The following is a 144,179-nucleotide window of genomic DNA, read 5'->3' as shown; positions in this document are numbered from 1 at the left end:
TTTTTTATTGCAACCCTTTTTTTGTCAAAACTCAACCTATATCTGTAACTTTTAAATCAATCGTTTTAACACATTGTTTTTTATTGTTATCGAAAAGTGAGGTAATTTGTAGTTCGGCATAGAAATAAGTGAAAACATCGGTAGAAAAACCGCGGAGATATAGAGTAAATTGGGCAAAAATTCGACCTTAGTGGAATAATCGATATTGGGAGAAAAAAAAACTATTATATTTGATACGAAATAAATACCGCACGCGAACCTTCAACAAATTGGCTATTATTTTGCTGAACAAACTGAATCTAGTGAGGGTAAAAAATAGCTGACTGAAACACAAAATATAAATACATTTATGATACCAGCCATTAACTTATGTTTGCAGAAAAATGCACACTCAATTGACATAAAAAATACCCAAAACAAGGTCAATTGGAATAAAGCGTAGTTATGTTATACTTCGTTGATTGGATACTAGCAATATTAATGTTTTTTTTTCTCTTGAAAATCTCATCTAGAATGCCTTCAGGAAAAAGGTTAGGGAATAAGCCTTCATCCAAGCTTAAACAAGAATACCAAAACCATGAATATTGCTATTTCCGGTCACGCCCATCTTTACCGTAACTTGGGATTGGGGAAGGAAATGTTGATGTAGTACTTACTTAACCTTCCCAACGTGTTCAAAAAAAGTTACGTTTAAGGTGTTCGGGTCATATTGATTCGGATTTGACATTCGAGTTTCACTGCCGTTCATATTTTCACCAAATATAAATGTGTTAGTAAATTATCGTCAAGGCTTATACTTTGTGAATCTGGCTATAAATCTTGGTTTGGTTGAACTTCGCCGCTCAGAACCGGTGCCAAAGGGACTAAGGTTTGGCCATTTTTGCAAGAGCATTTGTAAGAGCAAAAGGCATTTGTTGTAAATTGTGAAACATAGTATTTTGTCTAAAATGCATTGAAAATGTTATCTAATCAACTGGATAGTTGTTCACCAGTAGTACGGTTACTAAGGTTTGGTTCCGTAACCGGTTCCGGGATTCCCGGAGAAGTGGTCAATTGAATCATTTGATGCAACCATATCATACGACACATCAAACTTTTCAGAATTTCATACATAATTCATTTATTTTCTAAGTCAATATTGGTCAACACATACACAGTGGTTCCGTAACAATTCAAGTATTTGATAGAAATGACCGTGTGACACATCAAAATTTTCAGAATGTCATAGAGTATTCATCAAAGATATTTTCAGTTATCTAAAGTAACATTGGATATCTAGTGGTTCCATGACAAGTTCCGGGATTCTAGAGAAGTGACCAATTCAAACATTTGATAGAACTGAGCCATGTTACACATCAAAGTTTGCAGGATTCCTTAAAAAACATCAGAGATAATTTCAGTTACCTAACGCAACATTAGCTTTGAGCTGACGACAAGGTCACTGCCGCTTTTTTGTATCTTTGTAGGTGCGTGCTGAACCCGAAGCCAACGCAAAAGTTTTATGAAATTCAAATTTGACAAATAACAAACAACTCGGAAAATTCAATAGGTTGTATGAACAAACTGAGCAAAAGCTTTTACTTTACTCAAATCCACCTGTCAGATCATATTCTTGAGCATTTACTCGAGTTGGTATTCCAAAAAATCCTCGACTGTTTTTCTTTAAATATATTTCTGTAATACCACAAAGAATTATGTTATAAACTATTTCAGAAATTCTTACCAAGTCTCCTTCTTGAAATAATTCAACGCTTTTTCTACTCAATATATTAATCTTAGACTCCCACTTATTACATAATCTACGAAGGTTTATCCAAAAATTGTGAAAAAAAATCAGCCATTCCGTCTTGACTTCGTCCAAGAGTGATACTGGTAATTCATGGGAATACAGCAGGAATACTTCCTTAGTCGAGTGATTAGAGTCCGCGGCTACAAAGCCATGCTGAAGGTGTCTGGGTTCGATTCCCATTCGGTCCAGGATCTTTTCGTAATGGAAATTTCCTTGACTTCCCTGTGCATAGAATATCATTGTACCTGCCACACAATATACGAATGCGAAAATGGCAACTTTGGCAAAGAAAGTTCTCAGTTAAAAACTGTGAAAGTGCTCATATGAACACTGTGCTGAGAAGCAGGCTTCTGTCCCAATGAGGACGTAAATGCCAACAAGAACAAGAAGATCCTTGTTTGGTGATCGTTAAGACTTTTTTGTGAAACTCCTAAAATTTTGTGTACTATTTTTTGGAGAAATTCCAGTAATTCCCGAAAATCTGTTTATTAATGAACAACTGGAGGATACCTAACACTTACAATGGATCATTTAAATAACCAAAACGGCCGCTGATAACGCCACCGTAGTCTTATGTGTTTGGCAGAACAGTAATGCTGTCACAATGTTTAATCGCATATACGGTGGCGCCGCTGTTTTGATGCGGTGAAAAGAATTTCTAAGGTATTCTCTGGCGGAATTCTTCAAGAGATTTTAAAGCAACTCGATAGAGATTCTTCGAGAAATTTTCTGGTGAGATCAGAAAGTTCGAGAATAATTTTCCTTGGGAATCCCAGAATGAACTCAGCTGGTATAAAAGTTCTTGAAGAAAACACTGGAAAGTATGCAAATGATTCATAAAGAAATTCCCGTAGGAATTCTCAGAGGAATCTCTTCAAAGCACATGGTTGAATACCTAACAAAATCATGGAAGAATCACAAAAAAAACATTCCTCATGTTTTTTTTTGCTAAAATTCTTGAAAGATGTTTGACTGGATTACAAAACAATGAATTTTATCGTAGCGAAAAAAAAATTTCAAATATCACTGATTTGCTGCGAAATGAGACAAAATCACAAATAAATAAAATCAATACAAATCACATAAATAATAAATAAAATCAATATTAGTCACATTTTTTTACAACCAATATTAAACGATAGGTTTTAGCCATTTTTTAACTTTAAATAACGGACCAATGCACGAATACAACATTTGGTTTATTTTCTTGCATGGGGCGTAACATGCATCTGGTATTGGAAGAACTTTCCTAATAGGAGCCGCGGCCAAGAAGTGTAAATTTGGCCCAAACCAAGAATGTGGCTACTTGAACGTCATAAAATTATGTCAGAAACGCAATGCAAAACATCAACTCTTAATATTGTCAATTTCAACATATGGCAATGGCTGGTTTATTGGGCTACTTCCGGTGAACCAGGAGACAAACATAGATTAGATAGAATTGGAAAAATTAGGCATGCCATCGCACATACTTTATGAAATAATCTCAGCCTTGCTGTGAGAACGTGCTTTTGTATTAGACTGATCCACCTTGGGCACCACCTTGATATGAGCCTTAGCGTAAGAAAAAAGCTCTCTCAAAATTTCAACTCAATTGGTTGTTCCACCAACTGAATGCCAGTTTGAAGTTTGTATGGGATATTCGTTCCAAATATATTGAAAATTGACCCTTTGTCACTGTCTTGTTCCGTATGCTAGTTGATCACATTCAATAGAGCTCAGAATGACAAATTCATTTGTTGATACGCTAATGAACATAGTTGCAAAAGGTTGTATCTAGATTTAAGCTCATTTTAATTAACCTTTCAGTTGTTGAAAGGTATGCTTAGATCAGCACTACCGTACAATCATATATATGCATGCATCTTATGCCGCAGCGCGCCCAGCGTCATAGGTGGCTATGATGCGCTTAGTGGCTACCACCAAGCTATGCTGAAGAAATTTTAAGCAGTAGGGTAAGTGTTCCCTTAGTTGTGGGTGTTCCTATAGTTGCGGTAGTGCCGTTTTCACTGATTTTATTGCATTATCCATAGAACCGACACTGCCAATCCACGTATTGGCTTGTTGATACACGGAATAGTTGAAAAGAGCGTTCAAATTGCTTTAAAACTGATGAAATATCACTAAAATTGCTAAAACTTTTCTTGCTAAACCAATAGTTGCGGTAAAGTGTTCCTATAGTGGAGGATCCCATAAGAAAACCACGGATACCGCAACTATAGGAACACAAATTAAAAATATACCGCAACTAAAGGAACAGTGTACCAATAGTGGAGGTATTATTTTTTACTGACACGTCGTGGATTACTGCGATGAAATCATTTTCCTCATTAAGTCAACCGTCGTTGCTTCCCGTTACAACATCAACATGTGCATTAATTGCGCTTCTTGAATTAAGGCGGTTAAATGAAGTTCAATCGTGCTTAGTACCTCCACTATTGGTACATCTACCCTATTGCAAATCTACTTCAAATAGTTAAAACACCAACTTTCTCAATTTTAATCATGATGCAACCTTCTACAATATTGTTTGCTATGGTGTCAAGTAGTGTTTTTGACATTCTGGGTTCAATTAAACGTTATCAACAGTTTTCCAGTACGAAACAGGGGATCATGTGCTGTTTCCCATGTGTTTGAGCTGAAAATCTCATACTAACTTCAATTCAATTGCGCCAGCTCATGGAACGACCAAATAAGCTGAAACTTTCAGGACGTCTCCCTTTAACCTTAAGGAATAATCCTAGGGGGTGCCCCGTGGAATTATACAATTTTATTTATATACTACGGCCAGATGAACAGGCAATGACCGGATTCTGAGGTCACTTCCGGTGAGCCAGGGGACAAACACAAATACATTGGACATCTCTTCTTCTTCTTCTTCTTCTTGGAATTACATCCTTAAAATTCCTTGATATAGTAGCCACATTATACCAGATTCAGGAAATTACCTGTGACTTGAAATTTGCCTACCTCCAGCGACACAAACGCACAGTTTCCTTTTACCCCGCCTGACCCAGTGACCCACCGAAATAACTCAGCCACATTAATATTCCCGTCAGTGCGCATCGTACCTTCGTGCTGTGCGTACACGAATTCTCTCTGCTCTTGGAAGTTTTCTTAAAAACTACCTAAAGCAAACGGTACTTTTCAGTGCTACTAAAACAGTACTTTTCAGTACTATTTTTTCTACTGTTGATCCCTCTACGATCCTTTTGGACCCGTGCCTTCGATTTTTCGTTGGACCCGTTGGCGAAAGCTAGCGGTGGTAATCCTTCTTGAACACCGTCATGGGAAAAAACCTCTTAGGAGGTCACGTCTTCTTTCGTTTATTCATTAAACATGGTATCAACAACAAACAAGAGGAAGGGTGAATCTCTGAATTCACTACTTCTTTCCAAAAAAGTGGGTTTTAAAACTGTCACTACACGTGGCAAGAATGGAAGAAAGGACGATTCCTCGGAATGCAAACTTTCTTCCAAGGGTGAAATGAATAATTGTATCGAAATGAGCAATCAGTTCGATGCTCTAGACAAATTTTCCGAACACCAAATCGAAGCAGCCTCTAGCCCTGGCTCTTTGATCCAAGTGAGGAAGCAAAGAGTGCCGCCTATCGTGGTCAGTTGTTCCGAATTTGCGGGATTTAGGCAGGAGATCTTGAACTCCATTAGGGGAATCAAGGTTTCCTTCCAAATCGCAAAGACAGGAGACTGTCGCGTTTTGCCGGAAACTCTTAAAGATCGCGAACTTCTTCTCAAACATCTTGAAGAGAAGAAGCATAATTTGTTTACTTATGACGACAAAACTGAACGTTTGTTCATAGTTGTCTTGAAAGGTCTCTCAAGTGACTATAAGTCACCTGAAGAGATCAAAAATGGAATAAATGATTTACTTGGATTTTCCCCAGTCCAAGTAATCATTACGAAAAAGAGAACCCAATCTGGAATTGTTCGGAAAGGGCTTTCTCAAGAATATTATTTAGTTCACTTTATCAAAAATGAACTAAATAATATACTAGCTTTAGAAAAAGCTAAACTTATGTTCGATGTCCGTGTGACATGGGAACATTTCCAGAAACCTGGAGGAAATTACTAGAACCCCACTCAGTGCCGTCGGTGCCAAAAGTTGGGTCATGGTACAAAAAATTGTCGCATGGATGCTAAATGCATGATTTGCGGAGGTGCTTCTCACGCCAAGGACGTTTTTCCAGTGAAGGAAGATACCAAGTATATATGCTCTAATTTCAGGGCTAATCACAAGTCAAATTTTTGAAATTGCCCTTCACGCAAGAGAGTCGTTGAGGCTCGTGTCAGGCAGATGAAAGATAATATCCGTTACGATAACGGTCGTTTCCGGAATTTTCCTGGTAAAGTATCGAACAATACTCATTTTTCAGTTAACGATCGCTTGATTAGAAATCATACCCATCAGGAAGATCATAATCATGCTCATTCACAAACTAATTTTAATCCGTCGGGTAGCCGTTCGAATCTTTCAATTTCGAACGTATCTACCCACAGTAAATCCTTTGCCGATATCGTGGCAGGTAATTTGAACTCCTCCCCTATTCGTTCTATGAGTACCCATTATACTTGTTTCAAATCAAATGTAAAAAACCCTACCGCCACAGGTAACTTCTACTCAGCTTCTTCGTCTACCGAAAATTCTAATGGGAAATCATCAAATGTACCCACTTCAAGTGATATGTCTGCCTCTGATTTTAATTTTCTAACTGAACAATTGAATCTAATGATTGATGCAATGTTCAAAGCCACCACTATGACTGAAGCAATCCAAGTTGGTGTAAAATTTACAAATCAAATTGTTATTGGGTTGCGTTTTTCTAATGGATCCAAATAATAATTTAAATATTTTAAATTAGAATGCTCGTTCTCTGAATGGTAAAGAGGACGAGCTGTTTAATTTTCTTACAGCTAAAAACGTGCATATAGCAGTTATTACCGAAACGTATTTAAAACCTGGATATAAACTCAAAAGAGATCCTAACTTTTTTGTTTATCGTAATGATCGACTTGATAGGGCATGTGGGGGAGTTGCAATCATCATTCATAGGCGTATAAAACTTCAACTGTTTTCGTCATTTGAAACTAAAGTTTTTGAAACTTTAGGTGTTTCTGTTCAAACACAGTCTGGTAAATATAGGGGGAGATCCCCCAGTGCCGGACAGCACCCAATACCGGACAAAGTCGAAAAATTGAGAAATCATGGTCCAATCAAGATGGTGTATTAGTAGAAAAGAAAGCTATTATGTAGATTAATGTTCGCGTAGAATAACACATCCTTGAAATATGCATGCCTTTTTAAAAACGTAGAAAAGTTTGAAAATCTTTAACAAACTGACGTATTTTCATAATTTTGAGCCTATTAAGTAATTATTTTGAATATGAAAAAATACTTTGGATCACGCAAGCATGATCGAACATAATCCTAATTTGATAGTATTTGATAGTATTTTGTACCATAATTGAACTAAATATGGACAAATTACAATTTTCGTTAAGCACCTCCTGTCCCTCAGTTTCGGACAGCTTGATTTGTTAAATGATATCTTTGTTATTATTGCGTCAGTGTCTCAAAATACTTTCATTTTTCATGGGTTCCGTCGATCATGGTATCAAACATGCAATAAAACTAAGAAGAATGAACATTCAGAACAACATCGTAAAATGTGCTATTTTTCATCATATATGGAAGAGGTTTTTGATATGCATAAGACAAACTAAGAAAAACTCAAATTAATCTTGTAAGTGTTGCAAATGCATTGAATTGGTAATTATAAACTATTCCTATAGTGTACACATTCAGTGATGTTCAAATTTGCAGATTCGAGGCATTTCCAGATCGTGTCCGGTTTTGGGTGCCATCTTTCAAGATCGATCAATTTGGTACTAAAATACATCATCAAAAGGCATTGTCAAAATTCATATTTGTATTTACAAATTTATTTTTGTACACTATAAAAATGATAATATTTATCATAAATGGGTAACACGAGCCCATGAAATCTATATTTTTCGAATTATGTATTTAGTGGCTTAAGTGTCCGGTACTGGGGGATCTCCCCCTACTTTCATAGCTGTCTATTTGCCTTTTCAATGTTCTGGACAGCAAGTTAATTAGCTCCAAACTGACTTGCGAAAATTAACTCGCAATAAGTCTAAATTTTTTGTCACTGGTGACTTTAATGCCAAACATCGGTCATGGAATAATTCTCAAAGTAATTCCAACGGCAGAATTTTATTTCATGAGTGCTCATCAGGATATTTATCAAGTCAATACCCTGATAGCCCTACATGTTTTTCCTCTTCTAGAAATCCAGCTACGATTGACTTGGGGGGTCGTCCATTAATTAGGTAAGGGTTTATGGGGGGAGGGGGGTTTGAGATTTCTTACGCGCCATACAAATTATATTTAATTTTCATACAAAAAATCTTACTATGGGGGAAGGGGGGTTCTAAAAACCGCCAAAATTGTCTTACGTAATTAATGGATCGCCCCTGGTCTTAACCGACTCTAGTCATCTTTGTAGCCAATTAGTTACTCATGCTGATTTTGATTCTGATCATGTCCCTGTTACATTTCAAATATCCCATGAAGCGATTCTCAATCCTATCAGCTCCACTTTCAATTATTTACGAGCCGACTGGAATATATATATCAAACATTTATTGACTCTAATCTTAATGTTAATATTCCTTTACAAACAAAGCTTGATATTGACAATGCTCTTGAAACTTTAACAAATTCCATTATTGAAGCCAGGAACATTGCAATTCCAAAATGTGAATCCGTGATTATAGACGATGATCTTAAACTCTTCATCCGTCTTAAAAACGTGAGGAGAAGGCAATTTCAACGCACTCTCGATCCTGCTATGAAAATTATGTGGCAGGATTTGCAGAAAGAAATCAAGAAACGTTTTACACAATTAAGAAACAAAAATTTTGAAAATAAGGTTTCTCAATTGGACCCTGGCTCTAAGCCCTTTTGTAAATTATCTAAAATTTTGAAAAAAAAACCTCAGAAGATTGAAAGAGGAAAACAAATTATTACTAACTAATTGCGAAAAAGCTCAAAAACTTGCTATGCAGTTTGAAAGCGCGCACAATTTTAATTTAGGATTTACTAGATCAATTGAAAATCAAGTTACTCAGGACTTTGAAAATTTTCTCAATCAAGAGAACGTTTTCGAAAATGCCTGTGAGACTGATTTGGAAGAAGTGAGAACTATTATTAAAAAAATAAAAAATATGAAAACTCCTGGCGATGATGGAATTTTCTACATCCTCATCAAGAAACTTCCAGAAAGTAGCATATCATTTTTAGTTGATATATTCAACAAATGGTTTCAATTAGTATATTTTCCTGACAAATGGAAAAATGCTAAGGTTGTTCCAATTTTAAAACCAGGCAAAAATCCTGCAGAAGCTTCTAGCTATCGTCCAATCAGTTTGCTTTCCTCCATCAGTAAACTTTTTGAAGAGGTTATTTTGAACAGAATGATGGCCCACATCAACGAAAATTCAATTTTTGCCAATGAACAGTTCGGCTTCCGCCATGGACATTCGACCACTCATCAACTTTTACGTGTAACAAATTTGATCCATTCCAACAAATCTGAAGGCTATTCTACTGGTCTTGCTCTTCTAGACATAGAAAAAGCATTCGACAGTGTATGGCATGAAGGTTTGATTGTAAAATTAAAAAACTTTAATTTTCCAACATACATTGTTAGAATAATTCAAAGTTAGCTGTCAAATCGTACACTTCAGGTTAATTATCAGAACACCAGATCTGAAAGACTTCCTCTAAGAGCTGGTGTTCCCCAAGGCAGCATTTTGGGACCAATATTATACAATATTTTCACATCTGACTTACCTGAGTTACCTCAGGGATGTCAAGAAGCCTTCGTGTTACAGATGACATTGCAAAAAAGTTTGGATATTTTTTCTTCATACTTGTAAAAATGGAAGATTTCTCCTAATGCTTCCAAAACTCAACTAATAATATTCCCACATAAACCAAAAGCTCTTTATTTGAAACCTTTAACTAGACATGTTGTCACGATGCGAGGGGTTCCAATAAATTGTTCAGATGAAGTTAAGTATCAGTCATGCTAGATAAGAATTTAACTTTCAAAAGTCACATTGAGGGCATTCAAGCCAAATGTAATAAATATGTAATATGTCTCTATCCCCTTATTAATAGAAAATCAAAACTTTGTCTTAAGAACAAGCTTTTGATATTCAAACAAATTTTCAGGCCAGCCATGTTGTATGCTGTACCAATATGGACTAGCTGTTGTAATACCAGGAAGAAAGCTGTGCAAAGAATTCAAAATAAAATTTTGAAAATGATTCTGAGGCTTCCTCCCTGGTATAGTACCAATGAGTTACATAGAATATCCAATGTTGAAACATTGGAACAAATGTCAAATAAAATAATTAATAATTTCAGGCAAAAATCGTTACAATCTTCTATTGCCATGGTTAATGAGTTATATGTTTAGGTTAAGTTAGGTTAAGTATATTCGAAACGTTTTTTTTTTCTCTTATAAGCAGGTGAAATCAACTCACCTGTAAAAAACCTGAACTGCTACGGCAAATGAAATGTTATATGTTGTTAACAAAATGTTAATAGAATCTTAGATTTGTTTTACCAAATTAGGATGATAGTGTTGTCTAATAACACAGAACACCTAGATATAATGAATGTAATGTTTGGAATAATACTAATAAAGAAATTAAAAAAAAATATTCCCGAGATCTTCTGGACACTTTTTGTAACTAGATATGTGTACAAGGTATACTCCCCTGCCTTGTTGCTGAAAGTAGTCAGAATGAGATTATTAAAAAGAAACATGAATGTTGCTAGTATCCAATCTACGAAGTATACCGTAACTACGCTAACGCTAACGCTAGATATGTGTACAAGGATGTTGACAAAAAATAATTGAAATCCGTTATGTGTTCACTGAGTGGCGAGAGTTTTAGTTGTTTTATTTTACTCTGGCCTATACGGGTTAAGTATCCCAAAGTTAATGTTGTTATTAATTAATAAATGTTATCGTTTTTCGTAGCGTAAATTGTATGCCAATAAATTTGAAAAAATAAATATGAATTTTGACATTGCATTTTGATGATGTATTCTAGTACCAAATTGATCAATATTAAAAGGTGGTACTCAATACCGGACACGATCAGGGAATTTGTACATCAATGAATGTTTTTACTCTAGGATTTATATTTTAATTCAATGCATTTGCAACATTCACAGAGTAATTTGAGTTTTACTTAGTGTGCAAGTGGTTCATCAAAAAACTTGTTTCATTTTACGTGTTGTTCGGAATTTCCATGTTTTTATTTTTATTGCATCTTTGATACTATGATTAATAAAATCCATGAAAAATGCATATATTTGAAGACATTGGTGCAAAAATTACAAAGATAATAGATAATATGGTACAAAATACTTTCTCACTTTTAAATTATAATGGTTTTTCATTATTCCAGCGAGATCATTTTTTCATATTCAAAATCATCTATATAAATAAAAATGGAATGGTGTTTGTATGTCACGAAATGGCTTACGAACGAGTCAACGGATTTGAATGATTCTTTCTCAGTTTTGTTCGTCAGGAGTTCCGACGTGTTCGTGTGTATAAAAATCCCAGGATTGAGTTGAAAAAACGAGCGCGAACGAAACTGTCATTTTATATGGGACGATCAAAAGCGTTTTTCAACAGCCTACTTGATGGCAAGACGAAGTTTGCCGGGACCACTAGTTATTAAATAAATATAAAATTAAATATCTAGGAGGGAAACGATTCCGAATCAGTGGAGTAGCAGACCTCCTAATTTCTAAAATAAACTTCTTGTTGCAAGGAATCTAAATGTCTCATGCGATGAAACCTGTTCAGTTTCAAAAAACGACAGTGAACCTTATAAGTAGAAGCAATAATTTGATACGCTAGAGTACCTACACACTTAGATTAAATTACTGGGGTCGGTAAAATTTTACTAGATTTTGGAACTACCGAAAAAGTCAGTAAAATGAAAACTGTCGCCACGCGTAATTGAAAAGCAAATTTCACCATGTTTTATTTTTTATCGATATATGATATAAAAAGAAAGCTCTCTGCAAAATTTCAATGAAAAATCTCTGTTTTTCGATTTCTGGCATTTTATTTTAGTTTACTGACTTTTTCGGTAGTTCAAAAACCCAGTTATTTTTACCGAACAGATTAAGTGTGTATGCATGGTCAAAATCAGTACCATTCAACCAGCATAATGGCCGAACCCGATTAAGGGGCACGCTTTTGAGAGTTTAATGTTGACAAACTGTTTTCTCCGAAAGGTATAAATAGCGGTATCTTTTTCTAAAGAGGCTCTATGCAAAATGGTAAAGAATGATATTTGTAAAAAAACGACTACTTCATTATTTCTCAATACTAATGGAGTACAACGACATGCACTAAACAGAGGACACGGGTATTTCACAAAAGATCAAAGAAAACTGGTCGCAGTGGTTCATCCCGAACAGAAACAGGAAAAAAAGAATGTATTATTCTAAGCAACTATTTTTCTTCTAATACACCATTTTGATTGGACCATGATTTCTCAATTTTTCGACGGTGTCCAGTATTGGGTGCTGTCCTGTACTGGGGGATTTCCCCTACTATTTAGCATGCTCGGTGGATTAATAAAAAAATAGTTGAAGTTTAATTTAAAAATCAATAAAACCAGTATTTTTTCCTTGAGACGACTTTAGCACAAAATTATTACGTGCTAAAACGTTTCTGATGGCGGCTATGGAATCAACCCCATATTTTCTGGAGATAAATAATTTGATGTTCGAGACACGCGAAAAGGTTAATTTCGTTCCGCTGTGTTATCAAAATGTGATATTACATTCAAAATGGATTGAAAGTAAAATCATGAATGAAAACTATTAATTATATGACGCAGCTATCTCAACACAATAAAATAATACATGCACTTGCAGCCATACAATGAATAAACAACTAAAGTTCAAAAGCTCATGTAACTATTAGGAGAATCACTTGAATCCTAATGAAATAAATTTAAACTGCTCATTTGTGTCATACTTCACAGCTAACCACACATTATGGCACGAGTTTTTCGCTGCCGGTTCCCGCCCACTGCCGAGGCCACTAAAGTGAAGCTAAGCCGCGGTCGATGGCGTCTCAGGACTTTGCATTGATAATATAGGCAGTTCCGTTTAGTGGATTAGATACATCATCGTATGAGTTCATTATATAGATCCGTGGAGTCTTGAATAGAGATATATACGAAAAGATTAGTGAAGATCAAACTATCCACAACAACTGAGCAGCCTTTCCAAGTGTTACAACAATAAACTTCTAGAGAAACTTTAAAGTAGATGGAGTACCGTGTACCTTTTAATTCCGCTCCTAAATGCTTATCTTTGACAGATACGCGTATTTCGACTACCACTTGCAGTCTTCTTCAGTGTCAGTTACTCGTATCCACTGTGGATCCAGAGTGGATACGAGTAACTGACACTGAAGAAGACTGCAAGTGGTAGTCGAAATACGCGTATCTGTCAAAGATAAGCATTTAGGAGCGGAATTAAAAGGTACACGGTACTCCATCTACTTTAAAGTTTCTCTATTTGAGATTCTGCTCAGAGGATTCGAACATTCATTAAAGAGGAATAAACTTCTAATTAAAAATTCCAAATTATAGTTGCTATTCCGTATATTGTATTGGCTGGTACCATGATACTTTATGACCAAAGAAGTCAACGAAATTTCCTTTGCGAAAATATTCTGAACCAACCGTGAATCGAACCCAGACTCCTTCAGCATGGTTTTGCTTTGTAGCCACTGACGTTAGCACTAGGCTAAAGAAGGCCCCTAGTTTTGGACCTCTTTAAGGTGAAGATGAATTGAAGCCACATCTCAAATTTTCAAATCTGGAGAACCAAACATCCGTTTGAGCTGAAACCAATTGATTAAGTTTTCAGCTCAAACAGGTGTTCGGTTCTCCAGATATGTGCTCTTGAAAAATTGAAGTTTGGCTTCTATTCAGCTTCACCTTAAGGAAGTGATTCTACCAGCCATAAACTGATGTTTGCAGAAAAATGCACACTTTTTAACAGAAATTTTCCAAAAACAGGGCTAATCATAATTTGCCCCAAAAATTACCGCTTCCAAAGACTAAAATGAAAAGTGAAATTTTGGTAACTTTTTTCGAACGACAATGCATATTTCGCTAAATTCAGATTTCAAGCAATTTGCAAGTTTTCCGCGAGATAATATATGGCTCCAACGCTACTTTCGGATGGCTTTCTCAGTCTGGTTTTCGAAAAACGATCTCTTTTACATTCCCAACGTTTCGGCCACAGGTTTTGACCTTTTTCAATGGGCGTAAGGTCTATCGTCTTCCGTTATAAAAAGGTCGTAGTATGTCTTTTTGAAAAAGACGTACCGTAATCCGGGGTAACATTGATCATTTTTTTTAGTTTTTCTTAAATTTGTCATTACACAATACAAATTTCATTTTTTTTAAACAAGTACTGGCACCCACCGCTCCTAACTATGTACTTTATTTTGTTTTTCGAAAGATTTAAACATGTTTAAAAAAATGTTTGAAGTGATTTTTTGATTCAGCTGATATGGGGTAACATTGATCACCCAAGTAAACAACGTTCGCTAATATTGGAAATGTCGTTACTTACTAAAGGGCCCCTGAAGCCGAATATGAAGAACCAAACCAAGTCATTTACTTTTTGAGTTATTTCAAAATTAAAAAACACCTTGAACCGCGGAATACGCCTAAAAGTAGGCAATTTCCTCAGGAAATTCTACATCCGTAATAGTAATTAGTTAATGTTGCCTAATTGAATAAACTTATGAAAGATTTGACAACGAAATCGTTTTCGGCGATGCCATTTTTAGTAAGAACCGCATTTTCCTTGATCACATCGTCTGCAGAACTCATGTGAGACATGAATTTTCGGTAGTGTCAGTGAAAATGATAGAAATCATTGTTTCAAAAAGTTGACAAATTTGCACATGAACTAAACGCAATTTTGGCAAAAACCTTAATTATCATTAGCTTATGAATATACGAAAGAGAGGCACCATTCATGGTTCGAAAATGTTTCATCAATAAATCTTTATTTGAACGTTTAACAAGATGAGTCATCCCGATCAATGTTACCCCGCTGATCAATGTTACCCCGGATTACGGTATCAGTATTGTGTAGTATATTGAAAATCCGTTGTTGAACCTTAAAACTAAAACGCATCATAAGCGCTCTCCGTCGTCAATCAGACGACAACGTTTTCATAACGGGAGACGCAATAAAAGTTCTACTGAAAATTATAATATTCACGTCTAAAATCAACAAATAGACATAATATTTATTAATCTCAATCTATATTTATAATATTTGGAATGGAAGTATGTATCTCACTTGAATCGCAATTGTACCAGCATGACATTATTAACATTTGTTTTGCATGGAGTGTGTGTGTTTATGCAAACATGGCTTTATGGCTGACGAAAGAATTTCCTTTCATAAATGCATCGATATTTTAGGGAGTGATTTTTTTCCTACAATAGTTAAACATTCTTGCCCCACCTGTGAGTCAAAATTTCGTTGAATATAATCAACTTTGAAACAGTTATAAATGAAAGAAATGAATATAAATTTTGACACAAGTTCCTTCGGCAATATTTTAACCAATCTGTTGAAGGTTCACTTTGCGATATTTATTTATTTTCAAGTGATATAGTTTTTCTGGAAATATTTATTATGGGACAAGGGCGCAGAAATCATTCGCTTTCTTTGACTTCTTGATGAAACTAGTTAGAAGCAACAAGGCCAGTTAGCCGGGCTGTTGGTTGCGCCACATCAAGACCCGTCCAACTCTACATGCCCCAATGTGTCCAGCGTTGAAGGTAGTATCACGCCACACCTAATGCCTGTCCAGAGGACTGACGCCACACTGATGACAGAGACAGCTAGGTACCGAAAAGCTAGGTGCGAACGAAAACAATAGGAGTATCATGTGCCATTGGTTTACCACTGAGTTTACTGCCTGTGAAAACTATTATAAGAATTTCTAAAAAAATCCACTGAATTCATCGCTTTAAGCAAATAATCATAGTTAGTTAAATTAGTGCTAATGCCACTGCAGGTATTGATAGTGGTTTAATATGATCATGCCTAATATTTACAGCAACGCTTGTGAAATCTATATGAGTTGAACCATTATTGACCCCAGTATATAGCACATCTTTATGAATGGTGAGGTTAAAAGCTGTTATGTAAAATCCTTCATGCATTAAGTCCGTTATCTATTGTTGCAGCTAAGTTATTATAATAATCATCCGTTATAACGTTAAACCTCTTGAATTTGAACCTTATAAAATTGTGACCTTGAACGATAAGATGAATGATAATCGTAGTTCATTCACTTAATTTATAAATTAACAGTTTGACCATTCAGTTTCACAGCCTACCAATTGTTAAACGTTCGCAATCGATCAAATAATCAGTCCTGTATCACTACTTATCAAAGGTGAGCAATCCATTGTGTAGCTCAATTAAGTTTTAGCAAAATCTATTCTAAATTTCCCGCAGATAGACTGTTGAGCAGAAACGGATACAACGAAAAATCATAGTTGTGTGGTAGCGAACACTACAGTAAGGCCTAAATTACAAAAATATGTTAGTGGATTCTAATAATGTATCATCCTCCAGGAATTTTGTATTTCCAACCAATAAATTTACAAAATCGACACCCTACCACTCAACACGGGCCTTGGGGGGGGGGGGGGGTGGGTCGGTTGGTCAGATAGCCGTAGCGGTAAACGCGCAGCTATTCAGCAAGACCAAGCTGAGGGTCGTGGGTTCGAATCCCACCGGTCGAGGATCTTTTTTTTTTCTCGACTTCCCAGGGCATTAGAGTATCTTCGTACCTGCCACACGATATACGCATGAAAAAATGGTCATTGGCACAGTAAGCTCTCAATTAATAACTGAGAAGCAGGCTCTGTCCCAGTGGGACGTAATGCCAGAAAGAAGAAGAAGGCCAGTAAATGTCAAATTCCATGCAAAATCAAAACCGTGCAGAGCCCTACTCCACTAAGCTACTCCACTTTTGCTTCACATTAAGCCTGATTCGGCAAGAAAATTCTTTAGCGATTCCTTCTCGGCAGCAAATCAGCCTTTACTCTTAGCATAGATATTTGGGCTCCTAGTTGAATTCAATTATATAATTTAATAAAACTACGTAATGTTAAGAACCCAGATAGCCGAAGCGGTTATCACGCAGCTATTCAGCTGAACCAAGCTAAGAGTCGTGAGCTGAAATTCCACTGGTCCACCTGGTTGGAAATATTATCGACTTCCCAGGGCAGAGTATCTTCGTACCTGCCTCATAATATACACATCCATACAAAAATGGTCGATTGACAAATAAACCTCTCAGTTAATAACTGTGGAAGTGCTCATACAAATACTGCTAAACTGAGAAGCAGGCTCTGTCCCAGTTGAGATATAAAGACATAAAAAAACGTTATGTTATGCTAATTGGCTTCAAAATTAAAATCCAAACCAAAATCCAAGCAACCAGTTCAAAGTAATTATTTAGTCTTCATTGAAGTCTGTTTCCGTTTAAATATAAAACTTGTGAAAACAAATCATTTTGGCAAATGTAAGTACTTTCTAATATATAACTATCACCCTGTTTACGGCGGATCAAACTTTCAATCGAATCCTATTCGTTCGAATTCACGACCCATTTGATTTTGCTGGCGTAAACGGGATTGTAAAACGGTTTTCGATCGAAAGAGATTTAGAACGTAAACAAGAATAGGGGTATATAAGGGGAAAGTATTCATCATCGGCAGATAGAGTTACATACAGTGCTGTTCTGAATAATAGCAGCGCTTGTCGATTTTCATACAAAATGCTCAACTTTGACATGCTGTAGTTTTGTTCCCTTTCAAGCAATCGAGTTGAAATTTTCTCCACAGAACTACAAATATGCCCAATTTTGTAAACACAAAATTTCAAAATTTTCTAAGCCCCTGCCGGAAAGTGAGATACTAGGTGAAATTGTTCGAAAAAATAGCAGTTTTAAAAATTTGAATTTTGGCTTGACATTATAGTTTTAAATTGTAAATCACTTATCATTGGAACAATCTCCTCCTACTTATCAAACCTACACCTATACCGAAAATGTCTAAAATATTTGTAGAAGAAAAATTTTAAAATGAAAAACTGCTATTTTTTCGAAAAATTTCACCTAGTGGCTCACTTTTCGGCAGGGACTCAGAAAAAACTGAAATTTTGTAGTTTCAAAATTGATCATATTTGTAGTTCTGTGGAGAAAATTTCAGCTCGATTGCTTGAAAGGAAACAAAACTACAGCATGTCAAAGTTGAGCATTTTGTATGAAAATCGACATGCGCTGCTATTATTCAGAACAGCACTGTATGTTAGCGATATTCTAAATAACGGGTAAAATTATGCCAAAAGAAAATCTTGTAGATGGTGGAATAACTTGGTAACAACGATATTGCTCCAAACGAAAACCTAACGGACAACAAATAGTAAAAAATGACTTATTAAATGTTATCCGTAATCGACTCATTTACGGAAAATATCACGGCCATCGGCAAACGTTGCGACTCGTCAGTTTCTCTCCATATCGCAAAGCGTTTAGGTATGACGGGCCAGACTAGTAGATGATGGGGCCAGAAGACTGAGCTTATTGTAATTAATTATGTTATTCAGTAGTGTGTCTGCCGAAGGGAGCAATGCTATGGCGGCTGACTCCATGAGTTCTATATTGAAAATCCATAACTTATCCGTGAATGAACCCGCTCACGGGTGGGCGGGCAAACGTTCACACAGCCCTGAAAATATTATTTGTGAAATGTTATGAGGAAATTGAACCAATGCCATCGAAATGTCTAGGCATATTCATATCATCATGCAAGTGTGTAATAAGGTGGCGAACAGTTTGATGTTGACATGCAGACAGTCAGGTGAATGGAACCATACGTTCAGTCAGGTTGTATGTTTTGTTGCGGATAATAGGTAATTCATCCTCAAAATATAGGGACGATTATCTCTCATTGAAAACAATAAAAACTCAATGTTGAACAATTTTCCATTTTTTTTAATTTTTTGTACTTAATTGCATCGGTAGCAAAGAGTTTTTAATACTTTCAATGTTTTTGACATGTATCAGACAGATAACAAGCTTTTATTTGAGGTTTTTTATGCACATCGGTCTATTCTTGCAAACGAATCAGCCATTTATGTCGAAAATTCAATGAGCCCCAAGGACATTACTTCTCCGTCATAAAGCTCGAAAAACAGCGTTCGCTAAGACCACTCAACAAGACCTGTGCGCCACTGCGCTGTCCTTCAAAAAACAGTTTCTACAAAAATTACTCAGATTTTATATTCTGATTTTTTTCAAGAAATTCTTTTCAAGAAATTCTCAGATATGTTAGTTTTTAGATTCCTCCAATGATATTTTCATAAATTCATGAATTTTCATGAGTCAAAAAAAATCAAGGTGTTTTTCAGAATTTGGAAGATTCCTCAATGAACTTTTGAGGTAATCATCGTGTGATTGCTTAAGATTTTTCCAGGCTTCATGCATTTTTCGATTTCCCTCCAGTAATTATTCTTTGTATTTCTTCATGAATTCCTCCAGTAATTCATTTTAAACATATACTAATAATTATTTCTGGAATTTATCCATGTATTTCTGATCCCAAAATGTTTCACGAATCCTCTTCAAACCAAAAATTAAAAAAATCCAGGGATTTTTACTGAAATTTCTCTAAGTTGTTTTGCGTGCAATCATCCTAGCACTCCTACATGTAGGGAATAGATATAATAGCTAAGCTAAGCTATTATATCTGTTCCCTACAATGTAGGGAATAGATATAATAGCTTAGCTTAGCTATTATATCTATTCCCTACACTACACACTTAAACGGTTTCGCCGAGAACCCAACAGCTGATATCTCGTTAATAATTTGACGATTCTCGGTAAAACTTTTACCGAGATCTCGGTAAACGTATACCGAATCTCGGTAACGTTCTCCGAGATCTCGGCAAAAAAATCGAATTGCCGAAATCTCGGTAGAATAAGTACCGAGATTCGGCGTTAAAAGTTACCGAATTCTCAGCTGTTGGATTCCTTCAGAGGCCACTTTAGTGATTCTGTAAATACCATTCCATGGATTGTTATTTCTTAAAAGTATTTTCCAAGGATTGTGTTCAGGATACTTGAATTTCTTCGAAATTTTCAGAAATTTCAGGACTCCAGAGATACCTCTATGAATCTTCAGTAAATTATCAGCAGATTCTTCCAGGAGTTTCTTCGTGGATTCTAAAGGCAGTTTACTCAGGGGTGCTCCCAAGAAATTAATTGAGTATACATTAGAGCAGGGTTGGAAAAAAATATGAAATTCACTCTACAGTAGCCAAACAAAGCCAATCACAGTCAGCGAAGTCAGTGAAACTCACGCCCATCGCTGCTGTAGGCAAAAAGTTTTGAAAATTTCAAAAAACCCGTTGCTAAGGGCAACCCAAAATTACTGTAGAAAAATGTTCCATTTCCCGGTGCATTTCCCGCATTTAGAACCTTCAATGACACTAACGATTTAGAAAATTCATTCGCCCAACATAGGCTACTTGATAAGATTTACGTTTTTGAACTACTGTACTGGGAAGATCCACGTTATTTTCGCAAAATTCAAGCATACTACTATTACCGTTCCCAGCACTGCATTAGAGTGATGCAAATTTTGAAGTTTTTGCTGCCCTATGATTAAACGATTTCTCTTATTGTAAATAGCATTCTCTCAAATTTTGAAATGATTTGGATAAAATTTGACTGTTCTTCTTCTTTCTGGCATTACGTCCCCACTGGGACAGAGCCTGCTTCTCAGCTTAGTGTTCTTGTGAGCACTTCCACAGTTATTAACTGAGAGCTTACTATGCCAATGACCATTTTTGCATGCGTATATCGTGTGGCAGGTACGATGATACTTTATGCCCTGGGAAGTCGAGAAAATTTCCAACCCGAAAAGATCCTCGACCGGTGGGATTCGAACCCACGACCCTCAGCTTGGTCTTGCTGAATAGCTGCGCGTTTACCGCTACGGCTATCTGGGCCCCTATAAAATTTGACTGTGCACACGCCATTTGAAGTTTATATGGAGATCAGGGTGTATTTCGTAGAACAACTTTATTACAAAAAAAATGGGTAAGTCTAAAACTTCGCCACAATAAAGTCTAGGTCTATCGCGTTCATTTTCTGCAAAAACCAAAAAAAATAAGTCAGGGGGTCTAGAGTATTTTTTTTATTTCGAGAGACTTGCACATATGTTTGTATTTGCATATCTATGTGTGTCTGTACATTGGGATGGTTCAAAATTTAAAAATGTTTGAGAATCTAATCTTCCATATGTTCCTTGCCATCCTTACTATAAAAATAGTGTTCTGTGAAATTTTCAGTTTTCTAGGCGGCGATTTCAAGGTGGCCCAAAGACAATGCTGGTTTAAATGGAAATTACTATGAAGATATTTTGAGGTATGTTGCAAACACGCTTGTACTGTAATGTAAGTACAAACTTATTATCCCATAGTAAAAACTCATTCTTCAAACCATAATAAAGGAATCTGCTGAAGAGAGAAATTCAATCCGACGAAAAGCAGAAGAGATATTCATGAGTTTCTTTGCTATTATTTAGCTTAATATGGGAGTATAGTTGCAGGGCTAAAAAAATCCTACACAAAATTAGCTCAAAGGGATTTGTTTCTTCAGCAACATCCTTTATTAAGGTTTGAAGAATGAGTTTTCAATATGGGATGATAAGTTTATACTTACATTACAATACTAGCGTGTTAGAACATTTCTCAAAATTTATCCATAGTAATTTCCATATAAACCTACATTGTCTTTGGGTATTTTTATGGTAAGGATGCCAAGGAACATATGGGAGATTGGATTTTTAAACAATTTTAAAATTTGGATCGCCCAATTGTTTGGATGAATATACGTATGTATATCTGTAAGTAAAAAACTGAATAACTGAAATTGTGTTGTTTGAAAGACGGATAAGTCACTTTTGTATCAACGAGTAAAAATAGAAATCTGGCATAATTTATGATCTCGTCTTAAAAGCCATAGATGTGTAGCTTGATATTATTGAGCAAACGAATGGATTTACACCTTATTTCACAATGCTACGATGAAAAGAAGATCCTCCTCTGTCTCCCAGCGGTGATAGTTTTTATTTTGGTCTGTTTATCTGCCTAATAACAACGATAGAGTTTTCGATCCCGGGAACATTTCCCGGAAAATGAGATTTCCCGGGATTCCCGTTTCCCGGGAAATAATTTCCTGTTTCCCGGGATTCCCGTATTTCCCGGGATTTCTGTATTTCCCGGATAGTTCTATTAAAAAAGGATTGACCATCCATTTTCAAACCAAAACTATCGTATAATTTACTTTCCATATCATTCTAACCAATGACCTTACTAGATCACTAGTTATACTTCGATATTGATTTGTTATTTTGTGTAATCAAATAGTTGTTGAAAAAATGGATAGCTCTTTAGGATATGCCATACAAAATACAGGATTTTTCGAGGGATCATCCATGAATTGAGTACGCTCATAAAGTTTTTATGAATTTAACCATCACATTTTCCATCGTTAGACTCTAGTTGGTTTTTATTCTTGTGCTTGAAAGATTTGATTTAATGTTGGTACAGGTCGGACTTGATTATCCGTTATTTCGATTTTTTCACTCCGGATAATCGAATCTTCCTAATAATCGAATCACTAAAAGAAAAATTAAAATCTGCATTAAAAGAACATAAATATTATCTTTTTTCGTTGTTTTATTTATATAACGCTGTGGCGTTGCCAGAAGTTATTTCTAGGAACATTAGGGGCCTTTGAAAGAAACTATTTTAACCGGCATACAAAAAACCTCTTATTCAATTATTACCTACATCCAAAGCTGCAAAACCATTCATATTGTATATTGGAACACCAAATTATCTCAAATTTATGCATAAAATCTCAAAAACAAGAATATCAAAGAACAAACTCCAGATAATCGAGTCTAAAAGTCCGGATAATCGAATCCCGGATAATCGAGTCCGTCCTGTACATATTATTCGAGCATCATACGATTTGTCAAGAATAATCTCCATATGGACTCAATATCATAATTTGTGTTCTGAAGCCTAGCGTACACAACGAAATCAATAGATTTTTTTGAGAAACATAAATAAATTGCATACGAAAAAGAGAATGTAGGTACCATACAAGTTTACTGGTATAAAAAAATATGACAAAAATACGAATAATTCAAAAAATCATCAAATTTGCTTTATTTTTACGTTTTTCAAAATTTCCCGGAATCCCGGGATTTCCCGGGAAATAGCAAATTTATCAAATCCCGGGAAATTTGAAAACTCTAAACAACGAACTACACACTTGGTTACCAATGGTTTTTAGGGTGAAGATACAAAGAAACCAAACCTCTAATTTTCAAAAGCACAAGTCTAGAGAAGCAGACAACCGGTAACTCACTGGTGGTGACCAATCAATGAAATGTTCAACGTAAAAGGTTGTCAGGTTCTCTAGATTTGTGTTCTTGAAAATTCGAGGTTTGACTTCGACGCATCTTAATCTTAGGACGAGATCATAAATTATGCGAGAAATATTTCGTAATAACTTCTTACATAATTATGACCAATTTAAGTACGATTTTCAAGGGCTTTCGTGGAAAAAAAATAAAAAGATGCTTGAGACAGTTTGCGATTATGCGTATATCATATGTCATATATGCTTATTACAGCTCTTTTGACCAAGCACAACTTTACCTTTCATGCCAAGGTATTCAAATGGTTTGACCTTGCAGTTGGTCCCGTATCTCCATACGTTCAACGCAATGTACGTCGGTACAAAAACACATATCCATAAATATTTCACACAAAATAAAAAAAAATGTTCTGTACCCCCTGTGGTACTGCTCAGCTTGACAGTTCTAATAGCAATGGATGATCTCTTAAATTTCATGGCCAACTCTGAGAGACTACCACATCTCCTTTTCTTTAACAACTGACATAACCTAATAAGATTGATACAGAAAATTTTTACTTATCCTTTAAATGCTAGAAACAAGTATAATTAAATGCCCAAAATCTATTTTGGGAAATCTACCATATTATCAGTCTTTTTTATTACCGTTTCATATCATGCTTTTGTCTTTTTCTATTTATCGCTACTCCTTTTGTCCTCTAATATTCTATAGTCTACACTGTTCTTTGGCATTATCCCTTGCATCTTCCTTTGTTAAACTCTTGCCATTGACGACTTTTTCTTCAGCTGATTTTAGTCTCTTCAGTGTGCTGATATATGTTTTTTTAGCTAATTCCGGTTCATTGTACAACTTGCACCTTGTATTATTTGATTTATTTTTGACATATCTATTTAATTCTTACCAGTGTATGCTACCTAGAAAGGTAACCAACGTAAAAAGAAAGGTACCTTTTCATATTTGAAAGGTTTTAAAATATTCCATCGGTGAAATTTTGATTTTTTCCACTTTTTAGCTATTTTTTATACTAAAACCCATGAAAACCACGTTTTTTGACGCATTTCAGCCTATATGGAAAAAAATTCCCCGATAGAACATTTTAATACCTTCCGATTATGAAAGTATAAACCAAGTACTGATCTCCATCGAGAAAAAATACGATGTGCATCCGATTTTCATAATCGTTTGGTTCAGACATAGCGTGTAACCATTACTATTTCTACCGGGCCCAAAGGTTCGAATCCGTTGCCAAAGTTGCTCCCTTCTAAGGCAAGCTTTTTTTACCCCCGACGGACTCAACAGATCGAATCTGTCGTTTTCGCAGTTCCCTTCTAAGGCGAGCTTTTTTTACCCCCGACGAACTCAACAAATCGAACTGTCGTTTCCGCAGCTCCCTTCTAAGGCGAGCTCTTTTTTTACTTCCGCCGGACCCGACAGATCGAATCTGTCGCTTCGGCAACCCGTCTTCGAACGAGTTTGATATAAACTTACAGTTTTACAAGTACTTTATTTTTCTCCTCCTCTAGTTAGTCGAGTTTTGCTTCTCCTGTTCCTTTTCCACTTACTTGGCGGTACTGTAGGTTTTGCTGTTTCCGCAGGATCGGCTACATCTGTTGTTGCAACCTCGTCCGGAATTGGTTCTGGTTTGTTGACTTCTTGGATGGTTTCTTCCTTTTCCGTGCTACTTCATTAAAATTCCAACAGTCCAGTGGAACTTGAATTTATTTCGGTGGCCATTAAACGTAGGTTCTCTCGTCGCCAATGCGATACTGCTCAGCTTGACAGTTCTAATAGCAATGGATGATCTTTTAAATTTCATGGCCAACTCCGAGAGACTACCCCAACCGATTTTTTTGATTCTGGTTGCAAATGAAAAAGCAAAATCTAATTGTTTTAAGTTTGAAATTTCAGACTTAAGGCCGGTTTGCTACTGACAAGAAAAGGAATCGCCTAGCTCGATGCGTGGAAAATTTCTCCCAAGAAATGGTCAAGAAAATCACATTTTTCTGATCGCAGTACGCAGTTGAGGAGAAATGTCACTTCAAAGGGGGCTCTCTGTAGGAATTTTCTTGACCCTTTCAATCGAGAAATTTCTTTACTTTTCTTGAGCGAAACAGCATACTTAGCTTTAAGGCTGGTTTGCTACTGACAAGAAAAGGAATCGCCTATTTCGATGCGTGGAAAATTTCTTCCAAGAAATGGTCAAGATAATTACATTTTTCTGATCGCAGTACGCAGTTGAGAAGAAATGTCACTTCAAAGGGGGCTCTCTGTAGGAAGTTTCTTGACCCATTCAGTCAAGGTATTTCTTTACTTTTCTTGAGCGAAACAGTATACTTAGCTTTACCTATTTTTTTTGTAATAAAGTTGCTCCAAAAAGACACCGTGAGATAACTACCAACATTTTCATGCCCTCTATCTCTTCATCATAATATTTAACGGAAGAGTGAACAAACTCTTCTCATACGAAATTCTTCTAGCTACAACTTTGCCGAAGACCACATTTTTTTATCTTTATGAGTATCATTTTAAACATTACATTCATTTCTTATATCTAGGTGTTCTGTGTTATTAGACAATACTATCATCCTAATTTGGTAAAACCAATCTAAGATTCTATTAACATTTTGTTAACAACATATTACATTTCATTTGCCGTAGCAGTTCAGATTTTTTACAGGTGAGTTAACTCAACTAGTTGATTTCACCTGCTTATAAGAGAAAAAAACACGTTTTCAATTTACTTAACATAACTTAACCTAAATATATAACGCATTAATCATGGCAATAGAAGATTGTAACTATATATAAACTACTTTCTGAAAGTTTCTTGATGATGATATGCTCCTGGCTTCAACAATGGAATTTGTTAAAGTTTCAAAAGCATTGTCAATATCAAGTTTTGTTTATAAAGAAATGTTAACATCAAGAGTAGAGTCAATAAATGATCCATATTTATTCCAGTCGGGTAGAAAATAATTGAAAGTGGAGCTGATAGGATTGTGAATCGCTTCATGGGATATTTGAAATGTAACAGGGATATGATCAGAATCAAAATCAGCATGAGTAACCAATTGGCTACAAAGATGACTAGAGTCGGTTAAGACCAAATGAATCGTAGATGGATTTCTAGAAGAGGGAAAACATGTAGGGCTATCAGGGTATTGAAGTCAGGTCAGTTTGGAGCAAATGAAATATCCTGAAAAGCACTCATCAAATAAAATTCTGCCGTTGGAATTACTTTGAGAATTATTCCATGACCGATGTTTGGCAATAACGTCACCAATGACAAAAAAAAATTGACTTATTGCGAGTCAATTTTCGCAAGTCAGTTTGGAGCTAATTAGCTTGCTGTCCAGAGCATTGAAAAACCAAATGGGCAGCTATGAAAGTATATTTACCAAGCTGTGTTTCAACAGAAACACCTGAAGTTTCAAAATAGCAAAAAATGTTGTATGCAACTCGTTGCAAAACTCGATTTTTTCAGCACTCGTTGTATTTATCCAACTCGGCGAGCCTCGTTGGATAAATGTACAACCCGTGCTGAAAAAATCATCATTTTGCAACTTGTTGCCTAAATAACTATTTCACATAGATAAAAACGATTTGTCTAGATTTTATCTTTAATTTATTATAAATTTTGGGAATGAGTTAATCCTATGATTATGCCTTTATTAGGGGAAGTGGTGGTAAAATGAACATGATCATTCTACAGATGTGGATCAGTTGGAGAGGAGGATTATTATTATGGATCAAACTAACAGGATCAGGGCACTATAACAGCAATTTATCTATGAGGTAAACATAAATGTTGTGTTATTGCAAGCATACGTTTTGGAGATTACATTGCAAGCAAACAAATCGATTGAGTAGTCTCCAAGAAATCTGTAATTTACAAATTGATGTTTATTGTACTTTCTAAGAGTCTCATACAGCCTGTGTGGAATATCTTCGGCGCTAGATGACCAATAATCAAAACAAACACCAAGAGAAATGGCACAGAAAAAATGTAATCTTAAAAGTTATCACAATTTAAACATTTTTGCGATAAAAAAAATGATGCTGCCGGTAGAGGGATTGAGAACTTTATGAGAGCGCAACCTGTTGAATGCAAAATAATTACAAGTCCTTATACATTTATACTAACGCTGCTCGCTAGCGTTATAAATTGATGAAAATGACATATCCAACAGACGGTTCAAGCCACCACTTTCTGACACAAGCACAGCAGCGCTCTACTCGTGACGAGCGAAGGAACTATTTTTAACGTTTAAAACTTCAAGTCGAACACCCATACCATTGCCACATCGGGCAAGCCCCAGCTTGATCATTGCCTTTTTTGGATTGATCGTGATACATTAAAAATTAAATATATCCAGTTTTTTGAGTTCTTGTTACAAGTTTTAGACGTAGAAATTGTTGAATTTTGTGATTATTATCCATGTAGGTATTGGCGCCAGGCGCAGGGGTGTCACTATATCGTACGGTAGTGTCCAGTTTCAGTAAGAAAACGGATAGATTATTTTTGCCGAAAATCGTCGAGACGAAGAAGACGGGGGCGTTTATGTGTGAAGGAATTTTTGTGCTGTTTCTGCTCCTTTCTCTCAGTGTTGTACGCGATTTTTACGGCTTGGATTTGAGTGTCTTGTCTATACATTGACGAGTATACGTTCATCAGAACGACGAAACTAGATAGAGGCGTTGCGGCGTTTCCATGTGAGGTGTTTTGAATAACTGGATGGGTTTGATGGAAGTGAGGAATCGTGTGCATGATTCATAAAAATATGAATATCATTTTTCAAAATAAACTGTGTCTGGAGAATTTTTGGTGTTAATGTATACATAAACACTTCATACAGTTGATTATATAGTACCGTAAATTTGGGTGAAATTGATCACAGTATCACAAGATTCCATTTCTTCCTAATGGAGCACAAGTATCAATTTTACATGCAGATCATAAACTTTGTTTGCCGTAACTATTGTCAAATGTGTGTTGTAAAGTTTTTTGTGTTAAGAATTTTTTTTTCTGTGACAATAATGTAAAATTTCAAAATCATGTACAGTGTAGTATTGACAAACATCTATAAACTTCTGGTTTTGAAAAAGGATTTGAACATGGTATAAACCTGAACGTTTGTGAGGATGCTTAAGATACTTTCCCAAACCAGAATTCATTACCAAAACTCGTACCAATTTGCTTATTCGGTTGCAATAATTGAATTTCTGTTAGATACCGTTTTGACTCATATTTCGAACACTTAAGTCCAACAGTGACTTCAAATGCATCTGATTGGCATGAATTCTCGATTACTTTTTCAAATCGACGTAAGTAACTTTCATATGGTTTTGAGAAAATTAATTCAGAAGAATCACAACCTGTCTTTTAAAACTGTTTTAAAATTAATCAACTTTTTAATTTTTTTTCGCCGTGTACATCGCTTAAATTTTGCATACATTAAGCTCGCGTTCAAAAACTAGGGAGTTCCTGTTATTTCCCACAAAAAAAAATATTACATAATGATAAGCCAATTTATTCAGTTACTTTCGACGTTTTTCTACCAGTGTAAAATCGGCTCAAGTAGTGTTTTGTTTTGATTCGTGGTTAAGTCACTTTCCCAAGTAACCGTACAGCTGTATATAGTTGCAACAATATCACTTTATATGCTTCTATAAAATATGGCATATAAAGTCATACTGCATTACATGTCTCATTAATGCAGTATTAAAGTGGAAAAGGGCGCTATTAAAGTGTAAATACGGCTACATTTCCTAGCTCTATGTTAGCAATTGCTAAAGTATAGTTACGGCCTGTACCGTATAAAAGCTTTAGCCAAAGTGTATTTAATGCATGAAGAAAAGGATCAAAAATAGAAACACAAAACAATTTTTTTGTTCGTTGGATGTCAGGTCAGTGTTGCTTTTTTTGGTATGATTCATATGTGTATTTTGTTTACTTCCTTTGGTGGGATTTGAACCTAAATTAAATGTGTGATGTTTTCGATGACTCGTCGCGCCTATCCTCCGGACCATGAATGCTGCATGTCTTGGGCGGGAAAATTGTGCAACTTCAAGTAGAACCCTTTCGTTGCCAGTGATAAATACTGTCGATTTCACTCCAAGTTGGACCGTCCCAAGTGTGTAAGCTCCTTCAAAGTGTGGAAGCAGCTCAGGGTTACGTCAAATCATGATAGTGTTTTTAGTGCACTTTTTCCTTGTGGTTCAAGGAACAAGTGTAACGAATACGTTTTAATGATCCGATGCACGTGTGCACCCTTATTTATCACACTTTTTTGCACTCTATAATTTTTGTGATAGTCCAATTTGGGGTGAAGTGTGCAATAAGTAAGTGGACACGACTGTTGCACTTCCAAGTTTACCATGGCTGTCGCTTTTTTGCTGTTGAGATTTTGTTTTGTTTTCATTGTGTGGGGCTAAATCTTCACGTTTTATGTATCGTTTTATCGCCTCGGCATATTGAATCGTTGATAGCCGTGTGGTGTACGCACGGGCCTATCAATCGTAAGGTTTTTGGTTCAATTCCAGGTTGTTGTTTATTTTTTTGTTTTCAAATTCTGGTTTCTCGTAATAAAAATCTACGAATTTCAACAAGATTTCTTGTGGCAAATTTTCATAAGGGATATTTAAGTATTTCTTTATCCTATTTGCCTGAGTGAGGGAAGGTTTGACGATAAATAGAGCAATGAAATCTTGCCATTTTTGTTGCGATGAAGCATTAAGTAAGATGATGCAATGAAGCATTGAATGGTGACCGTATATCACTCATTAATGCACATTTCATTGCTACAATAAAACAATGCTACATTGCATTCATAAAATGGAATTAAAGCATTACTGCACGCATATTGCAGAATAAAAGCAATGATGCATTGCACTCGTTGAATTAAAGTTAAAATACGGTAATACCTTAATGCTTGTGGTTACTTGGGTTGTCTCTCCATACAGCGGGGCGGCGAAAGTAGTGGTTAAGTTGCGAAAGTTGAGAATCTTACTTTCGTCGTTTTGTAAATCCGGAAATTAAACGTTTTAAAATTGAAAAATCGAGTTGGTTCAGAGCGCAACGTGTAGAATTTCGTCTGTGAAACACGTAGAATCGATAAAGTAAGTTTGTATACTTTTTTGACTTGAGTCTGTTAGAATAAGTTTTCGAGAATTAGCTGATATTTGGACAAATTTTAATTTCTCCGTCTAACTGTTAGCTGTTGAGTGTGCCAAAAAAAATGTTTATTTGAACTTGTTCAGTATTATTTTGACGTTAAAGTATGGAACAACAAATTCAAATGCTGAACACTGTGTTCATTCTATCTCAGTGTAGACGGAACCGTATGACGCTGAGTGTACCGAAATGTATAGTTGTGTCGTTCTATCGAATAACTCGACCGATTATGCACAATTATGCTGTAAATGACGTCGTTCTTAAGAGAACCGATAGTTTTTGCGATTTGGGAGTCTTGCTGGACCACAAGCTCACGTTTAATCTGCATCGATCCAATGTAATTGCGAAAGCTAACCGTCAGCTTGGATTTATAGCAAAAATCTCCCGAGGTTTCACTGATCCGCATTGTCTGAAAGTTCTTTATTGCTCACTCATACGACCTATTTTAGAGAGTGCTGCTGTAGTGTGAATCCCTTATCAACTATCGTGGAGCTTGAGATTAGAAAGCGTGCAACGGAAGTTTATCCGACTAGCACTGCGGAATCTTCCTTGGCGTGATCCGCTGAATCTGCCGCCATATCCTGATCGCTGTAGGCTGCTTGATTTGGATACGCTGGATCGTCGACGCAGAACCCAACAAGTTGCTTTTATAGCCAAACTCATGAACGGTGAAGTTGACTGCTCCCGATTGCTCTCGATGCTGAATTTCCGTGTCGCTCCAAGGGTTCTACGTGGCGGCGCCCTTCTGCAGCAAAGATTTCATCGTACTGCTTTTGGAAGTAACGAGCCTTTTACGTCGATGATCCGTTTATTTTCAATGTTTGAAGATCTCTATGACAGTTATTTGGCATTGTCAACATTATAGAAAACAGACAAAATAAACGTGAATAATGATCAATTTCACCCGAAATTACCCGAAATAATCGTAAAACGGTATATAATCCGGGGAGGCGACCAGCAGTATGCGGCGCCGCCATCTTTTCGAATCCAACATGTTCTAAGCAACCGTTGGATACTCAAATGCATTTCAATGCGGATACTCAAATGATCTTGGCTGCTGTCAAATCCATTAGGTGGGATTAGGGTTGCCATATACGTGGAGGCGACTAACTGGTACATGGCGAATACCGGTACACCTTCCCTATTTCGTAATAATGTACTGTCTAAGTTTAATAATTCGATACAGTAAAATTTCACACAAAAATCCTAAATCGAAGCACCGCAAAGATAGTGTGTATAGTGTGTGGATGTAGTGGCGTAACGTAAACGCAGCAAAAGTCGAGTCGAGTTGGAAGAGTGTATTAGGCCGCAGAGCAGCAGTATTTTTTTTTTTGCTGTGGCAGTATATTCGGCTAGATAGCAAAAAGGCCCGTCGCAGCAAAGGTCCTACTGTTGAGTAGTAAAATCTCGGCCGTTCGAAAATGACGTGTTTACTGTGAGCGAACGATTGTGATGTGAAGTACACTAAGAGTGAATTTTCGGCTGAGTTTTTGAGGTCCTTGCCATTAGTGACTGTGAAGTAGGAGTGGCGAACAACTAGTCGTGTGTACGCGTCAAGTGTTCAAGTGAGTGCTATAGCAATCTGTTGCGCTGCAGTGCGAACCGTGTGCCAAAAATCAGTGACTGGAGAACCGGGTTCCGTGTGGGTGCTGAACGAAGAACAGTGCGGTACGATATCAGTAATCATATACACCTCTGTATCAGTGCTACAGTCAACTCTTCATAACTTGATATTGGAGCGACCGAGGGAGGTGTCATGTTATAGAACACAACCAGTGCAAATTTTATCCATGGGACCATCTAAGTAGCCATGAAAAAAACTTTAACTATGGGAGATACGGAATTTCGAGTAAGGGAGAGTGGACTGTATTACGTTATGGGGTGTATGTAACTCTCTTGGAGGTTATGTTTTCGTTCGATGGTGTTAAGAAATATCGAAGCCCCAGGATTGGTACAAAGTAGGCGAGAAGATTAGATTTTGCCCAAGGTCTGGAGACGACTATGAGGTGATCTTAGTAACCATATCGAGAGCGGTTCGAAAATTTCACCAACTCTCCAACCGTTGACTCTGACCGTCGGTTGATCGTGTCGGTGTACGCGAACTAGGTCAAATGATGTGTTAGCATATAGAGTAGAGAGTTGGCGTGAGAAGAAAATAAAACCAGAGTAGCCGAAGCGCACCTCACTCTGTTTAATGCTGCGCGCGAGGGAAAGTTATCCTGCGAGACCCCAAAATTCGTCTAGAATCGTCGCCTCAGCAAGCTCTATCTCCAGGCAGGCAAGCAGCCAGGGCCTTCTTGGTTCAAATCCACTTCACGACAACGTCTTTATTTTTCTTTGACGTCGTCGCCTGCTATTCAGCCAGTCAGTTGACTGGTCTGTTTCGTATGGTGTGGTGTGTCATAGATATAGACGAAGAAACAGCGGCAAAAAATCAACCTTTCGCCGCTGAAACTCCGTGGGTGTGTTTATTTTTTGTGGCCGCGAACGTCAGAACTCAGTCAGCTTATTTTTTTTTCTGATTCGGTGCACCTTGAAAATATTCCTGAAAAAGAATCGGAGACCATATAGAAGTACTTTAGCATAGCATCATGTTCGTCACATTTTTTTTAAATATCTGCATGGCACTAAGAGGAAGCAGGCTTGAAATGAGAATGAGAATGTGGAGAATGCAATAAAAGGGAAAGCGGGTATAAATTATGATTGCTCTGATGATCAGCAAGCTCTGACTTTTCTGTTATCGAAACGCAAGCAGAAGCAAGTGGATGAAACAACCGAGAGCAGTCAAAGAATGAGAAGACTTTATGCTGCATCCATCATAGGCAGCCAGAATGCCAGAATGATATCATCATCACGCTTCCGGATGATTTTTTGGTCGGCAGGGCAACGTTCTACCACGAATAACGCAGGAATTTTGCTGTATAATGCATGTATGATGCCATGCAACACATGATATGATAGAGAATTACTCATAAATCTCATATCTTGCCCTTGAACGATTAGTCAGTATTTAATAATTGCTAATAACTATTTATCACAAAAAAATCAATTCAAGCTAGAGCTTATATTTGTTTATATATACAGTATTGGACAAAACATTTGCAACTTTTTTGATTTTCCATACAAAATGACCAACTTTGGTAAGCTAGATCTCAGTTATTTATGGACCGATTCGAATGAAATTTTCACAGAACATCAAATATACCGTTTTGTCTCAAATTCCGAACACTTAAGCACTTTTGCATATTAAGTGTTACTGTATTAACTAATTTCACAATTTTGTGTGGCTGTTATTCACTTCATTGATGACTTTTTGTGTATTTTTTACGTTACCATCGAAAAAAATATTTAAAAACAAACAATTAAGGCTTAAAATTGAAAACTATATCAGTCAGTTTTGATTCATATTCCGAACACCAATTATGCTACTGACTCAAATTCCGAACACTTTTGTCTCAAATTCCGAACATGGTGAATTGAATAAATTTGTTTCATTATTTTTGTTTTAATTGTGATCGAATGACGCATAATTTTGCTCATTTGAGCTACAAACTACAGAATATATTAAATAATATAATGATTTGCACTATTGATTTTATGCTGTACAATTTAAATCATTGATGCGATTAACATTTGAAAAATACCTTATTTAAACGAGTCGTTGAAAATCAATCGAATATTATAGGCTTGTTCTTGGAAAAATCCTTTTGCTTCTTTCAATATGGCTGTTTCTCACTCACATATTTTCAAATGGAAAAGGAAAAGTTTGTTTGAGTGTTCCAGGTTGTTGAACAGGAAATAAATAAGATTCAATTTTTAATTATGTTACAGACTGGATTGTATTATGCCGGGATTCCAACAACCAGACGCACCATTACTCAGCAAAATTGGCTCGACTATTTAGAGATCCAATAAGATGACACATGCTAAAATATGTAGCAAAGGACTGTGCTACAATCACCGACAATTTTTTTTTTGCTCAACTATCGAGGTGACCAGCAATACAATAAGTGAAATCGAACCCTTCACTTAAAAATGTTTTACATGGAGAGTGCATTGAAGAAAAATATGTTGATTTTGCGCTCAGTGTCTCATACATATATTTATTAAGTCGAATTATAACTACAATAGTAAATGAAATAATAATAAAACAGTTATCGTGGAGATGAAATTACAGTAAAGTTTAAATTGTCTATAGTTTTTGCATTGTCTTAATTTATCGTTTTTGCTTGTTTCTTCATTTTGTTCTTCATTTTCTCCAGGCGTTCTTTAGCTTTTTCAATTCTTACTGCATCTCTTTCTTTCTTCTTCTGTTCTTTCAGTTCATCTCTTTCATGCTGCTTCAGTACCCTCAACGCGGCTTTTATTTTCTTCTGTTCTTCCTTTTCCAATGATTTTTGTTTCCGTACTTCTTGTCGTTTTTGATTTGCAAGTTGAATTTGTTTTGTTTTATTTCTTGTTCGTCTTTATAAAACTCTTCCCAAGCCTCACTTGTCGCAACTGTTGGTGCGCATCGTTTCCTTTTCTTGATAGAAGATTGAGCTTCTGAGTTACGCTCTACAGCTTTGTCTTTTTCTGCGGAACAGCCCAGTAATAGAGAAATGTTCTCTACCGTATCAGAGCGATCACCTTTAATTAAAGTATTGTTTACATTAAAAACAAAAATATTCAATTTTAATTTCTTTCAATTACGCTCAAAATTCAACTCCTCAAACATATGTTCGTCATTCTCCAATTGTATAACTTCACAGGTTTGGCGTTCATGCTCAAAAAAGTTCGCATCTTCATCTTGATCTGAAAATATCAATTTGATTTCCTTACTACAAAAATGAACAGATAACCACTCCCGTCTTTCTTACAATCAACATCATTAGGAGCACATTCATTCAAAACAGCGCTTCCTTCTCCATCAAGGGTAATATCGAGGCCAACTAATGCTGGATCTATTTCAAAGTACTCCGGTGGCCCGTCTACTTCATCTTTGATGGTTCTCCATAAATTAAACAGATGTGATGCTTCAAGCTCCCCAGTCCACATGAGATTACGCCGCTAGTCTTCGAAAGTTTCCAAAACTTCAGGTGAAAGCCGACGATTTTATTATCTTAAATATCAAAAAATAAATAACTTTTTAGCTGAGAAAAACTGTTTTCCTTGGTTCGTAAAATTTTATGAAAAGTTTATATTCCCATCAAATATGTATTATGGTGGAATATAATATTTCGATGTGATTGTTGTTGCTGTTGTCAATTGAACGAGAATTAGTCACATTGAAATGTAAGCAACATCGTAGACTTTGTAATTTAAACGTTCGCGGTGCATGCCATTTTCAAAAAAGTAACGATAGACTTAAAAAATTTTAGTGGAAAAATTAATGTATCAACTTTTTTCACCTGGTGGGTCGCGAAGAATATGCCAGACAGCTAGGTGGGTCGCGCACTCGAAAAGTTTGGGAACCTATGGGTTAAATAACTACCAATGAGACGATTGGAAAGACCTCAAACACCACAGTATTCCATTTTTTTCAAAAAAATTTTATGGTTCAGAGTATCGAAGGCCTTTTTCAAGTCAATGAAAAGGCCTCCAACTATTTTCTTCGCCTCTATTTGTCTTATTACATAGTCGACTAACTCTACCACTGCAGAAGTGGTACTGTAACCTTGCCGAAATCCGTACTGGAATGGATATAGAACATTACGCAGCTTGAAGAATTGTATTATCCTGTTCACGATAAGCTTTTCGAAAATTTTGTTAAATACTGAAAGTGTGGAAATTGGACGATAGTTGCAGGCTAAGTTAGGATCACCGGACTTAAATATCGGAGTTACCTTGGCTATTTTTAGACAATCTGGATATTCTCCTGATGCAATAATTTCGATGAACATGTTGGATAAAATTGTTGAAAATTTGGCATAGTTCATCTTAAGTATTGATGGCGGAATATTGTCTGCTCCGGGACATTTGTTAGAATCTAGATCGTTGATAAGGGAAATCACTTCGTTGGGATTAGTGGGACGCAGGAAAATGGAACTATTTATAGGTGTTAGATGATTATATGGACTTGTTCCTGGGAGTCTGTGGATTTTCCTAGCCAACTCCTCTCCTACTGTCGTGAAGTAATTATTGAGAATTCCACAAGATTCCTCCTCAGAGCTTGATGCATTATTGATACAAATTTTCTGTTTTTCTTTTGTTCTTCCAAAAATTTGATTGATATTGCTCCACAATTTCGAATAGCATGTTGTGCTCAATAACTTTTCAAACCATTGTTTTTTACAGGCAATTTTGGTATACTGGAATACATCTTTTTACTTATATGATTCAACATTGCTTTAAGATTAGCGTCGTTCGGGTTGCGTTTCACCTTTTTTAGGTAACTATTTTTAATCCTTATCAACACCGAGAGATCAAAGGACATCCTGGGACAATGGTTTTTTATTTTAATTTTCCGCGACACAGTTTTTGTGCAACAATGTAAAATGTCGTTGTAAGCATTTTGTATTCTACTCAGTGTAGCCGATACATTATCAATAGCATCAATTGTATTTAAAAATGTTTCAAACTCTACTTGCCGATGGTTTACTATGGTTTTTGTAACTGTTGTTGATTTTCTGTCCACTGATGTTTTTATAGATGAAAAAATTTGCGTGTGATCACTTTTATTATTTATAAAATATCGTATCATTTCGAATGCGTCCTACGTCTTCCATGAGCATGAGCATGATTGACCGCCCGCAGATGCTACTCCGTTATTGCAAGAACAGCTGTACTTACACAGGGAACCAACAGACACTACTCGGGATCAGTAGCATCCTCAATGTGTAAGTACTGGTGGTCTCATTATTATAACAAACAATAACGGCGCCGGCTGCGTCCGAATGCAGGTCAATTTGGGGATGGGAGGGAAATGTTGACGTGTTACTTGCTTTATGGAAGCCGAGGAGTGTGTCAGGTACGAAGATACTCTATGCCCTGGGAATCGAGAAAATTTCCTTTACGAAAAGATCCTCGACCAGCGGGATTCGAACCCACGACCCTCAGCATGGTCATGCTGCATAGCTGCGCGTTTACCGCTACGGATATCTGGGCCCCATTTAGTAAGTAAGTTGATGATGGAGTAAGCTCATCGCGAATTGTAACGGTAGTAGTTTTGCTTTTACACATTAGCTTGGGATCAACCATAGTTGAAACCTGAGAGAGACTCGCGAAGAGGAAAAATATCAACGTCATATGCAGCCCAGATGCCACTGTCACGAAACGTCAAATGCAGCCCGCCGTTTTTATGGCTGCAAAAGTGAAAAGTATTGTATTCACAATAAACTGTTATTAAAAACCTCAGTCGACGGAGCAGTTTTTTCCAAAGTTGCTGATAAATCTAAACACAAGATTAGTTATTTCTAATGTCAGCTACGTTTGCTGGCATGAAATTTCACTCAAGGCTATTTATGATTAGATGTGATGCAAACGCAATCATTTTTTTTTGCTGAGAGGTTCATGTGAGAGTTTGAACGGCTTGCGCATGATTGGCATAAACAAAAAGTGGAATAAGAAAAAACTCAGCAATCACAGAAAAAGAAGACCGTCTTCGCGAGTCTCGTCTCAGGTTGAAACCAGTTGACCAAACTGTTTTTTCTCTTCGAGAACTACACAGCTAAAAATATGTTGTAAATTTCAGTTTATTTTCATGCACATACTTGGAGCATTAAAATAAACTGAAATGTCAACGACAAATATTTTCGAACAGATGCCGGGTAGCAGTGTTGACCAGACTCATTTCCCCGAAATTCGCATTGTGAAGCCATGAACTGTTATACCTGTGCGTTGTATTCCTGAGATGGAGGGGGAGGTGGTTGGGCTTGAGCGTTGCACATGGGATCCGACAGTTTCGATCTCAGTGGGCCGCAATTCAAGTTTCGGTGAAATGATTCGCACTCACTCACTCACTCATTTCATTTCACCGAAACTTGAACTGTGGCTCTCTGGGATCAAAATTGATCGATTTTGTGTGCAGTACTCAAGCTTAACCATCTGCTTTTCTACACGCTCAAAAAAGCGTTCTGGAAAACGTGAACTGTCAAAAATACACCGTGAACTACCATGATTGGTCTCGTATACATGATCTAGTTCACGGTGTATTTTTGTTGTTGACGAGTTCACGTCTGCTGTTCACGGATACGAGAACGGATTTTTTTCTGTGTATCTTAGGAGGATAGAGCATGGTTGTAGTAGTTCGTGGCTTCGTAGTTCGGAAAATGTTATTTTCGGGAAAATGAGTCTGAGCAACACTGCCGGGTAGGTCTTCAGTTTTTTTAAAAGGGACACCCAAATAACTGCATTATTCATTACGGATATTTTGTTTTGCTTATCTATTTCCACCTCCGTTTTGTAAACCAGAGCCGTCAAGGAGCTTTGTAACGATCTCATCTCTTTAATTTCCTGTCTTAATCGAATGTTTTCTTTCTTAAGAACATCGAAATCAGTCAATTTTGAAGAAAGGAATTCCTAAGATGATTCGATTGCACTAGTAACAGCTTTTACTTGCTCTACAACAGTCTGCATATTGGCACGCACAGCATTTTGCGATAGTTTTTGTTGGAATAGAGATGGTTAATTCTTGAATTGAATGTAACTCACCAGGAGATATGGAAATCCCGGGAAATACGGGAATCCTGGAATGGAAACTATAATCGTGTGGCAGTCTATGACCAGGGAAGTCATGGAAATTTTCATTACGAAAAAATCGATGGACCGACCGGAAATCGAACCTAAATTATTCCTAACTTTCCTATTCTTGCAGTGCTACTGGTAAAGCATCTGATTACAAATGAGGCTTTTATTTGTTATCAATTTTGTGATTATCGTGTCACAATAAACATCAAGGCAGTCAATCAGCTAGTTTGACAATCAGATACCGCTTTCCACAACAACCAAACATCACACCTTCACAAACCCACATTCAACAAAGTTATAATTCGCCAGTCACCACACCCGTCCTCTGCGTCCTCGTGTTGGTTTATAATCACCGGCGCAGCGTCAGGTTGAGCCTCGTCAATAATAAATTCTAAATCCACAACGCTGACATCATCCATGCGCTTCAAAATTCGATTTAACGGCCTGCGCAAATGCCAGCCAGCACTCGTCAATCGACAAAATCCTCCTAGCCGAAGATTGTCTGTTTCTTGCTCCTTCCTGCGTTCCACCACCTTGCAATGCTTTCGAGTTGGTGATAGCCGACTACCTGTTCGGTCACTTGCAGCGGCGCTCTAGTTCCAAAACGACTGACCAACTCCGCGCGCCAGTGATAAACTTTCACGCGACTGACGGTCATTATGAGATTGATATGAACCAGTCTGATAACTGGTAATACATACAGTTCAAAACGAAGTGTTGAACATACCGTGACACTGTTTAAAAAGCCACACTTAAACTGTTATATTTATGGAATAGGTCCCACAAGGGATTAGTTTCAAACATTATGTTCATTTCCTATATCTAGGCAATATTATCATCTTATTTTGAAAAAAAAACTAAATTAAGATCTTATTAAAATGTTGTTAACAACATATTACAACGCATTTGCCGTAGCAATTCACAATTATTATAGGGGAATTGAAGAATTATGTCACGACGTTTCAATCTTTGAGCACCAACGAACGCTATCAGTAACGACCTACCATTCATATCCGAGCTAGTTATCGATTAAATTAACTGACGTTATCTTTTTCTCCTAATCATTCCAGGTTGTAAATTTTAGTGACGAAACAAATTGTGCTTTTTTACCATTAGGAAACAAATTGTGCTAGTGTTTTTTATTACTCGAAATCCAATGTGAATGTGAAATTCCAAATTGTGTGTAACCCAAATTACCGGTGTCGAAAATTGCCAAGTAATCAGTAGAGCATATATCGGGGGAGTGCTGCGACAGATCAGAAGAAGTGCGTTCCAAGTCCTCAAAGTTAGTCAAAATTTGCAAAGCGAAAAACCCCCCAAGCAGAAGAGCTGAGGGAGCAAAATGTCGTTTCGTGTTGTGAGAAGTTCAAAATTTCGGCACGTTTACGGCCAGGCGCTTAAACGGGAACAGTGCTACGACAACATCAGGGTCTCCAAGAGCAGCTGGGACTCCACGTTCTGCGCGGTCAACCCGAAGTTCCTCGCCATCATCGTCGAGTCGGCAGGCGGAGGTGCCTTCATTGTACTGCCACATAATAAGGTATGTAAAGACCGGTTCTACTTCAATGCGCTGTAAATGTTTTCAACAGGATACGACAGTTATCAAAACTGACGAGTGTTGAATCATACATGAGTACGAATGTTATGACATAAATTATATTTATATAAGATTTATTATCAAATTAATGTTAAAAGATTAATGATTTTGCACGACTTAATATCTCAACTTATGATACTTTTTAAGTATACTTTAGTAATTCTCAGCCTTGCGTACGGAATTTACTAAGATAATCTTCCTTCTTCTTTTTTAAATATTTCTTTATAAGTATCATTCCAATCATTACATTCATTTCTTATATCTAGGTGTTTAGTGTTCTTATGAGCACTTCCACAGTTTTTAACTGAGAGCTTTCTATGCCAACATATTACATACTTGTTACCAACATATTACATTTCATTTGCCGTAGCAGTTCAGATTTTTACAGGTGAGTTTATTTCACCTGCTTATAAGAGAAAAAAAACACGTTTTCCATTTACTTAACCTAACTTCACCTAAATATATAACGCATTAACTGTGGCAATAGAAGATTGTAACGATTTCTGCCTGAAATTATTAATTATTTTATTTGACATTTGTTCCAATGTTTCAACATTGGATATTCTATGTAACTCATTGGTTCTATACCAGGGAGGAAGCTTCAGAATCATTTTCAAAATTTTGTTTTGAATTCTCTGCAGAGCTTTCTTCCTGGTATTACAACAGCTAGTCCATATTGGTACAGCATACAACATGGCTGGCCTGAAAATTTGTTTGAATATCAAAAGCTTGTTCTTAAGACAAAGTTTTGATTTTCTATTAATAAGGGGATAGAGACATTTTAGGCTCGTAGTAAGCTCTGCTTGCGACAAGTCGATTTTTTTTCCTGTCACGGATTTTCTCACTAGCGTAAATACAATAGTTTGGTGTTTCGGCTGATCAATTTTCATATTAGGTTTTATGAAAGCAACTTAGTTGAAGTGATCAAATGTGGATAGTGTTCAAAATGAATGAAAAATGTGTACAACAGTCAAGACCGCAGCTGAAGGGTTAACAGTGTGTTGGAAGTATCAAGCTTGGTGACTTCAAGAAAAAGCAGTAGGACAGCTACTAAGGTCTCGATGAATGGAGCAGTGTACCCCTAGCGGACATTCAATTCTTGTTCAGACACTTCGAAGTGTTCGGTGAGAGCTTTCCATTTACCATTCTTCAATTTAGTAGAAGACTAGTGATAATGGTTTTAAGTTGATGATCGATGGTCTTGGCTTACTAAAGTAAATTTCTATATAATGGGAGAGGGACAATTTGTTTTTTTCGTTTCAGAGAGCGAGTAACGGCGCTTTAGCCGAGGCTATAATGCCAGGACATAAGAAAGAAATATCTTTGTCCCTTCCCAGGAAACCGATCTCAACTATGGAGTGTGCATTAACTTTCTTAGCAACGCCACTTCCAACGATTCGATCTATCTCTCCCTGAATGAAACGGTTGGTACGGTTGTCCCCGTTTCTTCTTTCCTTAAATTGAAAAATTTTCGTCTATCACGTTATTCATTCGTGGATAATTTGATCGCCGTGAATTTCGCAATTACCTTCAAACCCAAGTCTGCACAGTGGGCCTGGCCATTTTAATACTTGTATCATATTTTCGATATGCTGCAAATATTAATGCTGACAAGAAAACACTAGAAGAAATTATGGTGTTTCCAGGATGCTTTTCATTATTGGCTGTGCAAGCACTTAGATTAGATTAGATTAGATTAGATAAGGGGACAGAGACATTTTACATATTTATTACATTTGGCTTGAATGCCCTCAATGTGATTTTTGAAAGTTAAATTCTTATTTAGCATGAGCCATAGATACTTAGCTTCATCTGACCAATTTATTGGAACCCCTCTCATCGTAACCACATGTCTAGTTGAAGGTTTTAAATAAAGAGCTTTTGATTTATGTGGGAATATTATCAGTTGAGTTTTTGAAGCATTAGGAGAAATCTTCCATTTTTGCAAGTATGAAGAAAAATATCCAAACTTTTTTGCAATCGACTACAGATGACACGTAGACTTCGTCCTTTGGCGGAGAGGCCTGTGTCATCCGCAAACAAGGATTTTTGACATCCCTGAGGTAGCTCAGGTAAGTCAGATGTGAAAATATTGTATAATATTGGTCCCAAAATGCTGCCTAGGGGAACACCTGCTCTTACAGGAAGTCTTTCAGACCTGGAGTTCTGATAATTAACCTGAGTGTACGATTTGACAGATAACTTTGAATTATTCTAACAATGTATGTTGGAAAATTAAAGTTCTTTAATTTTACAATCAAACCTTCATGCCAAACACTGTCGCTTGCTTTTTCTATGTCTAGAAGAGCAAGGCCAGTAGAATAGCCTTCAGATTTGTTGGAACGGATCAAATTTGTTACACGTAAAAGTTGATGAGTGGTCGAATGTCCATGGCGGAATCCGAACTGTTCATTGGCAAAAATTGAAATTTCGTTGATGTGGGCCATCATTCTGTTCAAAATGACCTTTTCAAAAAGATTACTGATGGAGGAAAGCAAACTGATTGGACGATACCTAGAAGCTTCTGCAAGATATTTGTGTGGTTTTAAAATTGGTACAACCTTAGCATTTTTCCATTTGTCAGGAAAATATGCTAATTGAAAACATTTGTTAAATATGTCAACTAAGAATGATAAACTACTTTCTGGAAGTTTCTTGATGAGGATGTAGAAAATTCCATCATCGCCAGGATGTTTCATATTTTTGATTTTTTTAATAATAGTTCTCGCTTCTTCCAAATCAGTCTCCCAGAAATTTTCGAAAACATTCTCTTGATTGAGAAAATTTTCAAAGTCCTGAGTAACTTGATTTTCAATTGATCTAGTAAATCCTAAATTAAAATTGTGCGCGCTTTCAAACTGCATAGCAAGTTTTTGATCTTTTTCGCAATTAGTTAGTAATAATTTGTTTACCTCTTTCAATCTTCTGAGGTTTTTTTCAAAATTTTAGATAATTTACAAAAGGGCTTAGAGCCAGGGTCCAATTGAGAAATTTTATTTTCAAATTTTTTGTTTCTTAATTGTGAAAAACGTTTTTTGATTTCTTTCTGCAAATCCTGCCATATAATTTTCATAGCAGGAACGCGAGTGCGTTGAAATTGCCTTCTCCTCACGTTTTTAAGACGAATCAAGAGTTTAAGATCATCGTCTATAATCACGAATTTAAATTCACATTTTGGGATTGCAATGCTCCTGGCTTCAACAATGGAATTTGTTAAAGTTTCAAGAGCATTGTCAATATCAAGTTTTGTTTGTAAAGAAATGTTAACATCATGATTAGAATCAATATATGTTTCATATGTATTCCAGTCGGCACGTAAATAATTGTCAGTGGAGCTGATAGGATTAAGAATCGCTTCATAGGATATTCTGAAATATCCTGAAGAGCATTAATCAAATGAAATTCTGCCGTTGGAATTACTTTGAGAATTATTCCATGACCGATGTTTGGCATTAAAGTCACCAATGACAAATTTTGTTGACTTATTGCGAGTCAATTTTCGCAAGTCAGTTTGGAGCAAATTACTGTGGCGGCAGGGTTTTTTCCATTTGATTTGAAACAAGTAGAATGGGTACTCATAGTACGAATAGGGGAGGAGTTCAAATTACCTGCTACGATATCGGCAAAGGATTTTCCTTGTGTAGATACGTTCGAAATTGAACGATTCGAACGGATACCCGACGGATTAAAATTAGTTTGTGAATGAGCATAATTATAATCTTCCTGATGGGTATGATTCCTAATAAATGATCGTTAACTAAAAAATGAGCATTGTTCGAAACTCTACCAGGCAAATTCTGGAAAAGACCGTTATCGTAACGGATATTATCTTTCATCTGCCTGTCACGGCCCAAAAATTTGACTTATGATTGCCCCTGCAATTCGAGCATATAAACTTGGTGGTATCTTCCTTCACTGGACAGACGTCCTTGACGTGAGAAGAACCTTCGCAAATCATGCATTTAGCATCCATGCGACAATTTTTTGTACCATGACCCCACTTTTGGCACCGACGGCACTGAGTGGGGTTCTGGTAATTTCCTCCAGGTTTCTGGAAATGTTCCCATGTCACACGGACATCGAACATAAGTTTTGCTTTTTCTAAAGCTTTAATATTATTTAGTTCTTTTTTGTTAAAGTGAACTAAATAATATTCTTGAGAAAGCCCTTTCCTTACAATGCCAGATTGGGTCCTCTTTTTGATAATAATTACCTGGACTGGGGAAAATCCAAGTAAATCATTTATTCCATTTTTGATCTCTACAGGTGACTTCTAGTCACTTGAGAGACCGTTCAAGACGACTTTGAACAAACGTTCAGTTTTATCGTCATAAGTAGAAAAAGTGTGCTTCTTCTCTTCAAGATGTTTGAGAAGATGTTCGTAACCTTTAAGAGTTTCCGGCAAAACGCAACAGTCTCCTTTCATTGCTATTTGGAAGGAGACTTTGATTCCCCTAATGTAGTTCAAGATCTCCTGCCTAAATCCCTCAAATTCGGAATAACTGACCACGATAGGCGGCACTCTTTGTTTCCTCACTTGAATCAAAGAGCCTGGGCTAGAGACTGCTTCGATTTGGGGTTCCAAAATTTGTCTAGAGCATCGAACTGATTGCTCATTTCGATGCAATTATCAACATTATCCATTTCACCCTTGGAAGAAAGTTCGCATTCCGAAGAAACGTCCTTTCTTCCATTCTTGCCACGTTTAGTGACAGTTTTAAATCCCACTTTTCTGGAAGGAAGTTGTGAATTCAGAGCTTCACTCTTCCTTTTGTTTGTAGTTGCAACCATGTTTAGTGAATAAACGAAAGACGGTGTCCAAGAAGGATTACCACCGCTAGCTTTCGCCAACGGGTCCAACGAAAAATCGAAGGCACGGGTCCAAACAAGAATCACGAAGGGATCAATATTAGATATAATAATACTGAAAAGTACTGTTTTAGTAGCACTGAAATGTACCGTTTTTAATTTTAGCACTGTTTTTGTAGCACTGAATGTTTTATAGCTTCAGGTAGTTTTTAATAAACTTCCAAGAGCAGAGAGAATTCGTATACGCACGAAGGTACGATGCGCACTGATTTTTTTCTTTCTTCTGTTTCATTTCAAGACAAAGCATAACATACGATACGAAACTTCTTTTTTGAAAGTTAGATTTCATACCATAATTTTATTCTGATTCTGATCAAATTCAAACTAAATAATAGAAATTATTGAGAAAGAAATCATTATTAGTCTCTCTTTCTGGAATTGTATTAGTTTTTTTTAAATGAAATTTCAAATTTTCTCAATCGGTTGGTTTATACAATACTTTATGAAACCATAAAAAATACCTTTTGAGCTTCGAAACTGTAATAAACTTTGTTGATAAATATTGTTATACACATGAAGTTTGAATTCTTTGGTAAATAAGTCAAATAAATTGACATACAAGTTGGTAAACTTGCATGCAAGTTGGCTGAAATGGTCAAAATTTTGCATTTTCAACAGTCAATATCTCACAAACTAGACTGAAGTTGTTGTAAGCACGCATTTCAAGTTTCAGAAATTATTTCATTTTGTATAAAAATCCGTCTTTATTCTTACACTTTCCATCCATTTTGGAGATGTGTTAAGCGCGGTTAAACAATTTAAGCTGAAGATGAATCGAAGCCAAATCTCAAAATTTCAAGAGCACAAATCTAGAGAACCAAACATCTGTTTAAGCTGAAAACTTAATCGATTAATCACTAGCGGGTGTGACCAAACGATTAAGTTTTCAGCTCAAACGGGTGTTCGGTTCTCCGGATTTGCGCTCTTGAAACTTTGAGATTTGGCTTCGATTCATCTTCACCTTAGATTTGCCCGGCATGCTTTGCTTGTTTTATGAACGACCTAAGCTGCACCAGTCCGTCACATGCTGACAAAAAACACTGTTTAAATGCACACGCGCACACATTTTTGAACAGATTGCTGCATATACCAAATGCAACTCCTGCATCAGCAAACATAAACAGTGCGAAAGTTTATTCTCGTGGCTATCTTTTCCTCTTCCTCATGTAAGACGAAGAACAATATGACTCATCGTCCAACATTGAACTACGCCGAAGGAACGAATTATTTCGCTTTTGTCGTATAAACACTCGATGGGTTGAATTGAATTTGACAAAACGGTCCATCAAACGTTTCGTTTCTCCTTTCACTTTCAATTCTAAATCACACTACACAAGTGCAATTACCTTTGAAAAGCATCAACACACATTGTAATTGAACCGGTATGCAATTCACCCACGGTGGCATATAATTCTTAATTGCATTAATGTCACCCCGAATTGAAATTCTTGTTCAACAGTTGGGGCAAACAATTCACATCGTGCGCTGAAATTCCGCCACTCGCACATTAGCTACTTCGTCCGAAGAAAGCCCCATACACGGATCTCAGAATTGAGCGACGAAACGATGAGTCAAATCTTTGTAGCCGAGGAGTGGTTTCCATTCCATCCTTCATGAAGCACTTGATGACATATCGTTGTAAAGTGTTCTGATTCACCACGCATTGTTCAACGATACACTGAAACCTCCATTCAAATAGAAATAAGTACTTAAATAAAATTTGTTTTTTGCACTTTCTCATCGTAATAGGCTGTTTTTCATCTCGCCAATCTGTCATGAAATGGCCTACTTTCCTGCACTGAAGTGTGCAGTGCGGGAATAATCATTACTGTAATGATTCATTACGCAACGCTTTTTCATTAAGCAACTGTTTTGAATTGCGTAATGAATGATAACACAACAATTTTCCAGAAATTGTAAAATAATGGTGAATGCATTTTGATATAAGGTACCGTGGGGTAAGTGGATACAGAAAAATCAATAGTTAACTTCATTGTTATGTACAGCTAACATGAATAGTTTAACTCAAACTTTTTTCTGTGGATAACAAATAAGGGACTATTATATTTCAAATCGTCATTTATTTCGATTTTTCTGATTGTTATGTATTGAGAATGAGAGACTTAAAAATTTGCGCCAAATGATCCACTTTCCGCACCATGGTGGGGTAAGTGGATCACCATTAAAAAAAACTGTTCTCGAAATAAATGTAGTATGATTATGTTTAATAAGAATGATATTACCCTCTCACTTGTTATTAGTGCTAGTAATGTTACATTTTATTACTTTAAAATTAAAAAGTATCTTTATTTAATCAAAATATAATAAAAAGTATGTATATATTAGTTCATACTAATTAGAACAAAAAAAAACATTGTAACTAGAAAAATTTGGAGAAAATTCATCCATTTATACGCATAAGTTACACTGAAGTATTGTAGGATCATTTCTAACGATATTTTCGAAAAACACTCTTGGTTTAAAATTAATAGTTACATTTACTTTTGAATAACAAACTGAAATCCTTCTGTTTTATTTATGAATATATGTGTATCATCTGTCTAGAACAATTTATATGGTCAAATAATGTACGAGACTATGCTTTCGATTGGAAAATAAGTATATTTTGCTCTTTTTCAACTCCGCTTAGATAAACCACGAAAAGTTCCGTGTGAATTTTGAAATTATTATTCTTTTTATATATTATTTATACAAGAAAGGTTAAAAAAAACTTTTAGGTGGATTAATGCAAATTTTCTATGGTCAATTTGACAAATTCAAGCTGGGAATGGAACAAAATAAAGGAAAACAACATTTGCGGATATTATAGCTTATTAAAATTCTCGTAAGCAGTCTGCCAATAAATGATAATTATTCTTGATCCACTTACCCCACCCTATTAATAAGTAGGGGTAAGTGTACCATGTCCAATATATTTGTATTTATTTATAAAAATGACATATTTTTCATTGTGATTCATTCAATTAGAACTGAAATGCTCACCATGTGTCGAAAAAATTAATAGAATTCGATTTTAGACAGAGATACAATGAATTTTTGATTGATGGAAAACAATGTTCAAATTAATTACTTTTTGCAGCTTAAAAGTTTGCTTGTGTTAGTGTACGCGTAGTACCAGTTTTGCAATAGTATCAGTGTGAGCGTAAGAATATAACCTAAAACGAAGCAATGGTGCGAAAACATTCAACATTTCCAAGTATTTAGGCTTTATATTGACAAATGATCCACTTACCCCACTGATACACTTCCCCCACTGTACCTTACCTAATTTCTGATACCCTCAAGCGGTCTTCTACGGAATTGCAAAACATGTTGTACGTAACTCGTTGCAGAACTCGATTTTTACAGCACTCGTCGTAATTATCCTACTTGGCAAGCCTCGTAGGATAAATTTACGACTCGTGCTGTAAAAATCATCATTCTGCAACTTGTTCCGTAAACTACTATTACGTTATAGTTATTAATGCAACAAGCTGCAAAATGAAGATTTTTCAGCCTGAGTCTTACATAAATGCGACGAATGCTAAAAATCGAGTTTTGCATCGAGTTGCATGTATCATTTATTTAGCAATTACGATAATTGTTGTTATATTTATTTTGATCCTATTTTTACTCAGAATTCATCATCTGCATATAACAAAAAAAAAGAACGGCCTACTTCTTCCACCAACAAAAGCAGCACTGAAAAGTGCTACTATTCAGCACTAGACTGGCTCTTAAACAAAAAAGGTGGAAAACTCAACGTGGCACCCCCTTATATATGTGCCTTAGAGTAAAAGAAAAGCTGTCTCAAAATTTCAACTCGATTGGTTGCTCCACCAGCTGGCGCAATCCATTCGAAGTTTGTATGGGATATTTGTTTCAAATATATTGAAAATTGACCCTACGTCACTGTTTCGGTAGTATACTAGTTGATCACGTTCAATTGAGCCCGGAATGACAAATACGCTAGTTGATACCCTAACGAACATATCTGGATATTAGCTCATGTTCATTAACATTTTAGTTGTTGAAAGTTAGGCTTAGATCATCACTTAGTGGCTATCACTAAGCTGTGTTGAAGAAACACAAATCAGTATTGTGTGAGTTTAACAAATCGACTTCAGATAATTAAAACACCAACTTTATCAATTTTAATCATGATACAACCTTCTACAATATTGTTCGCCATGGTGTCAAGTAGTGTTTTTGACATTCTGGGTTAAATTGAACGCGACCAACAATTTTCATGAACCAATAAGTAGATGATGTGCTGTTTGAGCTGGAAATCCTACATTAACTCCAATTCAAATGCGCCAGTTCATGGAAGGACCAAATGAGCTGAAATTTTCAGGAAGTCTTCCTCTAACCCTAAGAAATAATCCTGGGGGGTTCTTCGTGGAATTATACAACATTATTTTTCTCCCATAATGGGCTGGACCAGTATATTCAGCACTGTTTCATAAAGTAGTACTTTTTAGCTCTGTTTTGGGAGTTGGCAAATTAATATCTGAGTACCATAACACAACAATTTTGATTTTGAAGCTTTTTGACAGTTCGTCTATGCAAATGACAGTCCCGTGTTTGCACCGGTCCTCCACCGATGTGAACAAATGCATAGACGGACTTGTCACATGAAAAGGCCTATAGGAATAATGTTCCTAGAAATAATGCAACTTGAACTTCGATTTTTTGTAATTGCAAAAAATGTTGTGTGCAACTCGTTGCAAAACTCGATCTTTTCAGTACTCGTCGTATTTATCCAACTCCGCAGGCCTCGCTAGTTAAATGTACGTTTCAAACATTCGTAAACTATTCGTTTTGCAACTTGTTGCATAAATAACTTTTTGGTCATCGAAATTTAGTTTGTATGGAATTTGGTAGATTGGTATCAAATAGACTTAAAATGGGACTAGATTGATAAAAGAACGAGAACATGGTTCAAAATACGCACTGATGGGGTAAAATGGCTCACCTCATTAAATTCTTCCTACAACGTTTCAATTTGTATTCTTTGATAACGATGTTAAAATATGTTTACCTAAGAGTTGCCGCTTGGACAACGCTTGGACATAAACTCATAGATTTTTACTTAATTTCCCGGTGAAATTCAACATTTTTCACTTGTTTGCTAAATTCATTGAGAAACTTGGCTATTTACTTCTAGTTCTCCATACTAAATGGCACTCTACCCCATCCATTCGGTCATTTTAAACAACCCCCATTTTTCAATCAACTTTTCTACACGATTTATAACCGTAAAATTTGGGAAATTTTTTCATGGTGGTAGCTAGCAAATATTGTAAACTTACTGTGAGGACTTCGATTGGCGTCAAATGTAGATCTCATTAAGAGAAAACGACACAAATCCTTAAAGTGTAATTTTGGACCATTTTACCCTATGCTATGTAAGGCTAATTTGCTTTGGTTTTCTAGGTCAGTCACGAACTCCGTGGGAAGCAGACCTTCATATCTACAAACGTAACTAGTGATCTTTGGAAGATCATGAAAATAAACGTTGTCAGGCTTTAAGTTTAACGACCATGAAAAATTATACAATTCTAGAGTATAACCCTTGACATTCGCTAGTGTAACCGCTAGTTTTGAATTCTGAAATTACCATCAGAAAGCTGAGGAAAAGGCTACAAAAAATAAGTGAGCAATGTTATTTATCATATGAAATGAACGATTTTATATATCATGTTCTACGATTTTGACGTATACGGCGAGTGCAATCAATAGAAACATCATGTTTAGTACAACAAAGAAACAGGTTTTCAATCGGTATATTATTCGAGTCAGATGAAAAATAGAAGTATTAAGTGAAACATCTGGCGGCCATATTGGATTTTGACTATTTTAATCTTGATTTTGAGTGGTAGAATGAGTTTTCACCTTGTTAGCACTCACCAATTTGAGTAAACCGAAAGGACCAACCTTAATCTTTATCGAAAACTAGCGATCAGTGACATAAAATAGAAATTCTAACGATAAGTGCCGAAGGGTGAGCTTATTTTAGTATACACGTTCGAGAGAACTTTGGTTACGCCAGTAGGTTCGAAGGCCATGACTGATGTTCTTGGATAACCTAAAACAATCGAGACAAACTTTATTCATCAACGTCACAAAGGTCAGATATGTGTGTAGATATTCATTTATTTAGTTAACATCTAAATAGATAACACTGAATCAAAAATTTCACGCCACAATACTCGGTTCGTGGCCGCATCTCTCCATCCTCGGTTGTGCCCCACGATCGCCAAATCGATACGCACTTGATCCGCCCACCTAACTCGTTGCGCTCCAAGCCTTCTTTTACCAACCGGATCCGAAGCAAACACCATCTTTGCAGCACACTTAAAATAAATCGCAGTATCCTGTGAAATAAATCACCGAAATTGAAGTGCAAACAACAAAAACACAGATTTTCCTGTGAAATCTACAATTTTACCGACAAAATCCGTGAAATCAACTATTTTACCGGAGAAAATCCGTGACACAAATAATTTTACTGTAACCCTGTGAAATACTAACGAACAGTTCGGTAACAGCATTATTTTCACCGAACTTCAGTGAAATCGTGTAACAGTCGCTATGGCAAGCATGAGCTTCCTTTTGTTTCAGTTTTTGCACACCACTAACAAGCAGTGAAAGCTGTCTTAGTGATAGCAAGTCTGCTTCCTGATCGGTAGGTCGGGAGTTCAATCCCCGATCCGAGCCATTTTCTTGTTTTTCTTTATGATTTTGTTTAAAGATTTTGCAGTTTGTTCGGTGATTTTTCACCGAAGCTTCAGCTGTTGAGATTACGGTGAAATTTCACCGTAATCCGTAATTTTTTTTAAGTGTGAGGGTTGCTGTCCGGCATGTTTGCAACATGCCCTGCCCATCGTATCCTTCCAGCTTTGGCCACCTTCTGGATACTGGGTTCGCCGTTGAGTTGGGCGAGCTCGTGATTCATCCTTCGCCGCCACACACCGTTTCCCTGCACACCGCCAAAAATCTTCCTAAGCACCCGACGTTCGAAGACTCCAAGTGCTTGCAAGTCCTCCTCGAGCATCGTCCACGTTTTATGCCTTTAAAGGACTACCGGCCTTATGAGCGTTTAGTATATGGTACATTTGATGCGGGTGTGAATCTTTTTTGACCGCAGCTTCTTGTAGAGGGCATAATAGACCCGACTTCCACTGATGATGCGCCACCATATTTTACGGCTAACGTTATTGTCAGCCGTCAGCATGGATCCAAGGTAGACAAACTCGTCGACCACCTCGAAGGCCGGCGCCCGGCTCTCCGCATACCTTCTAGCGCAATATTGAAAAACAGGCAAGTACATCACCTTGTCGTAATCCCCGGCGGGATCCAAACGAACTGGAGTGTTCGCCTGAAACCTTCGCACAAATTTGCACACCTTCCATCGTCGCTCTTATCAGTCTCATGAGCTTCCCGGAAAAAGCTGTTTTCGTCCATGATTTTCCATAGCTCTACACGGTCGTTACTATAGTATGCCGCCTTGAAATCGATGAAAAGGTGATTCGTTGGGACCTGGTATTCACGACATTTTTTGAGGATTTCTCGTACAGTAAAGATCTGTTCTGTTTCCCAGATTGTGCCTATCAGCCGGTGCAGACAAATGGCATTTCCTCCGTTGTCCCGTCCTTCATTGCCTGTGCACTCAGCGCCATTCAGGTGTTCATCGAAGTGCAGCTTCCACCTTTCGATCACCTCACGCTCGTCCGTCAAAATGCTCCTATCCTTATCCCAGCACATATCGGCTTGCGGCACGAAGCCGTTGCGGGATGCGTTGAGCTTCTGATAGAACTTACGTGTTTCTTAAAACTGGCACAGCTGTTCCATCTCCTTGCACTCCTTCAGCTTTGTTGATGGCTGCTTTCACTGTTCTTCAGCAGTCCTCAAGAGAGGCTTTATCCAGCTTATCCTCTTCCGGTAATATCACTGGTTGCTCTTATTCTAGAAGCATAAGCTGCTTCGAGGTACCGAGATATTTGTAAATGGAGGTTTTAATGTATAAAAGTAATAAAAATCTTTTAAAACCCTCAAAGTGCTCCGTAGAACAGAAACCTCTTGAATCGTTTCCTCGAAGCCGGTGTAGACAAACCACGCACATGACCACATGACCACCAGAGCCGCCAACAGCGTTTTGCTATACGACCGAGAGCGAAACACGTTTGGCTGCAAGCAAAAATCTAAGAGTAAGAACTTCGCGGCTAAATTTAGATCCGTATGTTTAATGATCTATTTTTAATCCGTCCAAATTTAAGAAATAAAGTGTTGGTTTAGGTTATAGGCATTTTTGCTTCGCTACACTTTTACTTATTCACACGCATTTTCCGTCTCACATATCATCACGCTGAAGAGATAGGTACTATGTAGTGAACCCAAATCATCACATCTCTGTCGCTTTTCGTCTGTAAAAGTCAGGATATAAGCAAACGAAAGCAGCGGGGCAGTGTGTCGATTAGGGCGGTTCAAATTGCAAAAAAAGGTTTACGATTCCATGTCTCAAACCTCCCAAACATTTCTTATGATGAAAACAGGGTTGTGTCAAATGTTCATAAATTTTGGTGAAGATTTAAAGATTTAAATTCATATGAAGCAACTCAAATAATTCGTCTATCCCTGGTCGAATAATCATATTCAATCAAATATAGATTTTTGAACCTAGTTATTCAAGCTTAAATGTAGAATGTTACTGAAGAAACAAATCAATTTTGAATAAATTTTGTTTGGAGTTTTTGCAGCAGTTTACGAAACTATAATCTCATATGAAGATAAATAATAGCAAACAAACTGATGAATACCTCCTCATCCATCCGTTAAATTGTAGCTTTGTTTAGCGCAATCTTCTTTATAATGGTTTGGAAAATTAGGTTCCACTTTGAGATGATAAGCTGGAACTTACATGTTTGGAACATATTTCTAAATTTCTCCATAGTAATTTACATATAAACCTACGTTGCCTTTGGGTTACCTTCAAATCGCCAACAAAAATACTGAAATTTTTTTTTTTTCTAATTTGAATCGCCCTAGTAATGATCTTCGACGGAAAAAAAGAACAGCCAACACTTTTTTCGGAATTGCTTCCGTTCGGTTGATTGCCGCGATCCACCCGCTACAGCTAGCATCGCAAGCTGGCTCTTCTTCAGATGTTAGATTTATACGCTGCTGTTTATGGCAATCAGATGCTTCTGTTGGGGTGAGAAAAGCGCATTCTACAGAAGATTGCCGATGATAATTAATTGGCTTGTTTATTGTGGGGTTTATCGTGTGAAATTCTGGGAATAGTAGGATCAATATGAAAAGAAATTAAATCCTATTGATATTTATTGTAGGAGAATTTAGTGGTGTTCAAATGATTGATATATGTTAACCATAGAGATTCGAGAAGTGGGTAGAACAGGCGTATGTATGAAAATATCTGGGTAGGGTAGTCGAAGGATTATTCTACCCATGGTTTGATATGTTTTGAAACAGAGTGTTGAATTAGTCATGGCTCATGATTAAAATTATGATTTTTGAACGATACTCACATTGGAATCATTCATTATCCAATGATTCAATTCTTCAAAATAATATTGTCCCAAAAATAACGGAAAAACTATCGTCTGTATAATGAAAAATTTTCATAAAAAATATTTTTAGTTTTATCAATCCATACTCTAACTTTCGTCCATAGACGCCAAAATGATATTTTTTACCGTTTAGGCGACAGAACTGGAAAACCAATGACCACCCGCACGCTTCCCATAGAAAAATGTGTTTTATTGTGGGCCTCATAACCGTGCGCTGACGGCGGCAGTAATTTACACGCATTGTAAGTGTAACGCAGTAAACCATCCTTCCCTTTCCGGTTAGAAGAAGCTTTCCGTCGATTGGAGCACTCTCCGAGAAAACGAGAAAAATCAATTATTCCAATACTGGTTTAGAAACGGATTCGTAGAGGTGACAACAGAACCCGCTACTGGGGGCGTACAGTTACAGTTACCTGTTCTGTCCTCCAACAAGGAATATGGGTCTGTATGATGTCACATTGATGTGAACTAGAAAATTTGTGACATTTGTAGATACTATGTCGCAGCCTACGTGATTGAAAAATACTGAATTGATACTACACATGAATGTATGCCCAGTAGAAGCATTAGCCGTAGAAGGCCAATGTCGCGACTGTTCGTGTGACCAACATCTAGTTTGCCACGCTCTGACAGTCTGAGTACCGGGTCTATAAGTGTCAAATCAAATTTTTCAACCATAATAAAACATTCTGTACAACATTGCACTAAACAAACGATCAAAAACTTCAATAGTAAGTATTAATACAAATAATTCTATTTTGTGATAACAGCGCCACTAGCGTTCTACTACTTATATTTCTATTATGTATGCCCACGTGGTTTCTGTTTAAATGTTTGTGGTTTTGGAAATGATCCAGCTTAAACGGAATTTTTCGTAATAGCAAAAAATGTTGTATGCAACTCGTTGCAAAACTCGTTTTTTCAGCACTCGTTGTATTTATCCAACTCGGCGAGCCTCGTTGGATAAATGTACAACTCGTGCAGAAAAAATCATCATTTTGCAACTTGTTGCATAAATAACTAATTTAGCATCCATGCGGTATAGTATTATAGTCACACAGTTGGTTCTGAAAATTACCTAGATGCTTCTAGAGCTTTCATTTTAGTGAGTTCACATTTGAGTAAATTAAATAAATTTATAGGGGAAGACCTTTTCGACGATTGCCAAGTTGGGTTCCCTTTTTCATTATAATTACTTGAACTGGGGAAAATCCAAGAAGGTAAGCAATTTATTTCAATTTTGATCTCTTCAGGTGACTTATAGTCACTTCCAAGACGACTTTAAACATACGTTTAGGTTTGTCGTCATTGGTTGAAAATTTGCGCCTCTTCTCTTCAAGATGATCTTCGAGAGTTTCCGACAGTCTCCTTTCATTGCAATTTGTTATTATTATTTTTATCTTTATTAACGAGATTTGCAGCTCGAGGCTGGCTCATGTCAGTTGCAATTTGTAAGAAAACCTTGATTCCCCTAATGGAGTTTAAGATCTTCTGCTGAATCCAGCAAAATCGGAAATACTGACTACGATTGACGGCACCCTTCACTTCACACTTGAATCGAAGAGCCTGTGCTAGAGGCTGCTTAGATTTACTGCTCGGAAAATATGTCTAAAGTATCGAACTGATTGGTCATTTTGATGCAATTCATTTTGTTTAAGAGATTCACCCATCCTCGTGGTAGCAACTGTAATCAGAAAAAGCACCATATAATAAGTTGTCCAACGAAAAATCGAAGGTCCATGTTCTAACGAGAATCGAAAAGGAATCAGAGTACCGTAATCTGGGGGCAAATTGATCGCTGGGTCTCCCAAGGATGCTGATGGTTTCGTTTGCACCACAGACATTCCATGTTTTCTAGTCTTTTTTTTTAGTTTCTGTTCGAGATGAACAACTGCGACCAGTTTTCTTTGATTTTTTGTGGTATACCCGTGTCCTTTGTCTAGTGCAGGTCGTTCTACTCCATTACTATTGAGAAATAATGAAGTAGTCGGTTTTTTTATACAAATATCATTCTTTACCATTTTGCATAGAGCCTCTTCAGAAAAAGATACCACTATTTATACCTTTTGGAGAAGACAGTTTATCACCATTAAACTTTCAAAAGCGCGCTCCTTAATCAGGTACGGCCACTAAGCTGGTTGAATGATACTGATTTTGACCATGCATCGATACTATAGCGTATCAAATTATTGCTTCTACTTATAAGGTTCAAAGTCGTTTTTTGAAACTGTGAACAGGTTTCATCGCATGAGACATTTAGATTCCTTGAAACAAGAAGCTTATTTTAGTAGTTAGGAGGTCTACTACTCCACTGATTCGGAATCGTTTCTCTCCTAGATATCGAAAGCTAAACTCTTGAACTCGGAAAGTACTTGTCTCATGAGTTGAAACCAACTTCAGATGCTGATTGAGCCATTTTTTCACTTCGACCTCCTCATCATCTAGGACAAATAGGTGGGTCTTAGTGGCTTGTTACTCTCTTATAGGGTAAAAGCACCGGTTTTGGCCAGTCTAAGAGAAAATGTCGATAAAAATTAAATGAGAAGCCGTATTTACACTACAAATATGTCAAATGCAAGCTTTCAATTCATATTATGTGTGTAAAATATCAAAACTGAGCTAAACCCATTTTTTCGCTTTGAAAATCCCGTTGGTCAATATAGGCCAACGGAACCAGTTTTGGCCAGAGATTTAACTTCGGTTCCTAAATTGGCCAATCGCATTGATTTCTCATAAGAATGGCCAAATTAGGAGTGCCCTGGCCAAATTAGGTGTATGGGAATTAAAATTAAAAGGATAATAAATTGTTTTCCTTATGTTTTGAATCAATTTGGACGGGTAAATGAATGTAGCTCTATCATGTAAATGTGATCTACTGAACACAAAAGGTTTCATGTTGATTGGCTATGTAAAACGATGTATAATCCCCTATGGCTACAACTGGCGTATGGCCAAAACCGGTGCTTCTACCCTACTCCTCCGACCGTACTTTATAAGTATTCACAAGAACAGATACAACTAGAGTACAATATGGTAGATCTTACCCCGTAACGCACCACGAAAAGGTGATCTACCAGCGTTACGATTTTCTAGTTAATAGGTGTCTAATGATCATATTGAACTATTACATTTTTATTATGGTCCGTTTGCATAGAAATATTCACAGTTTTTGAAGGTGTGAGAAATACAGTTTAAAATGTCTGTGCTAAACAATCCACTGGTGCAATGCCTACATGTTTTTATATCCTGTAAATAAAGAATGAAATAATATGTTAATCAGTCCACAGTCCGGGAAGTCTCCCTCTCTGCGCTTTTGGCAGCCAGTATTTATAGCTCAGAAATCCAGGTACCGTAATCCGAGGGCAAATTGATCACTGAGACGAATTTGATCAGGTCGGGACCAAAAAAACATTTCCTCCCAAGGATGCTGAAGGTTTCGTTGGCACCACAAACATCCAATGTTTTCTAGTTTATAGATGTGTAATGATGATTTTGAACTATTTAATTGTTATTATGATCAGTTTTGCATAGAAATATTCACAGTTTTTGGCGGTGTAAGAAATGCAGTTGGATATGTCGGTGCTAAACAATCCACTGGTGTATCGCATACATGTCAACTTTGAGTATTTTAAATGTTGTGTAAGCTTAAGTATGTACTACTGAACTCATTTTTTATATCATATAGCCTAGCAAGAATATTTTTTGGTCATAAAACCGTTTATTCTCGAATAATGTGCTTATTTCAAGGGAAATTGCCTACATTTATGCGTATTAGGCAGATTTTCAAAGTTTAATTTTGCAATAAAATGATCAAATACTCGAGATGTAAGAGTTTTGACATCATTCTCAGATTCAGAAGACCCAAATTTTGTAGATAGGGACATTTTTTATTCTTAAACCTGCTTTCTTATATAATGATAAATTTCGCCCCAATATGTCATTTTTATTTTTTGATGTTAAAACTATTTTTATGATATGTTAAATATTATTTCATGACAATTAGATTACATAAACTGATAAAAATCAATGGAGTACTGATTTTGTCGAAATTTTTTTGACAACATTTGCATTCCGAAGGATAACACAACAAAAAGTTGTAAAATAGTGATCAATTCTCCCCCGGATTACGGTACGAACAAGTAAAAGGTATCAGAGTCATAAGGTAGAATAATGAATATCACTTGTGATAGGTAGACATGACACATGTTAACTTCGAGTGTTTAAAATGATGTGTAAGCTTAAGTATGGACTACAGAACTCATTTTTTATATCATACAGCATATCAAACATAGTTTTTTGCTCATAAAACCGTTTATTCTCAAATTATGTGCTTATTTCAAGGGAAATTGCCTATATTTAGGCGCATTAGGCAGATTTTCAATGTTTTATTTTGCAATGAAATAATCAAATACTCGAGTTGTAAGCATTTTGACACAATTTTCAGATTCAGGAGACACAAATTTAGTAGATAAGGAAATTTTTATACTTAAACCTGCATTGTTATATAGTGATCAATTTCGCCCCAATGTGGCACTTTTATTTATTTATTTTTTTTGGTACTAAAACTATTTTTAAGATATGTTAAATATTAGTTTATCCCTCAAAGCCCCGGGACAGACCTTTCATTTTCAATTGACTGGTGCTCAGGAGTAAATAAGTTTAACGAAATGCGGTTTTCACTACGATCGATGGGATGAGTTAGACTTCCTGCGAGTGGTGTTTTCAAACCGGAAGTTCAAGTCTGGACATGTTTTTCAACCGGAAATAAGTGTTCCCTAGTCACATATTTTATAACTTTGACAACGGAACCAATGTTAAACGATAAGTTTTAGCTAGTTTTAGACATTATGTAACGGACCAAGGCATGAATACACTATTTGGTTTATTTTCTTGCATGGGACGAAAAACGGAACTTGGTTCCGGAAGTACTTTATGAGTAGGAGCCGAATGCAAAGGAACACATGTAAATTTGACCTGAAGCAACATATGCGGCTACTTGAATGTCATGAAATCATCTCAGTAAGCCAATGCAAGACATCAACTCTCAATATTGTCAATTGTACCATATGACCAAGGCTGGAATGTAGGGTCACTTCCGGTGAACCAGGAGACAAATATGGATGAAGCTCAAAACTAGGCATGCGACTGCTCAAACTTCATGAAATAGTCTCAGCGTTGCTTTAAGAACATGCTTCTTTCCTATATGGACACTTAGACCAGATTGTCAAACGTTGTCCGAGTGCTGAGGTCACTTCCGGTGAATCTGTAGACAAACATAAATAACAGGTAAAACTAGACATGTGACCGTTCAGACTTCATGAAAGAACCCCAGCGTAGCTGTAAGAACATGCTTCTTGCCTGTATGGACACTTCGGACAGATAATCAGACAATGTCCGGATTTTGAGGTCACTTCCGGTGAATCAGAAACAAACATAATTGGCAAAACTAGGCATGTGACCGCTCAAATTTTAATAAATAACTTCAGCGTTGCTATAAGAACGTGCTTTTGTTTGTATTGTATACTTGTATACTTCGGCCCGATGAACAGACAATGACCGGTTTCTGAGGTCACTTCCGGTGATTCAGGGAACACACATGAATAATAGATAAAACTAGAAATGCGACTACTGAAACTTCATGAAATAACCTCAACGTTATGGTAAGAACATATTTCCTTGCATCAATCAATACTTCGGCCAGATAACCAGAATATGAGCGGATTTTGAGGTCACTTCCGGTGAATCAGGAGATAACATTTGTAATATGCACAGTTGTGTTCAGAGTCATAGTAGTGGAAGCCAATTTGCAAACAAAATGCTCAACTTTGGCATGCTGTAGCTTTGTTTCCCTATAAGCAATCGGCATGAAATTTTGGCAGAGAACTACAAATATACTTAACCCTCAAAGCCCCGGGACAGACCTTTTATTTTCAATCGACTGGTGCTCAAAAATAAATAAGTTTAACGAAATGTGGTTTTCACTATGATCGATGGGATGAGTTAGACTTCCTGCGAGTGGGGTTTTCAAACCGGAAGTTCAGGTCTAGACATGTTTTTCAACCGGAAATAAGTGTTCCCTAGTCACATATTTTACAAATTTAACAACGAAACAAATGTCAAACGTTAGGTTTTAGCTAGTTTTAGACATTATATATCGGACCAAGGCAAGAATGCATCATTTGGTTAATTTTCTTGCATGGGACAAAAACCGGAACCGGGTTCCGGAAGTACTTTACGGGTTGGTCCCGCGGTCAAGAAATACATGTGAATTTGTCCCAAAGCGACAATGCGGCTACTTGAACGTCATGAAATCATCTCAGAAAACCAATGCACGACATGAACTCTCAATATTGTCAATTTTACCATGTGGCCAAGGCTGGGTTGTAGGGTCGCTTCCGGTGAACCGGGGGACAAACATGAATGAAGTCAAAACTAAGCATGCGACTGCTCGAACGTCATGAAATAGTCTAAGCGTTGCTGTAAGAATATGATTCTTGCCTATATGGACACTTCGGCCAGATTGCCAAACATTGACCGGATTCTGAGGTCACTTCCGGCAAATCTGGAGATAAACATAAATTACAGGTAAAACTAGACATGCGACCGCTCAAACTTCATGAAAGAACCTCAGCATTGCTGTAAGACCATGCTTTTTGCCTGCATGGACACTTTGGCCAGATGACCAGAAAATAGCCGGTTTCTGAAGTCACTTCCGGTGATTCAGGGAACAAACAGGAATAAAAAGTAAAAATAGAAATGCGACTACTCAAACTTCATAAAACAACCTCAGTGTTGCTGTATGTCAACTGCTGAACCAGGAAACAAATATAAAAAAAGAAATCAGGTCTCTTTTATCAAAAAATGTGTACAAAATTCTTATAGCTTGTGTTCTTCTTCTTCTTCTTTCTGGCATGACGTCCCCACTGGGACAGAGCCTGCTTCTCAGTTTAGTGTTCTTATGAGCACTTCCACAGTTATTAACTGAGAGCTTACTATGCCAATGACTATTTTTGCATGCGTATATCGTGTGGCAAGGTACGAAGATACTTTATGCCCTGGGAAGTCGAGAAAATTTCCAACACGAAAAGATCCTCGACCGGTGTAAATGTACAACTCGTGCAGAAAAAATCATCATTTTGCAACTTGTTGCATAAATAACTAATTTAGCATCCATGCGGTATAGTATTATAGTCACACAGTTGGTTCTGAAAATTACCTAGATGCTTCTAGAGCTTTCATTTTAGTGAGTTCACATTTGAGTAAATTAAATAAATTTATAGGGGAAGACCTTTTCGACGATTGCCAAGTTGGGTTCCCTTTTTCATTATAATTACTTGAACTGGGGAAAATCCAAGAAGGTAAGCAATTTATTTCAATTTTGATCTCTTCAGGTGACTTATAGTCACTTCCAAGACGACTTTAAACATACGTTTAGGTTTGTCGTCATTGGTTGAAAATTTGCGCCTCTTCTCTTCAAGATGATCTTCGAGAGTTTCCGACAGTCTCCTTTCATTGCAATTTGTTATTATTATTTTTATCTTTATTAACGAGATTTGCAGCTCGAGGCTGGCTCATGTCAGTTGCAATTTGTAAGAAAACCTTGATTCCCCTAATGGAGTTTAAGATCTTCTGCTGAATCCAGCAAAATCGGAAATACTGACTACGATTGACGGCACCCTTCACTTCACACTTGAATCGAAGAGCCTGTGCTAGAGGCTGCTTAGATTTACTGCTCGGAAAATATGTCTAAAGTATCGAACTGATTGGTCATTTTGATGCAATTCATTTTGTTTAAGAGATTCACCCATCCTCGTGGTAGCAACTGTAATCAGAAAAAGCACCATATAATAAGTTGTCCAACGAAAAATCGAAGGTCCATGTTCTAACGAGAATCGAAAAGGAATCAGAGTACCGTAATCTGGGGGCAAATTGATCGCTGCGTCTCCCAAGGATGCTGATGGTTTCGTTTGCACCACAGACATTCCATGTTTTCTAGTCTTTTTTTTTAGTTTCTGTTCGAGATGAACAACTGCGACCAGTTTTCTTTGATTTTTTGTGGTATACCCGTGTCCTTTGTCTAGTGCAGGTCGTTCTACTCCATTACTATTGAGAAATAATGAAGTAGTCGGTTTTTTTATACAAATATCATTCTTTACCATTTTGCATAGAGCCTCTTCAGAAAAAGATACCACTATTTATACCTTTTGGAGAAGACAGTTTATCACCATTAAACTTTCAAAAGCGCGCTCCTTAATCAGGTACGGCCACTAAGCTGGTTGAATGATACTGATTTTGACCATGCATCGATACTATAGCGTATCAAATTATTGCTTCTACTTATAAGGTTCAAAGTCGTTTTTTGAAACTGTGAACAGGTTTCATCGCATGAGACATTTAGATTCCTTGAAACAAGAAGCTTATTTTAGTAGTTAGGAGGTCTACTACTCCACTGATTCGGAATCGTTTCTCTCCTAGATATCGAAAGCTAAACTCTTGAACTCGGAAAGTACTTGTCTCATGAGTTGAAACCAACTTCAGATGCTGATTGAGCCATTTTTTCACTTCGACCTCCTCATCATCTAGGACAAATAGGTGGGTCTTAGTGGCTTGTTACTCTCTTATAGGGTAAAAGCACCGGTTTTGGCCAGTCTAAGAGAAAATGTCGATAAAAATTAAATGAGAAGCCGTATTTACACTACAAATATGTCAAATGCAAGCTTTCAATTCATATTATGTGTGTAAAATATCAAAACTGAGCTAAACCCATTTTTTCGCTTTGAAAATCCCGTTGGTCAATATAGGCCAACGGAACCAGTTTTGGCCAGAGATTTAACTTCGGTTCCTAAATTGGCCAATCGCATTGATTTCTCATAAGAATGGCCAAATTAGGAGTGCCCTGGCCAAATTAGGTGTATGGGAATTAAAATTAAAAGGATAATAAATTGTTTTCCTTATGTTTTGAATCAATTTGGACGGGTAAATGAATGTAGCTCTATCATGTAAATGTGATCTACTGAACACAAAAGGTTTCATGTTGATTGGCTATGTAAAACGATGTATAATCCCCTATGGCTACAACTGGCGTATGGCCAAAACCGGTGCTTCTACCCTACTCCTCCGACCGTACTTTATAAGTATTCACAAGAACAGATACAACTAGAGTACAATATGGTAGATCTTACCCCGTAACGCACCACGAAAAGGTGATCTACCAGCGTTACGATTTTCTAGTTAATAGGTGTCTAATGATCATATTGAACTATTACATTTTTATTATGGTCCGTTTGCATAGAAATATTCACAGTTTTTGAAGGTGTGAGAAATACAGTTTAAAATGTCTGTGCTAAACAATCCACTGGTGCAATGCCTACATGTTTTTATATCCTGTAAATAAAGAATGAAATAATATGTTAATCAGTCCACAGTCCGGGAAGTCTCCCTCTCTGCGCTTTTGGCAGCCAGTATTTATAGCTCAGAAATCCAGGTACCGTAATCCGAGGGCAAATTGATCACTGAGACGAATTTGATCAGGTCGGGACCAAAAAAACATTTCCTCCCAAGGATGCTGAAGGTTTCGTTGGCACCACAAACATCCAATGTTTTCTAGTTTATAGATGTGTAATGATGATTTTGAACTATTTAATTGTTATTATGATCAGTTTTGCATAGAAATATTCACAGTTTTTGGCGGTGTAAGAAATGCAGTTGGATATGTCGGTGCTAAACAATCCACTGGTGTATCGCATACATGTCAACTTTGAGTATTTTAAATGTTGTGTAAGCTTAAGTATGTACTACTGAACTCATTTTTTATATCATATAGCCTAGCAAGAATATTTTTTGGTCATAAAACCGTTTATTCTCGAATAATGTGCTTATTTCAAGGGAAATTGCCTACATTTATGCGTATTAGGCAGATTTTCAAAGTTTAATTTTGCAATAAAATGATCAAATACTCGAGATGTAAGAGTTTTGACATCATTCTCAGATTCAGAAGACCCAAATTTTGTAGATAGGGACATTTTTTATTCTTAAACCTGCTTTCTTATATAATGATAAATTTCGCCCCAATATGTCATTTTTATTTTTTGATGTTAAAACTATTTTTATGATATGTTAAATATTATTTCATGACAATTAGATTACATAAACTGATAAAAATCAATGGAGTACTGATTTTGTCGAAATTTTTTTGACAACATTTGCATTCCGAAGGATAACACAACAAAAAGTTGTAAAATAGTGATCAATTCTCCCCCGGATTACGGTACGAACAAGTAAAAGGTATCAGAGTCATAAGGTAGAATAATGAATATCACTTGTGATAGGTAGACATGACACATGTTAACTTCGAGTGTTTAAAATGATGTGTAAGCTTAAGTATGGACTACAGAACTCATTTTTTATATCATACAGCATATCAAACATAGTTTTTTGCTCATAAAACCGTTTATTCTCAAATTATGTGCTTATTTCAAGGGAAATTGCCTATATTTAGGCGCATTAGGCAGATTTTCAATGTTTTATTTTGCAATGAAATAATCAAATACTCGAGTTGTAAGCATTTTGACACAATTTTCAGATTCAGGAGACACAAATTTAGTAGATAAGGAAATTTTTATACTTAAACCTGCATTGTTATATAGTGATCAATTTCGCCCCAATGTGGCACTTTTATTTATTTATTTTTTTTGGTACTAAAACTATTTTTAAGATATGTTAAATATTAGTTTATCCCTCAAAGCCCCGGGACAGACCTTTCATTTTCAATTGACTGGTGCTCAGGAGTAAATAAGTTTAACGAAATGCGGTTTTCACTACGATCGATGGGATGAGTTAGACTTCCTGCGAGTGGTGTTTTCAAACCGGAAGTTCAAGTCTGGACATGTTTTTCAACCGGAAATAAGTGTTCCCTAGTCACATATTTTATAACTTTGACAACGGAACCAATGTTAAACGATAAGTTTTAGCTAGTTTTAGACATTATGTAACGGACCAAGGCATGAATACACTATTTGGTTTATTTTCTTGCATGGGACGAAAAACGGAACTTGGTTCCGGAAGTACTTTATGAGTAGGAGCCGAATGCAAAGGAACACATGTAAATTTGACCTGAAGCAACATATGCGGCTACTTGAATGTCATGAAATCATCTCAGTAAGCCAATGCAAGACATCAACTCTCAATATTGTCAATTGTACCATATGACCAAGGCTGGAATGTAGGGTCACTTCCGGTGAACCAGGAGACAAATATGGATGAAGCTCAAAACTAGGCATGCGACTGCTCAAACTTCATGAAATAGTCTCAGCGTTGCTTTAAGAACATGCTTCTTTCCTATATGGACACTTAGACCAGATTGTCAAACGTTGTCCGAGTGCTGAGGTCACTTCCGGTGAATCTGTAGACAAACATAAATAACAGGTAAAACTAGACATGTGACCGTTCAGACTTCATGAAAGAACCCCAGCGTAGCTGTAAGAACATGCTTCTTGCCTGTATGGACACTTCGGACAGATAATCAGACAATGTCCGGATTTTGAGGTCACTTCCGGTGAATCAGAAACAAACATAATTGGCAAAACTAGGCATGTGACCGCTCAAATTTTAATAAATAACTTCAGCGTTGCTATAAGAACGTGCTTTTGTTTGTATTGTATACTTGTATACTTCGGCCCGATGAACAGACAATGACCGGTTTCTGAGGTCACTTCCGGTGATTCAGGGAACACACATGAATAATAGATAAAACTAGAAATGCGACTACTGAAACTTCATGAAATAACCTCAACGTTATGGTAAGAACATATTTCCTTGCATCAATCAATACTTCGGCCAGATAACCAGAATATGAGCGGATTTTGAGGTCACTTCCGGTGAATCAGGAGATAACATTTGTAATATGCACAGTTGTGTTCAGAGTCATAGTAGTGGAAGCCAATTTGCAAACAAAATGCTCAACTTTGGCATGCTGTAGCTTTGTTTCCCTATAAGCAATCGGCATGAAATTTTGGCAGAGAACTACAAATATACTTAACCCTCAAAGCCCCGGGACAGACCTTTTATTTTCAATCGACTGGTGCTCAAAAATAAATAAGTTTAACGAAATGTGGTTTTCACTATGATCGATGGGATGAGTTAGACTTCCTGCGAGTGGGGTTTTCAAACCGGAAGTTCAGGTCTAGACATGTTTTTCAACCGGAAATAAGTGTTCCCTAGTCACATATTTTACAAATTTAACAACGAAACAAATGTCAAACGTTAGGTTTTAGCTAGTTTTAGACATTATATATCGGACCAAGGCAAGAATGCATCATTTGGTTAATTTTCTTGCATGGGACAAAAACCGGAACCGGGTTCCGGAAGTACTTTACGGGTTGGTCCCGCGGTCAAGAAATACATGTGAATTTGTCCCAAAGCGACAATGCGGCTACTTGAACGTCATGAAATCATCTCAGAAAACCAATGCACGACATGAACTCTCAATATTGTCAATTTTACCATGTGGCCAAGGCTGGGTTGTAGGGTCGCTTCCGGTGAACCGGGGGACAAACATGAATGAAGTCAAAACTAAGCATGCGACTGCTCGAACGTCATGAAATAGTCTAAGCGTTGCTGTAAGAATATGATTCTTGCCTATATGGACACTTCGGCCAGATTGCCAAACATTGACCGGATTCTGAGGTCACTTCCGGCAAATCTGGAGATAAACATAAATTACAGGTAAAACTAGACATGCGACCGCTCAAACTTCATGAAAGAACCTCAGCATTGCTGTAAGACCATGCTTTTTGCCTGCATGGACACTTTGGCCAGATGACCAGAAAATAGCCGGTTTCTGAAGTCACTTCCGGTGATTCAGGGAACAAACAGGAATAAAAAGTAAAAATAGAAATGCGACTACTCAAACTTCATAAAACAACCTCAGTGTTGCTGTATGTCAACTGCTGAACCAGGAAACAAATATAAAAAAAGAAATCAGGTCTCTTTTATCAAAAAATGTGTACAAAATTCTTATAGCTTGTGTTCTTCTTCTTCTTCTTTCTGGCATGACGTCCCCACTGGGACAGAGCCTGCTTCTCAGTTTAGTGTTCTTATGAGCACTTCCACAGTTATTAACTGAGAGCTTACTATGCCAATGACTATTTTTGCATGCGTATATCGTGTGGCAAGGTACGAAGATACTTTATGCCCTGGGAAGTCGAGAAAATTTCCAACACGAAAAGATCCTCGACCGGTGGGATTCGAACCCACGACCCTCAGTTTAGTCTTGCTGAATAGCTGCGCGTTTACCGCTACGGCTATCTGGGCCCCTGCTTGTGTATTTGACTATATTTGATAATTGCAAACAGCAAAGCAGAGCTTGGGCGATTTTATGAAGTTTGAATAGCCGCGCTTCTCTTTTTATACTTTATTCATGTGTGTCTTCTGGTTCATCGAAAGTGGCCTCAAAATCCGGTCATTGTCTGGTCGTCTGGCTGAAGTGTCTCTACAGGCAAGGATCATGTTTTCAAAGCAATACTGAGGTTATTTCATAAAGTTTGATCAGTCGCAAGCCTAGTTTAGAGCTTCATCCATGTTTGTTTTGTGTTACCGGAAGTGGCAACAGAATTCGGTCTTTTCCTATTCAACTTGATGAAAAATCAATGAAGATATAAAGCATGTTCTAGCAGCTAGTCTAAGATTATTTCATGAAGATTGGAGTCGTACGTCTGGTCTTACAGTTGTGTTCAGAATAATAATAGTGGAAGCCGATTTTGATACAAAATGCTCAACTTTGACACGCTGTAGCTTTGTTTCCCTATAAGCAATCGGCATGAAATTTTGGCAGATAACTACAAATGTACTTAATTTTATTATCACACAATATGAAATTTTTCACACCGCCGGTTAAAATGTAAGCATCCGGTGAAATCGCTCAGAATAATGGGAGTATTTTGTGATAATGAAATTAAGTATATTTGTAGTTCTCTGCCAAAATTTCATGCCGATTGCTTATAGGGAAACAAAGCTACAGCATGCCAAAGTTGAGCATTTTGTTTGCAAATTGGCTTCCACTACTATGACTCTGAACACAACTGTGCATATTACAAATGTTATCTCCTGATTCACCGGAAGTGACCTCAAAATCCGCTCATATTCTGGTTATCTGGCCGAAGTATTGATTGATGCAAGGAAATATGTTCTTACCATAACGTTGAGGTTATTTCATGAAGTTTCAGTAGTCGCATTTCTAGTTTTATCTATTATTCATGTGTGTTCCCTGAATCACCGGAAGTGACCTCAGAAACCGGTCATTGTCTGTTCATCGGGCCGAAGTATACAAGTATACAATACAAACAAAAGCACGTTCTTATAGCAACGCTGAAGTTATTTATTAAAATTTGAGCGGTCACATGCCTAGTTTTGCCAATTATGTTTGTTTCTGATTCACCGGAAGTGACCTCAAAATCCGGACATTGTCTGATTATCTGTCCGAAGTGTCCATACAGGCAAGAAGCATGTTCTTACAGCTACGCTGGGGTTCTTTCATGAAGTCTGAACGGTCACATGTCTAGTTTTACCTGTTATTTATGTTTGTCTACAGATTCACCGGAAGTGACCTCAGCACTCGGACAACGTTTGACAATCTGGTCTAAGTGTCCATATAGGAAAGAAGCATGTTCTTAAAGCAACGCTGAGACTATTTCATGAAGTTTGAGCAGTCGCATGCCTAGTTTTGAGCTTCATCCATATTTGTCTCCTGGTTCACCGGAAGTGACCCTACATTCCAGCCTTGGTCATATGGTACAATTGACAATATTGAGAGTTGATGTCTTGCATTGGCTTACTGAGATGATTTCATGACATTCAAGTAGCCGCATATGTTGCTTCAGGTCAAATTTACATGTGTTCCTTTGCATTCGGCTCCTACTCATAAAGTACTTCCGGAACCAAGTTCCGTTTTTCGTCCCATGCAAGAAAATAAACCAAATAGTGTATTCATGCCTTGGTCCGTTACATAATGTCTAAAACTAGCTAAAACTTATCGTTTAACATTGGTTTCCGTTGTCAAAGTTATAAAATATGTGACTAGGGAACACTTATTTCCGGTTGAAAAACATGTCCAGACTTGAACTTCCGGTTTGAAAACACCACTCGGAGGAAGTCTAACTCATCCCATCGATCGTAGTGAAAACCGCATTTCGTTAAACTTATTTACTCCTGAGCACCAGTCAATTGAAAATGAAAGGTCTGTCCCGGGGCTTTGAGGATTATGAAAGGTCGATTACATAAACTGATAAAGATCGATTGAAGTGCTGGTTTTGTCGAAATTTATTTGACAATATTTGAATTTAAAAGAATAACACAAGAAAAAGTTGTAAAATACTGATCAATTTTCCCCCGGATTACGGTATAAAAATAATACTGATAAGTACTGGTTTGTATCATCAAAGCTTTCGTCAGTAGACAAAATTTGTGTACGCACAGTACGAGAGCACGATACGCACTATTCACTCTTCAATACTTCACCAAAGTTATTGACTTTGACCCAAATATTCGTTAGACGTCTAATAAAATCACATGCATCACCTCTTCGGCTATTTCAATCCCGCCTAATTACAATTGTCACGTTTTTCATACCTGTACGATCGGGCACGTGCACAAGTTGAGCATACTAGAACAAGAATGCTATTTGTAATGTCATAGATCATAGTAGCCAAGAAATATAAAAGCTCATGTTTTGATATTCGATTCAACTAGACAGACGTGTTTTTAATAACGTAATCCGACACTACATTTTGGCGACGAAGAGAAAATTGAAGTGATATGAAAGAGAAGAAAATATATCCTATCGGCCGCGAAAATGGTTATGTTTATTTGAATCCGTTTGTTGTTACGTTGTGATTGGTGATGGAAAAGCCCGATGGTTTGTATCCAAATTGCTCGTCAACATAGAATGGACAAACAGGTAGAGGTATGTACGTATATTTATAAGTTTGCAGTGCATCCAAAATGCTGTCACGCAGGCAAAACGAAGGCAAATTATTGATCATTAGGGGGTAAGAGTAAGGATTTTGTCTCAGAATTATTTAATCTGCCAGTTGTCACGCGGTTGACTACGGTCAGAACCACAGCGTTAGTACTGTGTACGAAAAGTGAGGTTTTTCTTACCAGAGTTATTTCGTTCAACAATGGCAACAGCAAGGAAATGTTATTGGGAAAATCAATTGGCTTCGGTATGGAAGATACAAGTTTTACCTTTTTTGAATTTATAATATTTATTGAATTCCCTTACTGGTCTGACACATCGTAGATGCATAAGAAATTTATGACAGATGCTTGGAGAATGAAATTACGAAAATTTTCAAATTATGCTGTGGTTACTACGATGTATTCCGTCAGTAAATTGATTGAAGATTTTGATTTGGTGATAACTAGAATTATACATAGTAATCAATTGTTATCAAAGCATCTAGATAACTTCACCAACTTTATTAAAAAAATATAATAAGTTTCAGTGTTTCGCACATTGAAAAATCAAAATGACTAAGACCACCGATTCACTTAAAGGCTTAAGTTTTCATTTGTGTCATGCTAAAGGTTGAGGAACGTAGTAAATCACTTTTGAGCAAATGTGATTGCATAAGTTAATAAATAAATAGCTACATATAATGGAAATGTAAAAAGCAAGATAAAGTTAGTTGAATGGAGTGTATGAACTATTTAGAAAGATATGTGTGCAATTTGTATCTCATAAAGCAAATCGAATAATCAATATTTGACTCCACGATAGTGGACTAGTAGAAAACTGATTAATTGGTGTTATTTATGTGAAGAACTTTTTCATCCAATACTTCGTATAACTCTTATGAACAATTGTTATTAACCGTGAAAAAGGTTTCTTCAAGGTAAAATCACCTTTCTTTGATATTTCTTCGTTTTTATGTAAGTTGGAGTATTGACGTTTTAGAATGCATTATTTATTACACTTAACTGATGGATGCTTAGTTTTAAAATGAAGAGTAATATTTAAAAAAAATATTGAGATGAAAGATATGAATGAAGAACGACATACGAATTGCAGAGAGCATGTTTTGTTGTTGTTAAAGCGAGAGATGATACATAATATTAACTTATTCTATATAGCATATTATCATGAATCATATTAAAATGGTATAGTTACAGATCTTATCGGAAAATATTTTTAAATATTTATTTGTGCATGGCAAATCATAGTTTCACTTGAAAAATCCTCATGAGTTTGCCAATAATGTTAACAATTTTCCTTGGTTCGCATATTGCATATAACTATTGAAACAATGCTTATCGTTGTGAAAAAAATACAAATTAAGAAATATTTTAATGCACGACAGCAGTTTGATAGTTTAAAATAATTGTGAACTGGATTTAAAAACAAGCGGAAAGAATGGCAACTGTGTTCTACTGAAAAATAGCTGTGTTTCATGGAGAGCAACCGTGTGCTACTCTTGGTTCGTCAACTATGTGTTATGGATAGCAACTGTGTGCTATTTACTAAAAGACCAACTAAGTGTCGTGGAAAGCAACTGTGTGCTAACTATTGAAAGCCCTACTGTGTGTCATAGAGGGCAACTCTGGGCTAGTATTCAAAAGGCCAGCTGTGTCTCAAGAAAATCATTTGTGTGTTAATTAAAAAAAAACTGGGTCATGGAGAGCAACAGTGTGCTACTTTTTGATCGGCAAATGTGTGCCACGGAGAGCAACTGTATGCTACTTTATGAAACGCAACCGTGAGCTATGGAGAGCAACTGTGAGCTAATTGTTGAAAAGCAACCGTGTGCTACTTTATGAAACGCAACCGTGTGCTATGGAGAGCAACTGTGAGCTAATTGTTGACAGGCAACTGTGTGCCATGGAGAGCAACTGTGTGCTAATTGTTGAAAGGCAACTGTGTGCCATGGAGAGCAACTGTGTGCTAATTGTTGAAAGGCAACTGTGTGCCATGGAGAGCAACTGTGTGTTAATTGTTGAAAGGCAACTGTGTGCCATGGAGAGCAACTGTGTGCTAATTGTTGAAAGGCAACTGTGTGCCATGAAGAGCAACTGTGTGCTAATTGTTGAAAGGCAACTGTGTGCCATGGAGAGCAACTGTGTGCTAATTGTTGAAAGGCAACTGTGTGCCATGGAGAGCAACTGTGTGCTAATTGTTGAAAGGCAACTGTGTGCCATGGAGAGTAACTGTGTGCTAATTGTTGAAAGGCAACTGTGTGCTATGCTGCGTAACTGTGTGCTTATTGTCGAAATGCAAATACGTTCTATCGAGAGCAACTGTGTGCTACTTATAGATCGGTTATTGTATGACAAGGATCGCGACTGTGTGCTTGTTGTTAGAAGGCAATTATTTGCCTGGGAAATAAACTATGCTCAGATTTCTTAATGACAGTTAATGTAAGTTCATGGCAGACAACTGAGTGACATTGGGAGCAATGTTGAACTATTACTGAAATGGTTACTGTACAACTTGCGTAACGAGCAACTTAAATAAAAATATATTTTGAGGAACTACTGTAATTACGAAAGGGCAAATGTATGCTAAAAAGTTCTATTTATTTATTGGCAATAAATGATTTGAGAAAATGTGCGTTTTATTTATTGATGATAGTTATTGATAGTCAAAGTGTGTGATTTAGAGGAAAAACTGTGTTCTATTTATTCAGAGGTTATTGTGTACATTCTGTTAAAAGATATGGTGTTTCAAAGAATATAAGATTAGTTTGCATACAAACTGGTGCGTGTAAACAACAATGCTTTTTTTGCATATGAACAACTGTGTGCCAAGAAAAAGAAAATACAAGCCTTAAGACTAAGTAGCCGTCATTCGGTTTTGGCAGCAGCCTTAATGTGATCTGAAATTATTATGCAATGATATTTTATAATGCTGTTTATAAAATAATGTAGTTATTTTATAGAGTTAGTTCCACTTAGTACCAACAATATAGCAATTTGTCTACGCTGATGAAGAGCTATGAATTATTGCGTTTGTGAACTTGTATGTTGAGATTAGTATTTGCGTGGTAGCGGAAATTTGATTGTTAACGAGGGCAACAGCCATGATGTGAACCGATTACCTTCCTGATAAGATATGACGTGGATGTGAATATTACTTTCATAAAATTATGACGATGAGACCAGATGATTTTTCAATTGTTTGATTAAGTTTGAGAAGAAATCCGTGTATATGCAAATGAGAATTTATTAAGAATAAAAGTTTATGTTTTCAATCATTCCATTGGTTAAGGTATGGGGCCGTAGCGATGAACAGCTGTGCTATTTTGCAAGATTAGAATATGGTTAGCGTCGTAGATTCAAATCCCTCCGGTAGAGTATCTTTTCAGCTTTGACATTTTCTTGTTCTCAGTTAATAACTTGAACTGCTCATAAAAATATTAAGCTAAATAGCAAGCTTTAAGTTAGTTGGGACGCAACCCTACAAAAACAGGGTAAAAGCTTGAGGTACTTAGGGTTTTAATTCATGTTTTAAAGTTTAATAATTCTCTATGTATTAATTCAAGTTAGATGTCCAGAGAGTATAAACAACTTTGGAAGAAAACTATTTTTTATATAAATTATGGAACATTTGGAAATAAATAAAAGTTATTAGTCAGCCAAGTATTTCGTTTGAGCATTGAATAATGTTGGTTTCAAAAACAATAGTATAATTATATTTTGGAGACAAACCAGTCGTGGGCTGAAAATATTTCTGATAAAGAAATAATAAAAATATACATTTTCGGCTCAAGTAAGAGTATTTCATACTGAATTAATAAACACATTAACATTGATAAATTCATCAAAGCACGCAAATCGTTAGGTCGGCTTCAAATAGCGACAAAAACAGAAACATTGAAAAAGCAGTAGAATGCTGAACAGATTTAACGATAGTGTTACGACTGTGTCCCGATTTAGCTAAACATATTTATTATTGGTCTTTGAAGTGATTTTCATCATAAATCATCACGTTAAATATGTAACATTATCTGCATATCAAAACGATTTTGTTAGCAAGCTTTTCACATTAAGGTGTTTTGAAATTAGAACTTTCTTCAATTTGCAACCACCAGGAAGATGTTTTTAGCAAACCAGTCAATCCAGTAGATGTTTAAAATCAAGGAAAAAGATATTGTGTACTCAGTCCATTACGATAGATAGGATACAAATCACAATATGTTTTTTTTTATTATATTACGTGAAATTGTGTACATAAGTAGGAACCAGTTATTATAATTTATAAAAAAAATGAATATTCAGTGCAAAAATGAAGGGAAAAAGAGGAGAAATGTGATAAATCAAAATAATAATTCTAGTAACTACCCTACATGAGTTAAAGCAATCAGGCGGAGTTGGATATGAAAGAAGAAAACAAGAAAATGCCAAGACGCGAAGTTAAGTATTGCAAAGCATTAAATTGTATACAAAATAAATCTCTTTTCCCATTTACAGGTTTCATGCTTATGGCATCTATTTTACGCACTGAGCCTTTGAATCCACATCATATTAACAAAGGTTTTGCGGTGTAGAACTATTTACATGAAGACTAAAAAATATGATGAAAAGGAGGAGTTGTACGATCGGGCACGTGCACAAGTTGAGCATACTAGAACAAGAATGCTATTTGTAATGTCATAGATCATAGTAGCCAAGAAATATAAAAGCTCATGTTTTGATATTCGATTCAACTAGACAGACGTGTTTTTAATAACGTAATCCGACACTACAATACCTTGCTAAGTCCCAGGTGCCAAGAGATTAAAACCCTGTCATCTCCAATGCACGCCTACTTCGTTTCGCGTATGCCAGCCGTCGAGGCTTATTTTTGGTAAATAAACAAGAAACGTGGTCTTTTTTGGCAGAACGCAAAGAAATTCAACGATTGCGTTTCCTATACCCATACTTTATTGGTAGTCACAATACGAAAATAAATATTTCCTACGCCGGCAAGAATCGGCAAAGGGACGCGGCTGTGGGATCTATTTTCGGCACCCCGAACAAGCATTTATAAATCCATAAAGAGAAGAAAGATCGTTCGATGGGACGCGTCCAATGTGCGCGCGTGTCTCTCAGGCCTGACCATTAGGGCGTAGAATCGAACAGGTTCAAAGTCACCCAAGCGAAACGATAAACCGTCAAAAGTGAAGAAAATGCGCCAGCGCGTGTTGTCGAAATTTTAAGGTCAAACGTGGAAAATCGTCGAGAACAGGGCCTACTACGGCGACGACGGTGATGAAGCGAGTTTTCCTCGGAGTTTGCATACGTAGAAATTCCTTGTCACAGTGGTCGCAATGTGTGATTCAGTGCACGAATCAATATATTCGATTAGATCTTAGTTAATACTTTGTTTTATGATTTTTGTTTCTTGAAGCAAATTTGTAAATTTCAACCCGATTCTTTGTGGCGAAGTTCAAGGGATATTGTCTTTGCCTACCAACTACCTATGTATTAGAATTAAGTCAATTCGTTGACTCGTTCTCAAACCAACTCGTGACATACAGACACCATTCCATTTTTATTAATAGACAGAATAAATCAGTGACGCACGAAACAAATTTATTTATGAAAATCAGGAATTTATGATTTGACGTTTTTGATTTTTTTGTCTTTATTAGTATCATTTCAAACATTACATTCATTTCTTATATCTGTGTTATTAGACAACACTATCATCCTAATTTGGTAAAACAAATTTAATATTTTATTAACATTTTGTTAACAACATATTACATTTCATTTGCCGTAGCAGTTCAGATTTTTTACAGGTGAATTGATTTCACCTGCTTATAAGAGAAAAAAAAACGTTTTCAATTTACTTAACCTAACTTATTTGATGTTTTTGATGATTTCTTAATCAAATGATTATGGCCAGTAGCTCAGCTAGGATTTTAAAAGTAATGATTTTTAAGAAGCTATTTTTTAATAAAAAAAAACAGTTTGCAATAAAAATCATTGCCACTACTGTTCCAGTAGGTCGAAAGAAAATCAGCATTTCAAAACATAACTACCGGTTCAAGCATAATTGTCATTTGTTATATAATTCACAATCAAGAAAATCGTGTCTGAAGGGCAAACATATGTATTGCTTTCATTGTGAAGGATTTATGATCAAATACACTACATTTTTACGATTTGATACGTGGCTTATTAAATCATAAAAAAAACTTTCAAAATGCTTCAACTCAACCCTACCCCGCGTGTTGATTTAAAATTGATTTCCATACTAATTTCAAAAATGTTTTAAAAATAGTTCCAGGTCACGAAAAACTGTGAAACTTTGGATACTAGTTCAATTTTTAAATTAAATTCAGAATATGTAAGAAACTGGATACCCCTAAAGAAGCCAATTTTACCTAAATGTGTTCAAATTTCCATGAGAGGCACTCAGATTCTGAACCACTGTACACGACTTCTGAGTCGAAGCGAGCGATATAGGTTAGTGAACATGACCCTCGTCGTCTTGTGCGAGACAAACTGACGGTGATCGTGCGCAAAACTATTTTTAGCAATACGTATGTCCATAATATTTCCTCCCATATTTCCCTTCGAAGGTAGATCGTAGGTGGAAAGATATTGATTGAGGTTGCTATAAAGATCACTTTGAAGGACGAGAGAAAGAAAGAGGAAGTCTGAAAGTCCAATCGAATTTGCGTATTTGATATTACTGACATTGATCATCGTTTTTAATTAGATCCTTTATTTGAATTCTTTTTTCAGGTTGGACGTATCGCAGCTGATCATGCACTGGTCGGAGGACACAAAGGACCTGTATTAGACATTGCCTGGTGTCCACACAACGATAATGTGATCGCCTCCGGATCAGAGGACTGTGTCGTCAAGGTATGTTTCATTGGAAGTTGAAAACAAATAAAGTTTGTATATTTTCATTGTCTTAACAAACTGATATACCGTTAAGTCACCAGTCACCGTGCGGGCTCCATTCACCGTGCACATATACAAATTCCTACAGAATATTCATACAATTTTCACAAATTATTCTTTTGTCAGCAAAATAAGATAAAACTGATAAAATGAAGTAGTTTTTGTCACAAAGCATTTTGAAAAACCTAGTTTATGTAGTCAAAATCATGTGAATTCTGTTTGATAATGAGATTTTTCCACACTCTTAGTAGAAACGCCAAAAATTACTATTTTTCATTTTAACGTTAGAGTATGAAATTTTTCAAAATTTCAACAAGTTTACACTGTGGATACTACTAGTTAGATGTATTTCATCGTATGAGCAATGAAATTTTATGCAATTTAAATTTTTTTATTGTGTTTCAGTCAAAACCCAAATGCACGGTAAATGGACCCTTTTCAATATGTATGGTTCCCATTACCGTGCATTACTGTAAAAAGCTTGAAATTATTCGGTAATATTAGATTTATTTTTATGTCGTGATTAAAAAACTTCATATTGAGTGTTTGTGTGAATATGAAATGGTTTGGACAATACAGTCAAACCTCCTAGAACGATTTTAATAAAAAATTATTTATTTAGTAAATTTTTAAAATTTTTATGGTTTTTATTATAAATAAAGATATTAATACTCTTAAAAATGAGTGCGCACACTACTAGCAACATAGTTGCTCCATTACCAACGTTTATTCAAGATACAAAATTAAATCATGGCGAAAACTATATGCACGGTGAATGGTGCACTAGTGTGCACGGTAAATGGTGACATAGAACGGTACGAGGCGACCTTAACATGACATTTTTAAACATATTTTTAGAGTATTTTTTGTTATCCAACTCTAGTTTTATATTTTTTCCTGAATTATTATATAATTGCACGCTACGTAGTGGTATTCTAGTACGCATCAAATTATTTGGAAAAGTTATATAATTTATTGAAGTGCAAATTTTTATTAAATGCACGGTGAATGGTAGCTTGACGGTACTTACATTAAGGTGATTATAGAACGAAGTCACACCTCAAATTTTCAAGAGCACAAGACTTGAAAACCAAATAGCGCTTCGCGTTGAAAATTTATCCCATTGGCAAAAACTTTGATTAATTTTTAACGCGAACTGTTGTCAGATTCTCCAGTCTTGTGCACTTGAAAATTCAAAGTTTGACTTCGTTTTATAATCATCTTAAGAGCGAAAATTATTGCAGGTCATCTGACAGCAATCATTACTGAAAGTATTTCAAGCTCAGCCATTCCATGAAAAACCGATCTAGTGGGTCACCGAATTTCGTGAAAATTTGCTATTTTGTTCCTTATCCGAAATAGGGATACACGTGTTTTTGGATTTTTTTATTTTTTTATTATTATTTGTATTTAAAAAAAAAAACATAACTTTTGAACCGTTTAAACGATTTACAATTTTCTTGGACGAAATAAAAGCTGAAGATTTTAACTTTTCAAGAAAAATATGGAATTTCACAATTTTTTTTTTATTTTTTACATGATAAAAAATTCGTTTTTTTGTGTTTTGAAGGCCTCGGGAGCTATTGCTGTTCTCATTTTTTTTAAGTTAAATTTTTACGTTTACTGTCAAATTTTAAGCGATGTATGTTTTTTAGTTTTTGAGGTATATTTTTTTGAAAATAAAAAATCAGTCGCTTTTTATAGGCACACACTGTAGGTTTCAGCGCATTAGATTTTTTATTTAAAAAAATCATAACTTTCGAACAGCTCAACCGATTTCCAATATTTTTTATGAAATGAAAGCTTAAGATCTCAAATTTTCAGAAAAAAAATATAAAACGCTTTGGTCCCGAAACCTTCCAAACACGAAAAAACATAAATATTTGATTTTTTTTTTTCATGTAAAAAAAACAATTTTTGTAGAATTTTACATTATTCTTGAAAAGTCAAAATCTTCAGCTTTCATTTCGTCCATGAAAATTGAAAATCGGTCAAGCGTTCCAAAAATCATGATTGAAGGAAAAAATTTTCAGAGTCGCGATTTTTCTGGTCACCCTATTTTGGAAATAACCAAAAAATCAATGTCCTCAGCGTGTGTTCTAACTGCTACACCATTCATAAATTTCTCTTGGCTCGGATTCCTTATTTTACCAAGTCCAATGAAACATTCATTTGTAAGAGGACCTTTTTACATCTGTCTATCTACTGTATAAAAACTAATTGTTTTTCCAGCATGAGTCATGAATTTTTCAGTTAATATGTAGTTCTCAGTCGTACGTTTATATTTCAAGACCAGCCGGATTTCTTTTAGTAGCCTAAAATTGGACATTACAAGACAGAGAGACGGGAATAAGTTCGAGTGGGACAAGATTTTCTTTTCAAGATTTCTAGCTCAATTCAAACCAAAGCCCATAAATGTCACAGTGTTCAAGTAAGAGATATTCACTACAAATATCGTAAGAATCTTTTAAGATTTTGAAAATGATGGCTGTTTGTTGTTTTTTGACGTAAAAACTATGATTTTTGGTCAAACTTCCATTGCATGGGAATAATAAGGATAAAATTTTCTTTGATTTTTTATGTATGGGCGTTTTTAAGCATCATGAGGATGCTTTGAGGTGTATTAGTTACTACGTAATTGCTTGGAATAAATTTTTGGCCCATAGTGTGACAAAAGTTCGAATCAGCGGGGCAAAAGTTCGACCCATAGATGCCCGCAGAGAAAATTACATTTTTTTCCAAATTCATATACATTATCTATTATCTATTATCTTCAAGTTTAGCGAAATTTGTCTGATCGTGCGAAAAAAGTCACCAATATTTTACATTTTCACTTAGTTTTGCAAAAAAATGTTTTTTTTTTGGGTTTTGGGCAGTTTTTTTGATGAAAAGTTAGTGTGTATTTATCTGTAAAATAAGTTTAAGATACCAGCCTTATGCGTGGTATGCACCTGAAACGTAAAGCGCTCAAGTAAAATTTCTCGTTTTTACCAAAGTAATTTTGACAGCTGATTCAGTATAAGCGAAATGTTACTTTTACTTGCGGAATAATTGAGCGTCACATTTTTCCGTACGGAAAAGTGACAGCTCCATTTGATTTGTACAGCAGACGTTACCGACGTTATGAAATCAGCTCTACTTATCAACAGCGTACAGCTCAAGTAATTTCGGTAGCGGAATCATTCCTTCACCGTTTCTTGTACTATCCTTTTGCACAGTACTTATGATCAGCGTACCGGCCATTAGTATGTCTGTCTTGTTGAAAGTGACAAGTCTCGGTTTTCCCAGTTGCCGAGAATGATCTTGAGACAAGGAAAAAATGAGTCGAATTCAACAATTTGTTTTCTAATCTTTTATTTATTTTGTTCTCTAGTTTGAAGAAGTAAGAACTAGGATTCTGATGCATGGACAATATCGGTGTAATTTCTTGGCTTTATCGAGGGATCCGATTTTGCCTGATAAAGGGGCGCGCCTGTGGAGAGTGCATGCACCACACTCTTCGAAGGGTAGGAACCTTTCAGTTAGAATCCTTTCCTGTGATCAAGTTAGGAATTACAACTGTAAGAAAACCGAATGCTTTATCACTTCTCGATAGTGACAAAGTAAAACGACATGCACTACACAAAGGTCACGGGATATACTACAATAGATCAAATATTGGTCGCAGTGGTTTATGTTCCGAACAGAAAAAAAAAAATGTCTGTCGTAAAAGTGTCGGTATTTTATGTTTCGGACAGCCCCACTGGTGGGGCAAAAGTTCCTTTAAGACAATCAGTGAAATTATAGCAAATATGTTGAAAATTCACTGTATAGTATTTATTTCGACGACAGCTTTTTTTGAATACAAAAAAAAGTAAGAGGTTGTTTCCGAGATACGACCGCCAAGTTGACGTTGGATAACGTTAGCTTCTTCTATTCCTGATTTAGGACCGTCACGAACTTATGAAAGATTTCTAGATATTGACAAAATATCTAATCAATTTTCAAACTATTTGTTGCATGTCAATTCTGATCTATTGTGGACATTGAGTTTTATTATTTGGTTGGTTCGGTTAACACTTCAACACCGATAGAACCGGTCGATGGAAGATGAATCATGAGCGGTAACTTTTGCTCTCCAAACAAATATACCGGTTGAACGTTAGGTCTATTCATGATCCACTAAGATTGGTTGCTTTAGTGGATTCCGAAGCCAGTTTTAGGATGAGGTTCTTGTCCATGAAGTCCGCTAACTCTGTGTACTCCTCTTTACACAAATCGATGTTGAAGTTACCTGTCACGTTGATTGGCATGGAACTTCTTCTGCTTCATTGTGGTATCCGGAGAAATGTAGAGGCAAACCAGTAGTGCCCGACAATTCATTATAGTGATCTCGGCAGCTCAAATATCACCATAATCATCTGACAAGCCCAGCTCCACATCATAACAGGTGCAGAGTTTGCGAATCTTGTGCGCCACAGCAATCGTTGTTGCTGGCGGTGAAATCGATCAGGACTTCTTGATTAAGGCCACGGGACGGTGTTTTAATCACCCTCTCCATTTGAAAAGTTAATCTCAAGTACCACTCAATAATCGATGCGAAAAATGTATCACAAACATTATATATATGTAGTGCACAACCCATTAAATTTTCAGTTTAATCGGTTCACTAAAACTAGAGATTTGCTTCTGCAAAGTTTTGATGATAATTGTTAGAGTGAGACAAAAGATAGGGAAAATAACACGGTCTCCCGTGTCACCTTAAGACCTATCTGTGATTCCAGAGCACGACCGTCATGGCCCTGCAGGAAGCGAGCGTGGCCTAACTGGTCGGTTTGTTTGAGGATACCAACCTGTACGCGATCCACGCCAAGCGTGTCACCATCATGCCGAACATCCAGCTGGCTCGTCGTATCCGTGACGAAGGCGCTTAAATTGCATTGAAGCACAATTTCAAACAACAACCCTTTACAGGGCCACAATTGATTAATTAATATTTAGCATGCAAATTACTGACCAAAATCTGAATCAATCACATCCAATCACCAGTAATGCGCTCTTCACGGTGGAAAATTCTCACAACTCTTTCAAAATGAAATGGTCGTCCTGAAAAGGACGGTTGAGGCTAGTCACCGTCGATCGAACTGGGTTGTCAATCCATTGTTAGACAGAAACACACCAAAAGATTACCGAAGACGATTAAATCGAAATGCGGTCGGTAATTTTGTGCTTCCTTGTTTTCGTTGGTTTGCTCACTCCTCCGACAGCAATTTTCAAGGTTTCTAGAGGTTTCTAGAGGAGTAAGAAGAAGACATAAAGGGGCGTTTCCCTTTGCATGACGAAAGTGGCTAAGATATCGAGCAATGATGTCTGTGCTAGGAATACACAAGAAAAATGTGCTTTTCCATGGAAAATAAGACATGCCTTGAAATTTATCAATTTTTCAATAGTTTATTCATGAAAATCAATAGTTTTAATTATTGAAGTCGATTCATAGAAAGATTTCCAATATTCAATGGTTAGCTATTGATAATCAATAGTTTTCTTTTGTATGAAGGAAAATTTCTGATCCATGGGTGCCAAAATTATGAAAATTGTTCAATGAGAATTTCTTTTCAGAAGCATTCGAAATATGTCGCTATTTTGTGACATATGTTCTCATAAAATATGGCAAGTCTAAGAAGCTGTTGGAAATGCCACTCTATTTTACAATCGTTGTGAAATGTTGTGACGGCACTGCAGCAGCGTCCGCGAATACAGTATCAAATTGTCGTGCCCTCAACTATTCATGACAAATTAAATTTTGTATGAATCTGTGAGATTGATACAAAATATAAGATTTAATAAGGTCGGAAATATTATTCTTTTAACTCTTTTCAACACATTTGATGGCCCTAAAAAGCGCCGATTTGCTTATACGACGAACCAGCTAAATGACGTGACGTGGAAGGCGCACAAGAGCAACGGGTTGTGGATTACCGGGCATTAATCGAAATCTGCAAACGATGCTCACTCTTAAAATCTTGAGCGATTTCACAAGTCCGACGCTCGATTAGTCGCAGCTCCTCGGATCAGCAACTCAGAGGGCCTGTGGTATTTCGTTCCTAGCGGGCTTGCTTCTTGACCACCGATGCTGAATTCAAAGTCGAAATCTGCAAGCGCGGATAAATTTACGGCGGCGATGACGACGGCTTGGACGCTTTTCCGAGCGGCAGTAGTTCGCAGTAGTAGCCATCGTCATCGCTGCCGCAAATCAACCTTGCGTCTTCCTCTTCCGACGACACAAATTGAACTGTGACGGCGGAAGCAAACGCAAAGCGAAAATGACTCGCCCGACCGTGTTCACAGTCCGACCGCAAAAAGAAGACTGAGGGAAGAAGCAGGACCGGTGCGATTTTTTAGTGGGAAGCGGAACCCAAAAATGTGCTTGAACGTGATTGGTTAGATAAGAAAGGGGTCAACATTTTACAATTTTTCAATAGTTTGTTGCCAATAATCAATAGTGTCCTCCATTTGAATCGACGCGTAGATAAATTTCCGATCGATTTATGTATAAATATTGAAAATCTATAGACAAATGGCTGAGTTATTAGCGGTCAAAACCTGACCATTTTTCGTTACATACTCAATTTTTCGTTTTTTGAAATTGTACCCCCATATGTTGCCGAAGGACGTTATCCAACGTCAAAAATCTTCAATCCTTTCTATATAATGGTAGCCAGCATTTTCCGAACTACGAAGCCACGAACTACTACAACCATACTCTATCCTCCTAAGATAGAAAAGCAGATGGTTAAGCTTGAGTACTGCACACAAAATCGATCAATTTTGATCCCAGAGAGCCATAATTCAAGTTTCGGTGAAATGAAAAGAGTGAGTGAGTGAGTGCGAATCATTTCACCGAAACTTGAATTGCGGCCCACCGAGATCGAAACTGTCGGATAACATGTGCAACACTCAAGCCCAACCACTTCCCCCTCCATCTCAGGAATACAACGCACAGTTATAACAGTTCATGGCTTCACAATTCGAATTTCGGGGAAATGAGTCTGGTCAACACTGGCCAAGCAGCTTTGAGATTTAAAGTTTTTAACTCTAACAAAAAAGGTATTATTCAATCCTATATTTAAATTTTGGTTTCGAGAGGTTTAGAGAAATGAATCATTCGCTATAGAAATGCTGAGCAACAATAATCCATATTTTCAGCATTTTCTTTACTTGTTCGCTTCAAGAGGTTTGAATTTTACATTGATCTTTAACCTTAATTGAACTGATACATATAAATCTTTATCTTGTTTTACAACTTTGCAAACATTCTTGTTCAAATCGAATTGAAGAGGTAAATCCTGATTATAGTCTACTTTTAAATCCTTGTATTCTATCGAGATCTATGAGATTGGGATGAATACGTCATCTTGGCAATATAAAACGAAAAAATAAATTTTTAAATACGTTTACTATTTTCCATAAAAGTGACATTTGGTATCTAAGAAAGTTGGTCAATCGGTTTTGGACGATTTTTAGGTTCTGATCGTCCTCTGTAGGAAAGTGCGCTACTATAATCGGTTCACAAATATTATCGAAACATGCATTTTAAGTTATCTAAATCCTTTGAGACTTTTAACTCTCATGAGAAGGGGCCGTGGCCCCCCTCAAGTCTGATGGCTATTTCCGCCCATGTTGGGGAGCTCTCCTAAGACTCATTAAGAAGTTTTTCAATCAATTCTTACCTTTATTTAGAGAATCTTTGTATGTATTCTACAGTTGTTTATCAAGATTTCATATAGAAAATAATGAATGAATTTAATCAAAAGTTTGTATTCAATAAATACTCCTAGTATTACATCTCATTTTGCCCGATTTTTTCCTAAGCACGTCAAAGGAATTTCTCAAGAAATTCACTCTGCGATCTTCCTTGATAATCTATTGAGATATTGTCAGCATTTCATCAAGATTTACACAAAAGATACAGAGGTAATTTTCCACAGGTGATTCCTTGAAGTGTTACCGCAAAGAGTTATCGGAGTATAATCCTAAGAATCCCTCCAAATGCTATTCTTTATTACTCTAGAAATTTCTCAACGATTTTTTCCCAAACCCTTTCAAGAAGTTCTCTAGATATACACTGTACTACACATACCTTTAATTATTGGATTTATTTCCAGGCATCTTTTCACGGATTATTTCGAGCATAACTTGAGGCTTTTCTTCAAAGTAAAATGCCACAGCGATTGGGCGGCAATTTATTTGGGGGAATTTTGCACGATACCTTCAGAGTTGTTTTCAAAAAAAATCACCTAAGATATATGTTTTGAGTTCCTCTGAATCCTTAAAAAGTTTTTGGCGAAAGTTTGACAGAAATTTAAGGAATTTATAAGTTTTCCAAGACTCCATCCAAAAAATAATCCAACAATCTGTGCACTCCTTTCATTTATGTTTACATGAAATTTAAAGTATGATTTAACAAACTTATTTGTCATCTAATCCACGAAGTATGCAATATATGACTTTAACTCTCATTTCACATATAATATAAAACTGCTGTAGAAATTCCTGATGAATTCACTTTGAGGATCTCTGAAAAACTCTCTAGATTTCGAGGAAGTCATGGATGTTTTTCTAGATGGATTTGTAAGATAATGGTTGTAGAAAATAATCAACTGTATTCCTGGATAAAATGCTGCTGAATTGTCTATAGAAAATCATTGAAACACAGAATCCTTGAAGAAAATTGTGTAAAAATGGTCGGAATAATTGCTATAGTATTTGCTGGTGTGAACATTCAAATGAAATATTGAAGAATCCATAGATATTTTACTTGGAAAATTACTTGAAATTTTTTAATTCTTGGTTTAAATGTTGTTGAAATTTCTAGATAAATTTGTGGAGGAACTAATTGATGAATCGTTGGTCGGATTCATTGAGTTCCTTAACAAAGAAGAGTTCTCAATAGATTTCCTGGAAGAATTTTGAAGCAATTCTTGAGATAAACCGTATGGATGTATTCACGAAGGAATTCCAGTAAAAATAGCAGGAAAAATGAAATTGTAATGATCCCTGTAATTACTAGCTAAGTATTTCAAATCAGAATTCACTGCATGGATAATGAAAATAGTGACTATAAAGACCATTTTGGTTAAAAAAAGAAACTGAAGACCATCCATTAAAAAAGAGACTTCATTGAAACTATGAAATTCCAATTAAAAATGAAATTCCCGTCTTTTTCTCGTATTTCCCGAATGTTTGGCCACCATGCAGAAAACATACTAGAAAGAAGCTCCAGAATAATTTTAAAAGAAATCTAAAATAGCACCAGGACACTCTTTTAAAAGTTCTTAAAAGATTTTTTTGAGTAGTTCAAAAGAAATTGGTGAAGAAACTGATTGAAGGTTTGTGAAATCTACGGCAGAATTTACAAAGAAATGAGACGACGATAAAGTAAAGAAACAGATGAAGAAATAGATCAATTATGTATAACCTAACCATAACACTGTCGTGTATTCTCTGAAAGTTCCGGTCTAGCTTCACAGTAAAAAATAATTTTTGGTTATCATTTTTTCGTATCGAATAGAAACTTGAAAAGTGTACATATTCCATTAACTTACAGACTAGAATATTTGTTTTTATGACGAGATTATATTATTTTCTCTTTTGCTTTTCAGGTTTGGCAAATACCAGACGGTGGACTGACACGAACCATAACCGAGCCCGTGGTAGACTTGGTATACCATCAGCGACGGGTAGGCCTAGTGTTATGGCATCCGTCAGCCCTAAACGTCCTCCTCACAGCCGGATCAGACAACCTGATCGTGATCTGGAACGTCGGCACAGGTGAAGTGCTGGTGCGGATTGAATGCCATCCGGACACGATCTACAGCGCGTGCTGGAACTGGGACGGGTCACAACTGGTGACCACATGTAAGGATAAGAAAATTCGCATACTCAATCCCCGGTCGGGTGAAATTCTCACCGAGGCTATTGCACACGAAGGATCGAAGGCGACACGTGCAATATTTTTACGACATGGACTCATTTTTACGACTGGCTTCAATCGATCCTCGGAACGACAGTATTCTCTACGAGCGCCGGACGCTTTGGGTGACCCTATTGTGATGGTGGACCTGGACACCTCGAACGGTGTGATGTTCCCACTGTACGACCCGGACACGAATCTGATCTATCTGTGCGGAAAAGGCGATTCGGTTATCCGTTACTTCGAAGTGACACCAGAGCAACCATTTGTGCATTACATTAATCAGTTCCAGACACCAGACTCCCAGCGAGCTATCGGTATGATGCCTAAGCGAGGATGTGACGTCAGCACTTGCGAGCTAGCACGATTCTACCGACTCAACAACAGTGGCCTGTGTCAGGTGATCTCCATGATTGTGCCTCGGAAGAGCGAACTATTTCAGGAAGATCTCTACCCGGATACGCTCGCCGATGAGGCGTCCATATCAGCGGAAGACTGGATCTCCGGGTCGGATGCAGATCCTCAGTTAGTATCTCTAAAAGTAAGTATCTCGGTTCTGCTTTCCAGTTATGTCTACCACAATGCAGACTACGCACGAATAGGACAGGACTCCATCATAGCTGCTCATCAGCGATATCATCCAGCAGATTCATGCGCTTCATTGCCTCATGAAATGCTTGTGATTGCTTAATGGTTCAGGAATCAGATCGATAACCATATCTGATTTCTTTACTTTTTTTCTGTCCGAGTCTTGGTCCTCTTCTGCGGAAAACAGTTTAAACTCACAGAACCTACGGTAAATAACAGCATTTAATAATACTACTGCATTACGTCAATCGCATTCTTCCCATGTGTTTTATATTTAAAACAAAATATGTGTTAAATGGCTTTATTTTTGCTAATTGTTACTATGCATGATGCTCTGCTCACCTTTTCTATATCTTTAACTAACTGTTTGTTTGCTGTACCGCCCATTACTGCCATCTATGAAATGCCTTGAACAAAATTCAATTCCGTTAACCTTCGCGTATTTAAATTTGAGTTTTTTCGGATTCCATTGTGGTCAAATTCTGCCAAAATACGATGTGTCAAATCTTTCAAATTTTAACTAATTCAATTCGATAATCCGTTCATTGTGCCAGACATGCTTCAGGAACCCAAGGGAGGTGGTCATTCCAATAATGCTATAAAAAACATTCGTGCGACATACAGTTAACTCTCCCTTACTCGATATTCCGTATCTCGATGTCGAGTTAGAGAACCATAGTAAAAGCTGATCGCAGTTGCATTGGTTTTGTGTTCTGTAACTCGATACCTCCCTAACTCGATGGTCCCTTCAATATCGAGTAAGGGAGAGATGACTGTACTTCGTGATTCGTCAAATAATGAGTGGAAACAGTGATTACAAGATCCAACTACCATTCACGATTGACTTGGTTACATGCTCCGAATATCCAAGTGAAACTGGCGAATACTACATTCTTGTAAAAATTATCCATGCGACATTTAAAACTTGTCCTGGAGTTCAATGATCATTCAGGACCAACCTGGGCTTACTGAACAGATTTCGGGTGACTCCATGGAAATGTTCATTATCATATTTCTCCAAAACCATTCGTGCGAATCTGCAATCTTCATGATTCGTCAAGTAATGAGTGGAAATGATATTTTGAAAATCCAACAACTATTTGGATTGAACTTATAGCACATGATTAGGGCTGGCAGAGAATAAATGTCTTAAAAATAAGAACTTTAGAAACCTAAAAAAAAAGAAACTAAAAAGAAACCAACAAGAGACTTCTGAGAATATTTTTTGAAAATTCCTCATTGCAATACAAGTGTTACTGCTCGTATTACTGTATGTCTTTTTTATTGTTTTCTTCAGAAATTAATTCAGATATTTGCCTAAAGTCTATTTATATCATTTATTTTGGTAACATCTTAACAGATAACACTGCATCAACAATTTCGCCCCCCAATACTCAGTTCGCAGCCAATTTTCTCCATCCTCGGTTCTGCTCCACGCTCGCCAAATCGATACGCTTTTGATCCACCCACCTAGCTCGCTGCGCTCCACGCCTTCTCGTACCAAGATTCGAAGCGAACACCATCTTTGCAGGGTTGCTGTCCAGCATTCTTGCAACATGTCCTGCCCATCGTACCCGCCAGCTATGGCCACCTTCTGGATAACGTTTCAGGCGGGTATACAGGTCTACCACCTTTTCAAATGTTCGGCCGACAATGTTCATATCATCTGCAAAGCAAGCAAATGGACTAGATCTCGAAAAAATCGTACCCCGGCTGTTGAGCCCGGCTCTCCGCATAACACCTTCAAGGGCAAAATTCACAATAGGCACGAAAGTCCATCACCTTGTCGTAGTCCCCGGCGGGACTCAAACACACTGGAATGTTCGCCTGAAACCTTCACACAATTTTGCATACCTTCCATCGTTGCTCTTATCTGTCTCGTGAGCTTCCCGAGAAAGATGTTCTCGACCATGATTTTCCATAGCTCTACGCGGTCGACACTATCGTATGCTGCCTTGAAATCGATGAAAAGGTGATGCGTTGGGACCTAGTATTCACGACATTTTTGGAGGATTTGCCGTACAGTAAAGATCTGCACCATTGTCGATCGGCTGTCAACGAGGCCGGCTTGATAACTTCCCAAGAACTCGTTTACTACAAGTGTCAGATGACGGAAGACCGCTCGAAAGTTCTCATAATCAAACTTCGATGGGGCATATTACCCCTTCCTTCCACTCCTCCGGTAGCTGTTCTGTTTCCCAGATTGTGTCTATCAGCCAGTGCAGACAAATGGCCAGCCTCTCCGGGCCCATCATTATGAGTTCAGCTCCGATTAGCGTTGGGCAAATTTGACCAGAACATCGATGTTACTGAATCGATTCAAATTCCATACATCGAATCGATTCATCGATAAAATCGAATCATTTGAATCGATGTTTTTGAATCGATTCGAATGTCAAGCTCATGCGAAAATTTAGAAAAAAACAAGCTTTCAAAATAAGACCAAATGAAATTGCATATAATTGTTAAATTCCTCCGATTGAATGACGAGTGAAATTAAAAATTATATATTAAACACTTCAAGACTGATTCAAAACGATGTCAACTCCTTGAAAAATTCTAAGCAATTACATCATTTTGAATCGAAACAAATAATCGAATAAAGAAAATCGATTCACTCGATTTTGAATGCTCCAAACATCGATTCAAAAACTCGATTAATCGGAACAAAAAAAATCGATTTTCGGAACATCGATTCAAAATCGCCCATCGCTGGCTCCGATACCATCCTTACCAGCACCTTTATTAGTCTTGTGCTGGTGAATGGCATCCTTGACCTCCGTCAAAGTGGGGACTGGTTGGTTTCCATCGTCCGCAGTAATGGCGAAGGCATTTCTTCCGTAGTCTCGACCTTCATTGCCTGTGCTCTAAGCGCCATTCAGGTGTTCGTCGAAGTGCTGCTTCCACCTTTCGATCACCTCACGCTCGTTCGTCGAGATGCTCCAATCCTTATCCCTGCACATCTCGGCTTGTGGCATGAAGCCGTTGCGGGATGCGTTGTGTTTCTGATAGAATTTACGTTTTTCTTGAGACCGGCACAGCTGTTCCATCTACTCAAACTCTGTCTCCTCCAGGCGATGTTTTTTTTTCTCCCGAAAGAGGTGGGTCTGCTATTGCCTAAAATCTGCTTCAGATAATACTCCAAAGTTTTTTTTTTCTCGGAGTTCATTTAGTGATTTTAACGAACTACCCAAGAAATCTCTAACAGTTTCGTTTTAGAATTATATTATTCAACTTGTAATTTTCTATAGATACACAGGAAAATAACCTCAGAGATTCCATCATTAATTCCTGCGAAAAATCTTTCAGAAATTTTTCAAACAATTTGGGAACATCCAGAAAATTATCCAATCGTTCTACCATCATTTTCAGACGACTTCCACCAATTCCCGGTGCTCTCCTTCAAGAATTCAACCAGTATTTTTTTCTTATTCCGGACACACTACTTTACATGGAAAACATTTTACATGAAAGCTTTCAAAATTTGTTACTTTGGAGACATCCATGAAAATTTAGAATTCTCAACTATCTGAGACGTCTTTCTAATGGATGGGGAAGTAGCCTGGGACACGATTAAATGAAAAATTTAGATTCTCGCTCCAGTCCACTTTTTGGATTGCATTTAGGTCCCATAAAAACTGTGCAAAATTTCAGCTCGGTCGGTGAATATTTAAAGTTTGTATATGATTTACTATGAGAAAACATACTTTTGCCAAGAAAAATCGCCAGAGGTCGCCCATTGACCTTTATAAAAATATACATAAACCTATCGAGGTCTGTGTTCAGAATTTGTATATAGGTCAATGCGCGATCTCTAGTGATTTTTTTTATGCAAAAGTAAGTTTCCCATAGTAAATCCCATATAAACTTTAAACGGCTGGCGCGTAAATATAGTTTCACCGATCGAGCTGAAATTTTGCACAGTTGTTATAGGACCTAAATGCAATCCAAAAAGTGAGCTGGAGCGAGAATCTGAATTTTGTCCCACACTAATGAGTAATGACTTATCGTCCGAAATAAGAAAAATTGAAAGGCGACACATTTCTATTTACCTATTCAATGTTTTTGAAGTTGTGGAATCAAAAACTTTGCCTCCGATTCAAAGGTTGAGTTTAAACTTGATGAGGCTTAGGTATCATGATTTATATGCTTTTGGATGATTTACACTTCTTTGGAGTCTTTAATGTTCGTAATATAAATAATAATAAATAATAATAATTCGTAATAAACGGTACTTCAGAGATTTCTCCAAGAATTATTCCAGAAAACCCCAAAAAAAGTCTTCAAACAATTTTTTCAGGAATCTTTTTAGGAAAATGTCAATGATTTTTTTTTCAACAGCGAGATTTTTTTTTCAAAAAATCCGGGGGTATGACAGGTTTGTTAAATTCTAAAGCAACCTTCGATGAACTAATAGAAGGAAGCTTTGAAGCATTTCGAAAAAAATAGCTGATAAAATTAAAGAAAAATCAATCGAATCTGTGGAAAATTACCTGCATAAATTCCATGAAAATTGTTGGACAAAATCCTTGAAAAACTTTGCCTGGTAATGGTAGGCGGGGTCACTGGAATAATTACCGTGGCACTAGCTGGTGTAAAAGCATTAATGAGCTTATAAAAAATCCACCAAAATTTTACTTGGAAAATTATTTTAAAAAAAATGTTTAGAAGAACTGCAGGAGTATGATAAAATGTTAGAGAAATGCGTGGAGGAACTTCATGAGGAATTTCCAGGAAGAGTACTTAACATATCCTGGAGATTTTTTTGGATTAATTTATGGAAGTAAATTTGGATGAATTCCTTAAGGAATCTATATGCAAATGTCTGAAAGGATCACTTAAGAAATTTACGTAATTCTTGTAGATCTTCCTGGAAAAATACATAAACAAATTATTGAGAAGATTTCCTATAGTAACAAAAGTCTGGAGAAACCCCTGAGAAAGCCTCTTGAAAACTTTTCCTTGTGGAAATTACAGGAGAAAGAAGCATTGGAGTGCTGAAGGGTTGCCTGGAACAAATTCTAAAAAAAATCTTCTTTTCCTCTAGGAACCCGATAAGAAATTCCTGAAGAGCTTAATATTCTCTGAGTTTTTCTGAAACAAATACGAATTGCAACAGGATTTACTTCAAGCAGAAAAAAACTTTAGAGACCATTTTGGTTAAAACAGAGTTTAAAGTCTCTCCGTCAAAAACAGAGACTTTTAAGAGACTTTAATTGAAATAGAGACTAAGTTTCTAAAATAAGTCCTGCTACCAGCCCTGCCGACATGTTCAGAATTTCTGGGAAAAGTGGTAATTTTCACAATACTGTAGAAACAAGAATGGGAATAGATATCCTAGAGTTCAACGACGTTACAGTCTAAGCTCTACGGATCAATGTTCTATTTCTCAAAATTGACTCATGAAACTACAATAAAAATAATGAAAAAAAAACATGATTACCGTAATCCGGGGGCAAGTTGATCACTGTTTTACAACTTTTTGTTGTGTGGTCCTTCGGAATTCAAATATTGTCAAATAAATTTCGGCAAAACCAGTACTCCATTGATCTTTATCAGTTTATGTAATCGATTTTTCATGAAATATTATTTAACATATTTTAAAAATAGTTTCAATATCAAAAAACTAAAATGATGCACTGGGGCGAAATTAATCACCATATAACAACACAGGTTTGAGAGTAAAAAATTTTCCTATCTACTATATTTGGGTTTCCTGAATCTGAATATGATGTCAAAAATCTTGAACATTTGATCATTTTATTGCAAAATCAAGCTTCGAAAATCTGCCTAATACGCCTAAATGTTGTCAATTTCCCTTGAAATAAGCACATTATTTGGTAAAATAATAAATAAGCACATTAAACGGTTTTCTGAGCGAAACACTATACTTGCTATGCTGTATGATATCAAAAATGAGTTCAGTAGTTCATCTAAAGTTTACATAACATTTTAAACTCTCATAGTTGACATGTAGGTATAGCACCAGTGCATTGTTTAGCATCAACTTTTCCTACTGTATTGTTTACACCTTCAAAAAGTGTGAATATTTCTATGCAAAACTGACTCTAATAAAAATGAAATAAATCCAAATCATCATTAGGCATCTATAAACTTGAAAACATGGAATGTATGTGGCGCAAACGTATCGACCTGATCAAATTCGCCCCAGTGATCAATTTGCCCCCGGATTACGGTACTACGGTTGTCATCTCAAACAGCTCACAAAAAAAATATCTGTCCGATGACTCGACATTTCCATGAGTCGATGATCTCTACAACATTGACTCATGGCATATCTAGGATCATTTGTTTCAATGTTGATCTACAGGTAATACATACAAATCATATCTAGGATCATTGTTTTCAATGTTGAAGTCAAATAATATAAACCTAAAAGGTAAATAAATGTATATTTCTTCAGAAATCTATTCAAACTTCATGAAATAAGGACAGAAAACTGAGTCGTTCGTTCACTTTACTCCTATTATTCACCATTTGATAAGGATATCGCAGTGGCAAACGAACAGGAGGTAAAGCAAAACCATACAATTTGCCTGAGTCTCATAGACCGTTGTCAAATCATGGTTCGTTCGAGATGCATCGGATCATAGTGCTGAATGGTCATTGAACTCCAGGATATTCCATTCTGATTTCAACGAATTAAGAACTTTGATATGCTGCAAGAATTGTTTCAACAGCATTACCATAATGACCACTTTCCCGGGACATTCTGAACATGTCCGGTGGGACCAGGTTAATCCTTAATGGTGATTGCACATTAAATACCATTGCCACTTATTATTTGACGAAACGCGAAGTTTGAGGTGTTACCATCTCCCTCGGGGCTCCCTGCACTTGTCTGGTGCAAATGAACGGATTGTCGAGTCCACAGTGACCTATGTGTGACCACAGATACTTGAATCTATATGTTTGATTGCGTTTGATTACTAACTATTTGTCACTGACTGTATTTTGATTTTACAACGATTCTATAAACTATTTTTTAGTTCATGTCAAAGCCTGAAAACCCATACTAGGGCTGTACTGTCCATAATCGCGTAACTATCACATCTTCTTCTTCTTCTTCTTGGCATTAATGTCCTCACTGGACAGAGCCTGCTTCTCAGCTTAGTGTTCTTACTTCCACAGTTATTAGCTGGGAGCTTTCTTTGCCAAAGTAGCCATTTGCATTCGTATATCGTGTGGCAGGTACGATGATACTCTTTGCCCAGGGAAGTCAAGGAAATTTCCATTACGAAATGATCCTGGACCGACCGGGAATTGAACCCAGACACCATCAGCATGGCTTTGCTTTGTAGCCACGGACTCTAACCACTCGGCTAACGAAGGCCCCAAGCTACTATCTATCACATATTATTAGAAAATCCAGCAAATATAGAACTGAGCCTTAGTTGCATCTGCCGTTTGGACTACGTTTTTTTACTAATGAAAGCTTCTCCGCATACACCATGCATGCCATTTTTGTGCAGTAACTTTCTGAACACGAGCATCACTCAACAGCCAAAAACCTACATTCATTTCTATACCAATCCAAATAACACATATTTAGTTTGTAAGGCACCTTGTAGTATTATTAGTGCAAGAACATGGTATGTAAACCGCTCAATAGGATCGTGTTTTCGTTGAAAAGGGTGGATACGTTTCGCAATCCCAGAGCACCACGCTGACGGTAACCAAGAAGTCCAACGTGCTCGACAAAATGCCACCTCGTGGACCAAAGAGCTCTCCGGTAGCGGGAGCAGCAGCCACCACGACATCCACGGCCACTTCCAACGGATCCTCCGGCGCTTCTAACGGAACAACGCAATCGAGTGCGCCTGCCACCACTGCATCCAGCGCTGCCAGTCAACCGGAGCCAGTAGTCATCAGTGGAGTTTCGGTAAGTACTTCCTGTACATATTGGACTTGTCAGATTCATCCTAACATCCTTATTTTTCTAGGAACAAGCACTTACTGATCTGCGCACCAAATTCGAGGATGAATTCAGGAAGCTAAAGGCAATCATTGTAAAGCACGAAAACCGTATCCGCTCCCTAGAGGCCACCGTGAAAGCCATGGCCGACCGAGGACTGACCGAACCCGACGCTCCTCTGCTAAACACCTCGACGCCTTCACCCACCATCGTCGGAACGAACCAATCGGTGGCAAATGCCCACGATGACCAGCACGGCGATGGCGGTGGCCACTACACCAACACGAACCTAGCCCCGGACGAAGTGTAGAGAGCATAACGCGCCCCCTTGGTCAAGAGCACACAACCTGAACAAACCATTTGGAATTGGCATACTCAAGCAGTGAATGTACTAGGTACTGGCAAAGCAAGCAAACTACTTTATATTCGAATGATGCATGCAAAACTACATTTACAAAACGTGTAAGAACTGCGGCTTAAACAGGAAACAGATGCATGCATGAACACAAGCAAAGAGGAAAACGCGAGCGCTCAAACAAAAGTTTTTAATATTATTTTTAAAATAATATATAAAGTAAAACCAATCGTGTGAACAGAAGAAAATATTTATTTGTGTTGATTTTTATTGCAAACAAAAAATGAGAGAAACAAAGAATGTGGTATCATCCGAACTCTATCAACTGTGGAGAATGAAAACAAAAAATGCCTTGTTGCTTGAAGCTAAAACAACATACTTAAGATAGAAATCGAAAAAAGCCTATATTTAATTAAGTGGAACTAAATCAAACAAAAACAACTAAAACTTTGTAAATTTAAAATCAGAAGCAGGAGACACTTATTATAAATTTACTTTTATTAGAATGTGTTGCTATGGTTCTTTCCTGTACGCGACAATATCACGTTCAATACATGCAAACTTACCGTAAAATGGGGCGAATAGAAACAATCTCCGACATGTTTGAATGTGTACAACTTAACCCGTGTGGATAAAAACCAATTTATTTAGCCTCATATATGGGTCAATTCTTCCTTTGATGAGACCCCAATTGCTGTTATAAAATTAAAAAAAATATATCGCGCAGATTTATGAAAATGTTGTATGTTTCTATTCACCCCGCAATGGGGCGAACGATGGTTCTTCGTGGCCTTGAGATATCGGAGTATCCTCTTAGCTTCCGTCTAATCTCGGTTAGTTGGGTTAGTGACTTTTCATCCAAGCAGTGAGATGTCCACGCAGATATGCGGCCATGTGTTCATCACGACGTAGAGCAAACTCCCTACCAAACTACGGTACGAGGCATTTGTAGGTAGTTCCGTCACCCCCTTTTGTTTGAGGTACGCGGTGTCGATCGGTACCTTGGATGGCTTCGTTTCGTAGCTGGCTTGATCGAGTGTGTAGTGATCATCAGCTTTTTCAACGCGTATTCCCAGCAACTGTCTAAGCTCACCAAGGCAGGAAATCTTGAACTTGCCCTGTTGCTGCTGAGGAATTTTGTCCAACTCGGCCTCGGAGTTGCAGACGACGAGCAGGTCGTCGAGTTACATCAGGAAGTAGCTCAGCCTTCCATTGCGATTTCGGATGTACAAGCACGAGTCACTGGCCGCTGATGTGATGCACCTGGTAAATCCACCTAGCTCGCTGCGCCCCACGCCTTCTTGTTCCGACCGGATTCGTAGCGAACACTATCTTTACAGGGTTGTTGTCCGGCATTCTTGCAACATACCCTGTCCAGCGTATCCTTCCAGCTTTAGCTACCTTCACGTTACTGGGTTCGCCGTAGAGTTGAGCGAGCTCGTGGTTCATCATTTCCCGCCACACGTTATCCACCTGCATGCCGCCGAAGATCGTCCTAAGCTTTCGGCGTTCGAAAACCCCAAGAGCTTGCAAGTCCTCCTAGAACCTACAGCATAGTCCCCGTCTCAAGCCCGTAGAAGACAGCCGGTCTTATGAGCGTTTTGTACATCGTGCATTTGGTGCGAGGTTGAATCTTTCTTGATCGCAGTTTCTTCTGGAGCCCATAGTAGGCACGACTTCCGCTGATGATGCGTCTTCGTATTTCCCGACTAACATTGTTGTCAGCCGTCAACAAAGATCCGAGGTAGTGAGGTAGACGAACTCGTCCACCACCTCGAAGGCATCCCCGTCTATCGTGACACTGCTTCCTAGGCGGGCCCTGTCGCGCTCAGTTCTGCTAACTAGCATGTACTTTGTTTTCGACGCATTCGCCATTAGCTCGACTCTTGTTGCTTCGCGTTTAAAGCGGGTGAACAAATCTTCCACCGTTTCAAATTTTCTCCCAATAATATCCATGTCATCCGCGAAGCAAACAAATTGTCCGGATCTCGTGAAAATCGTGCCTCGACTGTTAAGTCCGGCTCTCCGCAAGACACCTTCAAGCGCAATATTGAACAACAGGCACGAAAGTCCGTCGCCCTGTCGTAGTCCCCGCCGAGACTCGAACGAACTGGAGTGTTCGCCCGAGATCTTCACGCAGTTTTGTACACCGTCCATCGTTGCTCTAATCAATCTTGTGAGCTTTCCGGGAGAGCTGTTCTCGTCCATGATCTTCCATAGCTCTACACGGTCGATACTGTCGTATGCCGCCTTGAAATTGATGAACAAATGGTGCGTAGGGACCTGGTACTCACGGCGTTTCTGGAGGATTTGCCGCACGGAAAAGATCTGGTCCGTTGTCGAGCGGCCGTCGATGAAACCTGCTTAGTAACTTCCCACGAACTTATTTGCTATATGTGATAGACGACGGAAGAGAAGATTGCTCGATAATTTTCACACTCCAGTTTGTCGCCCTTTTTGTAGATAGGGCATATAACGCCTTGCTTCCACTCCTCCGGTAGCTGTTCCGTTTCCCAGATTCTGACTATCAACCGATGTAGAGATGGCAAACCTGTCCGGGTCCATCTTGATGAGTTCGGCTTCGATACCATCCTTGCCAGCGGCCTTGTTGTTCTTGAGCTGGTTGATGGCATCCTTAACTTCCTTCATCGTGGAAGCTGGTTGGTTTCCACTGTCCGCTGTGCTGACCTAGCCATCGCCTTCGTTGTCCTGACCTTCTGTGCTTGTGTTCTCTGCGCCATTCATGTGTTCATCGTAGTGCTGCTTCCACCTTTCGATCACCTCGCGTCCGTCCGTCAAGATGCTCTCATCCTTATCCCGGCACATTTCAGCTCGCGGCACGACGCCTTTGCGGGATATGTTGAGCTTCTGATAGAACTTCCGCGTTTCTTGAGAACGGTACAGCAACTCCATCTCTTGGCATTCCACCTCTTCCAGGCGGCGCCTTTTGTCCCGGAATAGGCGGGTTTGCTGTTTCCGCTTCAGTTTGTATCGTTCCACGTTTTGTCGCGTATCATGCTGCAGCATTGCAGCCCGCGCTGCATTCTTCTCCTCTAAAACCTCATGGCACTCTTCGTCGAAACAATCGTTTCTTGAGCTCCGTTCCAACAATGCTTCCGGCAGCGTCGTTAATGACTGCTTTGACTGTCCTCCAGCAGTCCTCAAGAGGGGCCCCATCGAGCTCGCCCTCATCCGGCAACGCTGGCTCAAGATGTTGCGCGTACGCATTGGTGACATCCGGCTGTTTCAGTCGCACTAGATTGTACCGAGGCGGGCGTCGGTGCCGTACATCGTTAATGACGGATAGTTTTGAGCGCAGTTTCACCATCACCAGGTCGGAGTCAATGTTACCGCCACGATAGGTTCTGACGTCGGTTATATCGGAGAAGTGCCGTCCATCGATCAAAACATGGTCTACACGGGGAAAAATTCTATGGTAAAAACTACTATTTTAGCTGACTACGCCCATTCTTGAAACTACCATGCAATTTCAGACCAATTTACTATGTTTACGGTACATCCCACCACATTAGTGGTACATTTGACAGAAATAATTTACAACAATCTGGTTTCGACTACAAACATGGTAAAATCAAGCGCATTTCTGGTCTGCTGAAAATTGCCGGTGCGAGCGCTTAAGTTAACCCCCTAAAATGGTAGTTTTTACCGCACAATTTTTTTTCGTGTATTTACGATCCTGTCTGCTGAGGTGATCTCCAGATGTACCGATACGGAATGCTGTGCTGGAAATAGGTGCTACGAATGGCCATATTCTTGGACGCGGCAAAATATATCTGCCGCAGGCTGTTCTTGTTTGTCAGCCGGAGGGCGCTGAACTTTCCAATCGTCGGTCTGAACTCCTCCTCCTGGCCAATCTAAACGCTCAATCACCTATGATGATCTTGACGTCGTAGCTTGGGCAGCGGTCGTACTCGCGTTCGAGCTGCGCATAAAATGCGTTCTTGTCATTACGTTTATGATGCTGAAGTTGACGAACCGGCCTTTGAGCCTCAACTTGAGAGCCAGTACTACACACATTTTTTCTTTCTGCAATGGATTCGCTTTGCTTTGCCGCTTTCTGTTGAGCCTAACACAAGACACTATCAGCCAATATCTGGCAACATTCTTCTCATTCGTCACTTTCTGACAGTCTGTCAATCCACTTCGAAAGAAACTACGACATCTTTCTTACTTACCCGCATGATACATTGGGGATAAGCTGGTAGATCCATCGTCCTTTTTTGAGACTCCCACTTTTTCTTCACGCTAACACATCATTGTCATCAGTTGACTCGTTGAAGCTTGAGGTGGTAGTCAACGAGAAATCTCTATATCAAGATTTGCGAACCTAAATTAATGAAAGGATTGTGATAATTAAAATTTTTACAAACAATTGTATAAGTTACCTTCAAGATGCTTTATTGGAAAATATATGCGAATCTTATATTAAAACAGATTAAACTTTTAGGGTAGATTATCAAAAGTCACGATTCAATCTACGTCAACCTATATTAATAGTTCGGTTGCGCGTCGTTCATTTCAAATAATACCTGTGAGATAGTGCGGCTAGATTCAACATTGTTCATTGCAACGCTCGCCAGGTGAGGCTCGTATGCCCGTAAAGCTCTGAAATTCAAAAAGAACGGAAATTTAAATTTAATAAGAGGTTTTAACATGTTGAAAGATTCTGCTCTTACCTCCTGGCAGAATTATTGTAAACGACCAGATTTCGCAGAATCAATGCCGACGTTAGCCGAATACTTTTCGTAACCGGACCTTCAATGTCATCCTGTGAATATTGAAGCAAAATCAACGATTAGTTAACACCTGTCAGTTTAACAGAGGGAAAGCCTTAAAATCTACCTGAAATTCTTTAGCGTTGATCCAATCGATGGCATGTCTTTTGATGGCGTGCAATGCGGCGGGTCCTGCAGAAGACAGAATCCCGGGACCTTGTGGCTGCGGAGCCGTGGGCGGTGCTGGCGAGCTAGAGACGGATGATTCCGAGGTCGTTGACGAGGCAGACGATCCCGGTGCACTGCTGCTCGGTTGTCGAACCAAGGTCACAGGATAGGCCTGCTGGGTGGTGGATGTGGAGCTATTGGACAGGCGTCGCTGAACCGCTTGCTTGAAAGCCTAGAAAGAAACAGGAGTATTAGGCAATATGCATCGCATAATGGCTCGAAACGATAATTAGCAGGCAACACTTTTTGTCTCTATTCTCGTTGATTTTAGATGTATAACGGATTCAGGACCAAACTTTTTTGTTTGGAAAAAATTGTGATTGGGTTCTTCCACAAACTTTTAGAAAATGTTGCTTCGAACAACTTTGCTGAAAGCACTCTTGATCTAGCTCTTCAAATGAACTTAGTGAAAGGTTAAACTTAGGGTGCACCAAAAAGCTACTATTTTTGTTCTAGTTTTTTTTTTCATTCTACGCGAATGTTGTTTTCAGAAAAGTTGTCCTTTACAAAAAAATGTAAAGGAACATTGCAAATTTATTATATCATTTGATATCGGCCAAGTCCTAACAAACAGTTGGGATGAGCAAGGAATGTTAGTGTGTGATTGGTGCTTCTAGAGACCGAGAATACCTCTGTATCTCCACAATGACCTCGGGAAGGTGTTGATTAGTAATGGAGAAAAAATATTAATGGATAGGGAATAAAAATAAGCTTGATTCATTTTTTTTTTTGGTATTCAGTTGGAGCTGCTTGACAGCTTAACTTGTCAAGGCTGAACCCTCGGTCTGGCTTTTGCCCTCTACCAGGACCAATACACAGACGGACTGGGCTATGGTGCCCACATGAACACTGTTTTTTATTCGTATTGTGACGTGGTAGTTTTTTAAAAATTCCCATATTCCCTTGCTTCTGAGAAAAGGAAGCATTGTGAAAATCAGCAACTCCATCAGAATTTGTTTGAAATAGAAGTGTAGTAGTGTGATTACTAATACTGTCCAATCGAACAGTGATTTTGAATAATCTGTCATTTAAGTGCTATTCTGAATACTCCTGTCTTTTACGTAAGATTAGAGTCTCAAATGTAAATTGTCGTCAAGTCTTAACAAAATTAGGCGGTTTAGTAGTAGTTTCAGTTAATTTCGTTTTTTGTTGTTATAAGTATATATTGGGCATTACGTTCATATATCCTTAAAGAAAAAAGTCACTCTCCTTGTCCGTTCAACAATTTCTCGAAACTAGCAAGTGTACCCTAATGATCGATCTCAGCGTCTTACTTTCCACAGTCATTATTATAGTGAATATTTAAGAGTAAAGTTACCTTAGGCTTCTATTACAGTCTCCTACAAGATTCACTTTTCGGTGGCAAATGCAATGCTTCACAACGCCTACTTTCTGCTTGTAAATTTTGCGAAAATGAAGCTGGAATTAGATTATTTGTACCAATGTTACAAAAGAGGTATTTCTTATTATGGCAATGTAAAAACCATATTAAAATAAGATTGTCGCCACTTATTTCTACTCAGTGAATCTACTAGTCATTTTGCTCAGAGTAATATTTCCTACGTCGTATATAGTAACAATGTGTCTAGCTAGCTAATAGTAAGAGTGGCTACGGATCATTCTGGTTAGCAGAATACGAACTGAACGTCGCCAATAGTATTAATGTCCACTTCGAATAGATTCATTATTTGAAATGGGCATCAATTCTATCTATGACGCAGAATGTCCGTTGGATCACATCCGAGATATTATTGCGTCTATGCCATATGAATTATGACGCGGCTTTAAGCAAAAATGCCAAAATGTGATACCACCACTACAGGTTACGCCTTTGGTTTCCATCATATGGGCTAATGGATTATGCCCTCCCATCGCGGCAAGGTCGCATAACCAAGGGGAGGGAAAAAAATAAGCTTGATTCAAATTTAATCCTAAAAAGGACTTCCTACCATATCCATTTTTTTAGAAAAAAAATACGAGTAACTTCTCTGAAGACATCGTCGTGATCAAACGTGTGATTTAAAATCAACGGGAATGAAAAAAAGAAAAATGTTTTCCTGTTAAACAACCCGAACCCCATTTATACTTACATCGCTAGTGCAGTGCCGATCGAAAATGTGCGTCATCAAAGAGAACCGCTTACGGGGCAGATTGTCGCACAGGTTCGGTCCGGGGCCCCACTGGCAATAGATATCGGCCGACGAATCAACCGTATCCGGGCAGTGAACGGCACAGGCGTGGATGTACACTTCGTTGGCCGATGCAAACTTCTTCCGGGGACAGCCACGCCAGTCGCACACCCACGGCCAGTTCGGATCCACGTCCTCGTCGATGGCTTTGGCTGGATCCATTGCCGGAATCATTTGGATGGTGCTGTTGGAAGCGACTACGGAGGGTGTAGTAGCTGGAGATTGAACAGCTGTGACTGTCGTAGGCGTTGAAGAAGTGACCATTGGAGTGGTGGAGGACGAAGCTGCAGGTTTAGCCTGGGTGACCACTACCGGAGCAGATGTTGTAGGTGAAGGTTCTATAGATGCCGGAGCAGCCTTCGGAGCTACCTTGGTTGAATCTGACGTCGTGGTTGTTGTAGTGATACTGGTAGAAGTGCTGGAGGACCCAACAGAAGATTGAGGCTGTGCAACGGTTACTTTTACCGGAAGGGTTCCTGACCCATGGATTATTTGCGTTTTCTGTAGAGCCGGCGATTGCGGTGACGGAGATGATATTTTTTGCTGAAGAACTTGAATGATCTGCTTTTGTGGTGTGCCGCCGGACGTCGAAGGTTGCTGTTGAACGATGATGGTTTTGGTAGGAAGTTGTCCGACCTGTGGAGACGATGTAGTTGCTATTTGTTTAGTAACTGTTACGGCTCCAGGGCTATGAGAGACAGGTTGCTTTTGAACCGTTATTATTTGCGGCTGCTGTTGTTGCTGCTGCTGTTGCTGAGAGGGTGCATGGACGAGTTTTTGTTGAATTATTTTCTGAACTACCTGCGGTTGTTGTTGTTGTTGCGTTGCTGGTTGAATAATTTGCTGGGAAATGATTTGCGGTTGCATTTGCTGGGTTGGCTGCTGTTGTATAACTATTTGCGGCTGTTGGGGTTGGGGAGATTGGGATTGAATCAAAATCTGCTGAGTTTGTTGGGGTGTGGTCTGCTGAGCCGGTTGTTGGATGATTTGGAATGTCTGGGCGCCGCTTTGCTGGATGATCTGCTGTATCTGGGGATGTGATTGTTGTTGAATGATCTGCGTGGGTTGTTGACTGCTTTTGATTATTTGTTGCGAAGAACCGTCGATGCTGATTGTATTTCCCTGTTGATGAAGCAATGTGATATAGTCAGTTATATTACAGTGAGAACATTGCTAAAAGCGCTAGCGCATTTAATGACACATCCGAAAGAACTTGAAAATGTTAGGAACCATAGCTACAATACCAAATTTCTGATACATTGTAGAAGTGTGACTGTGTGACTGTGATGATCACGTATAAAACAAGCGGATAATGCTGTATTGCCAGCATCGAAGAATCGAAGACTTTTCAATAGTAAAGAAAAACTTAAGTAGAGCGACATATGGGGCCCAGATAGCCGTAGCGGTAAACGCGCAGCTATCCAGCAAGACCAAGCTGAGGGTCGTGGGTTCGAATTCCACCGTTCGATGATCTTTTCTGGTTGGAAATTTTTTCGACTTCCCAGGGCATAGAGTATCTTCGTACCTGCCACACGATATACGCATGCAAAAATGGTCTTTGGCACAGTAAGCTCTCAGTTAATAACTGTGGAAGTGCTCATAAGAACACTAAGCTGAGAAGCAGGCTCTGTCCCAGTGGGGACGTAATGCCAGATAGAAGAAGAAGAAGTAGAGCGACATATCAGAACTTGGGTTGGCTTCATAATGATCGGAAACAGATGTACCAGTTATTCGATGGATAGAATCGTCGAATAATGGGCAAGTTTTTCTGCTGCTCTCTGATCAGCCGGGAGCCTAGATTAGGCCTACGAAGCGTATCCAAGACAAGTCATCGTTTTTTTTTTTTTCAAAAGCGCAGGTCGGAAAGTAGACTTTACCCGTAAGAATATTCGCAAGCACACCTGGCTACATCCAACTGGCTTTGCCTGCTCTCTAAGTGGCGGGCTGTATGAACGGTGACAATTCTTAGATGTGGAGACCTATGGAGTGGTCACCGTAGCGACATTTAGCAGTTGTTTTACTGCCCATAAAGGATTGAAGATTGTCTTCTCATACAAATGTGCATAATTTTCTAGCACACTTCTTCATGGCATATTCATTTAGCACCACCGCACAGATAATTCATTTTGCTTCTTATGTTCAGCAAAATAAATAAACTTGAACAAAATTCCTGTTTTACCGTTGCAATGTTGTTGAAAGTTCTATACAAACTTTGTTATTGTTATGATTGTTATGCCTTTAACTCGACCCAAGCCCGAGGAAGGAAAACAGCGCGCTTCGACGTCGTAGTATTCACTGAAGCCCTGAGGCGCGAACGGAACACTCTAAACCTAAACGGTGAAGAGATAGTTGATGTGATATCACAAGCTTGTGATACTTCCATGCCGAGAAAGGCCCCTCCTAGAGAGAACAGGCCGCCGGTGTACTGGTGGTGCGAATCAATTGCAAATCTTCGAGCAGTCTGCCTTTGGACTAGACGAAGAATGCAACGCGCATGCACAGAAGCACAAAGAGAAAAACGCGGTGCAGCATTCAGAGAGCCAAAGTTGGCTCTCAAAAAGGAAATCAAGAGTCGAAAACGGGCATGCTTTGATAGTTTATGCGAGAGTGCCAGTCTACAGAGTGGTAATGGCTAACACCAAAGGTGCCATAGCGCCCCAAGAGAAGTCGCCCGAGCTGCTGCGATCGATAACACAGCGCAACAAAAATGACATTTTTGCGTGTCTCAAGGATCAAATTATGTGTCTCTAGTAGATTTGGGGTTGCTGAATCTGATGCCGTTCTCAGAAATTTCCCAGCACGTCACAATTTTTAGCTACAGGTCGCCAAAGTTGTATAAAACATTGATTTTATCGATGTTTACCTAAAATTTAAAGTATATTTTATCAAACTTACTTGTCATCTTATCCATCTAGCATACAAAAGAGGACTTAAACTTTCATTTTAGATGTATTTTGATTGAAAATGCACGATTAAATTTAGATTAAACCGATTTTTTCAATATACTTGTAGTCTCCATACTAAATTCTTCGTTTCTCTTATATGGCAAAATACAATACTTTTCTAAACCATCAAAAAATAACTTTTTCGGTTCAAAAGTATTACAAACTTTGATGATAAGTATTGTTCTACACATAAAGTTTGAATTCTGTGGCAAATTAAGTAAATAAATTGCCCTACAAGCTGGAAAACTTGCATGCAAGTTGGCTGAAATAGTCAATTTTCGCATTTTCAACAACCAATATCTCAAAAACTAGACGTGCTATGATATTTCTGTAAACGGCAATGGATTCAGCAACCCTTTATTAAGTAAACAGAGGTATTTTGATGCTGGAGACAAAAACGTGTTCCGCAGTGTAATCGATGTACTCTTCCCGCACCGTCCCATAAGCCCATGGCCCCCAGCGCCGTATGCGGCAGATGAAGGAGAAGAAGTGGCGAGAGTGACGAACGAAGAGCTGGCAGAAGTCGTGAAATCATTCGCGTTAAACAAGGCACCGGGACCCGATGGTATCCCGAATGTTGCCTTAAAAGCGGCAGTGAACGCGGATGCAGACATGTTCAGAACCACGATGCAACGCTGCATTGATCAAGGAATCTTCCCGGATGTATGGAAGCGACAGAAATTGGTGCTACTACCAAAGGCGGGGAAACCACCAGGTGACCCGTTGGCGTATAGACCTATCTGTCTACTAGATACAACGAGCAAGTTATTGGAAAGGTTGATTTTCAACAGGCGGAGAGTGCGGACGGCCTGTCCAACAACCAGTTTGGATTTAGAAAAGATCGCTCTGGACGCCATCCAGTAGGTCGTTCAGACAACTGAGGTGGCAATCGAACATAAAAGGAGCGGGATCCGTTACAGCGCGGTTGTCACTATGGATGTGAAGAATGCGTTCCAACAGCGCAAGCTGGGAAGCAATAGCACACGCGCTTTACCGCCTCAAAGTACCGGTGCAGTTGTGTAAGCTTCTAGAAAGCTATTTTGATGGTAGGATTCTGCTGTATGACACAGAGGAATGGCAGAAAAGCGTTCGAATTACCGCGGGAACGCACTCTATTTCCATAGTTGAAAAATGGATGAAGTCTAGGAAACTAGGACTGACCCGTCACAAGACTGAGGTGGTGGTGGTCAACAACCGCAAGTCCGAGCAACGGGCGCTTATCTCGGTAGGTGATTGCACCATAGAGTCCAAGCGATACCTTAGGCATCTTGAGGTAATGATCGTTGGCAAGCTCCGCTACGCTAGCCACGTTGAATATGCCTGTAAAAGGGTATCTACGGCTATAGCCGCGCTTTCGAGGATGATGTCTAACAGCTCTGCTGTAATTGCCAGCAAACGCAAGCTCCTGGCAAGCGTGGCGCTATCCATACTAAGGTATGGAGGACCAATCTGGTCCAACCTAAAATGGTTGGAAAGCACGTACAGGATCATGTGCTTAAGAGTAGCAAGCGCATACCGAACGGCATCTAAAGAGGTCGTGTGCCTCATAGCCGGGATGACGCTCATCGGGCTCATCATTAAGGAAGATGTTCAATTCTTCAACCAAAGAGGTACCAGAGGAGTCCACGACACGTGTAAAGAGGCAACGCTCAGAAATTGACAGCAGGAATGGGATAACTCCACTAAGTGTCGGACAATACCGAATGTGTCAGATTAGTATGAAAGAAACCATGGGGAAGTGAACTTCCATCTGCCGCAGTTTCTGTTAGGACATGGTTGCTATAGACAGTACCTGCAAAAGTTCGGGCATCTCCTGCTTGTCCCAATTGTGCTGGTGTGGAGGAAACAGCGGAGCATGTCATGTTCGATTGCCCCCGTTTCATTGTTATGAGAGGTCGCTACATGCGGAGTCCTCCGACAATATAATAGAGAGAATGTGTGCGGATGCCAAGTGCTGGAATGCAGTAACTTCGGCTGTCACTCACATAATGTTAGAATTGCATCGCCTATGGCGCGCCGACCAAGAGTTAGTCCATTCAGGATTTCCATCAGGAAATGCCACAACAATTATTTCAATAATTCTCCGATTATTCCTATACAAATTTCGCCAGAGATTCCTACAGAAAATAATTCACGATATTATCCAGTGTCCTGTGTTTTTTTTTTCAATAATTATTTTAAAGAATACTCCAAGACCTCATCCCGAATCTGGTCCAAAAGTTTTTCCGGAAATCCTTCAACGACTTCTCCGCGTGTATTTCAAGAAGTTTCATTCGAGATTGCTCTAGCATTCGTGGTGGCATCCTAAGAGGAATTTCTGGTTGGATTTCTTAAAAAGTCCTGCTTGACAAGAGAAGATACAGATTGAATTCTTGACGAAGTTTTAAACGAAAATCTTAGAGGAAATTCACGAAACGCGACGCGAGACAAGACATAACACTTATAGTTCTTACTATCGTCAAAAAGTTTTAAAAAAAATACCTTTCTGTCCGACCGGTCGGACATTGTCCCGTAGATGGGCTACATCGCGCCCGAAATCGGTCGACAGAAAGGTAATTTTTTTAAAACTTTTTGACGATAGTAAGAACTATAAGTGTTATGTCTTGTCTCGCGTCGCGTTTCGTGAATGTCGTGTTGTTCTTACGTTAGCACAAATCACACAAATTGATAGTCTTAGAGGAAATTGTAATAAAAATCAATGGAATGGATGAATTACAAGAGAAATTTGTTGAGGACTTACTAGAGAAAATTTCTGTAAAAATGAATGAAAATTCTTGAAGGAATAATTATGAAAGAAGTACCATGAAAATACATGGAAGAATTACTGCAGGAAATGTTGAAAATCTTTGGAGTATTACTTGCTATCCTAGGAAATTCCCAAAGAAAATCTAAAAAGGTATTTCGAAAAATTTCGAAACGACTCCGGGATTCTTATTCTTGTTTGATCTCTTCTTTGAGACAAGTGGTATCTACTTAGCGCGGATTGCGAAATAAAATGCGAGGATAATATTCAGTAGGGAAACATGTTAAGATCGATGACTGCGGGAAATACCATAAATACGCATTTTCAAGGTCGCACCTAGTGGAGGACGACTTGGGAACCCGAAACGTTTAGGATATTTGAAGAAATATCACCCAAGACCGATGAAGATAAAGTTTTTAAACACAGTCGCCTCTCCACATCTCGATATCGAAGGAATCATCGAGACAGGGAGAGATCGAAACAAAAAACAATAATTTATTGAACACGAGATTGAAAATCACTCCGTTATTTGGAAATATTAAACAAACAAACAAACAAACTTAATTTCAAACTGTTCTGAATCGCATGAATCTGGTCTAGTAACCATTCATATCGACATATAGAGAGAAATTTGTGAACATAAAATCAACAGGAACACATCGAAATATGGAGATATCGAGATAATATCCTCCATATCTCCAAGATATGGAGAGAGAAATCGTATGCAGAATGAAGGGACCGAAGCAATCATCGACATAGGGAAAGATATCGAGATGTGGAGAGTCCACTGTATATCCAACACTAACGTGAAGTTACGCTGTAGCCAACTAGATATCCTGGGAAGTGACTCAAGTCAAACTCAATGCAGACGAAAGCTAAAATTGTTATTAGATATCATAGATTTAAAATCTTTTTCAATTCAACACCTACCTGATGTTGCACTTGTCGAGGAACCTGCGTCATGATGATTTGCTGACCCTGCTGATTGACGAACACCTTCTGTGGAGGGTGCGATTGAGGCTGTGCAATTTGTTGGGTCTGTATTTGGGGCGAAGTGCCCTGCGTCGGTTGCTGCTGCAGTATAATGATGGTTTTCTGTTGGGCTCCCGTTTGGGGATTTTGAGTCAACAGGACGGTTTGTTGCATTTGTGGTTGTGGTTGAGGCTGCTGGGCAACAACGTAAGTCTGTCCCTGTTGATTAGTGGCCAAAATGTACTGTGTGGTTTGCTGGGGATTTGAAATGACCGTTGGAGTCATTACTGGTGCCGTTTTCTGAATTTGAATTTGATTTTGGTTGTGCTGTAAAAGAATTGGAACCTGCTGATAGCCGCTATCCGTTTTGATAGTGGCAGTAGTTTGAGAAGTCAAATGTTGACCGGAACTACCGGGTGAGAGCATCATCGATTGGGGATTGTTAGGAGCCATTATGATTTGCCGCTGAAGTGGCATGGTGATGACTTGTTGAGCTGGAGCCGATTGCACCTTTATATTTGTCTCTTCTTTTGGCTTCATTTCGATATCTTCCATGTCTTCATCCTCCAAAATCGATCCTGCCAACTCGGCATACAAATCAGCAGCTTTAGGAGTCACTTTGACCTCCTCTGTCTCCATCAAATCTAACTTCTTAGCTGGAGGTTCTGCTGCGTCGACATCACTTTTACGCTTTACGGTAGTCTCTCCTATGGCGAACACCGGAGGATCATTTGTTTTCTTATCCAGCAAATCTGCCAACATCTTATTTCCAGCCAAAGGTTTAATAATTGCGTTTGGATTCTGACTCAGAGGTGCCAGCGGAGGTGGATTCATCTCGTGAGGATTAGTTGCCGTTATTACCGTGTTCGTCGGAAGTGTGCCGGGCTTTATAGATATTGTTGAGTTACCTACTTTAATGTTTGTCAAATTATTTGGATTATTGGATGTGACCACGACTGAGCTGTTGGGAGGAGGACTTGCTACAGGCGAAGGTGATTTCATCTGCTTCTGTTTTAACATTTGCTGACGTTGAGCAACCTGAGAATGAAAATGTATAATGATTAGAAATCGGTATAGGTACATTCCTGAAACATATCACAAGAAATTCATATGCGAAAGAATTCATATGCAAATCTACAATTTATATTCTTTTGAAATTTCTTTGATAATCGAATACAATTAATTCGCCTAAAATAGATATCCAATTGATTTCATAAAGGGTCAAAAGTTGATATCTCTTTGCGACATATCTTGTCAGAATTGCAGCAATTCGAAAATTGAGTTTTTACGGCTACCTTTTGAGGGCGTTTATCACAATCACTTATCACAACAAATCTCCCAATTGACGAAGACGTGCCTCTGGAGCCGGCCTTCTGATACCTGATGATGCAACTTGCGTCAGAACTTATGGCGGTGCAAACATCGATTCGGACCACTACCTTGAGAACTTCCGTTGTGAACAACATTCGGTACCGACGCTCGCCACGATACAATCTGGAACGACTTAGCTACACAAAGTCGCAACAGGTTACGCACAAAGCCTTGAAGCAGCGTTGCCGGATGATTGAGGGTTCACCGAAGCCCCTCTTGAGCACTGCAGGAGTAGTGTCAAAGCAGCCATTAACAACGTAGCAGTAGATGCAATTGGGTTCGGGCAAAGGAAATCGACATAACGGTTGGTCCCAAAGATGCGAGACGGCTTTGGACAAGAAGAATGCAGCGCTGGCGATGCAGCAAGGTACCCGTCAAAATGTGGAACGATACAAATAGAAGCGAAGGCAGCAAATTCATCTATTCCGGGATGAAAAGCGCCGCGAAAAGTTGGAGTGCGAAGAAATGTAGCAGCCAAAGACAAATTAAAGACCTCCATGTCCCTTGCAGTTGCCCAAAATTTTATGGCTCATAAGGTATTCTAGAATGCCGTGAAAAGTGTACTGCGATCTGTCAAACTTGGGTACCTTTCGTACTACCGAGGGACCAAATGCAGTACTAGAAGTGGTACCCAATCTGAGCCCGTGTGGGACGGACCTGTACCAGCTGTATCGTTCTCAACAAACGTGCAAAATCTACAAGAAACTCAATGCATGCCGCAAAGGCTTAGTGTCGCGGATGTGCCGGGATAAGGATAGAGATATCTTGACGGACGAACGTGAGGTGATTGAAAGGTGGAGGCAGCACTATGATGAACACCGGAATGACGCAGAGGTGGAAGACCAAGGCAGCAGGATAAATGACTTTATCGGTACGGTGGATAAGGGAGATGTGCCAACTCCCATAATAAATGATGTTAAGGATGGTATCAAACAGCTCAAGAGCAACAAAGCAGCTGAAAACGATGGTAGTGGAGTGGAATTCATTCAAAGGGTCCCGGACAGGTTAGCTACTTGTCTGCTACTTGTTTTTGAGCTGTTTGGGCACGCCAGGAGTTGATCATCAATGTTAACCTCCTTTTCCCGATCAGCCAAGATAGCCGCGTAGTGTCGGTAGTGGTTGTTTCAATTGGCTAAGAATTAACGCTACGGGCTGCCTGTTCCGGTGGTAAAAGTGCACCTCACAGGTGACCCCTAATTCATGTGGCTTCAAGCTTACCGTGCCTAAGAATTAATGATTAGGGGGGTCTAAATGAAACCTAACCGCAAACGGAGCTTGTGGAGTACCAGGCCCCCCTTGAAAGTATTGTGTCCTTCTTTAGTGTCAAGCATGAGGCAAAATAAGCGTGGGATTATTACTACGTTGTAATTGAGAGTAAATTTTCACCTTTATGGTTTTGCATTATGCGTTTTACATAGTGTATGCTGTGCTTTTCGCCTTTTAGAGATATCTGTTTTTTTTTTTCGCTGATGGTCTTTTTCGTGATGAGATTGTAAATCGCTTAATCCTGTCTAGTTTAGGTAGTGGCTACGCTCAGGATAGCTTAGATCAGTCTTCAGCATAAAATATCAGTAACGATCAATCTTTGTAAAATCATGCAAAACGGTTCAGCTCAAGTGGCGTTAGTTCGAGAACCTTACTTTCGTAAGGGGAACCTTCTTCTACGTAACCTTGTGGACCCAGTTTTTGCTACTTTCAGCAAACATGAAATGGTAAACTCACGTGCCATGCTTCGTGCATGCGTGCTCGTAAATAGCGCTGTCGTTGCTACACTAATTTCTAGTCAACTAACAGAAATGTATGTTCTGTCACAATTGATGTTTCTGTTGGTGACGTCAATCGAAAATACGCCAATCGTTCGGTGTATTTACCACATGATGAATCATCCGTAACAGATGATTTTAAACGAGTTGTCGTTCACTGCCTATGAAAAGGCCTTCTGCTGATTGTGGGCAGTGATGCTGATACTCATCACATCATCTGGAGCAGCTCAGATATCAATTTGAGAAGCTCCAGTCTGATGGAATGCTTAAGTAATTCAAATCTTGGATTACTTATTGAGGAACCTTCATGGTATCTGTTAGAGAAGAAGTGTTAGACATAATGAACAATCGCTCGAACAGAATCAGTCACGAGTTGACGAATTGGCATGTATCAGATGATGAATCATTATCTGATCATCGCTACATCTCAATATGAACACATGAATGTAAATTCGCAGACTTTGCATTTGATATACTGTCCAAATACCATGGATTCTCTCCGTCCATTGGAAATGCTAGTGATTTGGATGTTTCCACTTCCGATAAATTGGGACACAAATGTCCTTGCTTCGGGTGATCTCACAATTGCTTGTCACTTTGCTTATAAGAAATGTTCTCACAACTCCCTTCGCAGGACGAGTGGACGTCTGGCTATTTGTAAAGGAATAAGGTACCCCGGGGCAAGTGAGAATCTGGGGTAAGTGGGGCGTTTTGTCATAGCTTAACTAGGAAAAGATTTTCATGGGGGTATTCTTCTAGCAAGTTGAAGATACAATGACAAGGAATGTATTTAGTACTAAACATATTATTATTTTTATTACCATGTGGTTCATGTAACAGTTGTCAGTTCAGCGCCATTTTCAACTTGCATGACAAATTGTGACACGTTTCACGTCTTGCATTGACTCGCAAATAATAAATGTGTTTTAAATCGAGTTTCCATCAGTAAGCTATAATTTTTAGTATTATTACCAGCAGCTAACGATAAACCAGTATTTTGTTTTCATTTTATATGAAATTTTCGATGGTCTATCTTACCCCAAAATATATTTGTACCTGGGGTAAGTGGGACCTATCAAAACAAAAACCAGAATCAAAACTTTGCGTACACGTTTGATACATTTTGCTAGAAAGTAGCACTCAAACATTCAAACAAATGATTTTTATCAAAAAAAGATCAATCTCAAATTACGTAATTGCATAAGAGGGAGAAGAAAAGTGTTATTATTTTTTATTTTTTAAATTAATTTTTATTTTTGAAATACGACTTCAAAATTGAACAAACACACAGCTGAAATTTGAAATGCATCATGAGAACGATTACTTTTCTATGTTATTTGAACTTTATTTGTTATTCCTACCAAATTAAGAAGTGATGGAAAACAATTCCATCCCATCAGGTGGTTTTCTGCCATGCATATAAATAATAACAAAACATATTTATAATTTCGTCAATTATTGATTGTTTATGTGCTACATTTTAATAAGCAACTTATAAATGATATATTTTGAACATGTTTAATTCCTCTTTACGCTTTTATTGAGGAATTTTCAGTTAATATTAAATGTAAGGTGTCATACTATTAAATAAAGAGTTTTTCCTAAAATGTAACGTATTTTATTGTTGATCCCTTATGTCCATCAAATATGTACTTAAAATTAAAAATCTATGACTTATCAATCCTATTATAGTAATGGTTGACTTACTGATGTGGATTGACGCATTAAACTGGATGAGTCCCACTTCCCCCGTTTAGCGAGGTAACTGCGTCCATTGGCTCATTCTAAAACTTTCTTCCAAGGTTTTCACAATTTCGAAATTATTCAATTAGTTTCATGCACACACCAGCATATATGTTGCCAAAACGTGATTGTATTGTTGGATTTGAAAAATATTGACATTTGAAAATTTTATTGAACAATTTGTTTGAATTATCGTTTTTTTCGTTCCCACTTGCCCCGCGGTACCTTATGTCAGATAGTCAGGCTACTTTTGAAGCTTTTGCTTCGGCCAACTCAGGGTCTAAGCTTGTTATTGCAAGTCGAACTAAAAATGAGGAACTGAATTCAGTAAACTCTGTAAACCTTGTATGGGTCCTTGCTTTTCTTCTATTGCTGGGAATGAATTGAATTATGAATTAGCTCGCAATGGAGCATCGCATGACTTCATTGGCCCTCAGGCACTATTCCAATTTTGAAGTGCTGAGTGAAGCTTCAGAAATTCTTGGGCGGCAACTCAGCACAAGCAATATTGGAATAATTCGGAGTCTTGTCGTCAAACAAAATTGTACATTACTGAGCCATCCCAAAGGTGGCTAAGTATTTAACAAATCTGTCAAAGCAGAATTGCAGTCTCTTGGTTACAACCTTGACTGACCACTGCCGACTCAACTATCACATAGCAAATATTCAGTGTGTTGAAACATTTGTGTGTGATAGTTGTGATTCCGAACATGGAACTTCTTATCACCTGATATGTAACTGTCCAATTTTCGCGTAATTGTTATTCCAGTTACTTGGTAAACACTTATTAAGTGAAACTGATTTCAGAAACCTGAATCTTCAGGACATTCTGTCATTCTTAACCCGCTGTGGTAATGAGCTTCAGGCTCTCTTTACGCTCATGCGTTTTGCAGTGCCCTTTTTAGGGCGCTGTTTGAACTCATTGTGTTATGGAGCTACATGCTCTCATTTTGCTTATGCGTTTTTCCCTCTTCAAGGGACCCCACTCCTATTTCCTCCCATCTTTCCCTTCCCTTTCCTCGTATAGATGATGAAATAGGCTCAAATATGGCGATGGCACAAATCTCCCAAATGGCGGGAAACGTGCCTCTGGAGCCGACCTTCTGATTCCTGATACCTGATGGTAAAATTAGTAGGAAAGGAAGTGGTCCGAATGGGATCCCATCGCTTGTTCTAAAACGCTTCGTGGATTCATTAGCCTCGCTTCAAGCATCGATATTTAACTTATCGTTGTCTACTGGTGTTTTTTCCGAACTGCTGGAAACAAACGACTTTCCAGTTTTTAATAAAGGCTGGTTTCAAATTATCGTGGCGCTTAGCGCCGCCTTATTTTTTTTTGTTATTCGTACTGCGCGAGATAGTCTACAGTTACCTACATTATATTTCGCCATAACAACTTGGATTCATGACCGAACGATCGACAATTAACTTGGCGTCATTCTCCTCGTTCGTAATTCGAAAAAATAGAAAATGGCTATCAAGTTGATGCTATTTATACTTTTCTTTCAGCTGCGTTTGATAAAATGATTAATGAACCATCAAAACGCACTGGCAAAATTTGACAAGCTTGGAATGGATAACCAAATCTTTAGTTGACGCCGTTCCTATCTGGTTGACCGAAGCATGTCCAACAAAATTGGAGACCATGTATCACTCTGTTTGATCCGGTGTTCCTCAATGCACCCATATCGGCCCATTTTTATTCTTGCTGTACATGAGTTGAATACAATTATGTACACTCCCGTGCATAAGTTTGGGTTCACCCCCTAAAAAACATGCAAAAGTGTTCAGTCCATATCTCTATGATTACACGTCCAATCGAAACTCTTTAAGCCGCATTCGAAAGGCAAAGAGTTATTTTTACTTCGTATGTATTTTTCCAAAAACATTCTTTGAACTTTGTATACTAAATTTTTAAATAAAGTTGTGACATTTTTCAAAAAACACACGGAAAAAACATAGCTAATTTCCTCAGCTTTGGATCGACCAAAATTTTAAAACAAGGTGTCATTAGAATCGTAATCTTATATTCTTTGAAAAGCACTCATGAAATTTTTGCGGAAAAATCTAAAAGTATTCAAAATCAATGAAACAGTCAGTCAAGTTATCGTGCAAAAGTTTGGGTTCACCCCTCAGTACGGTGTATCGTGCAAAAGTTTGGGTTCACCTGAACTTACTTAAATCTGTGAAATCTCAAACCAATCATGTACGCGCCATTATTTGCGCTCAAAAAAGCTTTAAACTATTAAAATCGGTTGAAAAATGGCAAAGATATTGACAAAAATTATGTGCGTGTGGCTCAGGTGAACCCAAACTTTTGCACGATTTGCATCATACTGAGGGGTGAACCCAAACTTTTGCACGATGACTTGACTGACTGTTTCATTGATTTTGAATACTTTCCAGATTTTGCCGTCAAAATTTTGTGGGGTCTCTTCAAAGAATATAAGATTACGATTCTAAAGACACTTTGATTTAAAATTTTGGTCGTCCCAAGGCTGAGGAAATTAGATATGATTTTTCAGTGTGATTTTTGAAAAATGTCACTACTTTAATTAAAAATTTAGTATACAAAGTTCAAAGAATGTTTTTGGAAAAATACATACGAAATAAAAATAACTCTTTGCCTTTCGAATGCGGCTTAAATAGTTTTAATTGGACGTGTAATCACAGAGGTATGGACAGAACACTTTTGTATGTTTTTGAGGGGGTGAACCCAAACTTTTGCACGGGAGTGTACATACATTTCGTGCTAAATTTCCTAAAATTCTCGTATCCTGATGGACTGGATCGTAAAAATCGTCATCATCGAAACTTCAAAAGCAGTTTTTCTGTTCAAAACTGAAACTTTTTCGATGAAAATGTGTTCACTGTGATGCGGTTGGAGAATAGAATACAGTGAACACATTTTCCTTAAAATTTTATTGATTTTGAACGAAAAAACTGCTTTTAAAAATTCCGAAATCAATGATGGATCTTGCCCCTTAATTGTATGATACTGAATGTAGGTAACTAAATACTCAGTAATCTCATTCGGCCGCAAACATGCACGCCAACATTTTGGCTATAATTTTAATCGTGTGCAGCTAATGCTAGAAACAACATTCAAGGATTTGAGTATCCTGATAGATTCTTAAATACTTTAATGTTATTTTGGAATCTATCAGGATCATTGTGCTTATGTCGTGACTAAAGCTTCGTCGCAGCTGGAATTCTTGTTCCGATTTCAATTACAGATTGAATGAACCTATGCGTAGCATGTGTCCATAAAATTTTGGGTTAAATTATACCCCTGTTTTTTGTAATTTTATTATTTTACTTTAAATGTCATTCTAAGCTGTCACTAGAGTAAATATTTTATCTGTTGGTTTTAATAAATAATTATTTGTTGGAAATTCTAATGTAATTTCTGAAATAATTTCTAGCTAAATTAGCACTTGCTTTTGAAGTCCTTACGACTGACGAGTTTGTGACAAACTCTTCAAATTTGTTTTGGTTGTATTCCTAATCGTCTCTGGCTTATCTTCCGGAGAAGTTTCGATAAGATTCTTTCAGAAGGTATGTTAAGATTCCTTCTAGAGCCGCAAATTATTGCAAAAAGTTCACTAGTAATTTATTCAGCAAGTTTATCAGATATTTTGCCTGGTTTCCACCTAAATTTATTGCTTAGTTATGCTATAATCTTCTTCAAAATTTCCACCAGAAATTTTGTAACATTTTCCGTTGGAAATGTCTTGGAAAAAGTCACCTAAATTCTTCCAGAAACTTAGCCAGGAATCCCTATATTTCTTGACATTTTGATTTTCAAATCACACTATATCTGTCTTTATAATAAAATAAAAATTATTTCTTGCTGTTTGTGTTCGAAAAGTTGATCCAAACCATCAAAAAGGTGTAGATTCCAAAAGAGTTATTTGAATTTTTTTCTCTTAATTTTGCCCAGACATGCTGGTACGCTATAGAAAACGATTGGTGAGCACAGTTTCGATGGAGATTTTTTTCTGATACGTTTATACGAAACGTTTTATTTTGTAAATTGACGTTCCAGTGTTGAGAAATGATTTGTTTTGAGTTAAAATCTATCGAAAACATAAAAAGAAACTAATGAGAACGGTTAAGCCGAGTAATTAATTATCAAACAAAAAGCACACAATAAGGCGTTAAGTAGAACACACTGCGAAGAATTATATGTGTTGAGTAGTTTAAAATCTGTTTGTAATATTGCATCAACGACGGACACACTCTCGTTTTAGGATTATTGCAAACACAAACAATTAGTACATGTTAGTAATTGTATAGCGCATGGGATTATTGGTAGCAAAACACTCACACGCACAAAACACACATAATCATTCTTAATCTAAGGCTCATTTCCCAGTGACAGGTTTTATTGTAAATAGTTTTATCCGAACTTCACTCAAAACCCCAGAAGAGCACTCTAGGCTTTGCTTTAAAGTGAATGATGAACGCGCCAAAGGCGAAATGCACTCTAATACAGATAAATAGTAATAATAATAATAATAATATGCTTCTATACTGCCCATAACTGCAAAACAGTCACATTCGACATTTTTGACAAATTGGAGTTAATACCATGGAGAGTCATCAAATGATAAATACTTTCGATCAACTTACTGAAATCTGTGAGATTGTTCTAGAAAATTCGAAAAAAATACCAAGTTGTTTTGTCACATTGGTAATTATAACTGCATAACAGTCACATTAAGATTATAAATGAGCCTCGTGATGTAATAGCAATGAAATTTCTATCAGAATTATTTTTTGACAATTCACCTAGTATGCGAAATGAGTTGTACAAAATATCAGCCTCAAATAAGCACTTTTTTGTTCCTGGTAATTTATAGAAATTTTGGTTTCCTCCCATACTGCCATAAAATGCAGACTTTGTATTCCATTTACTCAATGCCTACTTTTGTCGAATGTTACAAATATGCAGTTATGGGCAGTATAGAACTCCAATAAAACCTGAAACACTGCGGGGACTGAAATGTTAAAACTACTCATTTTCAAGTTGCAAGTTACCTGATGCACGTTAACATTCGATGCAATCAAACATTGGCTAGTGGCAGGAGTAGAAGGATTGATACTAGTGTTGCTCGTGCTAGTAGACGACAAACTACTGGTAGCAGTAGAGGAGGTGGCCGAAACGACGATACCACCGGCGGAACTGGTAGCGGCCGATTCGTTACTAGTCACCGTTGTTACCTTGTTGGCCAGCAAGCTCTTGATCAGGGCCGACGGATTGGTCGTCGTGGACGAAATCGTACCGGACTGGTTCATGATGGTGGTCGTCCCGGTGGCCTGTTGGGGCTGTTGCGGGCCTTGACCCATCGAACCGAGCGGCTGTGGCGAAATGGTTGTTTGGTTGACCACAATGACGTTGCCTTTCGAATCGCTGGATGTTCCCTGCTGTGTGATAGATTGAAACGAAACGTTTTAGTACAATATGTAGAAACATAATGGATGGAGCGCTCTTGTAAGTTCTGATCATGCTTTATTAGTAAAATTCAAATGCGCAATTTGGAAACTTTGTTTTGAATTTTCAACTAAAATGCTCTATGCCAGGTATAATTTATTTGTTCTTATTTATTCTTCCATCTATCCAACCGTTACGGACAAAACAATAGACACGCTATTAATAGATAACTCACAGTATGATATTGAAGAAACAGGTATGTGACGATCTAATAATTGATGATAACAATTGATAAGAAGGGTCGTAACATAACAGTAACAAAAACTTTTAATTTTCAGAAAAATACCGAAGGAAAACCGCGGGTAAAGCTTCATTCACTGAAGTGGTCTTATTGTTTTGACCGTAACTGTACATTATGAATTAAACATATTATTATTCAGTGGCATACAACAATTCCAAAAACCGTTAACTACCGGGTGTTAGACAACGACTACAATAACTACAATCAGTAAGTGTATAAAGCAATGTCAGTTCTTACGGAGTCATTCTCGGGAGTCATTACCACACTCTTGTTGGCCAGCTGCGTCATATAGACGGGTTTTCCCGCAGCGGCGCCCTTGCCTGATATTGGTGATCCGCCGGCTAGTTTGGGTTGCACAAGTGTTTTGTCGGATTGTGGCTGTTGTGGCGTAGAGGATATTGAGGGGAACATTTTAGTAGGGTTTCGTACGGATTGTTACAGATGGTTTATGCGACGTTCCTAGCGTTGATGTAACTGTTTCACTAATCGTGTCATATATAGACAAATGTGCATTTTCATATACTTCCACTCTTCGCATAACTGTTCCATGTACAGATGAAATCCCATAGAATATGGGACAATTATACGAAAAGTGACAGTATAAATTATATTGTCGCTATCGATAGCGTTGCAGTTGCTAAACGATGTTGATGATTGATGGGAACTGTTGGATTACTATTTATTTTTTGGGTTGCCATCAACAGTTTTCTTATCGTTCGTTATAGTATGACTTTCCTTCATAGTTGTTAGTCTTTAGTATTTTTTTTATCAATTAGAAAAAAGTGGATTACAATCTACGAACGATTCAACATTAATGAATCACAACTTATGCAGTGTTGTATCTTCTTTTTCGGCGGAAGTGGTGATATTTTTGCTTTTACTATAGGGCGTGACTACGGGAATGTATGTATTCAAATTAAAGACTTATACGTCGAATCAATTCTAGGCAAATAAATTAGTTTTCAAACGAAAGATCGATGCAACATATTAGTACAATTTATAGTATTGAGCAACAATAGCAGTATGAGGGGCCCAGATAGCCGTAGCGGTAAACACGCAGCTATTAACCATGCCAAGGGTCGAGACTTCGAATCCCGCCGATCGAGGTTTTTTTTCAGGTTGGAAATGTTCTCCTCTCCCAGTGTCTACAGTATCTTCGTGCATGGTACACAATATGCATGTACAGGTGGGATCTTGGGAATTTTGCTTGTTCCAAGCGAAACACATTCATATATCCCAGTGTTTGGATTTTGATCCGAATAAGCCGATCAAACCGTATTCAGAGAGTGTAACAGTTCGCAAACCATAGCAATTCGTGCAGCCCTATGAATGTAAACATTCACTCTCTCGTTTGGTATATGCCACGAGAGCGTTCAAGAGCAGCAACTCTCACAGACTGCAACAGTATCTAACCATTCGGGTGACCTATATGTTTTGCATAACATTGGTAATAACTTTCATATTAACTGGTAATGCAGCCTTTAACAACCTAATTATAATCTATTGGATCATCGAACACCACTGTGGTTGTAAACATAGCAAATAAAGTGGAAAATATTCGCCTCTGTTTGTTGATCAGAATGAGAGTGGGTCAGCGAATGCTACAAGTGTTGACACACAGTGATCGGCGCCAATCAGTCGGTGGTGTGTCTGTCTTGTTTTCGTTCATGGCTCGTTATCTTCCACGAACGATAAATGTCATGCGTGTTGTATGAATGCAGGTGGATAAATGAGATGAAATTATGGCTCGTTTGTCAATGATCGTGAAATTTTCCAAAGCCTGATATATCCGTATGGATGGTATATCTTAGACACTTCCTTCAGGAGGTGGCGCGCTTCTTGACCATCAGCTCAATCAGAGTTTGCCTAGGATGTAGCTATAGAAATATTAGTAGTAGAACGCTAGTGGCGCTGTTGTCACAAAATTGATTTAACTAACAATTACCTTTAATTGTTATTTTTCATTAATTGATCGATCCCACGCAACAGAGAATGTTTTGTTTTGGCCTTTGACACTTTGAGGCCCGGTACTCACGCTGTCACATCGCAGCAAACTAGATGTTGGTCACACGAACAGCAGCGACATTAGCATTCTTAGGTTAATGCTTCTACTGATGTAGCGGAGGTTCAGCTGTGGACTCTACTCAAGTAGCTCTGAACAAGCGACGTGGTACAGCTTTCAAAGTGCCTTAGACCCTGGAGTGCTAAGTAAGTGCCTAATCTCAATCCAAGGAGTTGTTGTCTCTATCTCAAATGACGTGTTTGCGATAGCAACAGTTCTATTACAGCTGTTACGCACCCTCTAGGTGGTCGATTGAGGAATTTTCCCACATGGTCGACAGGATGAAGTCTCTGCTATCAGTGCATCTCATTATCGCGTTTCCATTCTATTTTTTTTTTAGTCCATGGGCAGTGGAGTGGAATAGCCGCTGCATCGACCAAAGAGGCCAACTAGGGGAACACGGGGCAGTATGAACACCCTAAGGAATTTTCCTATTTTGACTGTAAAGACACGAATATTATACATTTTTTCATTTGCAGTATGCTTTTTAGAGTTCTCAAGCATTTGTTCAACATTGTTGCAAAATTTTGAAAAAAATATTTTGTTTGCAAAAATGGGTTGAAAAAAATCTTATATTGTTGGAATCCCTGGGAGCAATAAATGTAGGGCTGGCGAATGTGGATACAGTGAGCAGTGAGCACCTTCCGATCCCGATGGTATCCCGAATGTTGCCTTAAAAGCGGCAGTTAATACGGACCTGGACATGTTCAGAACAATGCTGCATTGAGGAAGAAATATTATCTGATGTATGGAAGCGACAGAAATTGGTGCTACTACCAAAGGCGGAAAAACCATCAGGTGACCCGTCTGCGTATAGACCTATCTGTCTACTAGATACGACGGACAAGCTATTGGAGAGGTTGATCCTCAACAGGCTACTACCGTACACGGAAGGTGCGGACGGCCGTCAATCATTGTTGGAAGTAGAGAAGCATCCATAACACTAATTTGGAAAATTTTGACCCCCTGTGTGAGTGTGCTTCCGAAAGCCCAAGCAAGCGAGTTCAGTTTGTGCGTCGCCGGAATGATTTTCTTCTCTCTCTGGCAGTGTAGCCCAAGCAAGACGGTTCGTTTTATCGGGACGCCGTGAAGTTTTGCTGTTCGCGCTGTGTGAGTGCGAAAATATATTCGTGTTCAGTCGAGGACGGATTACCAACTGGTGAGCTCGTTGCATGCTTATGATAACACATTTTTTCAAGAAAGAATTACTTTCATGTAATATTCAAACAAACTTTGTATGGTTTTGTCATTACAAGTGTCGGCATCAAGATACATATAGGGTAAGTGTACCAGTTAAGTATGGACATAGTGGTTCCGGATTTCGCCATACGTGGTATCTTTAATGTCTTTAAATTTTGAAAATTTTTGTGTGTTGTAGCAGTTAGATTTAAGATAAATCTTGATGTTAAAGTATTCACAAAAATTTAAATGTGAAAGTTATCAAAATGTCACATATGGCCAAATAGGGAACCACTATGACCATAACTGGTACACTTTTCCTATTTTTCTCTTTTTCACATTACTAAAATATCTTTTGAATTGTTCGACATTATGAATGTTGACGTATTAAAAAAAAAACTTCTACCTTCTGCCAAAAACTGTTCATCTCGAGACAAAAATGCACAGTAAAACTCATATGTTATTTTTAAACAAACTATGTATGGTTCGTCACTACAAGTGTCGGCATAATCCCTTTTTCATATAATTTAAAATATATACATATATTCTTCTTTTTTCGCCATTAATAAAAAAAAAATCTTTTGAATGGTTCGACACTGCAGATGTTGACGTATTTTTTATATCTTCTACCAAAAACTTCTCGAGACAAAAATACAAAACTAGCTTTAAGCATAAGTCGTATTTCCCCCCTTGTCCATGGATCGCATCACCGACCAAAGGTGACTCCCAGATCTTTTCCTTCCTCACTAATAAACACCCTTCCCGTGGCGATTGTGGAGATGCAGAGGTATTCTCGGTCTCTAGAAGTAACAATCATTACATCCTAACATTCCTTCCTCATTGCAACTGACTGTAAGGACTGGATGGCGCCGTTATTGGTCAATAATATTAGATCTGTTAGATTTGCACTTCGAGAGTAAGCGGAAACTCCCATCCCTTATTCATTTGGATCCTAGTGCAATTCTTACCAGTTCCGATCAATCACGGAGTAGCAACCTTTGACATGTACAGTCAGTCTATGCTATGCTATATTGTCCGGTACAATGTACAATGTACGATGTATTTTTTGTGAAAACTAATCAAAAGTTACCGTCGTATAGGAGAGACGATGTGATCGGTTTGACGTTTCGATAAAAACTGCCCCTCAAAGCCATTTGCAACCAAGTGTGTAGCTTGTTATTATAGAGCAAACAAATGGATTTACACGTCATTTCACAATTCTACGATGAAGAGAAGATCATTATCTGATAGTGTTTAGCTTGACCCATAAATTTGCTTAAAAATAACGAGCTGCACACTCGGTTAGCAATGGCTTTTAGGGCGAGATCATAAGTTATGCGAGATTAGTCGGCACTCTAGGTGAGAGCGACTTGTCTCGACTTACCCAAATCGCAGAATATGCCAGATTATCCTATTATTGTAGTGTACAAGGCGTTTGAAGGGAGAAAATAAATTAGTTCTTGTTCGTTATTCGTTGTGCCGATTCATGATCTGGACGCATTCAAGGAGTGCTCCAGTTGCCAAAGAGTGACTCCTCGTACAGTAATAGTTGCAAATGATATTTTGCACACACTATATTAGGTATATGCACGAAAACACGCTCATGGCATCAATCAATGCTCATTCATCATCCAACATTCCATTAGTAGGTGTAGGTAATCCGAAGATCTAGAAGTCTATTCAATGTACTACTTACCATCATCGACAGCGTCTTCTGTCCGGAAGTTGTTCCACTTGACGTCGGTGGCGGTTTGGGCCGCAGTTTCACACCCTCGTAGAAGTAGCAACTGCTTTCCACCCCATTCTTGTCGGTCGTTTTGATGAGGGTGGGCCCAACGGTTCCCCCAAAAACGGTTCTCATACAGCGCGGAAAATGCACCTGTGGAACTACGGCTTTGCGTCCGATCTTTGAATTGGCCGCCAGGTACAGTTTATAGACTTCGGCCTGTTCGATCTTGCTGGTGAGGGATGGGGTGGTTTCGAAGGTGGCTTTAAGCCATGCGTAGGCAAACTGTTCGTTCTCCTGGGATTGCTGCTGCTGGGCATGTTTGGCGGCGACCGAGATGGCGGGGCCTGCAGATGGCGATGAGGTGGAGTTTTGGGTCGACGGTTGAGTGGTTTGGGTTGCTTGTTTGAGAGGGGTGCTCGCGTCATTACGGCTGATTATGTTGACCGGTATTTGGGGCGATTGGGAACTTGGGGGTCGAGTTACGCTGGTGACCTGGATTGGGGTGGGTTGAGTTGCAGGAGTGGCCGGAGCAGGCATGTTTGAGGAAGAGTTTGGTTGAGGTGCCGGTGATGGCGCACGCGATGCAGGTTTAGAAGGGGTCGGGCTCTTAGTGACTTCCGGAAGGGCAGGGATGGTTGGTGGCGGAAGTACTGGTTGTTCCTTGTTATGGACCGTTAGTTGGGCCATGGTTGGCGCTTGAGGATGGCTTACTGGGGCTGCATTCTGATAGTGATTACCTGGCAGGACGCCAACCATATTCCCCGGAATGGTTTCAACGACTCGCATTAGAATACAGGCATCCGGACCATAGCTCTGGGCTTCAACAGATACCAACGACACCAGAGTGTCTATTATTCCTGTGACGTGCATCAGAGCATTGCACGGCTTTTCGCCTACCGAAGTCAGCGCATAAATGCATTCAAGTGTGTAGATAAGCAACATGATATCATTCAACGACAGAAACATACAAATCTGATCGTAAACCTTCTGATCCAAGCATCGATTCAGATTATCCTCGTTGCTTTCCTTCTGGGCAATCTTGCTGAGAATTTCCAAGCATCCGATTATGACACCTCGATCTGCGCCTTCCAGACCTTCGGAAATCGTCGACACCAAGCATCGGGTCACTTCATCCATTTGAGGGTCGTTGATATCGATTTCGGTCGCCACGTTTCCGAGCATGTCCAAACCCATGTGGCACAGGTTTCCCCACCGACTGTTGGCGCACATCACCAGGAATCGGAGGAACTGCCTGTTGGAAGCTAACGCAGCCATGTTTTCCTCATTGAAACTGAGATTCCGGAAAATGGAAGCAATTTGATAGATTCTCTGCCCGATATAGTCGTTGGTTCCCAAACCGGGACCCAGACTGAGAAACGTCCTCAAGGTCGCCATGTTAAGCTTTCCACACTCTTCATCGTCGTCAATGCTCTTGTTCAGATCTGGGCTATAAATGCTTTTGATCAATTCTGTTGGATCCCTTTCAAGCTTTAGGAAATAGTCCTGGTAAGACAGCTCCAAGACCTGTGGCTTCTCATACAAACAATCCTTCCAGAAGCGATGCAACGAGTTCTTCCTAATGTTCCCATAATACTCGTCGAACATATCCCTTAGCGAGTAGTGGTTGAAGACTCCTCCATGGGCCAACAGGACATCGATTAGTTTCGGACATTTGTCGACCTTCAAGGTGTGCTTGCTTTCGTTTGACATCAACGTGCAAACGTTTATAGCAAAATCCTGCTCATTAGGCAACGGAGACAACAGCGACAAGATCAGCTTATCGTACTCCGTTGGCTGATACAGATCACAGGACAAGTTCAGGGAACCCCGCAGCGCTTCCGGAACATTGTGCTGGGCGTGATTGTACACCGAGGGAACCGAATGCAGCATCCTGGCCGTCCACCTCCGGTTGTGCCTCTTCTCTTCATCCTCCTCCTCGGCCGGATCTTTCTCCTCCCCGTGGAAGGTTATCCTTTCGTACTTGTCCAGGTACCGAATGTAGATCTGCTTCAACGCAATTTCATTGTTGACGCATCGCTTCGGCAGTTTCAGTTCCTCGATCACCTCGTCCCAATCTTCCCGGGAATTCACCTTCAACCAACCGCCTCGGGCAATCACAACCATGTACAGACGGTGCAGATCGACATCCCGACCGCCGATTTTCGGCGGACGCACAAATGGAGTCCTGGAACAGAAGAAAATAACTAAATTATTCACCACCGTATAGGGTTTCAATGCTAGTATTGGACCCCTTAGTAGCTGAAATTCATTCTCAACGCTTTTCCGCAATGATATCTCAGACGCATATACGTTTTGTGGAGTCTAACAACAAATTCAATGTCTTTACTTCATAGTACGTCTATGAAACATACAAAATCATTCGATTTTTCCAGCGAAATATGCATTTGAAAAACTGTTGTCCGCATGCCGATTGTTTACAAAATTGACGTAGCGTATTATGGACCCTCCATTTGATTCCCATGTAATCCGGCTCGCTGCCGACGAGCCTATTATGGACCCACCTGGAAATGCGTATTATGGACCCTTTTGTGTGGTTTCATTTACAAAACTGTTCAAATATCTGTATTTATGCGTCTCAAACCAAATATTTTGCCTGAAACTGCTGACTAACAATGTAATCATAGTTCCCCCGGTGGATTTTCATAGGAATATAGTTGCTTTAAGTGTTCATTTTATGTTTTTCTGTAGGAGGTCCATGATACGCAAAGGGTCCATAACCGGCATCGACTCCCTATTTCTTCACATACCCAACAGGGCTGGTGGCATTACAGCAATACACTGAAATAAATCCGTGAAGCTATTTTATCAGAAAAATCATATAAGATCAAATCATCGATCGACATATATGTTTCAAATTACGTCTAATGCATTTGACATGCTAAACAGTTGAAGTCTAACTGCCACCTAATACACATTACGCAGCTATGATCTGGTTTAAGTTATATGCACATCATGTATGCAGTACATGTCGAGTTATCAGCAGAGCATATAACTTATACTGGCTTCTTCAAATAGTACATCCTATATGGAAGAAAGTCAAGTAGATAGTATCATGTTTGCATCTCAGATTTGGCGATATTGCAAAGAACGTTGATCAATAGAAGTTCAGGTCAAGCTTTAAATTCAAGTTTCTGGTAAGTAAATCGCTTTGATTAAGACTATCATTTAAAACAAACTTTTGTTCCTTTCTATGAATACATTCACCAGGCTAGGATCAACCAGCTGACAGAACTCGGAAAATGTTCTTCCCGAGAATTTATCATGACGGATCGAGCTCCTCCAACTATTTAAATTTATTCACCCTCGGTAAGTAAACCCGCTTTAACTACTAAGACTTTATTATTGAGATTTGCTTTCCTTTGTAGAATATTCATTCGGACCAGGCACCGAAAGACGTTCTTTGAAAGCTTTCATCCTGCAAGCTTTCACTCAATAGGTGAATCAATCTCCCCGATAAAAAAAAAATCATTCCTTAATGTAAAGAATGTAAAAATGTCTAAATAAAACATATGTGAAGCTAAAAATTCCAAATTTGTTTTTATAATACTATTATTAAATTCAAGGCAAGCTCACTAACATAAATCATATGAAAAGAAAAATCGAAAATTTATGAGTGCCATATACGACAAACTAACTTTGTTCATTGATTTTTATAGATAAAACAAATAGTTTCCTCTGCAGCTCTCCGCTCGCGAAAATCATATTCATCGCATATAACAGTAACATGCTTGCCCAAATCGCGCACTATATGCATTACATATAACTTATGATCGATGATCTCGTTCTTCGATACATTTTATATGAAATTCTAATAGTGCATAATTATATGTCCATCATATAACATCGACTTGGAGAGTTGGCTCAGTGTACGCACTGCTCGTATTGCTGTATGTAAATTTTTACATTATTTTCTCCAGAAATCAAGGCTGGTAACGAAACTTTAACCCTTTCCCGCCCATGGTGTCTGTAGAGCACCAAAAATTTCAACCTTTGTATCTTTAAAAATATCGAACAAAACTAAATGGGGTCCTAAAATGTTTAATGAAATCTTGTTTTTATTTAGTAACACGAGAGAGCATGTTACTGTTACTACTTTAGCCATTTTTCCCGCTCAAATAACTGCGATATCATATTTAAACTTTAATTTCAAAATAGGGTAATGACTGTTTTTGTTCTCAAACGCTAACAGTTGGCGCCAGCGGCAAAAAATACAGACAACAACCTTTCGAACGTTCAGTTTCTCTTACAGGCCGCCGAGCGGCGACACTGATGTTTGTATCAACTCACTGATCGCGCTACACTGGATTCTCAAATTTCTCAAACTTTCAACACAAGCGCATGGAAGAATGGTAGGCGGAGAGCTGTCAAAACGTATGGAAAATAATGAAAAACGTAAACTGCTTCCAATTAGGAAACTTGATCAAAAAAGTAGTGATTAGAAATCAAGTGTAAAGTGAATATATAACTTTTTGTGTTTAGTTCATCTTCCGTAGTGCTTTCTTTGCTTCAGGATTTCATTTTTACTACCATTGAAAAAGAGCCATCTGTTGCCTTTTCAGTTTTGAATATCGCCCTATTGACTGTTTAACGATAAACTTGCGACGATCGACGCGCCACCATATTTCATATAACGGAGTGTATTAGAACTAACTTGGAGGTGATGGTTTGGAGGTTATTTGGCAATTTGGAGGTTAAAATCCCCTCCAAACACTAGCGATTTTGCGTTGGGATGTTGACGTTTGATGACGAATTGGGTCCATAAATGAACCTTGACATTTTTGTTCATGTTTTACGTTCGCTTAGTCGACAAAAACACCACAGGGCTTTTAGTTTTAACACTGGGGTTGTTCCAATCTGACAATTCGGAAGGGACACGGACAACAAAATCCACCCAAAATTTGAGTTTAAGACAAGGGGTGACAAAATCTAAAGAAACATAAAAAAACGTTTGTTTGGACTAAAACAAACAAAAAACATTAAAAAAAATCGAGTAAACATGTGTTTTTGGCCTAAACTTAACCGTTTGGCACTAAAATTGGGACAAGGCTTTAGGACCCTATTGTTTTCACGTTACTTCATAATTACACTTCTCCTCTTTCACTTCAAAGACTTATTTTCAGGATGCCAATACATTTAACATGTTTTTCAACGAAACATATGTATGAAGGTATGGGTTTTCACTGTCAGAAAATATTACATGATTTCGAAGCCTGATATAACAAAGAGAATTAATCTCCAAGGTAGCAAAACAATATGTTCCAATCCAGCTTTTTACGCGAGATTGTCATAAACTTTTGAACCACCCCCACATGACGTTTCTTGCCTACACTATAATTTTTATGGTTGCATCTCAGCAAACTGTGACAAGATGGAAAATTTATGAAAACATGGAAACATCAAGCAACGTTCAAAATCTATAAAATATTCTCCAACAGCGGCTTTGTTGAATGTATTTTTACTGAATTATTCATTATTTATTCAAATATTATTTCTTTTTCAGCCATGGAAGAGTTGTTTATTACGAGCTGTGAGATTCATCATTTCATGGCCAACACCTGGATTTGACTGTTAGGCTTGGAAAAGTTATTCAAATCACACTAACTCAATTTTTTGCAAAATATTGTAGGAATTTTACATAACATTCTTCATTAAGGACTCGATTTAACTATCTTACTATTTGCATATGTAAGCGCTGTAGGTGATCACATTATGCCTGTAATATTCATAGAAAACTTCTGGCTTGGACCTACGGCTAGCCACCATCTCCGAGCTGTCGAACTTTAAGTCATTAGATAGAATAGATAACATTGAATAAAAGAGTGACATGTTTGGATACCATTTAATAAATAAATATTCAGAAAACAATTCTCAGAAGCTTAACCTGAAATAAATGTACTGTTTATCATAAATGTGGAAGTTTTTGAGATTGGAAGTTAGATTTATCAAAACGTCTGAGCAGCGCGCAAGGAAAAGTATACTGTATTGGGAGCGCTATACTCAATTCCACTGGCCACTGGACAATAAATTGCAGGATTGTTCATTTTAATAGTTTGCAAAGTTTTATAAATAAAATCGACACTATCTTCTTCTTCTTGGCATTAACGTTCTCACTGGGACTAAGCCTGCTTCCCAGCTTAGTGTTCTTATGAGCACTTCCACAGTTATTAACTGAGAGCTTTCTTTGCCAAAGTTGCCATTTCGCATTCGTATAGGGCGTCTGTACCAGTAATAGTGGCAATAGTAACGGGTTGAGGAATAAAAAATCACCAGAAAATAACAGAAACTCGTTTTTCATATCTGAATACGTCATACGAAAGCTTTTCTATTCTTTTTTTACGTAAAAAATAATTTTAGAATGATAAAATCGTTGAATCTTTCAAAAAAGCATTTCCTCCATTACTGGACATGTTTTAGTAATAGTGGTATTTGCTAACGGCTGTTCCTATAATAGTGGTTTACACTGATTTCCCATTGAAACCCACTATTATAGGAACGTCCCACTATTACTGGTGCAAAGGAGCAAAAAAGTTAAGGTTTTCAATTGTTTTCTACTATTTCCTTACTAATTTCCGAACAAATTTTATACACATTCATATCAATTCAACACAGGCCATGTTAGAAAAATACACATAAAAATAAAAATAGCCTATAACACGCTTAAAACCGCACTACCACTATTATTGGTACACACACTACCATTGGATCAGCCACTCTATCGTGTGGCAGGTACGATTATACTCTATGCCCAGGGAAGTCAAGGAAATTCTCATTAAGAAAAGATCCTGGACCGACCGGGATTCGAACCCAGACATCTTCAGCATGGCTTTGCTTTGTAGCCGCGGACTCTAACCACTCGGCTAAGGAAGGCCCCTATCGGCACTATCTACAGAACTGAATTCGTGTGATATGCATGGAGCGGCACGTAATCGGTAAGCTGTCTTAGAATCGTTATAATTTCGTCTTTTTTATGAGTTTTGCTAGCGTAGTCCTTTCACCACTTTTCTATTGTATTATTGTGCCTAAAAATACAAATGATTATTATTAAATGAAAAAAAAAAAAATGAAATTTTTTAGATACTCTGGCCCATGAATACAATATTGATGAAAAAATTTGACAATCAAATCAACAATCTCAAATAACAGCCTACTAAGATATAGCTATAAAAACGGTACGTAAGAAATGTCAAATATAAATTATTCCTCGTTGTTTTTTAGCGAGCGTAAAAACCTGGATAGATTTACTCTTTATTTGCTCTAACATGTGTTCAGAAATGCACAATTTAGTTTCGCAATCATTGAATTTAATGGAACTTGTTTGGTAATATCGAAATTTCATCATTGGTCACACTCAACATGAAACTGTTGTTATCAGCTCAGTATGCAAATTTTACTGGAAAATCGTCAAGTATTAAGGCATATCTTCACGAAGGTGGTACAGAAAGTGATTTTATCGGATTTACCGATAAAGATTCTGATGCTTTGAATGGATTTGACGAAGTTACTGATAAAGTGGCGAAAATCGTTATGCATACTCCGAAATCGATTAGAATACAAAATTAGAATCGTATCGTAAGCGGAATATATATAGACTCTAATTATGTTATAGAGCTATATTACAGATTCCGATATCGTGCAGTTTATCATTGTCCCGAAAGAGATGGAACGGAAGTGGAGAATTTAGATATGAGCGATGATGAAGATAAAGTAATCGTCATAAGTCAAACATTTTTGTCACTGGAAACTTTAATGCCAAGCATCGCTTATGGAATGATTCGCAAAGCAATTCCAACGGCAGAATTTTATTTGATGAGTGTTCTTCAATATATTACTCAATTCAATATAGCCCTACATGTATTTCCTCTTTTAGAAACCCTTCTACGATTGATTTGGTTTTAACCGACTCAAGTCACCTTTGTAGCCAACTGATTACTCATGCTGATTTTGATTCTGATCATGTCCTTGTTACACACTTAATTTAGAATGCCGAATCTCGGCTAATTTTAACCGAGATCCGCACAGCCGAGTAGTCGGCAAACAAATTTCCTGGGATCTCAGCAAATAAAAGCCGAGTATCAGTAAATCGTGCATCGTTGCTAAGCAACCGGACGATTTGTTAGCTGAGTCTCAGTTGAAATCGGGAAACCGAGATTCGCACAGCCGAGCTCGTGAAAAAAATCTAAGTGTGTATATTCAAAAATATCCCATGAAGCAATTATCAATCCTATCAGCTCCAAATTCAGTTATTTTCGAGCCAATTGGAATACATATGAAACATACATTGATAGTCATCTTGATGTTAGTATGTCTCTGTAAACAAAACTTGATATTTACAATGCTCTCGAAGCTTTGACTAATTCCATTGTTAAAGTAAGAGGCATTTTAATATTATGTATCCGGTAGAAATCAAGACCAACATTTATTTAAAATTATTTTTTTCACGGGCCCCGAGCGTCGCAGCTAATATGTGAATAGTGCGCTGTGTTCATAAAAATCGTTAGAAAGCAGCGCGACACTAAAGACCTGATTTCAAAATGCGGCAAGTTGAGGCGCGTCGCGAGTCTCACTGGCGCGATCCGGTTTGGTGGCGCTGCGACAATACCAAAATGTGAAGTATAATTCGAATCCGTGATTATAGACGATGATCTTAAACCCTTGATCGTCTTAAAAACATGAGGAGAAGGCAATTTAAACGCATTCGCACAACGAGGAAGATAATATTGTGTATTGCATTCACTGGTGGACTGCGAAGTGCGGCTTCATAAGTGCGAAAATGCGAATAAAAGTGCGGGATTGCATCGAATCATGTTGGTGTCTTCAGAGCACTTATTCTTTGGATTGCGAAGAATAAGCCCGCTGAAAACCCCGACTGCGATAGTCCAGTGGTAAAAGAAATGTGCGATGGTTATGTTGAAGGTGCTGTGAGGAGAATGCTCCGAGATTCAGTTCAGTGGTCTAGAGCGCAGGACTTCAGGCTGATTTGCTGATTTTATCACTAATAGAGCTCTTTCTGCTGATAATGAATTTCAAAAGGCATCAACAAGCTACGCTTATCTTCCGAAGAAGTTCTGTGAAATTATTTCAGAAGCTAGGTTGAAATTTTTTTTTTACGAAATATTTAGAATAAAATCGTTTTCCATGTTTTGCAAGAATTCCTAATACATACAACTATCCCAAAACCCCGACAAAATATTTAGATTTAAAGAAAAAAGATATCTACAAATGGCAATTTTTTTTTTTTTTTCATGGCAATTTTATTTATTTATTTATTTTATTTTTGAGAATTTATCAGATACAGTTTGTGTTTCTAGATTTCTAATATTGTGATATGGGATTCCTTACAGCAATTCAATTGGACAAGAACTAACATTTAATGATAATGAGAGACAAACAACAATTTATCAAAGAAGGAAAATACAAAAAAAAACCTCCGAAGTAACTTTAGGGAAAATGAGATAGGGAAGAAAGCTTAATATCTAATATCACATTTCTATGCGGCCAATTCTTGTATAAGATGGTTTGGAGAGGAAGAGCAACTTAGTAGAAACTTGGGGATCAATCTCTGGAACCAGTCGTCAATAAGCTCTACGCCAGCAAGCCTGTGTACATCATTTGTCGGGTGGTAAGGGCTTAGATCAAGCATCATCTTCAACAAACGATTTTGCTTAGTTTGTATTTTCTTTCGGTGAGATTTTGCGCAGTTGTACCAAGCGGGGAACCCATACGCCACCGTGGGCCGGAAAACGGTTTTGTATAGGAGCACCTTAATACTGGGATCCAGTCGAGAGCGCCTTTTAACGAGCGGATACAGCATTTTAATGAGTTTGTCACACTTCCGGATGCAGTTTGTCACGTGGCAGCCAAAGTTCAGCTTCTTATCAAGGGTCACACCGAGATATCCGACAGATTGGGACCAAGGAATATTAACTCCACTACAAGTAACTTGCCTCTGGGGTAGGTACCTACAACTCCGACGGCGTGTGAAGAAGATAGCTTGCGACTTAGCGGGGTTCACTTTTACCTTCCATTTCCTGTGGTATTCTTGAATGGAATCTTGGGCTTGCTGCAGTTTGTCCACTACTACTGTGGGATCTCGATTGGAGACTAGAAATCCTGTGTCGTCGGCGAAGAAGTAGTATTGAACTCCGCCGACTTTGATGACATCGGCAGAGAAAATATTGTACAAAACAGGACTAAGTACAGAGCCCTGCGGTACACCGAACGGTACATGCATCCGATCGGAGAGACAACCGTTTACCGATACTTGGAAAGTCCGGTCCTTCAGAAAACTACTTATAGTTTTCACCAGCATCATGGGGAAGTTTCCGAGAAGCATTTTGTGTAGGATCGCTTCGTGCCATACTGAATCGTACGCCTTTTCAACATCAAGTAGTATCAGACCTGACGAGATACCAAGTTGCAGATTGCGCCTGACCTCCTTCACTAGACGAACTATCTGGTGGCTTGTAGAGTGCCCTTTCTGAAAGCCAAACTGTTCATCAGGTATAATACGATGATTGACTAAGTGCTTTTCGATGCGAGTCAGAATAACACGTTCGAAAAGTTTACTTACAGTTGGCAGAAGACTTATTGGTCTGTAATTTGAAGGGATAGTCGCATTTTTGTTTGTTTTCGGAATCGCAATAACTAAAGCATGTTTCCATTCGTCAGGAAAGTAGCATAGCTTAAGACACGCCGAAAAAATTTTAGCGAGGATCACCAACCCTTTTCGAGGAAGATGTTTAAGCAAACAATTTTTGATTCCGTCGTGACCCGGCGTTTTCTTTACTTTCAAGCTGCGGATGATATTACTGATTTCTTTTGGACGAACAATCCAGGAGTTGTCGGCCGCAGGAACTGATTGCTCTATTAGGTCAATGGAGCGCTTGACTGCATCAGTGGTTTCCCTATCTACAACCGATTGATTGTTGTGTGCTTTTGCAAAACAATCCGCTAGCAATTTAGCTTTTTCTTGTGGAGAGGCACACAAATTGTCACCATTGCGCAAAGGAGGACTATATTTGACGGTTTTCTTTAGAGCTTTTGTAATTCGCCAAATTTTATTGTCTCCTCGTTCCATTGACGATAAGGCTTCCGAAAATTTGCTGTACCGTGCGTTAGTGCAATCGTCACGGATACGATTGTTGGGCGACGAAACTATCTCTTTCAGCAGAGGATCCCTCGTACGCATCCACTGTCTGCGGCACAGCTACTGATTCCGCTTCCAGCAGGGCAATTTTGAAGAGGGCGAGGGCAGCGTTAACTCCATTGCCATCTTGAATGTCCGTAAACAGGGGATCCGTGGGATCGAGTTTTGCGTTCATCGCCCTTTGGAACGTGACCCAGTTGGCACGAGCGTAACAACTCACAGTGTTCGTGGGAGACGTAGCTGCTGTCGTGGGCTTTATATCGAAGATAACAGGCAAGTGATCTGACGACAAGTCGTTCACGACGATTGGTTTGGACATGTCGATAATGTTGTTTGACAAAACAAGGTCCAATGTAGATGGCTTACCCCTACCCGAAGGCAGGAAAGTTGGTGAGTCCGGAAAAAGAATAGTGAAACCCGAACATGCGGCCTCCTGGAGCAGGATATTGCCTGCCCTATTGTTGTTTTCACAGTTCCAGAGCCGATTTCTAGCATTAAAATCTCCGACAACGAAGAAAGGATTATCACGGGCAACCATATCACGAATGTCACGACGAAATTGGGACCAGTCAGCACAACGACGCCCTCCAGGAAAATAGGCAGCGATAATACTTATATAGTTGTCACCGAAAGGGATGGTAATTTCAGCAGCTTCGATAGTTTTTGTGGATATATTTTGTTGGTGGAACTGGATACCTTTTCGTACCGCAATAAGCACGCCTCCTCCTCTACCAGCCTCGGTACAAGACGGACGATCATGACGCACACAGTAGTAGTTTGGATGGATGAAGTTGATGTTAGGCTGAAGCCATGTTTCTGTTATTACTGCTACATCTATGCTCTGTCGTTGGGCAAAATCAAAGAACTCCAGATGCTTGTTTTGAACGGATCTGCCATTCCAATTCACTATTTTTAGAGATGACGGTCTAGCCATTATACACGTACTTTATGATTAGCTCTGATAGAGCTAAAAATTGTTGTTCTTTAGTACGACAGCCGTTCAAACGCTGGAAAAGATCTTTGGCTAGGCACATAAACTCGGCGATAGTGAAAAGGTTCGAATCCTGATTGGAAGCAGCATGGGAACCAGTTCCTTGAACAACTTGGGCGAACGTCATACCATCGGTAGCACAAACTCTCTGTGTATTGGCAACATTTCTGAGCAGCCTGACAGGTGTACGTGGCACGGACGAAGTCGTCTTTTTGGGAACCTGCTGGCGTTTTACTTCAAGTTGCTTGAGGTAATTTATGCGACTGGGACAGCCCCGAAAGTTGGCCGTGTGATTTCCGCTGCAATTCGCACATCGGACTCCAGTACGTGAGGATTGTTGACTGCTAAGGTTGGCCTTTACGGGAAGCTTACATTCGGAAGTTAGGTGCTTTTCGCCACACTTCACGCAGAGGGGTGAAACGTTGCAATAACGCGTTCCGTGTCCAAATTGCTGACACCGGTGACATTGGACTGCATCTTCCGGTCTTCTAGTGAAAAAACGCCACTTCACCACTGTGCTGAATAAAGTCTTTACTTTGCGAAGCTCCGAAAGCTTCACGGTTCCTTTTGCAAAATAGAGCAGATATAACACGCTTTCTTCCGGACCAGACATCTTTCGCGAAAAAATCTTCAACTCCACCGGACGCACTTCGTTAATCTCCAATTCCGCCTTCAGCTCAGCTAAATCGTAGAACGTGAGTCCCGAAAGGATGAACCGCACGGGTTGTTGGTGTGAAGGAGTGTAAGTGAAGAACTCTGTGTTGGAGCTCTTCAGAGCCTTGATGATAGCATCGAAAAAGTTATCGTCCACCGCATTTAGTTGGGTTCCGGATTTAATAGCTTTCACGTGATATCCGGACTGCGAAATATTGGCCATGTTCAACAGTTCGCGGGTGTTCTTCGTGCCCTTGTTGACGATCGAAATAGGAGGGGTACGACGGCTTTTTTTCGACGCATTGGATGGCATCGGTGAAGCATTGTTTACATTGCCATCTGGATCATCAGTTGATAGTGTTTCGAATAAATTCTGACTGACAATCGTCGGAGGTACCGTTTGGCTCGTAGAAGGAATATCCATCATGTTAGACCTTGCAACATCAACTGAGTTTGGATGAGGATGACTTCGCTTTGGCCGCTTAGCATCACAACAAGCTTCGGTATCAACAATTGAGGTTACCGGTTTCGTTTTAACATAATCGCGACGGATGATTATGTTGGAAGCAGAACTAGACACATTTTCGGGAGGATTGGAACAGCTAGGAACTTGCTTATCCACTTTTGGGCCGCGACGAGATTAATTTCGCAATAAAAATACAAGAATACGACGAAAAAATACGCATCAAATTTTTGCTGCTTGAGCATCTGTTGCTTTGATAGCTCGAACTGAATATCTACAAATGACCTGTTATTTTTTTTTTTTTTTTTTGTATGGTATTCAGTTGGAGCTGCCTGACAGCTTAACTTGTCAAGGCTGAACCCTCGGTCTGGCTTTTGCCAAGTTTCCCCTCTACCAGGACCAATACTCAGACGGACTAGGCAATGGCGCCCACATGAACACTGTTTTATTATTAGTATTGTGACGTGGTAGTTTTTGAAAAGTACCCATATTCCCTTGCTACTGAGAAAAGGAAGCATTGTGAAAATCAGCAGCTCCATCAGAATTCGTTTGGAATAGTAGTGTAGTAGTGTCATTACTAATACTGTCTAGTCGAAATGGTTTTGAATAATTTGTCATTCGAGTGCTATTCTGATTACTCCTGTCTTTTACGTAAGATTAGAGTCTTAAACGACAATTGTCGTCAAGTCTTAACAAAATTAGGCTGTTAAGTAGTAGTTCTAGTTAATTTCATTTTTGTTGTTAAAAGTAGAATTAGATTATTTATACCGCTGTTGCAAAAGAGGTATTTCTTATTATGGCAATGTAAAAACCATATTAAAATAAGATTGTTGCCACTTATTTCTACTCAGTGAATCTACTAGTCATTTTCCTAAGAGTTCCTAAGTATTCCCTACGTCGTATATGATAACGATGTATCTAGCTAGCTAATAGTAAGAGTGGCTACGGATCGTTCTGGTTAGCAAAAGGCAAACTGAACGTCACCAATAGTATTAATGTCCACTTCGAATAGATTAATTATTTGAAATGGGCATCAATTCTATCAACGATGCAGAATGTCCGTTGGATCACATCCGAGATATTATTGCGTCTATGCCATATGAATTATGACGCGGCTTTAAGCAAAAAGTGCCAAAATGTGATACCACCACTACAGGTTACGCCTTTGGTTTCCATCATATGGGCTAATGGATTATGCCCTCCCATCGCGGCAAGGTCGCATAACCAAGGGGAGGGAATATCTACAAATGACCTGTTATTTTACTAAAAAGTCAGCAAGCTACTCTATTGAAGCTTTTTTTAAATAAAATAAAGTTTGTCTTTTGAAATACAAAGATTAGAGAAACAATATTGTTTTGCTGTTTGAATTTAACAAGCTAATCCAACCAATGGTTTATTTATAATCAGATCATGAAAATAGTTGCTTCAGTGAATATTTTTCTGGAAAACGTTATCCTTTTGACTTTGACTTTTTGTTGCAAATAGTGACCAAGTCACTAAAAAGTGACTCGCTACCAGCCCTGCTCGAAGTTTCCCTTAAACACCTTAGGAAGAACTTCTGTTAGACTTATACTGGATGAATCACTAGAGAATTTTCCGGAGAGAATTCTGGAAGAGTTCTTCAAAGAATAATACTTGAAACTTTTCTCCAGCAAACTGAAGTCTTGCATTTTAATAGAGGCCAAGCCACTAAAAAGAGACATGCCACCAGCCCTGTGCATACCACCTCCTCAAAACCTAAGCCCACAAAACTTACCCATTCCTCTCGTGGAACGCATATAAATCCTGCCAAAAGCGGGTCCGGTCCCTCTCGAAGACCGGTTTCACCTTGGCCCGGGACCGTCCCGATTCCTTCACCGGAGTTCCGCTGCAGCTGTTCTGGTTGGAGAACGCGTCGTCCTCATCCTGGCTGCGGCTTCGTTCACTTTTTACTCTGCCTTCGCCGTCGGTCGTCATCCCGTCGGAGGTGGTTACAAACTAGCGCACCCGGAGCCACCACTGGAATCGCGGATTTTCCCGGGAATTCACGAAAAAACACAAGCCTAGAAAACTCCGATTCACAAACGCGGCGTTCTTTTTCCGAAATGTCGTCTGCCAAATTGGTGCGGTACTGTGTTGCCAATTGCACTTTAAAATAAAACAACTTCAAGTAGTTTCATACATGTTCAGCTTAATTTTATGTTCAAATGATAAAAGAATTAGAATAATTTACAAAAATAAAGACAATGTAAAAGTTTGTTCCCTAAATAAAAATCACTTATCAAAAAAATATTCAAATAAATTTGATTTTTCATTCATCTTAAGCTTCTACACTGAAATGAAATCTCCATTATATTTTATGTGCAGAAACCATATAGAACATTTTTTTCAGCCTCAAACCTTATTTTATGTGCAGCATTTCAATTTCACTTGATAACCATGAAGTTCAATGGTAATGCATGTTTTTTCCACTTGCAGTACAATGCATAATAGTGGTCACATTGCTGCAATCTATTGAAGATGCCAGATCAAGATTGTATTGAGTAGACTCGTGACAACAGACAATAAAATATATTCCGCCATCTTACGTGTTCTTCAGCGGTATTTTCGCAGTACATTGTTCAACAAAAAAGGATGAGTATGTTTTCTATGTGATGTGGTGCAGTACGAACAAAGGAATTTGTGTTGCAATAAGGATAAACTGTAAGTAATCATAAATTTATTAACATATCAAATGAATAAGTTATTAATATTCCAGAGGTTCCAGACAAATGTGAATCGCATTGGAATCAAACACCACGTGACGAACTTGTTGACGACCATAAAGATGCGTTCCCGTTTTCTCCGTGCTGCCAAAAAAAAAACGATTCCCATCATCCCTGCTGCTCACACCGCACGATCTACATTTGGAATTTTGCAAAATCTCAAGCATGGTTAGAATAGTTACATTCAATAAATGTTAATATGCTGAGAATTTGATTTTTATTTTAGTTTTTATTTACGAAATGGGGTAAAAGTAAATCTCTTAATTACTGCAACTGATCACACATAAAATATACTAGCGCGAACGATGAAACAAAGTTGCATTTGTATTTATTTCTTACGAGTGCTGCATTTAAAAATAAGCGTTGTTGAAATTTAAATTTTATGTGTAGGAACAATATAAGGCAAGTGCAAAGCTTGATTGCAAAAATATATGTGTCTTGCACATATATTCGACAGTGCGATTCAGCTCAGTGTAAATAGTTCAAACTCTCAGATTAAAACAGTTTTAATAAATTTGTTACATTCGACAAATAAGTCTGGTTGCACTGCTTTGCAAGAGTCAACGCTTTCACAAACACAACTACAGTTGGCTGTCACTTATTGACGCCGGTGAGTGACTGTTTGTTTGTGTTTTCATGAAAAAAGATGCATTTTCTGAGTGCCGTCCCACACGGAAAACTCTAATTTTCTGTTTTCGTTTTGGAACTCTCGAGTAGAAATTCCAAAGGGCCAATCCGCAAAAAGTACACTCAGAAACACGGGTAGTCACAGAATGACTAAATTTTAGTAATTTATGACTATTTTCTATCTGCCTCTCTTTCATCCTGCAAGGAATTTTATTCCTATTTGTCAATTCACCTGGGTTGAAGCATCGCTAAGCTTCAACCCAGTCGAAATGACAGTTAGTGTGAAAATCCACAGCAGAATGCAAGAGAAACAGATAGAAAATAGTCATTAATGCATAAACTTTAGTAATTCTGTGACTATTTTTACTTCTGAGTGTATAGTATGAATATAGATTTGAGAAAAATCGATAATGAAAAATCGATGTGAATAACACTTAGGCAAATGGACTATCGAAATACATAAGAATACATGAAAAATACATGAAAATTCGCCACAAGGAATCAGGTTGAAATTAATAAATTTGAATTATGAAAAATTTGAAAAAAAAAATGTTTTCACGGAAACCTAGAATCGAACCAAGAACCTTGCGATCGATAGGCCCGTGTGTATACCACGCGCCTATCGACGACTTGATGTGAGGTGATGCTGAAACGGTACATAAAGCGCTCGTATTGCAATAATCGTTCCACCTTAGGGAAAATGTATGAATTTCGATAGTCCAATACGCTGCGTGAACAACAAACATCTTGCTACTGTTAAGGTTAATGTATCACAAATACTTGCAATCAAGCGCGAGGCAGGGGCTGATTTCCCGGATAAAAAATACAATACAAAAACAATATAACGTATTGTAACAGTACCATTCAATATATTGGAAATACAATACAGAATATTGTAAAATGACAATGCAATTACAGTACAATATATTGTTTTGAACAGTTTACTGTATGGTATATCAAATATAATGTATGGCTGGTTAAGTATCGTAACAATACAAATATAGATATTTTCTCATACATACATTTTGAAGATACAATACGATATATTGTTCATGTA

The 144,179-nt window shown here is 38.0% G+C and overlaps 2 protein-coding genes across 15 annotated transcripts; one reads left to right on the top strand and one right to left on the bottom strand.

Annotated features, from left to right (window-relative positions):
- The first annotated feature begins 27,731 nt into the window (after nt 1-27,731).
- On the top strand, nt 27,732-97,584 carry LOC5570333 (coronin-6). Of its 9 annotated transcripts, none has more exons than XM_021843793.1 (6): nt 27,732-27,940; nt 40,369-40,838; nt 78,083-78,205; nt 87,889-88,740; nt 96,421-96,690; nt 96,752-97,584. In XM_021843793.1, exons 2-6 carry the CDS (start codon nt 40,641-40,643, stop codon nt 97,031-97,033), a joined length of 1,725 nt encoding a protein of 574 aa, XP_021699485.1. In that variant the 5' UTR covers nt 27,732-27,940; nt 40,369-40,640; the 3' UTR covers nt 97,034-97,584. The 9 variants fall into 9 exon arrangements, with proteins under 9 accessions (XP_021699485.1, XP_021699489.1, XP_021699484.1 ...); XM_021843797.1 differs by having other exon boundaries at nt 27,745-27,897; nt 96,442-96,690; XM_021843792.1 differs by having other exon boundaries at nt 27,745-27,897.
- Nucleotides 97,585-101,476: 3,892 nt separating this feature from the next.
- LOC5570334 (AT-rich interactive domain-containing protein 2) lies at nt 101,477-141,842 on the bottom strand. Of its 6 annotated transcripts, XM_021843790.1 has the most exons (10): nt 141,508-141,842; nt 126,444-128,661; nt 121,744-121,884; nt 120,812-121,198; nt 110,850-111,929; nt 105,033-105,353; nt 104,133-104,867; nt 101,942-102,214; nt 101,776-101,867; nt 101,477-101,704 (listed from the first exon to the last, which is right to left on the bottom strand). In XM_021843790.1, exons 1-10 carry the CDS (start codon nt 141,705-141,707, stop codon nt 101,590-101,592), a joined length of 5,562 nt encoding a protein of 1,853 aa, XP_021699482.1. In that variant the 5' UTR covers nt 141,708-141,842; the 3' UTR covers nt 101,477-101,589. The 6 variants fall into 6 exon arrangements, with proteins under 6 accessions (XP_021699482.1, XP_021699478.1, XP_021699479.1 ...); XM_021843786.1 differs by having other exon boundaries at nt 104,133-105,353; nt 120,812-121,195; XM_021843787.1 differs by having other exon boundaries at nt 104,133-105,353; nt 121,768-121,884.
- Between the last annotated feature and the right edge of the window lie 2,337 nt (nt 141,843-144,179).

Source organism: Aedes aegypti, chromosome 2, assembly GCF_002204515.2.
Source record: "Aedes aegypti strain LVP_AGWG chromosome 2, AaegL5.0 Primary Assembly, whole genome shotgun sequence".
Classification (NCBI taxonomy): Eukaryota; Metazoa; Arthropoda; class Insecta; order Diptera; family Culicidae; genus Aedes; species Aedes aegypti.
This window is presented reverse-complemented; position numbering and strand designations above follow the sequence as displayed.

Excerpts from the sequence above, each read along its gene's own strand:
- LOC5570333 (XM_021843793.1), top strand. The coding sequence starts at position 40,641 with ATGTCGTTTCGTGTTGTGAGAAGTTCAAAATTTCGGCACGTTTACGGC. Across the intron at positions 78,206-87,888 it reads CAGAGGACTGTGTCGTCAAG|GTTTGGCAAATACCAGACGG; the intron begins GTATGTTTCATT and ends TTTGCTTTTCAG. Across the intron at positions 96,691-96,751 it reads TAGTCATCAGTGGAGTTTCG|GAACAAGCACTTACTGATCT; the intron begins GTAAGTACTTCC and ends TTATTTTTCTAG.
- LOC5570334 (XM_021843785.1), bottom strand. The coding sequence starts at position 141,707 with ATGACGACCGACGGCGAAGGCAGAGTAAAAAGTGAACGAAGCCGCAGC. Across the intron at positions 105,354-110,849 it reads CTCGACAAGTGCAACATCAG|GGAAATACAATCAGCATCGA; the intron begins GTAGGTGTTGAA and ends CTTCATCAACAG. Across the intron at positions 101,868-101,941 it reads TCAACGCTAAAGAATTTCAG|GATGACATTGAAGGTCCGGT; the intron begins GTAGATTTTAAG and ends CAATATTCACAG.